Here is a 142,858-nt window from a genome sequence, read left to right as displayed (position 1 = left end):
ACAGATAAAATGTTTGCACTCCTGAAATACTCTAGTGGGCAGAGACAGAAAATAAAACAATAAGTTAAGTATAATGGTATGTCCTATAGTGGTAAGTGCTGGGGAGAAAAATGTAGCAGACAAGGGAATAGGGACTGCTGGGGAGCTCAGATGGAATTAAGCCTTGTGGCATTCTAAGGATAAGGAAGAGACTGGGAAGGAGTGACTAGTGATGTAGAAGGAAAATGAAGAAAGTGAGACATATGGAAGGCAAATGAATAACATGTGTCAGAAAGGAAGGAGGACAGTGTGTGAGCTGCTGCAACCAGGTCCAATTAGATGAAGACTACGAACTAACTGTTGGGGGTGTGGTGGGGTTAGAGCTTTTCGAGATCTGTGTGAGCAGTTTTACTAATGGAAGAAGAGTGAAATTCTGCTTGGAGTGGGTTCAGGAGAGGATGGGAGGCAAGGAATTGAGGGGAACCTTTTAGGATAACACTTCCAAAGAATGCTTCTATAAAGGAGAGCAGAGAAATAGCTTATTTGAAGGGAAATTTTTCTTACAATAGAGCTTTTACACTCTATTTGCTGATGAGAAAACTGCTGATGAAGAGGGGAGAGAATTGTTGGAACCATTAATATTTGGACAGTGGATTTGCAGTATTTGGCTTATGTTGTTATAGTATGCAGTTGGACTGCAGAACTTTGCCATGATTTTTTTTTCTTTTTAAGGAAAACATCGTAAGTTAAAATTAACTATCAGGTTGTGCCATATTTCTCTAGTCTATTCAGAATTCCTGAATTACCAAAATACCAGAAAAGAAAAAGGTATTTGGGGACGCCTGGGTGGCACAGCGGTTAAGCGTCTGCCTTCGGCTCAGGGCGTGATCCCGGCGTTATGGGATTGAGCCCACATCAGGCTCTTCTGCTATGAGCCTGCTTCTTCCTCTCCCACTCCCCCTGCTTGCGTTCCCTCTCTCGCTGGCTGTCTCTCTCTCTGTCAAATAAATAAATAAAATCTTGGGGAAAAAAAAGAAAGAAAAAGGTATTTGGCAAGTTTCTCATTGACATTTGAGTCTCAGTTTTTTATTAATAGTCCTATAAATCTAAATTATTTTTCTTAAAGGTTGAAGAGTTGATTTTGGGAAAGCAAGAAAACGATATTACTGTCAAATGTAAGAAAGTAATTTTTGATCATGACTCTGATGCTTTTTAATAGCAACAAAAAACCCTCAACTAAACAAACAAACAAAAAAACCTCGTGGAGAAATAGTGTCCCCTTCCTCTGTTTTGGCAGTGTGCTAGTCCCGCTGTGTCATGACATCTAAGGGTTTTATAGAAATTTTCTGTGGTGTAGGGTGGCCTCCTGGATTCTTTTCAATCTGTGAACTAGTAAATCTTGCTTGTTGCTATTGACAGTAGATTGTTCTGGTCTGTGCCTAAAATCTAATGTACTTTTGAAGAGACATATAAAGCATACTAAAGACTCTTCGGTTTCACTGTCAGTTTTTAAAACACCATCATCCTGACATGGAAAGTAAGCTGCATGGAAAGTAAGCTGCATGGAAAATAAGACAAAAGAAATAAATTGAGTCCGGGGAAATAAACCATTTGCTGGTTATGACAGAGATGCTGGAGTTCTGCCAGTGTTGGAGGCAAAGGCCATTTTGTCTATCTTGGTTGCTCACTGTTTCTCCTTGCTCAGTGATATTTGCCTTTTATCATCTTGTGGTGCTGGATTTGTCAAGCAAATTAATTCAGCACTTTGTTGAGTGCCCACTGTGTTGCAGGTATTCTTCAGGTTTCATTGGTGAACCAAGTCCTTGCCTTCATGGAGCTAACTTTCTGATGACAGAGCCTAGTTGCAAAGAAGTTAACAGATAAACCATTTTCTGATGTTGGTAAATGGCATTGAGAGTTCACACTCACTGTCATAGGATTTGCTTCCAAGTTAAAAAAAAAAAAATCTTAATAATAGGAACTTCATGTTTCTGGATTAACTCAAATTACCTTTGTTATTGCCCCTCCCACCACATTTCCTACCTACCCAAGAAAGGTGGTTACTAGTATATCTATGCATATAGAATGTGAAAAACAGGTGTTTAATGTCAGTGTTACTGGCTTACCTACGTATTTTAAATTATCTCTACTTCACTCTAGATCCAAATATAAAACTCACTTTAGGGAACTCACTCACTTTTACAGGACAGTCATCTTAGCTGAATCACAGCTGGAATTCTATTCCATCAAGTTTTACCAGCATTTCTAAATTACAATATATCTTACAATTGAGATGTACTTTTAGTGTAGTAGCACATTTCTTTTGCTCCTAAAAGGCTATTTTTATGCCATTAATCTCTTCAGTTGAGTGACTTCAACGAAGGGGGTTCAGTAGGAATAAGACCTATCAGTAAATAATAAAAGACTTTGAATGCCCAAACTGCTGATTTAGGTTTTATCATCTAGATTTTAGAGAATTGTAGTTTTGAGCAGTGAAGTGTCCATAAGCGGTTTTTAAAAGATAGAAGTGTGCAGGTAGTTTATGTTTGGAGTAGATTGGCCATAAAATATACTGGAGTCAGAAAGAAAGGCTAGTAACAATAGTAATCCTAGAGGAAATAACAGTCTGAAGGCTCCAAAGCTCTCAGGATGCAATAGATTTCAAAACTAGTCCTAAGGAAGAATCCCCAGGGTGTTGTAAATATCAGAGTTGGGAGGACTGAGAGCTTTGAGATTGGAAGAGTGGGGTTATCTTCCATGGAAATCCGTACGGCCTGGGGAGAACATGGGGGTACTTCTGGTATCGCCATTTCATTGTAATATTAGTGCAGATCGGAACAGGTTGCCCATTCTGCTATGTATTACGTATTTCATCACTGTTAGGGGTCTGGTTTGGTACATGTTAGCAGTTAGCTAAGCCAGTGAAACACTCAAGTGAGAAGTTCTTATAACATGTACCATTAATGTTTATTTCCTTGCCCTGCTGCTTCTGTGAGGTAGAGATTTACAGCTTGATCTAAAACATTAGTTTCTAGATACCGAAATTTCAAATCAATAAAAGTTTTAAAATAAATCTGGGGCCAATATAGGGTTGCTTTTTATTTTGTTAGATAAAGTTATTTTATGAAACAAGTATATCATAATACATATGTTATTTAAAATAACGTGCCATGAGATTTTTGGATTGGCCTTAATAGCATTTCTTTTTAATTTTTTTTAAAGATCATACAGTTCTTTTTAGAATTTTCTATTTTCTACAGCATTCTTTAGAATATAGTTACCATACATTGTTATACCAGTATAGTTACACTATACCAGTAGAGTTACCATACAGGGTTATATTAGTTTCCATTATACAGTGTAGTAATTCAACAGTTCCATACATCACTTGGTGCTCATCCCGACAAGTGCACTCCTTGATCCCCATCACCTGTTTCACCCATTCCCTCCCCCCACCCCCCGCCACCCCTCTGGTAATCATCAGTTTGTTCTCTGTAGCTAAGAATCCGTTTCTTGGTTTGTCTCTGTCATGCTTTTTTTTTTCTTCTTTGTTTCTTAAATTCAGCATGAGTGAAATCATACGGTATTTGTCTTCTCTGACTTATTCAGCGTTATACTCTATAGCTCCAGCCATGTCATTGCAAATGGCAAGATTTCTTTTTTATGGCTAGTATTCCATACTTTGTGTGTGTGTGTGTGTGTATACATGTACATACACACATTACCTCTTATTTATCCATTCATCTATCAATGGACATTTGGGCTGCTTCTGTAATTTGGCTATTATAAATAATGCTGCTATATAAACATACAGGGGTAGTATAGGGGATTCTGGAAAATTCCCAGTGGTCATTCACTTCTTCTCTTGTATCACACTTGAAGATATACAGGACATTACATGGAGTAGGACATTCTCTTAAGGCACAGTGTCATGATATTTGTGGTTGAAAACTAAAGAACTAAAATGATTGTGAGTTTGTATTACAAGGGAAGAATTTGGGGCACCTGAGTGGCTCAGGTGGTTAAGCAGCTGACTGACTCTTGGTTTTGGCTCCTTTCATGATCTCAAGGTCATGGATGGAACTGAGGCCCACGTTGGGCTCTGTACTCAGTGGGGAGTCAGCTTGAGGGTTAGGTCTCTCCCTTTCCCTTTGTCCCTCTCCCTGCTCACGCACATGTGTGCGCAGTCTCTCTCTCAAATAAATTAAATCTTAAAAAATAAATAAAAGTGAATAATTTGATATCGAATAAGATACATTCCTTATTGACAGGGGCTTCTTATGATAGATTTTGGAGGCCTAACTTTTCAATACTAGTCAAACTTTTGGGAGGGAGCAGGGAGTGCCTTGTGGACATTTGCAGTCATTATAAAACACAGACAAAATAAATTTTTGAAAAGCTGAAGATAATATATATACAAGTAGAAGCTCTGATGTTTTATTTATAAACTGTCTTCAAGCCAAAAGAATTTTTTTAATGCTTTGAACTAATATTCTGTGATTAACAGAAGATGGTGAATAGAGCTTTACTTTGATAGTGGAATTCATCCATGTGCATTGCATTGGGTTTTTAATGGAAATTCCTTCAGAGAGAATTAATATACTTTATAGTATTAAAGGAACATAGAATTTCTCCATGTATCCAGGTATTTTATTTCTTTTAGTTTTTATATATTTCCTACATTCTTGATATTTTTGTGATGCAAATGAAATTTTTTCTCTTAGTGTTATTTCATGAGTGCCATTGATTTCTGTAATTGAACACTTCTGTGAACTCTGTGTTTTGGTTGATTATTTTAAATTTTCTAGATAGGCCATCTATCACCAGCAAATAATGTGATAACCTCTTTATACACTTCGTACTCCTTTTCATTGACTAGATGTGATATATTTACAGAGCAGTGTTAAATAGTTGATCGCATAGCGAGGCATCTCATTCCTGGTTTTAATGGCGTTATTTTATTTTTCTTCTTCTTTCTTTCTTTTTCTTTTTTTGTTAGAGGGAAGGGGAAGGGGCAGAAGGAAGGGGTGAGAGAATTGTGAGTAGGCTCCAGTAGATGCGGGGCTTGATCTCATGACCCTGAGATCATGACCTGAGCCAAAATCAAGAGTCAAACTCTTAGGACTGAGCCACCCAGGCGCCCCTCATGGTGATACTTTTAGAAGTTCACTATTAATTTTGATGTAGGATAACTTCTTAAAATGAATTGGGACACTTTACCATTTACTGTGCTCTGGAAAACTTTAAAGATTTTTTGGGAAGTATCTCTTTCTTTACGATTTGTTGGAACTTAAGGTAAAGACCATCTGAGGCCAGCATCTATTTTACAGAAAATTGTCCATCTGTCAGACTTTTCAAATTAACTCGTACAGAATTTTATAGAATGCGTTTTTAATTTTTAAGTCCTTGTTATCTGTGGTTATGTCCGTTTTTCAGTCTTAATTATATTTGTGTTCTCTTACTTGATTATCTTGTCAGTTTTCCTATTTTATTGGTCATTTCGAAGATCAGTTATTTGCAGGTAATTCCTTCTTCCTGTGGTCTTGGTTTGTTTTGTTTTTTTGTTTGTTTTTTTCCTCTCCTCTATGCGTTTATTCAAATGTTCAGTTAATTTATTTTCTGTTCTTTCTTATGTAATAATAAAAGCATTTTAACTTTTTGAATTTTCTTCTGAGTGTAGTTTCAGATGGCATTCCACAGCCTTTGATGTGTGAAGTATTCTTTTTGCTACTTGTAAGTTGCCTTTGAGATTTTGAGTTCTTTTCCCAGGAGTTACAAATTGAGTTTCCAAATTCTAAATGGCTAGCTTTTCTTTTCAAACTTTTCTTTAATTACTAATTTTTTATAGCAATTGGTTTAAAGTGGTGTTTCTGTAGTTTCTGCTTATATTTGTAGTCGATAATGTTGATTTTTTAAAAAATGTCATTGGTGTCTAGTCTGGAGTTCTATGTAATTATATCTTCTTAGTGACTTATGGCTTCTGTCTTCAATAGTTTTTGCCTCACATTCTGCTTTTCTTGATACTAATGTTTCAGTGTGTGATTTTTTTTCACCCATTTACTTTAGCATTTTGTTTTCTGTATGTTTCTTAAAGCATGTTTTTCTTTAATCTCCATAAAGTCTTTGATTTTAATGGGGATTTTATTAAATAAAAAAGTTTTTCATTCTATATTCAGTTTTAAAACTGGATTTAAAGGCTTATTTAGGCTTATTTTGACTGTAACATTTCATCATTTATTGATAGTCCTTTTTATACCTTAATATGCCCATTTATTGAGTTCTTCATTTTAATTTCTAGTTTTTCAGGATTAGAACAACAGTTTGACCATGTTTCAGGTTCTTAGCTCATAACCTTTGTCCCTTAAAACTGTTTCACTGTCTTTTGGCGGTGGCATAGGGTGATTATTTGTTGTTTTGGCATAGAATTAAAATGATCTTATTTTCAGTCCTTTATATTGGTAACCAGTTCTGCTCTGCACTGTCGAGTATGGTAGCTACTGTGGCCACGTGTAGCTATTTAAAATTGAGATAAAAAATCCAGTACCTCATTTGCACAGCCACATTTCAAGTGTTCAGTAGTCAGTCACATGTGACTAGTGGCTACCATACTTAAGTCACACAAATACTGAACGCTTCCATCATTGCAAAACTGGAATGGACAGTGCTGCAGGCTTTTAATATGATCCTATCAAGTCTTGTATAATAGTTTTGGTTCTTGATTCCCTGAAGTTTGTAGTTACAAATGGAAGTAGTCCAGTTATCTCTCTGTTACTGTTTTTCTCCTGTTTGTTTAGCTCTTACTACCTGCTGCTCCTCAGTGTCATCATTAAATTAAACATGGAAGTGATTGGCATAGTTTGGATGCACGTAATAAGTACTCAGATGTTAGCTGTTAACATTTCTGTCATGGTTTTCATCTCTTTGGTTCTCCTGTAGTATAAAGGAAGAAAGACCAGTTTATTGCTCACATTCCTTTTTTAATTCTCCATATCCTTAGTTCTGACCATAGTTCCTCCTGGGGGGAGGTTTCAGTTCTGCTACCATGGGTAGTTAAGATTTTTTCTTTTTTCTTTTCAGATTTTATATTTCCTTTTTATGTCATCTTGCTGCCCTTTCATCTTCCCTGTTTCCATGTAGTAGAAATTGTGTTATCTTTTACTCTTTTGGATGATGTGAGAAGTTTCATTAATTAATTGTTTTATCAAACTTGTTTAATAGTTTTCCAGAGGTATGTTCTTCCTGAATTTCTTAGATTTGCTGCCTTTTCCCTTATTCCACAATATTCTGCTCATAGTCCCCATGCTGAGGGTTTTTTTTCTTTCTTTCATTATTCTTTTTAAAAAAAGTTGATCTATCCAGACTTTGTGATTTCACTAGAAAAATTTAGTAGCTGGGTGTATTTGTTTCCTATCACAGTTCTGGAGGCTAGAAGTTTGAAATCAGGGTGACAGCCCTTGCCTCTGAAGGCTCTCTGAAGAAGAATCCTTTCTTGCCCACTTCCTGCTTTCTTTGCTCGTGGTTGCTAGCAAACTTTGGCATTCCTTGGCTTAAGGCAGCGTATCTCCTATCTCTGCCTCTGTTTTTACATGATCATCTTCCCTGTGTGTCTGTGTCTTTGTGTTTTCACATGGTCTTATTAAGGACACCATTCATTGGATTTAAGGCCACCCCAATTCAGTATCACTTCATGTTAAACTAATCACATTAGCAAAATCCTATTTACAAATAAGGTCACATTGTCTGGTTCTGGTTGGGCATGAATATTGGGGTGGGGTCTGGGGGGGGCACTATTCTACTCAGTACCCTGGCCCTTGGTCCTTGTCTCTGCTACTCATGTGATGGTTGAATCTTTTTCTTAATTCTAAATCTGGAAAGGTGCTATTCCTAATTCAGTTCCTGGGTTTCAGCAGTTTCATACTTAACATACCTATGCTTTAGTTGGAGAAATAGTTGGACTTCATTTTACTACCACTGCCAGTTTTCTGGAGCTCTTCTGTACCACTGAATTTATTGTGTGAAGAACTTGAATTCCCTGTATATGGAAAACCTTACCAGGTTTACCTGCCTCCTTCCCTGATTTTTTTTTAATTTTGTAAAGTATAACGAATGATATAACAAACATTATGTACATACCACCTTAAATATTAATATCTTGACTTTTTTTAATATTTAAAAGAAAATTACAGATGAACAGTGTTTATCTCCTGTCGTCTCCTCTACCTGCTTCCTTCCCCAGAGGTAACCGCTATGGTGCATTTGGTGTGTATACTCCCAGTTCAGGTTCTCTTAGATTTTTACTACACGTATATGTATCCATGAGCAAAGTGCAATATGTATTGTTTAGTTTAATGTTCATATAAAAATTTATATAAATGTCATCATGGTGTACATATTCTGCAGCTTGGTTAGTGTGTGTGTGTTTTTTAATTCACTGTTGCCTTTTCAGGATCTCCATGTTGATAGACATAATTTTAGTTCATCTTTTGTAAATAGTCCACATTTCCTTAAAAAAGACAATGTTTGTGTGGGTGTGAGTATATCCATATGCCATTTGTTGACTTCAGGGTTCTAAATTTAACTTCTGTTTTGGGCTTAATAATTATGGTCATATCTCTGTGTCCTTTGGTCTGCTTTCTATTTCTCTTTGAATATATTTGGTATGTAACATCGTGTATGGTTAAAGTATACAACATGTTGATTTGATCTTTGTTATTGCAGTGTGCCTGCCAATTAATTGTAGCCTTAGCTAATACCTCTGTCATGTCACAAAATTATCATTTCTTTCTTGTGGTGGGAATAATTAAGATCTAGTCTCTTCACATATTTATAATATAATATTATTGTCTCTGTAATCACTCTGCTGTGTATTAGATCTCCAAGACTTACTTATCTACTAATTGCAAGTTTATACTTTGAAACAACCTCTCTTTATTTCCCCATTTCCCATTTCTGTTTGTTGTTTTTTTAACACGTACTTATTCATATAGTTCCAGGATGACTGGTTAGATACATAAAAGTTCGTGGTGGTTATTTCTTCTTTTCCATCTTTCCTTTCTTCATTTTGTTGTTCCCTTTTTGGTCTCTAGTAATGATTTTACTTTAAGTAAGTGTCTTGATAAGTACTTGCTAGGTATATCTTTTTCCACCTCTTTGTTTTCACTTTTTCAGTGACAGTTTGTTTTAGCAGAGATGAATTAAACATTTACATTTACTCTGATTACTATTAGGTTTGGAATTCATTGCTTCCATGATTTTTTTTTGGTTTTGGTTTTGGTTTTGGTTTTGGTTTTTTTGTCTCTTCGTTGGGTTTAGTTGAATCTTCTTTTCATTTCTTGCTACTTTGGGAACAATAGGACTTCAGAATGCCTCTTTTTAAAACATCTTTTTTTCTCATTATCTATAATTGATCTTTAATATTTTAGTTACCTTGTTTTTATTTTTTTATTTTTTAAAATTTTTTAAGTAGGCCCCACACCCAACATGGGGCTTGAACAAATGACCCGGAGATGGAGTCGGATTTTCCACCAGCTGAGCCAGCCAGGCGCCCCAGTTACCTTGTTTTTAAATCCTTCCCAAATGAGTCATCTGTAAATTCATATTTATTTATATTGACCAACACGTTTGCCATTCTTGTTCATGGTTACTTCTTGCATCCTGCTCTGTGCTTCTTCCTGAACACGTCCTTCAGTAGCCTTCCAGCAGTGGTCTAGTAACTGTCAAGTCAGTCGTTACATAGTGTGGTGTGTGTGTGTGTGTGTGTATATGCATGTATTTTTTTTTTTAAGATTTTATTTATTTACTTGACAGGCAACGAGAGAGGGAACATAAGCAGGGGGAGAGGGAGAATCAGGCTTCCTGCCGAGCGGGGAGCCCGATGCAGGGGCTCGATCCTAGGACCCTGGGATCATGACCTGAGCCGAAGGCAGATGCTTAACAACTGAGCCACCCAGGCACCCTTACATATGTGTATTTGTAAATACAGTTATAAATTGCCTTTATTCTTGAATGACGGTGTAACTGCATGTAAAATTTTCTGTTCAGCAGTGTGGAGATACTGCATTGTATCCAGTATTTATCATTGTTGATGAATTCTGATGTCAGTTTGGTCATTCTTTTATAGTTTATCTGTATCTTCTCTCTAGTAATTTAAATTCCCCAACCCCCTACTTTCAGTTTTGTTTTTATGTTTTGCAAAAACAAGGGACATATTTAGATGTATGAATTGATTTTTAGGCTCTTAGGGTCTTGGTGTGCACCCTTATTCTGAGAGTTCTTGTCTATCTGGAGTTTTGAAAATTTGAAAATTATTATTTATTTATATTATTATTTCTTTAAACTTTTTCCTTTTCTCCTCTTTAATATGGAATGTCTATTTATATGTAGATTGTTGTAGATCTTGTCATTCTCTCTCCATATCTCTTCTTTTTTTTTTTTTTATATTTCCCATTTCCATCTCTGTCTTGCTCTGTTTTATTCTCAGTAGACTTCTGTGACTGTTCCTTCTATTCATCAGCTTTCTCTCCAGCTGTGTTTAGTTTACTATTAAACCTGTCAGTTGTTTGGTTTTTTGTGTTTTGTTTGGTTTTTTACTTCAGTATGTGCTTTTTTTTTTTTTTTTTACCTCCAAGATTTTATTTATTTGAGAGAGAGCGCACGAGTGGGGGGGAGGGGCAGAGGGACAGGGAAAACAGATTCCCCACCAAGCAGGGAGCCTGATGTGGGACTCTATTCCAGGACCCCAGGGTCATGACCTAGGCTGAAGGCAGCTGCTTAACCAGCTGAGCCACCCAAGCGCCCCAATGTATGTTTTTCATTCAGAATTTATTTGTGGTTACTTTTAGAAACATCCTTTTTTTTTTTTTTAATCCTTCCCTATTCTTTTATGATGTTCATTCCTTCCTTTATTTGAACAACCGTAATATACTTTATTTATTTATTTAGAGAGCTATGTAGGTATGTATGTATTTGCCAGCAGTAGAGAACATGAGGTTTCCACATCTTTGGCCAATATGCTTACCTTAAAATTCCTTTCAGATTATTCCATTTCCAGGGGTTCCTGGCTGTCTCAGTGGGTAGAGCATGGGACTCTTGATCTTGGGGTCCTGAGTTCAAGCTCCACGTTGGGCTTAGAAATCACTTTTTAAAAATTATTCCATTTCGAGTTTCTTTATGACCATTTCTCCCCATTTTTGCATCTGCTGACTGCCACACATCAGTCTGTGTTCTTGTCTGCTTTGTAATCTTTCACACCTGGAGCAGGGGGGAATAAGGCATATTTTCTGTAGTAGTTTTGTATGATCCCTCGACTGTGGAAGTGTCCTTAAAGCACAGTTTTCCATTGATCATCTTTTGCCTTTTTTTTTTTAAACTAATTAATTTTTTTTTAAAGATTTTATTTATTTGATGGAGAGAGAGAGAACGTAAGCACAAGCCGGGGGAGTGGCAAGCAGAGGGAGGGGAAGAAGCCACCCAAGCGCCCTTAAACTAATTCATTTAGAAATACCACCTTTGCTACGTATTAAGCTGTCATGTATACTTTGGTCTAGTTCTCGGTTTAATTTTTTTGTAGCAGACTATTTTAATTACTCTGACTTTAAAATATTTTGATATGTAGTAGGGCAAATCACTCCCCTCTATCTTTGCCTATCAGAAATTTTATGGGAACTTTTCCCTTTAAGCATATATTCTTTCAATTCCAGTTTTAAGATTATTTGTTTAAATCTTACTTGCCTTTTCCTTCCCCAACAAAACCTTACTAAGATTGTAGATTAATTTGTAGATTATTAATAGCTTTAAAAAGCTTTGTATTTACAAGTTTCAGTTCAGTTTACTCCAGAATATTTTTTATTATTTTTACAGTCAAGAAAAGATTCTTTTTTTTTTTCACTTGTATGTTTCTAAATAACAGTTATTTTTAAGAAGGTGACATTTCAGAAAAATACTTGAGGTGAGAGGAATCACGTGGAAAGGCCCATGGTTTGGAATTTTGCCTGCCATATTGAGGAAGTAGCAGTGGTAAAGTGAGCAAGGAGAGAAGCGGGAAATAAAAGGACATGAGGTCAGAAAAGGGATAGAGGTGACAGATGGTATAAAGCTTTGTGCACACCATTGCAAGAACTTTGGCTCTTGTTCCTTGTGCAATGAGGAGCCATTGGAACGTTAGAAGCTGAGGACTGGTAAGCCAAGGTGAGACCTACTACTGTATTTTGATGAGTTGGAGGAGGGGCAAGCAGGAAGATAAGTTAGGAGTTATTTAAGAAATTCATATGTGAGGGGCACCTGCGTGGCTCAGGTAAGCCCCCGACTCTTGATTTCAGCTTACGTCATGATCCTCAGGGTCATGAGATCGAGCCGCACATCGGACTCTGTTGGGTGTGGAGCCTGCTTAAGATTCTCCCTCTCCCTCTATGCCTCCCCACCAGCCCCCTCTTTTAAAAAAAAAAAAATTCATGTGAGAAAAGATACTGACTTAGACCAGGATTTTGCAGTTGAGGATGGTATAAAGTGGTCAGATTCTGGATACATTAAGAAGGTGGAGATCACAGGATTCATGATTGGATATGGGGTATGGTAAAAGAAGGGAGTTTAGGATGAGTTCAGATATTTAGGACTGGAGCAGCTAGAAATTGGGAAGAGCAGGAGCTCAGTTTGGAACTGAGGTACCTGTTAAGAGAGCTAAGCGAAGTTTAGTGAACAGTTAATATACAAATGTAATTATATTAATTGATATACTAATATTGAATAATCCTGATATCCAGAAATCTCCACTTGCTCAGGTTTGGTTGTTTATATTTGTTGTGATTTTTAAAATTAATTTTCTTACTACAAAATATATATTGTGATTTTTTAAAACACAAATAGGTTCTGGGGCGCCTGGGTGGCTCAGTCAGTTATGCATCTGCCTTTGGCACAGGTCATGATCCTGGTTCCGGAGATGGAGCCCTGTGTCAGGCTCCCTGCTCAGCGGGGAGTCTGCTTCTCCCTCTGCCCCTCCCCAAACTTGTGCGCGCACGCTCTGGCGCACGCGCTCTCTCTCTCTCTCTCTCTCTCCCCCCCCCCAAATAAATAAAATCTTTAAAAATTTTTGTTTTTCTGAAAGGACAATAGAATTCTAATTTCTTTGTTAGTATCAGCCATCTTAATTGAACAGAAAATCATCTGTTCTTTAATGCTTGCATTTATTTATTTATTTTTAAAGACTTTATTTTTAAAGATTTTATTTATTTATTTGTCAGAGAGCACAAGCACAAGCAGGGGGAGCGGCAGGCAGAGGGAGAAGCAGCCTCCCCCCTGAGCAAGGATCCCAGTGGTGGGACTCAATCCCCTGGGATCATGACCTGAGCTGAAGGCAGAGACTTAACTGACTGAGCCACCCAGGTGTCTCTCTTTAATGTTTTTTAAGATTTCGGCAGGGAAATAGACTTGTCCGAGCCTCTACCTTTTTTAAGATATGTGTATGTGTTATTCTCTTATTAGATGAAATACAAAAATACGTAACATTTAAACATCGTAGAAATGCATAATTTGTACACACACGTATTACATATGTACAGTTTCCAGTTTTTAACTTAACTAGTGCTTTTTTGATGAGTTCTTACATGTTGGCATTTCCTCCTTTTTCTCTTCATGAAGCCAGTCTTACAAGTTTATCTGATTATTAATTCATCTATTCCTGTCCACCCCACCCTTGAGGTGGGTTTAGGAAGAAGGAAAAGGAAAACTCCCAAAGAATAGCTCTTAAATTTGCTATTTCTGACATCTGTTTCCTCTTTTGGCAATTTCAGCTTTTATCTTAATCTCTTCCCTTAGTTTTCCTTTGTTATTTTTGCCATATTCTTTTTACTTTACACCCAATCTATTGGCTGTTGACTTAAGGGTATACTACAGCCATAAGATAGAATGTTCATTTTTCATATAGACAGCTAGTTGATGCCATGGGTTAGTTTATGAGGAAAAACATATCTCCATTTTAAGATTTATTATTTTGATTTTGGTATCTTTTTCTAATCTCTCTTTAATGTTTAAGTTTTAGTGCAATTTCTAGATCTGCCTAACCTAAAGCCCTCCCATTCATCTGCTGTGTGATCTGTGGTTTTCATCTCTGCCAGCAGCTCTCTCTCAGCTCTGTCTCAAAATGTTATCTCTTTCAGAAGCCAGCGCTGATTAAATAGAGTGCAAGGGATATTTTTTCCCAAAACAGTACCGGTTAATGTTGTCTACACAGTAGCATCATGTTTAATTGGTATAATTCCCTTTCAGAAAGTGGCATCTACAATTGCAGGTTATTAGAATTCTTTTATTTTAGTGTGAGTTGCCCAGTCTGACCTTCACAGGACTTTCTTTGCATGCCACCCATCTATGTGGTTGCATGGAGGAGGCAGTTGGGGAATGTTGATGAAGACCGTGTTGTTTTCATATGTATCTTTCTCCTGTACATATCTGTAAAGGCAAATAGTCTTCAGGAGAGGTTTGTGCTGAAACTGAATGGAGCTCTTGAAGTTGTTGTAGGCTTTTTGCTAGCAGAGTTTCCGTGCTACCCTTTTGTATTTATTATGATACTACCTTTGCTCAGAGCATCCCTTCTCATGGTGCTGTTCCACAGGCAAGTCTGTTTCTTCTAGGACTGTATTTATGGGTCATGATTTGGCACATGCCAGATTTGTCCATCCTAACACTAGAGCCTAGGTATCCTGCATTCAGTACGACCTGAAGTTTTCTCCTCAAAGCATAAAATTAAAAAAAAAAAAAAAAGCCTCCCTTCTCCCCCCCAGTATTAAGTCTTTCAGAGAGTTAAATTACATTTCTCTGTGGATTTAGCAGAAGAGGTTATTTCTTACCCTGCCTACATGTGTACAAAGGAAGTTTAATGGGAATTTCTATCCCCTTGAATTTAATCTAACATATATGGTGTGAACACTCACCAGACCAAATTTCTTTTTTTTTTTTTTAAGCTTTTATTTATTTGAGAGAGAGAAAGAGAGAGGGAGGGAGGGCATGAGCAGGGGACAGGGCAGAGGGAGAGAAAGTAGCAGACTCCCCCCTGAGCAAGGAGCTCTGTCCCAGGCCCCCTAGATCACAACCTGAGTCTAAGGCAGACACAGTTAACCAAGTGAGCCACCCAGGTGCCCCCAAATTTATTTTCATTGCTTAGGCATTAACTTTATAACCATGGATTTTAGGCTAGGTTAAAATGTAGCTAATGATTTCTGTGTAGTCCAGGGAAACTTGCTACCTTGTGTGAGACCACCTGCAAGTCTTTAGAAGGAGTTGTGATGTGTGATTAGGTGGATGAAATTGCAGGAGAGAGCAAGTCATGTCCATCTGGGAATCAGGCGCCAACTATTCATCTCAGGGACCATTGAAAACCGTCAAGATGGTGGAAACATTCAGGTTTATAAGGTGTTCTCAGCACAGTTTCAGTAGCTTTAAACTCATAAGTTTGGTACCTAGGTAAGTGCTTAGGGCTCCGGCTCCAAGTGATTGGATTTCATCATTGAAGAAGGAACAAGTTTACTTAATTACTTTGAAGGTTAGTGTGTTGGAGAAAGGGGAATCTTTTAAACAAACTAATTGAACTCTTGGATACTAGTGGTCTATAGGTATCTAAAAAGAGCCTCTTGAATCTTTGGGATAATGAGAGAGAGCTGGGTTTTACCAGACACTGAATCGTCAGTTTTGTTTGGCTTTTCACAGGTTCACCGGAACAGCACAATGCGCTCTGGCTGTGATGTGAACCCCTCCTGCGCACTGTGTGGTTCAGGTAGCACCATCACCACGCCTCCAGAAATTCACTATGAAGCCCCTCTGTTGGAACGCCTTTCCCAGTTGGACTCTTGTGTTCACCCAGTCTTAGCATTTCCAGATGGTAAGTAAAGGCCACAGAATATAAAGTTTAAATGAGACTTAAAGTCAGCCAGGATCCTGGTACAACGCAGGTGCTATCAAGGTGTTGATTTCAGTCAACATAGTCATCTAGAATTTTGCAAATAGGGTGCAGCAGATCCACCAGACCAGACCAGAATGTGTCACTGAAAGATTGCAACTTGCCAGGAGAGATTTCCGCCCAGCCTTTCAAGTGGCTCCTGACCCTGAGATAAAACCCTGCCTAGCTTTGCTATCCATATGGTCCAAGTTTTCTACTAAATATTTCCACTTTTACTAGAAGTCACATGGCAGCAGGAATATTAGATCAAGCTCTTTCTTACTCAAGGGAGTTCTGATGATAAGTCCTAGAGCAGTTACAGGATTTAGGTAGGCAAAAAAATTCAATCATTTGAACAGATAAAGGAGAGGGGATTATAGTGATCTAATGTTTGATCAACTGTCAAACAGAAGAGGGCATTCTCTAGGATAGGTGTCAGTTATGATTGTTTTTTATAAATAAAGTTTTATTGGAACACAGCCATGACCATTTGTGTACATACTGTCATTGGCTGCTTTTCTTCTACAGTGGCAGTAACATTGCATAGTTGGAATCGAGACTAAACAGACAGTGTGGCCTACAAAGCCTAAATTATTTATCACCTTTCCCTTTAAGAAAAAGTTTATAAACTTTTGGACCATATGGATAGCAAGCTAGGCTGGGTTTTTTTTTAGGATGGGTAAGGTAGAGCAGTAAATAAACTTTAGAACATAATGAGTGGAAAACACTAACACATCTTCCTGTGTACTTCAGATTCCGGGGGTCATTGGCTTTTACCTTCTCTTGCCATTTGGATTTTAGCTCATATAACTTAAGATTTTATTTGTATAGAATTTTAGAGTTAGCAAAGCACCTTTCTTATACTTGTTTTATTTGCTTCTCTCAGTAATCTCGTAAGGTGTTAACTTCAGTTTGGTAGATCAAGAAAAGGCTTAGAAAAGTTGTGCTTTATCTCAGGCTAAATGGCTAATGAATTTTAGATGGCTCTAGAATTCAAACTTGGGTCATCTAATGCCTGTCCTTCATTTCAGTTTATAATATGCTTCTTCCCAGCCAGGTTATTAAGAGAAATCCGTTTTCTACCCATTTCTAGACTCTGACTGTGGGTGGAGCCGCCAGAAAAACTTAGGAACGTTTCTTGGGTTACTTTCAGGATCACAGTGTTGAATTGTATGGTCTCGTATTTGAATAAAGAAGCCTGAAGCCTGTAGTTATATTCTGATCCTGATAAGGCCTCTTCAGTATTCATCGAATATCAGCTTATAAACATGGTGATCGTTTCTTTGTCAACAGCGTTACCATATACAGTTGTGAATTGTCTTCCCCATCCTCCAATCACATACGCCCAAACTGTGCCTCACAGATTGGTGCCCTTACACTTCCCTACTCCTTCCCGTTTCAGGAAACTATAGGTAGCATTGAGGGAGAAAGGAAGAAAAGATGTGGAGACGCTTATCTCTGGTCTTTAACATCTTCACTTTCCCGCCTGCCTTTAAATACTTTTCTCCTCTCTCTCTCTCTCTCTCTCTCTCTCTCTCTCTCTCTCTCTCTCACACACACACACACACACACACACACACACACACACACACACACACCTCCTAACCATGATACTGGGGTTTGGACAAGAGAGTTGGTCATTAAATCCCCTTATGACACTGTAAAGGAGAATATATATATTTTATTATTTCAAATAGGATGTATGAACATATTTGCCTGTGGATAAATTAGACTATCTGTGGCTTGACCTGGGGGACACAGTTACCATATCTAATATTGTTCCTGTTGGGATAGTTTTGCTTTGATCCAAACAAATACCACATTCAGAATGTTTGTAAATTCTCAGATTTTCACAAAGATGTCCAAGTCCAGAGGGCACCATTATTCTATGTGAATAGCACCTCCTAAGTATTGAGAATTCTGCATGTATCACTGTGTAGAATAGTAACAGTGAAGACTAGCGGCCAGCATACTACTTTGTGGGTGAAACGTACATGCACCAGACCAAACCTCTGGGCCACCCTTTTACATCCTGTTCTCTAGAAGATGCTTAGAGATGGCAGGATTTTCAAGTAGTTTTACTAATGTTTCTTAACCAGTTTTTGTAAATAGTATGGGAACCAACTGCAACTCTTAACCCTAGAGTTCTGTCTCCCATGTTGACCACACCTCAGCCATTCCTTTAAGTGTGACTAGAGATGATAGAATTTGAGGAGCTGAGTGCCTGGCAGCAAGGTGGAGGCATTAGGGTGTGATATAACTCTTTAGTACTCCTAGAAGGAGAGCTCGTTTCCTTATCAAGCCAATTAATCTTTAGCTTGGAAATGTAGAGGATGTCTAAAACCGTGGTGGAAAGAATATTAACTTGAGTTTGAGCTTCATAAGAGCACCACCTGCTGGCTGTGAAGATCTCTACTGTTTGAGAGAGCTTATTACCAAGTCTGGGGTATGTGAGGCTACCACAGTTTACCAGCAGGAGGAGGAAGTGAGAATTAGAAAACAACCCCAGGAAATTTGCTTGAGAAAATGGTGGAAAGTAATGAGTAAAACAGTCAAATGAATCCTGGAATGTCAGACCCCAGTGAGCCTGAAATCAGGGTCTTTTCATTTTGTCTGAGGAAATAGTAACTTAAAATGATGTTAGTTTCCTTCTATTTCCTATTTCCTGTTTTAACACTTCTGTTTTCCTGTTACTGACCTGGTCAAGCCCCTGCACCCTCTTCTCTGATAATGGCACTTTAACGGCATGGCCTGTTTGGGTACAGAACGTGTGAAGTCTTCTGGCTGAATGGGTTCCTGTTGTGTTCTCTTCCATTTCATACCCTTTCATTGCTTACTTTCAGGTCCTGCATATCTAATCCAGGTCAGAGCTTTAGTGCTACATGGATCTCAGCTGTTATTACTTACCACTTAGAGCATGAACGCAGACCAGCAATTCCTAAGAGAGCATTTTTGTTCGTTGACTGGGGGATTTAACTGACTTCCTGTTCCTTCTTACATGAGAGGAGTTAAACACCCAGCAAACTTCTAGCAAAGTATAGCAGCCTGAGTTCTTTCAGCAGTTTGTTATTATCCCTAACTGCTTATTCAGTGGGTTTATAGGAAAAATTGCTCTTGATTGTGCTTAATACCTCAACTCCAGGGCGCAGGGTGGTATTCTCCAATTGTAGCGGCGTTTACTTCAGAGCGTTGGGGGGTGGGGATTAGGTGTAGTGCTGGAGTCTGATGTAATGTGTTAAGTAATTGTGGAGAGACTCAGCAGCCAATCTGGTCGAGCGGTAACAAATAGTGTCCTCTCTTGGGCTTTGATTGATTGATAGTGGCTTTCTGGACTGAACTCCGGAATTTTTAAAGATGAATCTGAGGTCTTGGGGTATATTATAGGGGAAAGAGTGTTACGATTTTTTTAGTTTTTGTCTACAGCAGAGGAGGGGAGAGCTGGAGCATGTGTGCTGGGATATTACCTGTCCAGATCTAGGCCTGTCGCCTCATTTTACAGATAATGCTACAGCCTAGCTAAGTGGTTTGTTCTTGTTTTCACCTTCTACTCATTGATGGAATTAGGACCTAAATCCGGGCCTGCCTACTTCTACTTTGATGCTGTTTCCATTATAAATCAGGTTGCTTATATTCCTCCCTACCTCCTTTTTTCCTGGCTTAATTTTCAGGTTTGGGAGAGCAATGACCAGGGAAAGTGAAGGAAAAAAATAGAATCACTGGGCTTCTGTTGTCCCATTATATAGATTTCGCCAGTTCTTCTGTTGACAGGGGGTGTCCTGAGATACAGAGGAAGTGTTTTCCTGTTTCTGGGGCCTTTAGGCATTCCAGCTTAGCCCAGCTTTCAGAGTGCATCCAGATAATACTTTATTTCCTGCACACCTTTTTCCCTAACCATTTTGAATTGTAGCAAAAAAATATTTACCATTAATAACCTCAACTCAAGTCTTGATTGTTTATTAATGGGTAATCCTTTTTTTAAACATGTGACCTCCTTTGGGAGGGAGGGGGGAATCAAACCATTTTATTGAGGGGCTGCGGGGAGGAGTGGAAGGGCTGGGAGCACAATGAGATCCAACATCCTTGGTCTGGTTGGTATCTGCCCAGCTTTGAGGTTGCTGAAAGCTGACGTTTATCTTTTAAAGGTTGTGGATAGGTGAATTTGTTTTTAAGTGTGGAAAAGAAAGAGTGCGTATACAGAAATATTTCAGAAGACAGCACTGTCCTCACATACTGTATCTCAATACTTGGACATACAGCAAATATTTATTACCTTTAAAACTTCAGTAGTTTTCCTAATTTGTCTGACTGCCATAAGGACCGGTGGTCTATTCTCAGAGCTGGAAAATAATGTCTGGCGCTGAGGCGCTTGGCCCATTGGGGAAAAGCATCGCTGAGAACAGAACTATTTTATTCATTCAACTCTTTATGTTCATTCCAGTCCTGAGAAGCCCAGTGTTCAAATTTGTTCTTGAAGTATCATGAGATCCATGGTATATACTATAGGAGAGAGTGTTTAAATGTTGTTACACCTATAGAACTTCCTTGAAAAATATCCGGTACTCTCCGCTTCTTTGCCAGTAATTTGAGAAATCTCACATTCCGCCTCAGAAGTAAACCTTTCCATTCTCTGGACCAAAGAATAACCTCATGGTGTAGTGGCTGAGAGTGTGGGCTCTAGGGTTCTACAAACCTGTTTGAATGTTGATTGACTTACTAAACTGTGTAACCTCAAACAGTCAGTTCATCTCTCTGAACCTGCTTTGTCTTTTAAAAAGGAGCATAATAAAGCTTACATCAAAATGAAATACATGTTTTAAGTTAATTCTCAAGTATAAGACCTGTAAAATGAAAACTGCCAAACACTGCTGAGAGAAAATTAAAGAAAACCCAAAAAAGTAGATACACCACATTCATGGATTGTGAGACTTGGTGTTGATGGCAGAACAGAAGGCACTTCTCCCCAGATTGACCTGTAGAGTCAGTGTAATACACAGCAAGCTTTTTTATGTTTGAGTTTTTTGCAAAAGCTTAAAAAGAAGCAGCAAACCACCTACAATTAAGGAAGAATCTTGCTTCCATTTTAACTGCAGCGCTGAATGTTAGACTAGAGTGACAGCTTTTAAGGTCTGAGAGAAAAATGGTTTCAGTCTAGAAATATTTTTCTAAAGAAATTTCTCAAGGACACATTCTTAGGAAAATTAAAAATGGAAGTAAGAAAACGGAAAGATAAAAGCAATGGTAAACCAAAATGGTAAAAATTATAGTTTAAAAGATTTTTTGTTATCGAATATTAACTAATAAGCAAAAAAATCTCTAGGTGGGAGGTGAGGAACTAGGAAGGAAGCGGGGGGGTGTAGTACTCAGTAGACAATAAGTATTTATTGAATGAATATATCCTGATTAACTGTGTTAATAGTTTTAGGTTTAAATGTTTGTCTCTAGAAGAATAGAAGCAGGGTGTTTATCAATTTTTTTAACCAGTGAAGTTTAACGAACTTTGTAGAATACGTGAACAAAGAAAACTCCATTGATCTACCAAAAGGTGTTTTTAGATGGGGGTTTGTTTAACTTGAAAATAAAGGCAAAAGTGACTTGCTTGTGAATAAAAGAATGACCTTCATTAAAGTTCGGATAACCCGATTTTCCATATGACGGTGCTTGCCCTGCCGGGTCATCCTTCCACTGGGCACATAAAAGAAGGGTGTGATGTAAATCTTTGCCCACTGGAGAGCCCGGGTTACAGGTGACACCTCTCCCTTCTTGAGAGATGAGCCCAGAGGCCAGGCCTCTGGACTAACCTGCACTGTTTCGTGTTTCTTGCAGATGTTCCCACAAGCCTGCACTTCCAGAGCATGCTGAAATCGCAGTGGCAGAACAAGCCTTTTGACAAAATCAAACCTCCCAAAAAGTTTTCACTTAAGCACAGAGCACCCATGCCAGGCGGCCTGCCAGATCCCACTCGTAAAGACAGGCACAAGTTGGTCAACTCCTTCCTAACAACAGCCAGTAAGTTTCAGGGGACCCGGGAGTCGTCCTGCAGTTATTTCTCTATTCCTTTTATATTCTCCAGTTACTGTTCTGCTGTGACAGTATCTCGGGGTTGGGAGAGGCGATTGATACAAATTCAGCTCACAGTCTACTTCTCCTTGTCTCGGGGTGTTCTCAGATGGACTTTGAAAGCTATTCCAGACACCGTGCATCTTGGGGCAAGACCCAAAGTGCTGGATGAACAGCTAGCAGTGGCGTGGCATGGGTTCCGTCTGTGGACAGGCTGTCTTTTGTAGCCTGGTGTCAGATTTCTCTGGTTGAGGGCCTTCCGGGGGGCCTGGCCTCTCCTGGCCCTCATGCTGTCTGCTAGGACCTTCAGTCCCAGAGGACGCTGCTGCTGCCCTGGGTGTCTGTCATGGGCCTAGAGAGCACTCAAGAGCTTGGAACTCAAATAAGAAAAGATTGAGAGAAGATTTCACAGCTCCTTTTCTGTTCCCCTCTTCAGAGCTGTCCCATCACCAAACTCGGCCTGACAGGACCCACAGGCAGCACTTAGACGATGTGGGGGCCGTGCCTATGGTGGAGCGAGTGACAGCGCCAAAAGCAGAGCGCTTGCTCAACCCGCCGCCACCTGTGCATGACCCAAACCCCAGCAAAATGAGATTGCGAGACCATTCATCTGAGAGAAGTGAAGGTAGGGCCAGGCCCGGCACCTCTGCCTGCGTTTGCATCTGCTCAGGGCTTTCTGGGGCAGCCTGGGCTTCTCTGAATTGCCCCCCAGCTTTGTCCTTCACTCTCTAGGAAGGCAGAGTAGAGGGACCCAATGCTTCTAGATGCAGGTCACTTCTTGACTGCCGCAGCAACCTCTGCCCAGCCCCCTACTCCTGTCAACCAGTTTGCTTCACCTTTTTATCCTCTAGGCTTAGAAGGCATTTTTGCTTTTCCTGTGTGTTGCTGGCATTTGTAGCTTGTGCTGGCAGTAGAGCCAGTGGAGGTAGCCATGTATTCCCCTCTCTCGTTGACTTCTGCAGTGCTGAAGCACCACACGGACATGAGCAGTGCGAGCTACTTGGCGGCTGCCCAGCACCCACCGCACAGCCCCTTGGTGCGACAGCTGTCCACCTCCTCGGACACCTCGGCACCCACCAGCTCTAGCCCGCAGGTTACAGCCAGCACGTCCGTAAGTACCTGCGTGGAGGAGGCTGCACTCAGAGCGCCTCGGGGGCTCTAGAGGACAGTGTAGGGGCTGGGGTTTGAGGCCAGAGCATTGGGGGGCTCGGCTCACCGTGATGTGTCATTTTTAAGTCAGGGGGGTGGTATTTGACCTTCTGTTTTCCCGGGTGGAAAGCTTAAGGCTGAGACAGACCCTGACGGAGGTCTGTGACTATTCAAGACCTGTAGGGCTGGGTCTCGCCCAGCACTCAACAGTAGCATGGCTCTAATCCTGTTGGTTTCAGAAGTTCACCTGAGAGGAGCGATAGAGGCCAGATACTTAGGAACATTGAAGGCGTTCCATTTCCTTATCTTACTCCCTTGGTGAGTAAGTCAGAACCCTGAGAACAGGCCCTGCTGGGAGAGGTCCTGGAAGGGAGGGGACAAGGCAGGGCCTCGCTCTGTCCCCAGAAGCTGTTGGAACAGCCATTCCAGTCACAGGTTCCCGCTGGTTTCCTTCTCATATTTTAATTCCTCAGCGTGTGCCGCCTCAAACACGTATAGCTAGAGCTGCTTGGTGCCCACTGATGGGTCCTTTCTGTGGTAATTATGATAATAATGGTGATAGTTAGTGATAATAAATAGTGTTTCTTGTGTCTCTTCTGCGTGCTTTACCTGTGTTATCTCATTCAATCTGATTGATACTGCCCTTCGAGATGTAGGTGATACTAAGGATTCTTACTCTGTAGGCGGGGAAACTGAGGCTTTGCAAGGTTAAGTAAACTGCATAAAGGGAGGCGACTTGTGAGGGACATGACTGCCATTCACACCCAGGCAGTGTGACCACAGACCCAGCTCTTCACCATGGCACACACGTGCGAGCCTGACGCCAGGCGTCACCGAGGTCACTTGTGAGAGGGTGTGCACGCACTGCGAGTCCCCTTCAGAGCGGACTTCAAGAAACGTATAAGCTCATAAATGGGCTCACATTGTTCTCTGTCTTTGCTCCTGAAAATCAGTCTTTTCCAAATGACCTCTTCATTCCCCCCCTTCTTCACCTCCCTCGTCCATCAGTTTTGTCTAAATAGGTGTGTAGTATCTGTCACAACTCGGTTACCCATCAGAGGGTCTCAGACAGCCAGAGGATTTTAGTCTGAACGCTGAGATTCGACAGTTGGAGAGACTTGTGTTTTCTCACTTGCCAGCCCTCTTGTGTCTGGGAGGCCTGGATTATTTGAAATTTTGTCTTACTAATTATTGAGTATAAATTTTGTATCTGCACTGACCCTTAAGGCTCTCATTGCCTGATGTTTTCAGAGAGTATGGATTTCTTTAATAGTAAGAAGGAGGATAGGCCAGATACTGAAAATGAGGTGGAGAAACTTGGGGGTGGGGGGGTTGGGATGTGTGGTAGTGCTTCACAAAAGCTGGTGTGCGCCTCAGAATCCCCTCAGTGGCTTTAAAAAAAGAAAGAAATCCCTGAAGAATCTGATTTGATAGAGGATGAGCCCCAGAACCTCTTGCTTCCTTTCTTCTCTTCTTTCCTTCTTGGCAAAGCATTCCTCATCTTGCTTTTGAGAAACCACTTTTCCATTCCCATCCCCTGTTCTGCCCCTCTGGCTCTAAACAGGAGAGAGTAGTTGAATTAAGACTAAATGCCTGGTGGAGGTGGGGCTCAATCCTATTGACCCCTTTTTTTGTTTTTTTCATAGTAGAAAGCTTGATGACAAGACAAACTCCAAGGGTATTGTCCTCAGCCCACTCCCATCTCTTTCCCTTGAAGGTACTAACAGCAGACCCGGGAAGATTCAGGGAACACACACCTGTTTCTGCCAGCTTCACATTCATTCTTGACCACGATGTAGGGAGAGCTATCTTTTGAGGCTCCCCTAAGGTACACTTCCGGTAGTGGAAGGTGTCATTTCAGCAGAGATGGGGCAGTGGCAGGGGCTTTGGGGTATGAAGTCACTAAGCCTTAGCTGTAGAACTCAGCCAGGCAGGATTTGCAAGATTCTCTTCAACCATTTTGGTTAACCAGTTACGCTAAATTTGTAAGGCAGTGGCCGTTCTGTTCTCATTTGATAGCGAAGGAAATGGAGGTGAAAAAGACATTGTGGTAGGCTGAGGTGAGAGGCGACAGCAGCCAAAGTGCTGGCCCAGGAAGTGCTGCCTGTCAGCGTTCTCAGCATGTCCTGAAGTGATGGCGTGAACCAGTCCTGTATCGCCCTCCAGGAACAGAGAGTAGGGTGGTTAGTTGCAGGGAGCAGCGTCTTCCTCCTCGTGCCTCACTGACGCCTTCCCTCTGAGCTGACCGCACGTGGGGCTTGGCTTTGAATGCAGCCCCTCGCGTGTCTCCAGCTGTGCTGTTGCCACGGCAGCACATGTGTCATCCCACTGTTGCCCTCTGGCCCCCCTCCGCTCAGCTGCCAGTGTCTGTGTCAGCTGTCTGGGCCCAAGCGGCTGGTGGACTTCTGCATGAAACCAAGGCGTTCGGCTCCCTCCTGTATTCCTCCTCTGGCTTCCAAGCTGCTGTCGGTGCTCACCTCCTCCTCTGGCACTCAACCCTTGTTAGTCTTCTCTCCTAAGAGTTTGATCTTCTCAACCTGTAGGAGCAAATCTCCGTTCTCCAGGAGTCTGAGCTGTGTAGCCAGGTTCAGGTCCTCTTCTCTGTTTCCTTCCGCTGAGCTCCACTGAGAGCTAGAAAGCTCTCCACTCTTCCCCAGCTATAATAGTAAAAAAGAGAGGAAATCCATAGGGCTGAGCGCCCAGCTCTCGCTGGTGGGTACAGACTTAGCCGAAGAGTTCAAATCTACAAGGAGGAGGTGTTTTCATGACGTCCAAGGTTAGATGATCCGTTAAGTTGGGACTGTCCTCCCAAGATCTTTTCAGGATAAGGGAACTTCCCTTTCTCACCTGAAGCGTGCCCACTGGGCTTAGTTAAGCATTGGTTTTAGGAGCCGCTAAGGGTCTGGGTGATAGAGATAGCAAGGGAAAACAGAAAGGACGACTCTAAAGGGGGGTGCTAGTTAAGGTGTATGTGGGGAGTCAGAACCCCCATGTGACTTGAGACCCCAGGGTGCTCACCCCAGCAAAATTCAATAGAAGTCTTCTGCGTGAGCCCGTGAAGGAAGAGACTCTGGAGTGGGAGGTCCTCCTCAGGGCCACCTGGCGGCTCTCCTGAGGACATCCTAGTGGGAGACTTGGTCCTCAGTGCGGGTGGCTGCTGTGCAGGGCCAGCCCCCGCCCCCGCTCGAGGCCTCGTGCTGCTGGCCATCCTGTTTTACGTCTTAGGTGTGGGATTTGATGTTTGCAGAATTGCGCCTCCCTTTTAAATTCACCTTTGTCTTACAGCAACCAGTGAGGAGGAGAAGGGGAGAGAGCTCGTTTGACATTAACAACATTGTCATCCCAATGTCTGTTGCCGCAACAACTCGTGTGGAGAAACTACAATACAAGGAAATCCTTACTCCCAGGTAGAGGCCCTCGCTCATTGGCTCCTTGCCCTGTTCTTCCCGTTACTGCCCTTCCCCCCCCTTTTGTCCCCGAGCTTTGGGTCCTAACCTTAGGTTTTGTCTTCTCTTTAAGAGAAATTCTTCCCTGATAGGAGTGAAATTGTTTCTGTATATCGTTCTCTCATTCCACTAACAATAGTACCAACCAGACCTCAGGCCACATGCTGCCTGTACCCATGTTTGTTTGACAACCTAGTATGTTTCCAAATAGTTTGTTGTCCGCATCAAAGCAGGATTTCACCTATGAATCTTTATTTCCAGCTTTTGTTGACAACTTAGGAAATTGGGCAGCCCCGTGCATGTGCTCTCACAGGGAAGCAGTCAGCTGCTGCTGCCTCGCAGGGTCCCCTGTAGACAGTTTGCCTGCGTTTGTCACAGTCGCCCAGCCGGCCCCCCATTCTGTCTGGTGTGGGGCCTCTCGGACGCCTCCCGGGCTGCCAGGGCAGAGGGCAGGGTCGTCCACAGGCGCCCAGCTCTCGCTGTGGCACAGACACACCTGCCCTGCCCGGCCGCCCTGCTCTCTCACAATTGTCCCTTCTTGATTTTGCAGCTGGCGGGAGGTCGATCTTCGGTCTCTGAAGGGGAGTCCTGACGAGGAAAATGAGGAGGTAACAACAGCATGGTCATTCTCTCTCAGAAGGACACTCACGTGCGCGCGCACACACACACAGTCACGCACGCACACACACATGTGGTTGGGTGCACATAGCCCAAGTGCCTCAAGACCTGTGGCTGTCAAGTACAAGCTTACTATATTCCTGTCCTGACGGGGAAGAGTCTAGTAAGGGCTGGAGCCAGTTCTAGAATCGTTCTAGCCATACTTGGACTCGGCTTCCTGGAGGGGGGGCCAGTGAAGCTGCTCTGTTGCAGGTTGAGGACCTGTCTGACGCGGCCTTCGCCGCCCTTCATGCCAAATGTGAGGAGATGGAGCGGGCTCGGTGGCTGTGGACCACAAGTGTGCCACCCCAGCGGCGGGGCAGCAGGTGACGGGGCAGGCACAGGTCTCCCGGCCTGTGAAGGGTGGGCGGGCAGGGAGTTGGGCGCCGTGTCCGCAGAGCTGCCGCTGCTTGGCAGTCGCTGTGTGTATCCATCCACCGGCGAGGGCCGAGAGCGCGGACGTTCCCTACTGTTCATTGGAACTGATGAGGGGGTGAGGGTCACGTGGCTGGGTCTTTGCTGAGCGGTGGGGTCAGTGTCCAGTTGCGGCAGACTTCTGTGATCTCCTGGGCTCCACGTAGCGGCTGTCGGTGGCATTAGGTTCCAGTGGAGGGCTGTGGAACTTCGGAGGCCTCACCACAGTTGAACCCTCCTCGGAACAGGGGAATGGGGGGGTTGTGGTCCTGCTTGAAGGAACTGCCCTGCCCTGTCTCCGTTTATGGCTAACAGTGGCAGAAGCCCTCAGGAATCTCAGGTAGATTTAGGGCTCTTGTTTTTGCTTTTTTCCCCTTGACGACAGTTTTCAGTCTAGACGAATTTCCTTTCCCTGTGAATTTACTGGGCACTGTGCCAGAGAGTAGCCTCTGGCATTGTTCCGCCATGGCTTTTCTCTCGGGACGATAGGTGCACCCAGCTCTTACGAGTGTCGTGTCGTGGGCCTCCCCCTGTACACGGCAGCGGGAGGAAACGAGGGGATTTATTTCCCGGGAAAGAGCTATTCATGTCCGTCTGCCTCAGCTCCTCTGGTTGGAATGTTCGTGCCTCCTCCCCAACCCCCCAAAATCAACCCACAAGTAGTTGTTCGTTCCCCGGGCACTCAGATTTGCACTCCTTGGTGTCCAGGTCTTACAGGTCATCAGATGGCCGGACAACTCCCCAGCTGGGCAGTGCCAACCCCTCCACCCCCCAGCCCGCCTCCCCTGATGTCAGCAGTAAGCCACTCTTTGTCGGAGTTCTCCCATGGTCAGTCCCCAAGGAGCCCCATCAGCCCGGAACTGCACTCGGCGCCCCTCACCCCTGTGGCTCGGGACGCGCTACGACACCTAGCCAGCGAAGACACCCGTTGCTCCACACCGGAGCTGGGGCTGGATGAACAGGTAAGGAATGCTGCCTTTGCGCGGCGTTGGGGTGGGGGACCGGATGGGGAAGGGACAGCACCCGCTGAAGGTGGGTCTGCATCTTAGGCCTCCCCCTCCCCATTTTAAAGGGGCTGCACTTAAAATTGGCCTTCTGTGGAACGGGTGCCCACCCCCAGCGGTCTTCCTGGACCACTCCAGGAACTCTCGAGGGAATGGTCTTGGACTCCAGTCCACACGTTTTGGGGCGGGGCCTTGGGGCGGGATGTAGGCTGGGACTGGCTCCTCACCGTGGCAGTTTGTCTCCCGCAGTCCGTCCAGCCGTGGGAACGGCGAACCTTCCCGTTGGCGTACAGCCCCCAGGCGGAGTGTGAGGACCAGCTGGACGCACAGGAACGGGCAGCCCGTTGCACTCGGCGCACCTCAGGCAGTAAGACTGGCCGAGAGGCAGAGGTGGCCCCCACCTCACCTCCCGTCGTCCCCCTCAAGAGTCGGCATTTGGCGACAACGGTCACAGCTCAGCGTCCAACTCACAGATGAGCGGGATACGAGAATCTAAACAGACTCACTAACTATTGGCATTAAAGCTTCAGAAATCTCTGCGTTTGATATTCAAACATCATATGCCGGAAATTTTCACAGTTTTTAGTGAATTTAAGGAATTTAGATTCTACTTTGGTATTTTTTTGTTTTGTTTTGATTTTTTGTTTTGTTTTGGTTTTGGTTTCCATGTTTTGTCGTCACACACCTGAGCACTTCCTCCAGTTGGCAAACAGAAGTTCAGGAGAAGACCCTGCTGGCCTGGTCCTGGCATGTCCTCTGCACTGTTGAATCACTGGACTTAGCGATGTTAGATGGTCACCCCTCTCCTCGCACCTGTGGGCAGGGTGGGCCGGCCAAGCGGGCAGAGGGGGTGGAGAGCTCCAGCTCCGCATCGCCCACCTTCAGTTCGGATTGGGGAGGACCGCGCACTCTGGGCTCCTCCCCTCCCATCGCTGGCTTGGCCCGCGCTGGCCCTCCTGGCTGGGTCCTCCTTGGCCATCTGTGCTAGAGCTCCGCCACCAGAGCCTCTTGGCCATAATTGCCGCCTGTTCTCACTGAGCTCTCAGTCGACAGAATGGCTTCCCCTTGTCATCCAGATCTCGGAGACCTAGTTTGGGTTTCCTCTGCATTCGGTCATCTCTCTTTTGACTCCTTAACTGCAGTAACCTAGCTGCGGCTGCTCAGGTCCCCTCCCTGCCCCTTCGTGCCCTGTCGTCTGCTCCCCGACACCAGCCACACACCCAGATGCACCTGTCCTTCCACTCAGATGTTTTTACCACCTGTCCTCATCTGTGAAGGTAGGGTTAGGGCTACTTAACTTCCATTCCCACTCGTCTGCAAACTAAGGGGGTCAGGGACATGAGCAGCCTTCTCCCCTGTTACGATTCTGTTGTCACGGATACATTTAGTCCCGTTTCCTTCACATCCAGCTCCCTGTCGGTGTCAGGCCTTTCCTCTTCCATACTCCCCTTGCCTGTGGAACATTGTCTGGTCCTAGCTGTGGTTCCCATCGCTCCCTCACCACCCCCCTAGGCTAACCTTGTGCCTGTCTCATGTATGATCACATCACCAAAAGGGGGGGGCAATAAGGACTTCTTTATTTTTATTTCTTTTTTTTTGTTGCCGTTTTGTAATCGTATAAAAATAGTAGACAAACTGCTTAATGGTTGGGGTTTTTTCACAATTTTCAACATTAGTGATTTTTTTTTTGATTTCTGTTTGCAAGTTAAAGGATTTGTCATTTTTCTTTAAAAAACAATAATGCACCATATCCCTATGCATAAAGTGCTTCTTCTATTTATAAGGTTGAAAATTCTGAATAACCCTTTTAGCATTGTTAAAAAAAAAAAAAACAAAAACAAAAATGGAAAAAAAAACCTTGTATTTTGTAAATATTTTCTTTTCCTGCTTTGAGCTGTGTATTGGCAGCGAAACATGTAGCTGTCTTTGTTCTATAGAAATGCTTTTCTTCAGAGAAGCTGATCTTTGTTAATGTCTTGATTCTGTTCGCAAAGCACAGACTAGTGCTTAAAAAAAAAAGAAGGAAAAATTGAAAAAAAAATAATAAAAAAAAAGTTACAGAATGTTGTGTTGCCAGGCCTTTCTTGACATTGGACCGGCTCTGCGTGGCAGGGGTGGCAACTTGGGACCCTGCCCTGCTGAGCAGTTCTCTGCGTGCCCGGACTGGCTCCGAACCTTGGGGAATCTCCCGTTTTGTCTCTGGGCACCTGGCAGGGTCACCTGATGGTCACTAGGGAGAGGATGTCGTCGGGGGAGGGAAGGGGTGCCCGGAGGACAGGGGATCTCTGTAGATAATCTTTTTGTTGGATGTAAGTGATGGATGGCCTCTTGATGTGCCTTTCTCCAGTGAGACCAGCAGTATGACATTTTATATCTATCCTGAGTTGTTAAATTCTAAACGGAGATTTCACCTCTCACCGCTTTTTGTTGTGACCCCGGGGTTGGGGTCAATGAGGATATACACTTTGTGATATCATTTTTCTGACGTGGCTAAGTGCCGGATCCTCTCTGTGTGAGACAAGTAAGTGGGCAGGCCTGACGTCTCTTGACTCTTTTTCCTTCCTTCTCATGGCAAGTTGATGCAGCCAGGGCAGCCCCGCGCCATCCTGGCAGAGAACGCCACGGGCGGAGGCGGCCTTTCTCTCCGGCCTCCCTGTTGCTTCCGCGGCTGCAGTGAGGATCTGCTCTGTGAGCTTCTGCTGCGGGGGCTCAAACGCGCACGGGGGTGGGAGGGAGGGAAACGAGTCTTCTGCAACTTTGTATGAAGATCTAAGGGTTCCTTGTTGGGACCTTGACCTAATTACTAAATAATGAATACTTTGGGTTACGGTTTTCTATTTTTCTTTGTGGCATTGCTGGGGTCTTACCTGGTGGTCCTGCCCTGCTGTAGCAGACTTCTTCCCCCATCTAAGTCAGGATCCAAAGGAGAGAGGAAGGTGGCTCTGTAAGCCCGGAAGAAATGTAAGCCATTCACTCAGCTGACAGCCCGGTCCAGGGACAGAAAACCATTTCCTCCACGGTGTCAGTGTGCTGGCGTGGGCCTGGCCGGCGCGGCGCAGCCTTGTGAGAGCAGTCCCAGGGGTGCTGGCCTTTGAGTTGGACCGGGATGGTTGGCCAGCACCAGAGTCAGAGAACTCAGTGAACAGGTCTGAGAACTCTTCTTGCCTCTCCAGGGCCCCAGAGAGAGCTGTTAAATTCTCATGTGCAGGTGTTAGCAGCCTCGACATTTCCCGTTCAGAGACACTTCTCAGGCTGGGGAAGACTTGCAAATCCTACATCCTGAATCATTTTCTTCTCCTTTGAATCCACGCATGGAGACCTTATTTAATCAGTAATAACTTTATTTCCAAATTCACTTTTACAGCAACAATCAGTGTAAATCATTTGTTAAAACACACAGTACACCATAGGGACATTCACAGACAGGAAGCTAAGCTAAGATGGTTTCATGTCCCTCCCCCCACCCTCAAAATTACTGCAGAAATCATGGGACTTGCAAGTGCCAGAAATTGTCCTGCCCAACACTGCAAATTCACGGGACGAAGTCCATTCGGAGGGGAGACTCTGGGCCAGTGCCCAGGGTAACCCTTTTCAAGGCTGAAGAGACCCCAGAAGTCTCAAAGCCGCAGACCTGTGGATGGGGCAAGCTGGACGCCTTCACCTCCACCCTTATCCCCACCTGTTGGCTTTACTTGGGGACAAAGTGAAGGAGGAGCTCTTGGCAGCTGCCAGGACAGGCTGCGTGTCCCGAGCAGGGGAGGGGGCTGGGGAAGGGGGGAAGGGGACACGGAGGTGCCAGTGGCTTAGACGGAAGGATGCCAGGGTCTGTGGGAGGCAGGGCTGGGGGCCTAGGGGCCCCGTGAGAGGGCGGCTGGACCTCCAGGCTCCACGAGCCTTGCCGCCCACACACACGGGGCTGGGAAGGAGACGGGGCAAGCTGGCAGCCTGCTGCCCTCGGGAAACCTGTCCTTGGAGAGGCGAAACCCCGGGGACCTCTAGCAAACGCGGCTGATCTGAAGAAAAGGGTTACAAGACAGTTGGACTGCTGCCCTCCAAGACTTCCCCCTGCCCGTGGTAACTATCTTACAGGTTCCTCCCCCCTCCCCCCAGAAGCACGACAAACAGGGTACAGTCTCCGCATTGAAGTCAATTTAAATGGAACTACTGATAAGTGAGTGGAGGGCTGGAAGGGACCAGGCACACAGCATAGCCTGTCTGACCCACCCAGGGGACACTGACGGTGGAGGTGGGGGGAATGGGGGTGGCAGAGTGCCCAGCCCCGGGGGAGGGGGATTGTCCTCATTCAAGGTCACAAGCCAGCATCCCTTTGCAGTCTCCTCCCAGCACTGAGCTGATCCCCCTAAACCATGATCTCTAGGCCGTCCCCCTGTAGTCCATCCCAGCAGGGAGAGTCCAGGGCCCTCAGAGCAAGGCCCTCAGAACAAGGTACCGAAGAGCAGGGCTCAGCAACCGCAGAAAGCTGCAGCCAGAGTCCGTGGCAGTGAGGAGGGGCTGCGTGCTTGAGGGCTACCGACTCTGAACCATGTTTCCCTTCTCTTCCTCAGGCTCCTTCTAAGAACAGCTGGGGCTCAAAGCGGCGGAGAGCCTCACAGTGGTCAGTTCTCGGCCCAGGTGATTCCTTGCACGGAAACCCCGGCTGCAAACGAAGCCTCCAGCCCCGAAGAGGCGGTCCTGGACTCCCACCAGCCCCCAGTGTTGCCTGAGACGACCCAAACCAGAAACGGCAGAGCTGGGCCCGAGGTTGCTGAATTTCTTTAAAATGGTTTTCTACAAAGGCGGTTCCCTTTTCCCGTGGCAGCAGACGGCGCTCGTGCCAGGCCAGCGGGGCTCCGACCGAGGCCTTGGGCCGGGTGTCTCCTGACTTGTCACCCTTCTGCAGTTCAGGCAGCTCGGGCCCCTGGGCATCTCCGGGGCTGGCAGTCCATGGGGCCCTGGGTGCGGAGGCCCGGCTGCCCTGCCTGAGGGACAGCTCGCAGTGGGACCCCGGGCTGAGGAGGGGCTGCCGGCCTCTCCCCAGCTGGGACTGGTTTCTGAGACCCTCACAGGGCTGCTGGGGGCTTCTGGCTGTGACCAGAGAGGGCCGTCTTCCTGCTGCAAAGCAGGCCGGCCACGAGACACGCCGCTCTCCACCCCGGCCCAGGGAAAGCTGCCGCCCGGTCCTGTGCTTCAGGCCTTCCTCGCAGCCGGGGGGCTCGGACGTCACAATCTGCTCTCCGTCGGGTCCCAGGTGCTGTGAACACCTTTCCAGTCGGGAGGCCCCAGCAGGATAGAGCCCCGCTGGCCCCCTGGAGCCGAGCCCCCCGTGTGTGGCGGGGAGAGACATCGAGGACCCCACAGGGTGGGTTAGAAACCTCTTCACAAGCGGTTCAAGATACATGCGTCCTTTTTTTTTCTTTTTTCCTTTTCATTATCATAGTCACTCTGGCGAATCCAAGCATAAACAGACAAATCCGACTACAACGCGACGGGGTGCAGACAGGGAGGGAAAGGCGACGTCTATGTATATGTTCAGCTGCTCCGGCAGGACAGACGGCACGGCTGCCAGCTGGGACGGGGAAGAACCGTTTCCGAAGGGGCATGCTCCCCTGGTGGGGTCCGCGCGGGGGCGGCGGGGGCGGGGCTCTCTCAGAGGCTTGGGCGGAAGTGGGGGGGGGCGGGGAGTGTGGTCCTGCCCTGGGGGCCTCACCTGCCTGTCCCGGTGCCACCTCTGGGACCGGGACAGCCAGCCTGCTGCCAGCTCAGCTCAGGAAGGGGACCAGGCCCTCTGGGAGGAAAAGGCTCTCCAAGTGAACAAGGCAAAAACATCCCGGGTCATCGCTGAGCCCACCCTGGCTCACGTCTGGTGGGGGGTGGTAAGAAATTGAAGAAGGTCATCAGGTTCGTTGTGGGGGACACACCAGTTGGTGAGTAGAACTTAAACCAAGAGACCGAGGTCTCACCTTGTGCCCGGGCTTCGCTTTCACTCAGCCCCTCTGATGACAGCAGGTGCCTCCCGCATCTGAACAACGTCCATTGCTGAGAAGGGACGTGGTGAGGCTGGGGACTCAGGGCAGCATGATGTAATGAGGGGGACAGGCAGTGACTGGGCTCCGCACAGCAGACACACGGGCATGGCAGGGGTGGTGGGGGAGACAGGTGGCTGCAGAGCCGTGGGAGGGACAAGAGGCTCAGGACCCACCCGCCGGAGCCCCGCACACTCCCGAGATGCCAGAGGCCCGGGCCTGGGAACAGGCGGGTGCCCGCAAGAGGCACGAGTCCTTACAAAGAGAACTGGTTAGCCCTAAAGTCCCAGATCGGTGAGGTGGCCGAAATCGTGGCTGCGGTTCCAACCTTCAGAACTCAATAAAACAGGGTTTCCGTGGCGCCGAGGGAAGCCCCTCAGCTCAGGACCCCCACCCTGCAGGGAGGGAGAAAGATGCCAGCACTGGGGACATCAGGGTCAGTCTTCTCTGAGGAAGTGATCCGCAGGGGGCTACCCCTGCACCAACCGACCACCTCCTCCCACCACCGTCCCTTCTCCAGAGGGTGGCTCACTGACCCACAGCAGACCCCGGGCCACCAAGCACAGGAGGCCACTTGGTCCAAGTTTGCTGCTGGCGGCAGAGGCAGTTTGCCCTTCCTGCTGCCCTTCCAGGCAGAGGGTAGGGGCTCCTCCCCACCGAGCACCTCTCACCCCCTCCCAGGCTCTCCCTTCTGCCCTCTCCCTCCCCACCCAGCCTCTCCCAGGGCTCCCCAGCCCTCCCCACCCGCCCCCCCAACAAGGTTGACATCGGCCTGCGGCTCCAACATGGCACCCGGTTTCAAATCCTTTGTTGCTGCCGCTGCCTCTGTGACACCCCCAGGATGGGGCAGAGCAGGGGCGCCCCCAGTCCCTTGAGATGCCCCAGAGGCAGCTTTCAGAGCCTCACCTCCCTCTGCTACTCAGAGGGGAAAAAAAAAAAAAGAATCGAAAGTAATTGCCCAAGGTAATGTCGGGTGTGGCCATCTTGTTCAATGTTTTTAAAAAATATTTTATTATGAGCCCACCCATCAATTTGGAAAGGTGAAATTTGCTCTTTTTCCCGTCACTGATTTTGAAATCCCGAGCCAGAGCCGAGCGACAAAAGCAGGTTAAGTGATTAAGTGATTAACCGATTAACCGATCTGTGAGGGGCAGCTGGGGGAGGGCAGAGGGCGAAGGGCCAGATCATTATTCTTTTTTTTCCCACACTCTCCTCTCCACGATCACTGAGCGCCCCAGGGGCTGATCACAAACCCTGCTTGGCCAGGGAGGCGGACACTTCGTCGGCTAGCGTGGCGAGTTGGGGCGAGTCTACCATGTCGATGCTGCCCGTGGAGGACACGTTGCTGAGGTGCCGCGGAGATGTGTCCCCGGACACCACAGGCGACTTGTACACGATCTCCGCCCCGTGGTCAGTCTTGGCTTTGGCGTTCTCGCGGAAGGTCAGCTTGTGGGTTTCGATCTGCAAGACAGGAGGTGAGGGAGGGAAAGTGAAGCCACAGAAAGGGGCGCAAGCCCAGTCTGCCCACAGGCCCTCGGGTGGGAGGGAGCCGTGGCGGGGGGGATACCTGCGCACAGCTCCCGGTCACCTGCCTGCCGGCCACCCGCTTCCCTTCTCCAGATGCAGTGACCGTCGTTTGTTTCCTGTGTGCCCTTCCAGAGATTCCACACGTGCGCCAACACGTGTGATACAGAAAAAGAAGTGTGTCTGTATATTTAACACACACAATAACAATATCCACATGCTTGACGCTTCGGGTTTTCGACCTGATACCTTCCGTTCCCAGCACCCAGTTTCCCCGGTGCTCGTCGCCCGTGGCGTGGATTCCATCACCTGGTACCAAGACGCCCCTGCTCCCCTATGCGCGGGTATCGGGGCTATTCCCGTCTCTGGCTGTCACAAACAACGCTGTGTCTGAACAACGGGGTGTGTACGGCATTTCACACGCAGGCAAGTGTGTCCTAGCAGCGGAATGGCTGGTAGGCCAGAAGGCACGTGCATCTGATTTTAATAGATACTAACAAGTCGCAAATGAAAGCGTGAAGGAGGGGCGCCTGGGGGACTCAGTCGGTGAAGCATTGCCTTCAGCTCAGGTCATGATCCTGGGGTCCTGGGATGGAGTCCTGCTCCCTGCTCAGCGGGGAACCTGCTTCTCCCTCTGCCCCTCCCCCCTGTGCTCTCGCTCTCTCTCATGCTCTCTCAAATACATAAATACAATCTTCAAAAAAAAAAAAAAACTCATGAAGGAGAAGCTGGAGATAAAGAAGGGACACCACCAGAGTCAGGCCAGTGGGAGTCACGCACATTCCTCCCCGTCGCCGGTGACGGGAATTCGGAGGTGGCAGCCGCGTGGGCCGCACTGGATGGTGTTTCAAGTACAGAAACGATGACACAGCCAGGGGTCCAGGGGTCTGTGCCCAAGATGCCCGGGACACTCCGAAAACATTTGCTAGAGATGTGGGCAGTTTGTACAATTCCTGATGAGACCCAAAGAGGTGGACACAGGAATTCCCTATGCTTTCGGACCCGGGGCCAGCCATTGTGCATCTGGTGAAGCCAGAAGTGTATGCACCAGCAGGCATGCGCTCCCCCGCCCACAATTCTTCTGCACGAGTTCAGGAGCCCTCAGCCCCCGGGGTGAAGAGCCCCCGTCGCAGGGCGCTCGGACGTGGGTGGGAAGGAAAACCAGGCTCCCGCTTCGGCTCTATGCTTATTGTGTCCGTTTTGGTTCAGTGCTTTGTAAAGAAGAGCCCTTCCCTATCACCGTATTCAAAAGGCGATTCAGACATAAGCTTTAATAAGAACATTAATGTTAGTGTCTTGTAGAAAAAAGTGAGAGGGTCCTGGGAATGTCCCCAAATCTCCCAAACTGGAAGGAGCTCAGGCAGCAGGGGTCCTGTGCCCCACTGCTCATGAGCAGTTTTGCTCATCACATCAGGACGTGGGGGACTGAATACGAGGGGACGCTCTGGGATCAGGAGAGTGTCTTCTGGGTGGTGGGCAGGGCCAGGCCCATCCTTTCTGAACCGGCAGAGGTGAGTTAAAACAGACGTTCACACTCAGGCCTGACTCTGACTCACATTTGTAGATGGCCACAAGTACCAGGAACCCTCCAGAACACGTTCGCATTTGGGTCTCCCCACCACCCGGGGATGTGGATATTTCTGTCCATTTTGTTGATGAAGAAATGCATGCAAAGCACTTGCCCATCCTGCCCAGGGTCACACCTCCAAGCAGAGTCAAGCCCAGAGCTTTGCTCAGGACATAGAAGCTTCCAGAGATGGGAGTCACCAGTGCCCAGGCCTTAGCAGAGCCTCTGTGCTTTTGCAAAGAACCTTCTCCATGGCCCCAGACAACTGGGCGCTTCCTCACTTCCCCTGAGGCATGCAGGGGGACGCAGGGTCCCAGGGACTGAGAAGTATTCCTGCACCTTGGAAGCCGAGTCTCTGGAAACACTTCGGGTCCACCTTGGGGTCAGAGGGGACCGCATGGGGCACTGTGGTGAGCCCGAGAGCACAAGGCCATCCAAGGGCCAGTACTCTGTCCTCCGCCCCAGCCCCCCAGCGTTCGGGGAGCGTGTCCAGGGTCAGGCGTGTCCCCAGGCCTCCGCCCCAGCCCCCAGGGTTCGGGGAGCGTGTCCAGGGTCAGGCGTGTCCCCAGGCCTGAGTCGGCAGCCTCTCCTTGAAGACCATCCCAGGAGACCATCCCAGGAGGTGCTTCTCCCAAACGGCACCGGCACCGTTGGGCTTTCACCTCGAACACGACATGGGTGCGTCTCTCCAGAAGGCCCAGTGAGGAGCCAGACTGGGGGAGGGTGATGGCCCTGGGGGCTCCCGGCTGTCGCCCAGCCCAGCATGATGCGACGACTGCCACTTCCAACCAGCTGGGCCACCGCGGGCAGCAAGCACACTTTCTCACGCCGGGTAGGGTCACAGAGTCTGTGCCCATTCTGGACAGACACCCCCCCCCTTCTACCACAGCTCTGTCCGCTGCGGGGAGGCACGACCAACTTCACTGCTGGGAGGAACTGCACGGCAGGCGGGTGGGGAACCCCCGGGGGGCGCTTTGGCTGCATTTCTGCAAAAGAGGAACTGTGGGGCCACAAGCCCCCATCCTGTGATGTGCCCAGAGGGAGCCTACTAAGGGCCACATACCCCCTCCCGTGTCCCCTCCCCCGTGCTCACGCAGCGAGACCCGAAGACTCGAGAAACTGTGGGGATCACCGAGATCCTGGGCCAGCAGCCTCCCCGTGGGCGTTTCCGTGCCAGACAGGCAGGGGCTCCGCAGGAACTTGGATCGGCAGCATTGTTCGGCTCTAACTGCCTAGTGACCCATTTAGAAATTAGGTTATGTTCCTGTGACTGGGTGGCGGTGGACTGGGGTGGGCTCTGGGGCTGGTTCCCTCCCTTTGCGGATGCTTTGCCAACCACTGGCCAACTGCTATCACCGAGGACAGCGGCTCACACCTTGAACCACATGGAAGAATCACCTGGGGGCTTTAGAAACTCCAGGTGCCCGGGAGGAACGTAAGAACCATCAGAGTCTCCAAGAGGGGCCCGGGCATCAAATCTCATAAAGCCCCCCAGTGACTGCAACAGGCAGCGAAGGTCGAGACTCACGGTCCCAGGGGTTGCTGAGAATCCACATCAAGCCGAGGAGACAGGCCCTCCCCCTGACTCCTCTGGAAAACCGCTCCAGGCTTGTCCAGCCCACTCCATTCACAGCCACATCCCAGTGCAGCCTCCTCCCCGCCTGGCTCCCTTTACCTTTTTATTCCCTCCGCCGGGGACATGGGTGATGTTGTCCAGGGACCCGATCTTCGACTGGACTCTGTCCTTGAAGTCCAGCTTCTCAGACTTGACTTCCACCTGGCCGCCTCCTGAAACAACACATGGGCACCGCGCCTTGAGGGGGGGCGAGCACGCGACTCCAGGGAGACAGCAGCCTTTCCAGCGCCTGAGACCATCCTTCCTGTAGAAGGTGCTTTGCGCCCAAGTAAGCCCTTCCAGAGGGCTTGACAACAGTCTGCTCCCTCTCTTTCAGCAAGCCGTGCATCCAATGTTTGCTCGACAGCCCTTCCTCCTCCGTTAATGTGAGGTCAGCGTCAGCTCAGGGCAGGAGGAACCGTTCCACGCTCTAAACTGGTCGCCTTCCAAAGAGTGAAGTCTTTCTACGTCATCCTGTAAGGCACAGCCCTGCAAAATCTCGGAGTGACACGAAACGGCAAAATGCCCCCTAACCGAGGAAGGGGCCTGAACCTCCTCCGTCCTCGGACGCTGGGTGCCGAGCCCACGCACCGGAGACACGGCCTGAGGAAGAGACGGACAACATTCCTTCCTGGAGAAAGGATGAAGACACCCGAGAAAGCTGCTCCAGCAGGACTGGGTGGTGGTGCCAGGCGCGAGATGGTTTTCAGTGGAAGAGGCAGAACCCCCACGACACGGCCCAGGGGAGCCAGAACCCAATGACACATTCTGCACCACATTTCTGCCGGTCTCTCTCCCCACAGGACCGCTTCCAGTGAAGAATCGGCTCTGAAGCCGGCTCAAGGCGAAGTCCCTGCTCTGGCCTCCCAGGCGGGAGTCAGGTTCCAGATCAGCGCTGGACAGCGCGGTGCCACCGGCCACGTGCAGCCACTCAAATTTTAATTAAATAAAATTAGTTTCTTTTGTCAACTGCACTAGCCACATTTCCAGTGCTCGACAGTCACACGTGGTTGGTGGCTACCACACTGGACAGAGCAGGTCTAGAACAGTCCCATCATCACAGAAAGATTGACAGACAGCTCTGGTTTCTACATGGTGCAGGATGGCGAGGAGAAAGGTAAGCATGGCAGAGCTCCAACCGTCTTTTCTGTTGAAATGAAGTCACAGTGGGAGCATGGCGACGGCTGGTGAAGCGTCCCGCCATGTCGGCTGGGGACCAAACCGAAACAATCCACAAGCCAGCCTCCGGGAGCCAGATCAGGCCCTCCCCCAGCTCCAGAGGCCCTACGTGCGCCCGCTCAGAGAACCGCGAGTCAGGGTTTAGGACCAGCATCTGCCCTCCCTCCCGGCTTTGCCTTGGCCAGCATGGCACCCCGCTCAGGAGCGAGACAGGGCAGCCAGCCGCCCCCCACCCCGGGTCCCAGCAAGTTCCACCTCCAGCGCTCCCCTCATCAGCCCATCCCCGCCATCCTTCCCAGCCGCACTTGGAGGTCACCTTGCTCAGGTCCACGGGTTTGTACACTATTTGCACCTGGAGGTGAGAGAGGATGAGCAGGAGACAAAGAATAAAACAGGATGATTTCACTGCGGGCGGAACACCATGAAAAGCCGCTGTGTCAGTCCAGGCCCTGCTGGGACAGTACTTTCTGCAGGCCCGAGGACACCCCTAGTCATGGTGGGAAAACGTATCATTGGACTTCTGCCAACCCTGCCCCGGGGGGAGCGGGTCTTCACAAAATAACTGTGGGACCACAGTGCCCTCCATCCCTCAGGGGAACACAGGACTCTGTCATGGCGCAGGCCCCACACCGCTGGTTTCAAAGGGTCACTCTTCCCTGACATTACACGGACATCACATTCAGTGCAGACAAGGCAAGAAGGGATCTGCACGATCTGTTTGTGTGACGTTTAGAAAATCTTGTTGGAAAAGCAAGGAAGCGAGGTCTGCTGGTCGCGTGGCCTCAAACAGGAGCGGGTGGAGTAGGATTGATGGGTAGCCTTTCTCCCAGGACAGCCTCCCACAAACCCTAGCACCGCAGTGAGAGCGGTGACAGCAAGCAGGACCCAGAGCTGTTTGGCCACTCGGTGGGAAGAGCCAGCCGGCACCTGGACGCACAGTGTCCTGGACCTTCGGTTCCGTAGCCTGGGAGCAAAGCGACAGGAGGAGATGGGCAGGTGGCACAGAGGAACCCGTGGCTCGGTCCCCGTGAGCCGGAGCCTGCTCGGACACACACAGGTAGGGGAGGCCTCAGGGCTCCTCAGAACCGGCTGCAGGCCCAGCATGTGGCTTGGCCACGCCACCCACCCTCTGGAGGGGGTGACAACCCCTGAGCGGCCCACCAATCCCAGCCTGAGACCCAGCTCCCTGGAGGGGGCACGCTCACAGGCCTCCCCCCATAGCCAAGGTTGTGAGGGGGTGTCCCTGGATGGTCCCTGAGGGACACTTCCCAGAGCCTCCAGCAGCCACCTATGTGAGGCCACCTGCGGGTACAAGGCACCAGTCACCGTGGAGTGGGGAGATGGCTCCCACTCGCTGCCCCCGGAGTGACCCAGGAGAGAGATGGCCTGCAGCCAGAGAACCAGAAAAAAAAGGAGGGAGGTTGACGTCTATCTAAATCATCTGGAACAATTCCAGATTATTTTAGTTAATGAAAATCGTGCTGCCATTTGCCGTTTACTGATGGAGAGTCGATGGAGGCCGACAGGTGGCCCTGGGCTGTGTGTAGGGTGTGTGTGTGGAGTGAGGCAAGGGGGGTGCCCAGGGGTGGCAGCCCTTGCCTGTGAGGGTGAGCAGGTGGGGAAGTAACGATTCTGAGGGAGTCAGGTCTGGGAGGCAGCGTGTGCCCAGAAATGGGGAAGGGGCTAAGGGAGCTCCTCCTGGCATGAGGGAGAGGGAAGTAAATGTGAGCCAGACTTCCTTCTTCCCCTCAGCCTGGATAAGGGAACAGGGAGTGGAGGGGAGGGCGTGCTGGAGGAGGAACCTGGACTGGCAGAGGGAAAGGGATTGCTTGAGGACAGGAGCCAGGGCAGGGGAGGTCAGGCAGACTGGAGGCCAGGAGAGGGAGGAGGCCAGGCCCTGGAGCGGAGCCCAGTGCCAGCCAGGAGAGGGGGGGATCCCGAGATGGAGGGGAGTCTGCCCACTGGGAAGTCACCATCAGGCTCGGGAAGGGAGAGCAGCCAGCCAGAGCCTGGGGCCCAGGCCAGGGATCTAGCGCCCCAGAACACCAAAGCTGCTTGGAACCCCCCAGCCACCTCCCACCAGGAGAGCTTGCTGTGAAGGCTCCTACTGCAAACCAGCAGTGGCTTCAAGCCAAGGACAGTGCTCAGGGCCAGCCTGAGAAATGCTGGGGCTCTTTGCCAGGTCACGTAGGCTGGCCGTAGATGGGCAGAGAGCACAGGCCAGACAGGGGTGCCCCCGAGCAAGTCCCCTGACATCCTGGGCACTGCCAGCAGCCGCGGAGAGGTACTGTCTCCCCAGAACTCACGCCCGGAGGAGCGGTCTGCTGTCTGCAGTCCCCTGGACCCCGCAGCCTAGGCCTCCCCCGCACACCTGCCACCAGCCCACCGGAACGGCGTCACACGAGAGAGTACGCGGCCTTCCTCCTCTGGCTGGAGCCCGGTGTGCAGGACACCAATGCACCAGGAGTCAAGGCTGACACAGCGGCCGCACTCCACTTGGAGTCCAGGGGCGTGGGTGTTCCCCACACCTTCTCTTGGCTTCTGGGAGCCGTGGGACCAGAGAGCAGGGCCAGGGACACAGAGGGGACGTGGAGCAGACACCGGTGAGGAAGCGTTACCGAAGCGCCATGCAGCAGCGGCAGGGACCAGCGGCGTCCAGGTGCTCGGGGTGGGGGCAGCAGCACATTGCAAGAATAAACCTGGGGGTGGGGGTTGCTGGATGCAGGGGTGCGGGCCCGGGCTGGGCACGTTCTGGAGAGAGAGCCTGCCCGGGGCTACCACCATCCCCCTGGCACCACTAGCCGGGAGTGAGTTCCCTGCTCTCGGAAAACGTCTCCCCACCCGGGGGGGACCTCAAAGGGGCTCAGCCCTCCCACTGCGATGTGTTTAAAAGTTGGCTGTCAGCCAACCTGGGGGGGGGAGGGGAGCCAGGGAGAAGGGGCACCCCGCCTCCGATGCCCCCACTGTGAGTGGCCACAGAGCGGCCAGAGGGTAACAGCAGAGTTGACCGAGTGCATGAGTGAGAAGTGAGGATGCCAGCCCCAAATCTCAGGCCCTCACCCACTGGGGACACCAGGAGTCCCCATGACATTTGGAGGAAGCCAGATCTTAAAAGGGTGCAAAGCCACATTTCTCCATCAACTCCCGACCGCTGTAGGCAGGGTTCCCTCGTGCACTGTTTTGGGCTCTTTGGCACCTGACGTCTCTGCCAGGGATGGGGCTGGTTTTACACTCGAGCCCAGGCTTAGGGATCTGCTCATCCCTGGCAAATGCAGGGGACAAACATGAACAGAGACTGGACTTTTCCTGCCCTGAGGTAGGACAGGAAGACACTGTGTCTGCTCGTCAGCACAGGTGGGCCAGCGGTCCACGGGGCTGTCAAGGTGAACCGGCCCGAGCCCAGTCCCAGGTGCCGCCACCTTCAGCCCAACCTCACACGGGCTGTGGGGCTTCCAGGAGCCCATGCTAAGCGGTGGGTGGCGCTCACCAGGGGTGTCATGCAGTGAGGACCTGGACTCCAGGTTTGGGATAGAGAGGGGCTCGGTCATCTTTCCTTTACCCCCTGCAGCCTGCATAGGCCAGGGGACCCACAGATGGCTGGGCCAGCCCCCCTAGAACAGTGGGCACGGGCGTGGGAGCACAGACAGACCCTGAACCGGAGAACGGTTTATTCTCTGCAATGTCTCGCAAGTGTCTACACTCATGCCGCTTCTTATAAACCAGAACCGCCGTAGGGCGCAGGGAAAGTGTGAAAGTACTCACACTGCCGCCTCCTGGCACGTGTTTGATATTATCCTTTGAGCCACACTTGGACTGGACGTTGCTAAGATCCAGCTTCTTATTAATTATCTGCACCTTTGATAGCCAGAAAAAAGGATGAGTGACACCGCAAGCCCAGAGCCGTCCGCTCGGCGCTAACATGCCCCCTGCATGGCTTCAGGGCGGGGAGATGAGGCGCCAGGCTGAGGGCAGGAGGCCTGAGTCTCACCTTCCCGGGGGAGCTGCCCCAGGAAGGCATCCTGAACCGGGAGTGACCGGCGTTGGGCTCCCCCTTACAACACTGGGTTCAGAAAGCACATCCACCAGGAGGTGAGTCTCACCACGAGGCCCCCCCGAGAGCACGTCGGAGGCCGGTAAACCTGTACGCCCAGCTCAGTGTTCACCGGCTGGGGCGGAGTGAGCGGTGCTCAGTTGTGCCACTGCATGAATAAATAAAAGAAACAGCAAGTGCCATCTGTGTCCTCATTCGCATGCCTACCAGGCCCGCCAGAGCGTTCACGAGCGCTCTCTGTGGCTGTCCTCAAGCTGCCAGGCCCTGGAATCACCTGCAGGTTTTTTTTTTTTAATCCCGGACCCCACCCAGACCTAGAATGAGAATCTCGGTCTCTGTGCTTCTGGAAAGCTCCCCTGGTGCTTCGTTCCGACGCTCGGCTAGGTTTGAGCACCGCTGACCTCACGGGGAGGACACAGATGGCTCTATGGAGAGAAAGACGAATCCAGACGTCCCTCTGCGTGAGATATCACTGCTTTTAGTGGTGACTGATTTTTACTCAATTTGTCTAAAAACTGAAATACACAGACAACCATGGCACAGAGAAGGGGGGGTCTGGTCTGCCAGAGCAGTGATCACCTCTTCATCCCTGGTGTCTCTCCCTGCAGGAGCTCCCTGCTTGGAAACTGTGCGCCTTCCTTTCTGTTCGTCACTGAGAATAGCCACCAGCTGGTGAGCTCGAGGTCCCCAGTAAGAGCCAGCACTGCCCTCTGAAATTCTGGAAATGGCACCAGCCCCTCCGTTGTGGCCTTTGTGAACGCCAGGTGGGGGCCGCTGCTCCGGGGACTTGGGATCCGTGAGGGTAGCTGTGGCTGGGGGGTCGCAGAGCGCCAGCCTGGCTCGTGGGGGGAGAAGGGTCCCAAACCCTGACCCCAGAGCCAGAGCCAGCCCTCAAGGGGGCCACAGGTCCTCTGCAAAATGAGGAAATATGGATGTGAGAGCAAATCTGTCCATCCTACTTTTCTGTGTTAAAATGGCCATTCCTTGATTAAATTATTAGTTATTAAATTACATTGGTAGCAGCTCACATTTATTACTTTTAGATGTCCTTAGCCTGACAAAATAAAAACAGAGTAATCTTCTCTTGGACCCCATCCTGTTTTTTCCTTAATCTTACTGGTCTGGATCAAAACACCCGGTAAGCACACACCTGCCCCACCTTTTTCATTCTCGTCTATGTTCCTTTAAAATAAGCTGTGTATTTTTTTTAACTAGAAAAGTAACATAACATTATGATTTTGAAAAATAGGTTAAAAAAAGCAAAAAAATCTGTTTCCCCGCCTCCATAGCACAACCACGAATACTTTTTGTTCTGTTCCCTCGAAGTCACAGACCCACAAATAACTGCCATCATGTACATAGAAAGGGTAGTAATTATTTACATACACATCTGTATCTTGCTTTATCAAGTATCATCACCTTCTAAGCATTTGTCTTACCTTCAGTCATGAAAAGCATTATTTTAAGTAATATGTCATATTCCATTTTATGACATCTGTATGGTCAGATATTTATTTTGAATAACAGAGACAGTCTCGCCACGAACATCTTTCTGCAAGGAGTTCTTTCTGTTTTATGGATTATTTTCATAGCAGAGTCCCAGAAGTAGAATTTCTGGGTCAAAGTTATAAATATTCTAAAGATTTTTCAATACGACTCTCCAAGTGCTTTCTAAAAGGGTCAGATTAATTTACTCTGTGAGCACCATCGAGAAAGTCAGTTTCGCCACACGGCTGCCAGTGTCAGACATTTAAAGACTTGGTTTGCTTTCTTTGACTAAAATAAATGGGACTGCATTGTTGGCTTATCCCGCATTTTTTTTATTGTTATGAAATTGCTCCTTTGCCCCCTTTTTGCTGGTAGATGTATTTTTTTTTTTCCTACAAATATTTAGGTCTTTATAGACTCAAATTCTTTGTCGTTTCTTCTCTGGTTTTTATTTTTTATTTATTTATTTTTTAAGAGAGGGAGAGAGAGAATCTGAAGCAGGCTCCATGCCCAGTATGGAGCCCAACGTGGGGCTCGATCTCACGACCCTGACGTCATGACCTGAGCCGAAATCAAGAGTCAGATGCTTAACTGATGGAGCCACCCAGGTGCCACTTTTCTCTGGTTTTTAAATGTAAAAACCACTCCTCATTTAGAGGTTGGGTAAAATCTAATTCCACATCCTCTTCCTCACCTGCCATGCCCCTAACTTAGTGATGAGGAGGCCCACGGCAGCCCCAAGAGGTTCAGCGACCTTCTCACATCAGGCCGTGACTATGGCTACCTACGTGACAACAAAGCTTCGCCCCAGCTGTCCCCAAGCCGGGTGTCTCATACACCAAGTACAAAGGACACTCCTGGTGGACACTGCAATCCTCTCCTGCCGGGGGGCAGACGCAGTGACTGTGCCTCAGCCCAGGCCGGAGTGGGACAGGCCTTCTCACACCGCTCCTCAAGGACTCACTGCCGCCCCTCGGCACAGTGTCTCTGAATTAGTTCACGCCACACTCAGATTTTAAGGAGTGGGACCCGAACTCCTTCTGTGGGGATCGTGTTTTACTATATCACTTTCCACGGGTTAAGTCCCAGAAGAAGGCACACCTGCTTTCACAAAGGCACTGGAGCAGTGTAGTATTAGAAAACACACACACACAAACACACCAGATATTAACACAACAAAATTAAAAGGATAATGGTCAAAGAAGGAGAGGTTATCGGGAGTGACAATGGGACTGATCATTACATTGAACTCCGAGCTTCCTGGAAGCCAAGGCGAAATGGGAAACCTGATGAGCCAAGTAAGCCTCCTTATCTGACAAAGAAAACTTACCAGTTTTGCAAGGAAGATAACCTTGTTTTCTGAACGAATCCATTTAAGAAATTCATCAAATGAACTTAGCGACATTAAGCAACAAGATCTGCAACGTATGTAGACATTCTTTTTTATGTGGCTTTTTCTCGCTCCAATCCCACAAAAAAGGCAACAAGTTTTGTTTTGTTTTTGTGGGATTTGGCAGGAGACATAAGGATATTTACATAGCAGACCTGAATTGCTGTTAGTCGTCAAATTAAGTCAACACCCTTTACAGTGTGTTAGATTTACAGAAGGGAGATAAAAGGGCTGGCATTAGGAAACTGGAATCCAGAAACTTAATTTCTCGGCTAGAGCAACGTGTAGGATGTTGAACCTCGGCTCTGGGCAGACACTGAAAATCCTCATCAAAGGAAAGAACAATGTTTTCGAAGCTCCAAATTTTGATCCAGGAGACTCACAGTCAAGGGAGAGATTCCTGCGGTCAGGGTTTGATCCGGGAGGAGAGGTGGGGGCGGGGCAGGGCTAAAGACAACTCCACTTCGGTTTTGTCCATTTCCTTGAGGACCTGAAGCTGTCCCAAACGCTCCCCGGGCCTTGATCTGATTCTGTGTGGGCTCAGAGCTCTTGAGGTCTCCAGATGGCCCAGTCCTCCCCCCAGGAGCTCCCAGGCTGGCCCAGTGCCCACCGGCCATCCTGGGCAAGGCCTGTCTGCAGCACAGCCTGGTGCTTGCTGGGTTCAACCTGGCTCCACTAGAGTCAACATACCCGGTGCATCTTTAAAATGATGGGATTTACACAAGACTGTTCAGAGATACGGATGCTGTACACAGGGAGAGGTGCCCGGGGGACCTGGGAGTTACAGGGCTGTCCCGGGGGAGGGTCCCAGCCTGGTTCTGCAGGGATGGGCAGGTTCAGCTGAGTGAGTCCCTGGCCCTGATCCTGGAGAGGCAGACTATCCCAGGTACAAGCCGACTTAACTTACTCCACGTAAATGTTCTCTGTGTGTGCTTTTTGCAACAAGAACTGGGACTCTGTGACTAAATATAATGAATTTTTAAAATACAGTTGTCAGGGCGCCAGCGTGGAAACAGACACATCGTTCTGTTACCGTCTTGTGGCCACCTGGAATATTGCAGCCTGAGGCCCTGGGGTGGGTGGCTTTTGGTTGGTTTCTGAACTGCCTGGGGCCCTAGAGTCCTGCAACTGGCCTGGACATCCTCAGAGCCAATCAGACCACCCCCACGTTCGGATCCCTGAGCCCTTTCCCGGCCGTGACTTCCTTAATCTTGGCAGACACAGGCACTGCCCCAATTCTGACCAGGGGGCCTTGGCTGCAAGTGAGCTGTCTCTGTCCCCCACCCTGGATGGTCCCTGGGACCCCTGTGCTTCCCTCTGTGCTCTGCACTGAGCTCACAGAAGGGCTGCTGAAGGCTCTCAGTGGGGTTGCCTTAACCTCACGGGGCCCTCACCGGCTCTGCCTTTCAACTCTGATCCTCCCAACCTCATTCCCCACGATCCACGGACCATAGGGCCCGAGGCTCCCTCCCTGCAGGCAGTGCCCTTCCCCACCCTCCTCCTTCTCCATCCTCTCCTGTTCTGGCAGGGCAAACAGCCAGCTGGTTCACCACGGACCCAGCAGGGACCTCCCTTGATCGGCCGGCAACTCCAGCCTAAACCCATGTCCTAGATTTATTTTCTTTTGCCCTGAATGCCTCCAGGGTGTGGTTTCCCTCTGTCCTCTCTAAGCCCGTGAACCTAGAACTCTTTGCAGGGGACCATCCTTTCAGAGACCAATGGTGGTCCCCAAAAGGGTCTGTCCTGTCTTCTCTGACTTGTGGGTGACACCTCACATTGTGGGTGACTGTCCATAACACAGGTGACTCTCCTTGTGGGGGACCCTCAGTGCGGGGGCCCACATATCCTTCCCTGGCCAACCTGTCCTCTTGCCCCTTTTCCTCTAGGCCTTGGGGGCAGGAACTCTCCGCACAGAGCCTTGGTGCTCAGAGGTGCCCCAGGACTGTCAAGTGAATGAATGAATAAAGGACAGGAGGAAGGAACCAGCTTTCCATGCTATTGTCTGTCCTACTGTACTTGTGTTTTCGAATTTATTTCTGCTCTTACCTTTGTGTCTGCATTCTTATTTTTTCCATTCTTTTTTCCCTCCACTAAAAACATAATTTCTCTGCTGTGGCCATTTAATTTCCTTTTTTTAAATAACAAAAGCATTTAAAATGATGAATTCTGGGGCACCTGGGTGGCTCAGTTGGTTAAATGTTTGCCTTCAGCTCAGAACATGATCTCAGGGTCCTAGGTTAGTGGGGAGCCTGCTTCCCCCTCTCCCTCTGCTACCAATGCACGCAGAAAAGGCCTTCTTTGTCTCCAAATTGAACAGTAAGTGACACAGGACAATTTTTTAATTCCCTTGTATTTGTGGTAATGTTCGTGGTATGCACAAAATCAAGTTCTGGGGCAGGATCCTGAGGGAACAGACGAGTGCAATTGCTGTTTCCCTATATTTATAGGTCTTTTTTTTTACAGACTGTATGCATAATTGGCATAACATCTGATAAATCCTGTGTCATATAGTTTAATTCCTGGTATTTAAAAATTTCCTTTCTTGATTACAGGGACTTTCTATGTCCTTCTATTTTTTGCTTTACAATTATCTACTGTAACACTTCCAGTTACAATGTATTCCTATCCATGTTTTTCTGATCAGAAATGTTTCACTGTAGAAAATTTGGAAGGAAAGGGAAAAACACACAATCTCTGTGAATCACTATTGGCATTTTGTCATAGTTTCATTTTCTCTGCAAACTTTATCAATAGTAGGCAAAACTTGAATATTCCTACACTACAATTTTTAACTTCATAGTATAACATTTATAAATGTTTATATAAAATTTTTTTCAAGATATTTTTAGTGGCTACATAATATTTTATAGTATGGCATCACCATTAATTACCCCTCCGTTGTCAGGCATTTAAATTGTTTTGTTTTGCGATTATAAAGTTCAACACACACTTTTGTGCTTACTGCTTTTTCTAAGTTTTGGGTTTTCTTCCTTTCCCTGACTTTAGAGTACAAAGCACTCTCTTGTTCTGTGTGAGGCTATGGGGACCCAAAGATCCCAAGGTGACCTTCAGCTAGGTCCAGAGGAAGAAGACAAGAGACCCTTTGACAGATCACTTGTTTGGCAGACTGAAGTTGTGAAAACCATGGGCATTCCTTCATTATGTCAAAAAGGACTGTGCTGATTTGCAGCCCTTGCAGGATGAAAGGATGTCAATTTCATGTCACTTACACCTGTAGTGAGTAGTCTGTTTTTTTAAATGTGTTTGAGATGCTGGTTCTTTGTCTCTGTGTCTGAACACCTCCCCACCCAAGAACAGGGCTAGCACAAAAGTCAGGGCCGGGCTGCAGGACACAGGGGCTGGCCTAGGCTGGGAATGAGCTGACCGAGGAGGCAGGGGCATGGAATCTGAGAACGGACGGGGTCAGGACTGAAGGAGGAAAATCAGTCCTCAGATCCAGGGTGCACAGGAGACCCTAGTTGAGGTCGACCAGAGCCAACAGGTGAGAATCTGGGTCTCAGCGGGGACTGCACATTCAGAACACCTGGGGAGGCTCCCCAGGGGATTCTAATGGGCTTGGGGAAGGCTCTGGCACTAGGATTTTTAAGAGACTCCCCCCATCAGAGACACACTCCCAGGTGATTCTCTTGCAGTCAGGTAGGGGAGTAGGCATGCGGTCCCAATGCTGGACTGCCTTGTCTTTTCACCCAGCCTTTGGTGGACTCAGCTGGTTCTGTTAAAGTGGCCAAGGGACTATCTGCATTTTCCTTTAAAAATAATTCCGTTCTGGAATCTGTAAGCAATACCTGCTCATAGTAGCAAATCATGAAAACAGAGCAAAGTACAAAGCAGAACACAGGTGTTTCACATTTTTTCCCAGCCACTGATTTACATTGATCCTCTGTGTTTTCAGTCTCTGCAGGTTTTTCAAACTGGACCCTCTTGCTTCTCCTTCTTCAATGGGACCACCTGTTTAGGGGGTCGCGGTATTCAGACTCACAACGCGCGGTATTCAGACTCACAACGCCATCCCTGTTTGCAGCCGAAATAAGCACGACTGAGCACTTACGGTCTGTCAGGCCCTACGGGCGGCCACAGGGCCCCAATGATCTCAGGGAGATCTCAGGGAAACTTTAGTCCAGGCATTTTGAAGGCCCTCTCCACGGATCCCATGTACCTTCTTTCCTGTTTCTTGGCTCTTCATTTTCTCTGGACATTAATGTTGCTCTTTGTTATGGCTGAGGTTTTTGTTTCCGACAATTTTCTAGGTTTTCCATGGGATTTAAGGGAAGCTGTTACTCGTCCTTTGGCTACTTCCCTGCCTCTTCCCCCCCAGAGTCCGGAACAAAGTCGCCCTCCCCCTTTAACCCTTCAGTAGTGCGGGGACCTGGGTCTGTGCCCAGCATGGTGAGGCCATAGGGAGGGGGGAGTGGGCCCCTCGGAGGCTCAAGTCACTGGCCCCCAACCACCAGACTCCTCCTCCCCCACAGACAGGGCAGCCCTGGGTGCGAGGGACAGATTCTGGCCCCGGAAGGGTCTTCAGTGGGAAATGCTCAGCCCCGGCACTGGGTTCTCTGCAGAACTGCTGGAACTGGGCCGGGGGTGCCCACACTTCCCGAGCCAACCTCAGAGGAACTCAGAGCTAGCTGCGGGGTGCAGCTGGGGCTGATGGGGGTACAGCCGGGGCTGGCAGGGAGAGGTGGCTGTTTGCTGGTGTGTGACAGCCCATGGGCTGGGGGATGCTGATGGTGAGTTTCCCTCTTGCAGTCACGAGTTGTCCTGAGACGCTGGTCACAGCCACACAATCTTCTTGTAGGTGCAGAGCTGGCTGTGTGGGGTTTTGTTTTCCGTTTTTCAGCACGAGGGGCAAACGGTCCCTCAATGCTATGAAAACAGGGCACACATGGGGCGCTCACAGCACTGAGGGAGGTGTGCCAACGCCAGTGGGAACATCCCACCACCTTGGCAACCCTCTGCCTGCAAAGCTCTGCAGAGGGGTCAACTTCAAGCCAACACCCCAGCTGCCCCAGAGCCCCTTCTGGAAGGACACAGGCATCTTTACAAGGAGCAGCCAAGGCAAACACCACGTATAAGTAAACACGGGCCCAGTGCCCACCCTGTGGACCACAGACCATGAGCCCCAGGCCCCTACCCTGGGAGGCACCCAGACCTCCCAACTGGGCAGGACTCTTTGGACCCCACAGAGAGGAAAGGCCAGCGGAGGCCCTGAGGCTCCACGGGGAGCAAAGCACAGGGTTTTGGTTAAGGCACCAACGTGGACAGAAAGCCCTGAGACGCTCTCCCTTCATGGTAACCCAGGCCCCAGCCAAGAGGGACATCAATAGTGGCAAGGGCTCCCACTGTGGGGGGAGATGAGTGCTTCTGACTGATTAAAGGGAAATGATGGCTCTGGGGTCTGTAACATCCCCCCAGCACAGCAGGAGGCTCATAGCCCCCCAAACGGCCCAAGCCCGGGAGGCCCAACACATCTGTGCTCCTAACAGTGAAGTCTGGGTCCTTTGTACTCCACACAAGCCACCTGTTCTCCCCTCTCCATCCCCCCAAGCCCTGGTGCTGGGAGGGGGAAGGCTGCTAGGGGCTGAACTGTGTCCCCCCAAATTCATATGCTGATGTCTTAACTCTCAGTGCCTCAGAATGGGACCATATTTGGAGATGGGGTCTTTCAAGAGGTGGGCCCCCATCTATGATGAGTGTTCTTAGAGAAAGGAGAGACTGGGACAGAGAGACACCCAGACAAAAGACCACATGAGGACACAAGACGGCGGCCATCTACACGCCAAGCAGAGAGACCTCAAAAAAACCAGTCCTGAAGATACCTTGATCTTGGACTTCTGGCATCCAGAACAGTGAAGAAATACATTTCTGTTATATAAGCTGCCCGGTCTGTGGTCTTTTGTACGTCAGCCTTGGGAAACTCATACAACGGGGGCAGGGGATGAGAGGAGGAGGAGTAGGGGCTCCAGGTCAGTCCCCACCTCCCACCACCTTAGACCTTCGGAAGCCCACAGTTCTCCACCTTTAGGAAACCCAAAGATTTCATGAACGCCCACTTGCCCCGAAGAACCGGTTGTTCAAAATGGCACCCCAAATTCCCCCAGAACTGAGCATTAGAGAGAAACTTAACCTAAAGAAATGTCCAACGAATGCCAGAGACGCTCACCTACAGTTGGTCACGTCACGTTCTAAACACAAGACAGGTTGGGGAGCCCTGTGGGTGCCCCCAGGTCATGGAGATACAACCACCCTCATAATCTCAGGGACTGTCCCGTCAGCAGGGGCTCAAACAGGGAAGGACAGAACCAGCACTTTGTCTCCCCTGAGCGGGGCACTCGCGGCATGGTGGTGACCCCAACACAGAACGAACCACAGCTGTCTTTCCTCGCTGAGATCGGGAGGGACCGGGGTGCTGGGTGAGGGCTGGGGTCAGAGTCCCTTGCCCGCCTCTGCCGCAGGTGTGGGGGGACCCGCACCCGTTCTCCCGGCCTCCTGGCCCAGCACACGCCCAGCCAGCCCCCCAACGTGCGCCCTTACCTTCCCGCCTCCTGGCTGGTGTTTCAGGTTCTCGGTGGAGCCGATCTTGGATCTAACATTCTTCAGGTCTGGCATGGGGACGGGAGCGGTCTGCAGACGGCTCTTGGCTGAAGACGGCGACTTGGGTGGAGTACGGACCACCGCCACCTTCTTGGGTTCCCGGGTGGGTGGGGTTGGCAGGGATGGGGTGCGGGAGCGGCTGCCAGGAGTGCCCGGGGAGCCGGGGCTGCTGTAGCCACTGCGATCCCCGGATTTCCCAGATTCACCTGGAGAGACAGGAGGCAGTGAGGCCAGCACTTGGGGTGGGTGGGAGCCAGAAAAGTCCCTGGGGGCTGCCTGTCCCGAGGGCCCACTCCCAGACTCAGGGCCAGTTAGGCAGGTGGGAAGCAGGTCAGAGGCTCTGCTAAGGTAGCAGGAGGCACCCTTGACCTCATTTCTAGACACATGTCTCTTCTGCCAGGCCTTGTCCCGTAGAGACAGAGACTCCCTGTCTCCCAGGGAGGAAACAGAGCGGTCACTGAGGACCGCCCGGTATCCTTTCCCAAGGGGACCAACTCTGCCCCATGGCCTTGGGGTCAAGAGACTGGACCCAGCTAGCTGTGTGGTCTCAGACAAGTCACCTGACCTCTCAGAACTTACGGGCCTCAACTGGAACTGGGGAATAATGGCAATGCCCGCAGTGAGGGCGCCAGGCATGGATACGTGCAGATGCGCTCTGAAAAACCCTAGTGCCATACTTTGTGGCTTTTCCCTGAATAAGCGTAACACAGTGACAGGACCAGGGGCCACCCTTGTCTGGATCTATTAGATCCTTTATCCACTGGGTGAATTTTAAGCTGTTCAGCAATTCCAGGCCCCTTTCCCAGCAGGCCCCTGCACAGCCTCCCCAATTTCTCTGTGGTACGTGGGCTCTAGAATAGTATGCCTGCTCTAGGTGCACCTGTTCCTCGCTCTCCGGACAAGCCATGCCGCCTTGTGCCGCCCTGCCCTGACCTGCCCTCTCCAAGAACTCGCTTCCTCTGTGCCCATGCATGGTGGGCCGTGCACCTTTCCCAACTGTGGGGAAGGCTGCTAGAGCTGGTCTTTCCCCAACAGGACTCAGTCCTGGGCTGCTCAGCCTGCTTCCATCCTGCCCGTCCCAGACCCTGTGCACTCTGTAGGTACTAATCCCTGCGTCCACATCTCCAGAGCCTCGGGTCAGGTGCAGGACCTGTAAGATGCAGATTCCTGGCCCCGTCCAGACCTGGGATGACAGAACCCCCAGGGCTAGGGCCTGCCCTGCCAGCTCCTCCCACATTCCCTGGGGACTCCTGAGCACGTCTGAGTCTCAGAGCCACGGGGCTGGAGGCTCTGGGTGAGGGCCGGGGTGAGCCACCCGCACTGAGGGTGCCTGAGCTCTATGGGTGCCTCCAAGCTTCCCAGAGACCCTGGCCCTGCCCCAGGAACTATCTGTACCAAACTGGGACCTGCAGGCTGCGCCCTGGAGAAGGGGGGGGCTCTTGGTTGGAAGTGCCGGGCAGCCCCAAAAAGGCCACTTCTCTCGTCAAGAGGAAGAGGAAGCATCACCATTTTTAGAGTCTGCATTTCCATGTCTGTTGGACGGCCCTAAGGTCGCCAACATCGGGAAACAATGGAAGGGACCTCTGCGCCAGGCCCAGTCCCCCGTCCCCCCGCTCCTGCCCGCAGGCGCACGGGCTGACCACGGCACTTGGGGCTGGCTGCAAATCCTTTCTGCGCCTCTTAATTGCAGACTGACGTTGGGCAGGCCACTCAACCTCCTAAGCCTTCGTCCTGACCTGGAAAACGGGGAGGGCGGCCCCAGCCCACCCAGCTGCTCTGAAGGCTGGCTGCTGCACCAGGGCCAGAACCTGGTGCAGGGGCGAGCGCGCCCCACACTCGTTAATAAAAGGCAGCGGGAGCTGCACACCTCCACTTCGGTCCAAGCCTCCAGCACCCACCAACAGCTGGATACGCGCGCTCCCTGCCCCCCAGAGCCTCGGCTGAGGTACATGAGGACACGCGGGAATCGGAAGGTCGGTCAGACAGACGCATCTGCGTGAGCCACAAGAGCAGGAATTCGGACGGCTCTGCGCTGAGGTTCAAGCAGCCGGTCATCCCTGCTCTCAAAACCTAGGCCAACAAACAGCCACACACAAACAGCGCGTGCCCCACTGGGCGAAGCGGCCCCCCAATTACCTCGCTCTGATTTTACCCCTGCAGGGGGTGGTTTTCTCTGCACTTGCTTGGTAGCTTAAAAAGAAAAATCCACAGAAAGCCTCATTATAATCAAGCTTAAACATGGCCTCCGTGAAATCTTCATGCTGTAGGCACCAGCCAGGCCACACGGCAGAGGCGAGCCAGGCGGAGAGTGCATTCAGGGAGCAGGGGTCCCCACTGGCAGGACACAGGTCAAGGTGGCCACAGAGGTCTGTCCCCCCACAAGCTGCCACCCACACGCAGATATGATCCAAAGAGAAAGGCACATTCTCATTCCCCGTTTTGAGAGTTGTGTGAACACGTCAACTGGCTTAAGGCCAAGCAAAGAAAAGCAATATCAAAATCACTCATAAAATTCAAATACGATTCTGTGAATTAGCCTTCTGTCACATGAATTACAGACAGGAAGAAACCATCCAGCCGGTGTCTGTGAGCAGCACATTCTTGCAGGCACCACCCCAGGGCAAAGGAGGCAAACACCACCGCAAAAACATGCAGACGAAGGGCTCTGAGCTGCCACCCCGGCCAGCACACAGCAGAGACACCCGGAACCAGGCCGGGCCTCTTGAGGCTCGTACAAGATCCACGGGCCGCTGAGCGCCACCCCAATCCAAGGCGACCAGATGCCCCCCGAGCTGTGCAGAAGCCAAACCCAGTCTCCTGGGGCATGGCCCCTGGGGGGTGGGGGGAGGGGGAGAGAGGAGCTCTGCCTGGCTGTCTCTCATCCCCAAAGAGGGCAGCTACTCTTTATAGCACCCCTGGGAGCAGATTCGCTCCCCGGAAGCCTGCCTGGTACTCAGAACTAGGTGGCCTTTACTGACACGAGCGCAGGTGCCCAGCCGAGCGCGCCGGTCCTGCCAACCAGCCCACTCCAGCAAGTTCAGCTGTGCAGTGGCCACATCTGCTGTGAGGTCACCCGTAGTGACCCCTCCTGGCTGCTGCTCTGCTTCCAGAGACACAGAGCCGCCACGGGCCCCGGGGCTTGGGGTCAGAGGAACTCAGCGCACCCCTTTCCTGCCCCTTAGTCACGCGGCTGCATTCTCTTCATGCTTGAAGTGAGCTGCTTAGACTTATACGTGCACATTCTTAGGACCTTGATTTCGTCATCACTCAGAAGTGGGGATTCAACACCTACCTCGGAAAATTGCCAAAAGGATCAAAAGGGGAATGAGCGCTGAGGTGCCCAGTGAGCTGCAGGGGTCCGTCAGCTCGCGGCAGCGATTAACTGCCAGGGGCCTTCAAAGATGAGGCCGGCACCTACTGACCGCTGCCTCTGATCTGGGTTCCAGAGAACATTCTGCTTACCGGGCGGGGTCTTTGGGGAGGGCGTGGTTTTCGCTGGAATCCTGGTGGCATTGGCCTGGCCTTTCTGGCCTGGAGGGGCCGCTCCCCGGGGTGTGGCGATCTTCGTTCCGGTTTTACCGTCCGCCCCCTGCAAACCGAAGCGCGATACAGTGGTTTTTATGACTGGGAAAGGTTACTATCGCCTAGAGTCAACGCAAGCTCCACTCAACCTCCTTGACTCAGAGCGAGGCTAAGATTGGGGTGACCCTTTGCCTGCCAGATGCCACAAACATCTTCCATGATCTCAAGGGTTTGCCGGCTGCACCCAATCGCCAAGCGCCCTGACCACCGTGTGCTCCTGGAGGAACTGTCTGCATGAGTTCTCAGCATGGCTTGTGCTGTCGTGTTTTATAAAAAGGTAACAGAGCTTAGAGTGACGACTGGGCTCATCACCCACCCGGGGCGGAGGGATGGGCAGGCCATTCCTGTGTGGACAGCCATTTCCCGACTCTCCACAGGGATCCACCTGACTCATGGTTGTTGGTCTCACCAGAGGCCCCTGGGGACACTGGTGAACCTGACCGCAGGTGCTAACAGAGCTAGGTCATTTTCCTGTTCTCTCCCAAACAACCCTCAGGATTCGTGACTCCTGAGCACGCTAAGAGCCCTTGGCGGGGGTGAACTCCAGCGCCAATTAGCGAACTGGCCAACGGTTGAGAGCCGGTGTGCAAGCTGTCTGCTGACTGGGAGCAGTTACTGGATTTGACCTTGACACATAACACAACTGAAAAAAAACCCCTGACATTCATCAAAGATCACAGGATGGTTCAGCAGGGGAGTCCCCTCGCGGTACAGGCTCTGGGCCTGGCGCTGCATACGACCCACAAGGGGGCGATCTGGAAGCACTCCCAGTTAGGGCGGTGATTTTCAAACCAGGGCCCCCTCAGGAGCTGTAGGGGACTAACTGGAGCTGAGAAAAACAGTGCCACGCCCCCCTTGTCCCAGTTCAACCAGAATTTTCATTGTTCTATGTGGTGCTTCTATGTAAGAGTTTCTCTGAAGGAAGGTCTTTGTGGCTAAAAACAGCGTACATTTGAAAACCATACGAGAGCAGCCTGATTCTTTTCAGAGGTGGTTTCCTTACCTTGACTTTCATCTCCTTTGCTGCAGAACTGCCAGTTCGGGGTGTGACAGAAGAGACGTGTTTAGGAGAGGAAGATGACTCTGGGCACACGGCAGGGCTGGAGGGTTTGATCAAAGGGTCTGAGCTACCAGGAGTGGGGCGTTTGGGGCTAAGGCAAAGCCTAGTTTTCAGGGTTTTAGCAGAGGAAGGTGTGGATGTCTTAAACATAAACATAAATAAAATCAAAATAAAAGTCAGCACATGGGGGAAGGGAACAAACTGAAAAAGGACAGTAACTAAAAATAAACAAGGCAGGTAATGGTTTAAAGCAGTGATCTCCAAACTATCTGGATCAAGTACCCTTATCTGTCCTTCTTATCACTAAGGACTGAAAGTGTCCACACACCCTAACGTCCTTGTAGTTATTTATCAGTTAAGTACATATACTACGATGCCAACATATGATGTACATTATAAAACTTACGGATGACAGAACTTTTAAAAGAGAGGAGGGAAAAAAAATGGATAGAAGTTCTAGAATGTTCTTTAGGCCATTGGATCTTCTTGTGCTATACCCCTGCCACTTTGGAGACCACTGGTTTAAAGGTGTTTCATGCCTGAAGAGTTCATGGAGATCAACAAAGCATATGATTCTTAGGATGTTTTTCCAGAAACATCCCCAGTGTGTCATGGGTCATCCCTAGTGTGTCATGGGTCAGCAGGGCCCCACTTTCTGCTAAATATCACTAAATTCCAGGTGAGGAGCTCATGCTGGCCTGCTAACCCTTGGCCTTCTTCTGCCACATTGAAAGTATCACACTTGCTAACATCAGGATTGTGCCTATCCCAAGTCTTAAAGATTCTGCCTTATACCTCAGGTTACACGTGCACATGCATGCGTGCACACACACACACACTTTTCTGATTAAAGTCTCAAAACTAACGCTTCACTCTCTCTGGTGAATGCTAATCTGGCCAATGTCCACTCTTGAACACATTCCACCTAAGGAAAGAGCCTGCGTGAGGTAACCCAACAAGAGGCCATGGGGCTGGACGACCTCAGATGGCACTGCCCTTCAAGGAGAGGGAAACTAATGGACAGTGGTTGGGACCCATGGTTTGTCCTAACTGGCTCTGGGAGACTTTGACTGGGAAGCACGGCCCTGGTGCAGGAGGTGAGCTGGGAGGAGGAGGGGTCGCACCTCCAGGTATAAAACCATACGGCCTAGTCCAGAGGTGTTTCCAAGAGGGAGTCAGAGCTACCAAGCAAGGACCTTGGGTTTATTTCCTTGTCGCCCTCAGATCCCCCACCAAAATGGCAGAGGCCCTCTGTGCAGCCAGCCTTGGCAAAGAGGAGGGCCCAAGGGGTGGGGAAAGGGGTGAGGGGACAGACACAGGCTGAGGTCCTGGAATGGTGATAAGAAAAACTGGAGGTGGGTACTCCTCCTTTCCCTGCTGCACAGAGCCCCCTCCTGTGGGCACCACTCCCTACCTGGCCCAGGTTTGTGCAAGATCCGACCCCTCGCTGTCCAGAACAGGGATGTTGTCTCCACGTGTGCAAATGAATGAATGAACAGAATGCATGCATGCATGAGGCTGGGATTCCCCTGACACGCATCACGACCGGCTAGCAGCTCTTGCTACGGCCTCGCGCCTCTAGGGCAGAGCCCCCCAAGTCCGCGCAGGACCCTCAGCTGCCTCACTGGGTCTTGTAATGGCAAACCCAACGTCCTAGAGGGGAGGGGCAACACGTGCTACCCAACTCCTAGAGCTACCCTCTGCCTCTGAGGTCCCCACCAGGGCTCTGGGACGGATTAAGACCCAGATGTTTCAGGAAGAATTTATACTGGAAATTTTAGATGCCTTTACGAAAAATCGGTCTTCATCTAGGGCCACAGCGGGATTTTCCTGGGGAAATTCTACTGTGCGGTTACGGGAGATGCAAAGTCATGAAAGGAGGAAACTACAGCTGACGGGAAGCACTGAGAAAGCCAGCATGGTTCTGCATGCACTTTCAGTGGGAGCAGCCGCTTCATTCACTGTTCCTCAGGTTGGTTTTGAAGTCTGACTAAAGCTGGTGTCAAATTGGCGCCTTGGCAAGATTTCAAGATGGCGTCTACTGCACCGCTGCCCACTCGTCCACTTAGCATTTAGGGCATATATCAGCTTTCCCTTCCTCACCATCCTTCCCACCATACATCAGTCCCACTTGGAGCTCAGCAGCAACCAACCCACCTGCCTAGAGTTCTCAGAACACCCATCATCTCTTCATGCTTCTGGGCTTTGCTGTGCTGTTCCTACTCCTTGGAATGCTGTTCCCACCCCTTCCTCAGCAACTCTCCTTTATATCTCCTTCCCTGTCTGCCTCATAGGTCCCCTCTTCTAGGGCTTTTCCAGAACCCTCCACCTTAGGTTAGAGGTCACTTCCTTGATCAATGCTCCCTCAGCCACCTGAATAAGTGGTATTTTCTCTACACCTTAAGTATGTGTGTGTTCATGTATGTTCACTGAGCCTGGATCTGCAGTGGGAAGTGTGAGATGTGCAAACTTCAAACTTTATTGCAGAAAATTCAAATGTATCTTTGTTTACTATGAACATCTCATTTCAACTATGCTACCGGAACTGCCATGAGGAGCATGAATTCATTCACCTGCTGATCGCCCTTCCCCGGCATAAGCATCAAAGTGGATGAATGCTGGAATTTTAAAAGTTTGCATAAAAACACAAAGCACTTTTTAAATGACAGTCATCCTTCAGTGACCAAGGCTCCCCACATGTTAAAATTCAGATAAGCATGGCTTCTTGATAAACTTGATGTCGGCAGAGGTTCACGGTTTCGTCAGCTTACCTTGGCTTTTTTGTCCTCGGGTCCAGTCCCATCTTTGCCTTTACTGACCATGCGAGCTGATAAGATATAAAATGAGAATGTCTGTTACACCCATTTGCAGAGCTCATGGAAGGAGCTGGGTACAGCTGCGCTGGTTTCTCGGGATCGGCACAATGTGCTCTGTTCTGTTGGGCTGGGTGAAAACCCAGTGGATTTTCTTTCCCCTTGAATCTGTCTCTCATTGTTAGTATCAACACAGCACACTGGGGTCATTGCTTGGCGCACCCTGACAAGTGGGGGCAGCAGGCTGGCCGAAGGTGGGGACATGCAGAGGGGCCGTGGTGAAAACTCATCCAGGCACACGCGGGCACAGGGGCAATCAGGGAAGGTGGGCAGTGCAGGCCCCATCTCTCATAGGCTCCTTCCCTGTCTGCCAGGGTCAGCCTCTCCCAGCAGGGACCCACCCCACTCCAAGGAGGGGCATTTGGAAGACCCCGGGCCACAGATTGGGCAGCTCAGCTATGCTCCGACCCCCTGCAGGACTCCGATCCCTTACTCATGCTGTCACCCAGAGCTTGCCCCTAGATCGCTAATGGGGTCTCCGGTCACCAGCCCCAGCTGCCCCGCCCCCTGACAAGCCAGGTCCACCCCTGACCCAGCTGGGAAAGGTCTTCTCGCCACCTATGGGCCCTCCCAAGGGGACTAATCCTTGCTGTTTCCCCAAATTAGCTACAAACTAGCTACCATCAAACATTTTACAGATCTCTCGAGTTTAGAACCAAACCACTGCTGCTTTTGAGTGTAGAAAGCCACGCCCCATGGTGAAACATGTCTACCTGCATCCTAATTCCTCCCTCCCTTCTGTTGACATTCTTTGCTGAATATTGATTATAGATTTTCATCCTTGGTTTCAATATTGTATTCTCCCTGCCAAAAGGTCAGTGGGGCCTCCTGGAGCTTCCCACTGGCTTCCGGAGGCTGGATTTCTAGAGTGGCCGGATTGATGATCTAGCCCAGAGATTGTCACACATTACTGTGGCAGCAGAACCACTAAGACGGGTTGATAAAATGCAGATTCCTGGGCCCACGTGAGACTCTGTAAGCTCAAGGTGGGGCCTATGAATATGCATTTTAATAAGAGCCCCAGGTAGACCTGATTCATGTCTTTTGCCCAAATCAACCATCACCATCCAAGTCACAACAGAAGCATCTGCTAGATCTGCATTTCCCAAATTGGGTACTACTGAACAAGTTCTCTTCCAGGAGATGTTAGCAGGTCGGATCAAGTAAATTTGGGAAATCCATACTCTGTGTCTTTCTCAGAGGGTTATAATGTGCATTAGAATATTAAAGATTCTGACAAGTCCTGCTGCAGCAAACCTTGCTTAACTTTGCTTTGCCTGTTTTTCTCCAAACTTACTGGACCACAGAACTCCTTTTCCCCCGGACATGTCAATCAATAGCCAGTATGCAATAAAACACCATATCAGTTAACACTGTTATAATTTGCCAAGTCACAGTTATTTGTCACCTACTATTTTGGAATTTAGGATATTTTAAAATAGGATAATATAGGAATTTGGGGGGGTCTTAAATTTTAATATAAGTTCCTTTATGTACAACATTTCAAAGTTCTCGTCACAAGTAAAATCTTATAAAAATTTAACAAATGTTTGCAATTGACAGCTCAAGTAACATGGATTTCTGAGCCCTGTAAATAATTCCAACACACTAGAGGTCCTAAATGTATGAATACACCCGACTAGTAGCCATGAGGCCTCCACTGGCCTCCTCGTCTTCCTGACAGAGACCCCAACACGGGGGAACCTCCCCTACCACCTCTCCAGCTCCCGAAGGGCTGCTTGTGCCCAAGCAGGCTGGGGCTGAGGCCCCTGCAATCCCAGCATGGGGGTTCCCAGGCTCCCCCAAGGGAGGAAGAGAAGATTCAGACAGGAACGTTTTGTCTTTGCTCATTGTCTGCGCTGCCACAAGACAGGGTGGGTAGGGGTGGGGGCTGTTGGACCGAAGGCTCAGCTTGGGCTCCGGGCTACCCCCAAATGCTCGTGTGTATATCATCTGCTACATGTGATGTTTTGTCCATTGACAAGAGCAGCAGAAGACAGGCTCATGCCAGCATCTCTGGTCTCCAAGGGCATACTTCAGAACCTTCCAGAAGGCACTGTGCTGAACAGGGAAGAGCATGACTTTCAAAGCAGACCCACCTGGATTCTGAACGTGGCTCTGTCACTTACTACTTGGTGACCTTCAGCAAGTTACTTGACCTCCCTGAAACTGCTTCCTCGTGTGCAAAGTGGGGCGAATTATGCCCTCTTGGAAAGGTCGAAAGGGTTCTAGACAATGAATTTAGGGCACATAATCAGCCCTCAAAAGTGGACCAGCTGTTATCCGCTCTGTGGAGGGCAGCACACCAGCCCCCTGTGGGCTGATGGACCGCTGTGGATCTTTTGGGGGGCCAGAGAAATGGAGGGTGGAAAGCACTGGGTGGGGTGTTGGTGACATGCAGCATGGTGGGCAAGCATGAGAAGAGCGCGTGCTACCAGAGCCTGAGGGGCAGGACACGGCTGCGGGGGGGTAAGCAGCAGTGCCCAGGTGGTGGGTTTAGTGACTCTCCTTAGGAACCTTGGAAGCAGCGGGAGTCAAGCAGGGGCTGGAAGCTCAGTGGCAGTGCCTACAGCCTGGGTGCCACATAAGGTCACCAGGAAGGAGCGAAGGAGCTCAAGACACAGACCTTTGAGCTGAGGGACCCGGCTGACGGGCTTTCCTGGCAGAACAGCGGCAGGCTGCTTTTCAGAAGGTTCTGGAAGGTCAGTCTTTTTTGTGTCCTCTCCCTCAGAAGGGCCCTGGGGCTCTTGCTCCTCTCCAGGGGGCCCTGGAAGGGCAGCCCCTTCCAAATCCAGCTCTGAATGTCCCTGTTCCTTCTGCACGTTGGCTTTGATTTCCACGTGGAAGGTGAACTTGGGGGGCGTGTCCTGCCCTTCCACTGTGGGCCCTGCGCTGGGCCCGTGGGGCTCTGAGGCCTTGAGCTCTGTGGAGACGTTGGAGAGGAAATCGACAGGGAGGCGGATGGCACCCTCAGCTGGGAAACCGGGGAAGCCAGCGGCTCCTCTGGAAACTGTGGGGGGGTGTGGCCCGCCTTGGGTGGGGGAGCTCTGCAGACCTGGGGAGACCTGGGAAGGAGGGGAGTCCTGAGGCGAGGACTCGTCCACATCACGATCTTCGTCGACTTCCTTGCCCCCCCGCCTCTCTTTGCATTGGTCCCCCTTCAGAGGTGGCCCCTCCTGGCGCAGGTCTCCCAAAAGCTGGTGCTCCAGCGGCTCCAAACCATGGCAACTGCTCTCTGTGTCCTCAGGTTCTGTCCCCAAAGGCTGGCGTGTGGTCTCCCTGGGGCCATCAGGCTCAATGGGAGCCCCAGGTGTGTAGGACACATGCTGGCCCATCAGACCTAGGGTGCCTGGGTCAGCGGCCTCACCTGGATGGTGCCCTGGCTCCCCGAGGAGGCTCTCCTGGACAGCCTTGACACTCCCGGACTCCATCTGGAGATATCCAGGGGAGGTGGACTTTGGAAAGGCCAGACCCCCCTTGACCCCATCCCCTGGTTTTGGTCCCCACTCCTGGTGGGGCTCCTGAGGGCCTCTTGTTGGAGAAGGTGGTTCACAGATGGGGTGATGCTGGGAATGGCAGGAGACCATCAGTGCCGGGGCCTCTGGCTGTTTCTCCCCCAGAGGCAGCACAGAGTCCCCAGAAGCTTCTCTGCCGTGTTCAGGCTGATCCTGAGAACTAAGCCCATTGGCCGGGGTCCTCTCAGGTACCTCGCTCTGCTGGCCAGGAACTCTCAACTCCTCTGGGTTTGAAGAGGCAGCAGTGACAAAAGGTTGGCAAGGACACATTAATTGTTTAAGAGAGAGAACGCACTCTTGAAGTAAGAAAAGGACATTTAAACAGCATCACAAGCCCAACTAACAAAGAAAAAGGAGCGTGCACTCTGGGCTCATCCTTGTTGCTTTCCATTGCTCAGAATGAAAGCTCTGTTGGTCTGCTAACACCGACTCACTGGACGATGCTGGGTGGGCAGGCATCTCCCCTCTCTGGGCCTCAGTTTCCTCATCTGTAAAAGGGGTGCTCAGACCTGGTGACCTCCAAGGCCCCATTTAGCGCCAGCGTTGTTCCTCTGCCTCCCACGGGCTCTGGGTGGGCTCAGAGCATGTCAGCACCTCCAGGGCTGCCAAGCCCACTGTGGGACTGCCTTGTGATGAATCTCCTAGGCTACGGAAGCTTCTCCTTCTCTGCAGGACACTGAGCTTCTTGAAGTTTCTGGCCTCTAGATAGGACCTGACTTGGGTGCAGTGAGGATACACTTTCCTCTCCCTCTCTCTATTTCCCCTTTCTGCAAAATGAAGCCAGCAGGTACCCATAAACCAACCCGGCCTTATGATTTGGAAAATGTCCAAATTCATCATCACCAGGGTTTGAGTCTTTACTATCAGACCTGCCACAAGGTTCCTACAAACAGAAGCACGATTCAGATTTATCCGCGTCATGGATCGCTGATGGGCCTTTTGCATAAGGCGAAGCAGACCACTGTGGCAGGAAAGGGCTCTGCATGACAAAGGCATTGCCTGCCAATGAGACCACTGTTTTCAGCCCGTTCCACAACTAGCAGTTGGTGGAAGGCACACTTCACACTTTCTGGCTCATTAGTGCGCTGTTCACGTGAGCCCACCTTAGAGCACCAGACCGTGTATTAAGGACAGGAGAGTCACACTCTTTGGTACTCCTAAACAACATCCTTTGTTTTTTTTTTAAATTCCCAACCTTCACACTTCCCATCTAGTCCCAGCAGAACAACTCACACAACTCCACAGCTCTCCTCTAAACAAAACCTAGAACCCCAAAGATTCAGGGTATTGGAGGAGCGGAGGGGAGGGAGGCGGGGAATGCACGTGGGCACACAGTCGTGTGGCCATGGACACACCTCCCATGTGACCGCCCTCTCTCCCCAGCCAGGTGGAGTCCGTGTAGCTGCCAGAGGGCTCACTACCAAGAAGCCAGCCACAGCTCACCTCCACCCCCACCCTCCTGCCAGGGCCTCGCGCTCACGGTCTCCCTCATTTCGTGTTCCTGGCATCAACCACGGTGCCTGCCCTTCCAACAATGATCAATAAAGGAATCCTGCATGGGTGAACTGGTGTCAGGCAGATAGGCTCGTTTCTGCTTTCCACAGTGTCTGCAGGCACCTTCCTGGGGCCGTCGGTCAGTCTCCGGGGAGAACAGCCCGAACAACAGATGATCTGAGCAGGTGCCTCAGCGCCATGATGCCTCATCAACCAACCAGCTCGACAGACCAGAGGCTGTGCACGGTAGGCGCTAGTCTCTATACCTCCTTGGCGGGCCAGGTCTTCCTGCCTTCTGGAAAAAGCTTTCCTCCCAGAGCCTCCTAGAAATTGCTCGTGGTCAGGATGGGACTGTACTGATAGACCGTAAGACTGCAAATGACCCTCATGAAAAAAGAGACGAAGGCCCCAAACATAAATACTAAACACACCTTGAAAAGTCATCAATAATTGATTGTATGTATGTATTTGACTGAACGTAACATCACACATATACTTCTGGAGGAAGGAGCCAGGCTGGGAGAATATTCTATTCAATTCCTAGAATACTATGTAGTGCTCAGTAATACACATAGCAATCATCTGGGTGGGAGGGTGGGGGGCGCGGTCAGAGGCAAACCGTATCTGGGCAACCCGTGTGAAGGCCTCTGGACTCTGGATAAACGGTCCCCTCACATCGCCCTCAGGAGGCCCAGTCCTTGTGACACAGAGGAAATATCTACCCCCGGGCGTGAGCAGGACACGGGTAAGGCCTTCGCACATCTAACACTCAGCTCACTGCACACCATCCTGAAACACCCTCGTCTGTCTTAGGTGAACTTCATGAACCCGGGCTGCCAAAGGTTTGCCTTCTCCTCTGGAAACTGCAAGAAGATCTAGTAACGGGGCTTTTGTTACAAGGCTCTTCCTCAATCCAAAAACAGACGACAGGCCTTTGGGAAATAAGATGTGTTTGTGGATTACAAATGTGTCCAAGCTTCACACGGTTTCACCGGAGGGAAGTGGACCAGCAGTGTGGACCAGCAGTCCCCATCAGGGCATGAGGTGTTGGTCTTGGGAGCAGAGGTAGAAACCTCCATGTTTTCACAGATTTGGTGCCCACTTCCCACGGCAAAGGTCTACCTGGCGTTCATCTTTCTATCTACACGATTCTGGGCCACTGACGCAAAAATGGAAAAATTCAGTGAGCACAAAAATGAAGTTCCCACAAAAGATGTTGGCCAGATCTTTCCATTGCATGGAATATGTCATAGGGGCAAAGACATAGCCTGCAATAAAAATGTGTAGGAAGGGGCACCTGGGTGGCTCAGTCTGTTAAGCGTCTGCCTTCAGCTCAGGTCATGATCTCAGGGTCCTGGGATCGAGCCCCGCGTCAGGCTCCCTGCTCAGCGGGAAGCCTGCTTCTCCCTCTCCCTCTGCCTGCCGCTCCCCCTGCTTGTGCTCTCTCTCTCAAATAAATAAATGAAATCTTTAAAGAAAATTCGTAGGAAAAACCTCAAATCCACTTCTTCCTATGGGAATAAATGACCATTTCCAGAGGTTATAAAAGCCTCTGATTTTACCTATGTCGAAAATTGTGACCTAAAAGAAACAAGAGGCAGGGTTCTCATTATGTAATGCACAGGCTGGGGTTCCCTCTTACATTGATTATCCCTTCTAATATTTTTTGAAGCTCTTTGTAAGCCTAAGAATGAAAACACGCCTCTCCATGCCATGTGAGTTGAGAACGTTAGCATGCTATGGGGCACGCCCCTCTCACCTGTAGCTGAGCTTCAAAAAACCCTCAGTGAGACACTTCTTTGGGCCCAGAGTCCTGCTAAAGCCAGCTGGCCCCAGCGGCAGCACTAAATGTTGGACAAATCCTACATCACTTTCCAGAGAAAGAACGGTGTCTTCCTAGCTCTTTTGCAATCTAGAAACTTCCACATGATACAGAACACTCTCAAGTTCACTGACACAGTGAGCGACAGAAAACGAACCCAGAGGTCTCCACTTATATCAGAGGTCTCCACTTCCTGAGATAAGGGATCTTTAGGATTTATAAAATTAAGTTCTTAAAACACTTGTGCTAAACGATTACATAAAGTTGGTTTCCTTGAACACGGCAGTTTGGGTCCCTGAGAAGAGTATCACAATGAGGTCTGAAGGCTGCACAGGAGAAAGTTGAGAAGAATGAGCTTGGTGGGGATATGGCTGAAGCCCTGCTCCCGGGACAGGCCAGAGCGCAGCCTGGAGAGGAAATCACTTGTCATGCGTCTCTGTTTCTGTTGGGACATTCTTTCTTGACTCCCCAACTGAAGAGCTTAGGAATCACTCAGAAATTGTGTTGGGGGGAAAAAGGGGGACTAGAGCTCTTTCTGTATCCGATTAGCCCATCCTTGATGAGAGCCAACTCCTAGAAATCTCCTGGCCCTGTGAAGTAGGGCCCGGGTACAAATTCTCTTTACAGGGTAGAGCCCCTCTGAGTGTTTCCATCACCCTCCTCCCAGCCCCCAAGTCGTGGTCGGCGATTCTAGCTCACTGACCTTGAGTCACGTGTCCAGCAGCTTGGTCTTCCAGGCTGGGGGTGTCTCCAATGCCTGCTTCCTCAGCTGCTTTATGTCAGCAAATGAAGAAGACAGAAGCAAAGACAGTTACTGTTTGCCAGAAACAAAGCTCTTTGCATTTTCCGGTATTTTTCCAAGAACATTCAGGAAAGGCACATCTTTATGAGTACCAGGGGATTGCCCCCCTGGCTCTTTGCAAATATTATTGCTGGGGATTGGGATGAAAGCAGATTACTCAGTGAACCCCACTGCACCCACACACCTTCCACGTGACCCTGATCCTGTAGGAAAGACCTTCTCCACAGTGGGCCCGGGGTCCCGAGCGCCCCGCTCAACCAAGACACACAGGATGGGTGAGGTCAGAGAGGCAGTCTGCTGCTCAGCCGCTGATGCTGGAACCATGTCTGAGCAGCCAGTGCGCTCCCGGCCCCATCCAGGGCTCCGGGGGCACCGAGGATACAAGGAAGCACTAGTTGCTGGGGCCGTGAGTCACATCCAGGCTGGGGTTCACAACCATCGTTTACTTAACCTCTCTGCACCTGTTTGCTCATCTAGACCCCAGGTGATGATACTCGCTTGTCTCGTAGGACGACGGTAGTGAGGGTTAGTATGAGAATTTGTGTGACTGTGTTTAGCGATGTGCTGGGAGTTTGGAAGGTGCCCCAAAGCTGTTCGGTTTCTTGTCTCCACACTGATGGGCAAACCCCTCTAACCACATGCTAGGAGGAAGTGCCACCTGGTTAGAAGGAGGCAGTGGTGCCAGCGGGCAGCTTTTAGGGCATCTTGGGCTCCTGCTCAGGGAGCCACAGCTCACTCTGAATGAAGAAGACCACATCTTCAACAGCACCAAAATCAGTAAGCTTTACTGCAGTGCCAATTTCTGCACCATGAAGACCCAGGACATTGCTCCAGGACGACACATACAACCATCCAGAAGAAAGAGTCTATAAAGCACGTTGGCCACTCGTTGACGCGCGCTTGCCTCGTGACCCCAGAAGAACCAACCTGCCCCAATGGACAGGGACAGAGAAGCTACCACCCCAAAGAAATGCCTACAAGTTGCTGGCTGGGCCACCACGCTCTTCTCCCCGTCCTCCGATGTTTCAGATTTTGCACCTACAACAGAAATGCCAAGTTACCAGCACGGGCCCACCCTGGAGAGCATGGATGAGGGAAAAGAAGATTCTTGAGGTCGCTGGACAGCTGCATGGTGGCCTTATAAACACCTAGCCCGTGGGCTGTCGCAGAACAGCTGTAGTGAGGGTGGGAGGGGGCTGGCAGCCGGCTCCCCATCTGCCAGATCATAAACACGATCACCCTCTGGGCCCCACCAGCTGACACTGTGCCACCCGTGAGTTCAAATGGTGACAGGGTTGAATATCCTGGCCCTGGAGCATGTCAGAAATTGAAGGCTGCTGATAACTTTGATACCCGTTCCCCCCAAGTTCCCAGCAAGGGGAGTGGTGCTCCAAGAAGCCAAAGGGGGCAGGTTGGGTGTGTGACTGTGGCTGGGCCATCATGTTACTCCGCGGCCTCTCTCTATCCCTGAAGCCCCCAGAGGCAGGGCCTCCCATCCCAGCAAGGCAGGGATTCCCGCAGTGGGGTGGCCATACTGCACCCCCAAATGGACCTCAAAAGAGAAGTTTCATCAGCACGCCAGGACACAGCAACTGTGACACGCCAAAGCAAGGACTGAACTAGGGTACACATCATCCAAGACGATAGTTGGAAAAAAGTCCCCCAAATCTGAAGCCTCCCTACCTCGATGAGGATGTAGAGGGTCGAGAGGGGGGCTTGGGAGTGTGGAGGACATCTACATGGCCACCTCTCATCTCAGTCCAGTGGAAGGGTTCAAGGCACCACTTGGAGACACTTGATGTGTGTCCCCTGTGGTTACAACATGGCGGACTGCTGCCAGAATCCCACCTGGGAAAATGAGGAGAGATGGACTCTCCCTGCTTTGGGGGCAGAGCGAAGGGACGTGGCTGCAGCCCATGCGGTCAGTCTACACACTCCAAGTTTGCTTGGCAAAGAATGCCCGTGTGTCTCCCACAGACCCAACACGAGCCCAGGGCAGTAGTCATGTGGCGACACCTTGGACCATGGCCGGTAGGCCAGCAACAGAAGCCAGCCAACCCAGCACAAGGAAGGCTGGAGGTGGATCTTCAGATTCCAAGGCACCGAGGAGAGTGAAGTGTCTGCTGGAAGCTAGTGTGGGGGAGGGACCTGCAGGGGGAGAACTGGGATGGAGGGGCTGGAAGAGCTCCAAACAGGTGCCCATGAGAGAGTCAGCTTTAAACACGGCTAAACGTGTGAAGCTGGCCCACAGTGGTGCCAATCCAGGATGAATTTTCCTGCCACCCATCTCCCCTGCCTTCCTAGTCCCAGAGGGGAGGGCTGCAACCCCAAATGAGCTTGGGTTACTGCAACAAACCGGACCTGCCACCCAGCACTCGAGGACTGCGTTTGTGACTGAGCAGACCACAGTACTTTGATTACCTAGAAGTGATGATGAAGTCAAGGGCAGGCTACGGCTTTCACCCTGGGAGGGGAAGGGCTCCCCCACTGAGTAAGCTGCATCGGGACGGGGGAGACAAAAATCACGGTATCCAAGCCCTGACCCCATGAGTCATTCCACGGCCTTCAAACGACCTTCACTGTCCAGGACGCGGCCCCGCCTCTCTCCATTTCAAAAGACCAACCACCAAAGCAGAAACCACTTTGAGGAGTCGGGGGCTGCTGGACCTCCGCGTGGGCGTTCTCCACAAACAGCTCCGAGAAAAGGCTGCTGTTTCCCAAATGGCTGCCGTGAGCACTGTCTTTAGGGAGGAAAGGAGACTCCTGTCTGGGGACCTTTCCCCCACCCCCCATTGCTTGCGCAGTCCCTCCAGAAGTCTTCTGCCTGTCTTGCTGAGCACCCTGCAAATCACGCCAACAGCTGAATCTTCATGTAAGCCCAAAGAGGAGGCTGAGAAGGGGATGACAGCAAGCTCTCTGGGCCGAGCTGGCCACTTCCGAAGGGCATGGGCAGCACTGAGGGCCACTGGCGGCCCTGAGGTCACTACTATTTCTGGTGGGTGCCCTGATGGAACTACTCCCATCATCTGTGTTGACAGGACAGTCTAGTCACGCCTGTTCTATGCAAACACGTTTGAAAGAACAGCCCTGGAAATGGATGCTAGATCACCTTGCTGAACTGCTTAGGGGCTGTTCCATTAAGATCCTCCAAAGGTGTGGGTCAGTCATCTGGCCCTGCCACACACGTGGGTGCCCCTGGGGGCAGACTGCCCACTAGGAGGTGACTCTGTCACTGGGCAGAGTCCTGGTAGGAGGGGGGACCGAGCTCAGGGGTGAGGAAGGCAGAATCTGCCACGGGTCTGCCTCAGAAGCCCTGGCAGAGAGCCCTGAGTTGACGTGGTGGCTGAGATGGGAAAGGAGAAGCTGGAAGGATTCCAGAAGGTCCTCTGTCCTCTGAGAGGCTGGCAGACAGCCACAGAAGCAACAGGGCATCAAGGCACCAAGCTCAGAACAACCTGAGATGCCCAGACGCCGGCATCCACCCACGTGGCTGCCTCGCTCGAGGAGAGCCTCACCCCTGTTCACACCCACTCCTCCAAGCAGGGCAGTCGGGCATGCGGCAAGGGTCTCTTCCACCCCGCCATGGGAGTCACCCTCACCTGTGGCTCCTTCTGGGATCTCCGTGTGGGGCTGAGCGGCCGCCTGCTCGCCGGGGGCTCCCTCATCCACTAAGGGTGCGGTCACGTCTGAAAACCGAGAGTCGCCTTAGGGGGGCTAGGATGAGCCAGGCCAAGCCCCTCACCTTACTTCTAGTGTGGGAGCAGGCAGGGGCGGGGAGGCAGGAAGTGACTCAGCGGCATGCAAACAGCAACTCCACAAAGCAGGGCCCAGAGCCGTGCTCCTGCCTGATGTCTCCAGCAGGAAGCACATTTGTATCCTGCTTGGTGGCACTGGCTCATGAGACATCCAGGCCATCTGCTGGGGACAGTCCCCATATAAACACTGCAGCAAGAGAGACCGCTGGGGGTGGGCCCAGGTGCTTTTAAAGAAGGCAGGTTGAAAATCAGATGATTGCTGTGAGGCTTTGAGCAAGACTTTGTCCTCAGGGTCTCAGTTTCCTCATCTGCGAGGTGGGAGTATCATTGCCAGGTGACCTGCAAGTTCTCTCCCAGCTCCAAGCCCCCTGTCCTCTGAGACCATGACTGATGGTTGGAAGCACAGACTCCCCAGGGCCGGGGTGGGGGGCGACGAACAGGTTGGTCCTGTTCAGAGTTGGGTGCTTGACAACAGTCCTTGACAACAGATGGTCCACCTTCAGAGCAGAGGCCAGAGGTAAAAACCCACCAGCAGGAATAGCTGTCAGCCTCTCGTCAGGGTGAACACTTCCAAATCAGCAGTCCTCCCCGAGCACCGGCCTGGCACACTTCCAGGCTGTTGCAGGCAGACATAAGGAGTTGTCAGCTTTGAAAGCTTTCCAAGAGCCTGAGTCAGTTTAGTCGAATGGAACCCATTTTAATTATGGTCATCTCGGGAGCAGCAGAGCAGCCTGGCAAAGCCCACCCCTAGCAGAACCCCTCTCCTTGTGGGGTGGGAGTGGAAGTTCTCGGGGCCCACACATGTACAGGATCCAAAGGGCAGCAAGATTTGGCTGGAAGATTCTTCCAGAATAATGTTGATGGGAGAGCTGAAAACCATGATTTGGGAGACTGCCATGAAGTCTGGCGTTAGGCTTTGAGGACCTTCGCAGGGCGGTAGCAACTTGCAAAACTGTCCTAACAAGATCAGCAGGAAATGTCTTGCATCACCAGCTCTAAGAAGAAGAGCAAAGAGCGCTAGGCCTTGGGTATTCTCCTCACTAGGGTGAGAACCACGGTGGGGGGGGCACGCCCACTTTCTCCCCTATAAATGCACCCTTATACCAAGCAACTGGCAGGCACTTTCTGAATTCATTCAAAAGTGGACACTTGGGGAGATGCTGGGCCAGGTTCTCATGCTGTGACAGCCTCCAAAGTCATGGGCAGGGCCAGGAGAAGTGCTGAGAAGCCTCCTGGGGGATGGATGGAGAGCTAGAAGGGCAGATACCACGACTGGTTACTCAAAAGCCATCCTGAATGCCCCTCTCCCTTGATTTCTCCTAGTGAGTCGGAAAGCAAGATGTACCACGTTCTAGCCTCCTGCTTATAGCCGGGGAAGCCATGCAACTCAGTTCTGGCCAGTGAGACATAAGTGGGAATCAGCTAGCTGGGGCTTATCGGAAAACACTTGCTTTCCTAATAAAAAGGGAACACATTTGGTTTCAGGGCCCTTTTGGCCACTTTGCTTTGCTACTTTCTTCCTGCTCTGAAGGCAGATGTAATGCTTGGAAGTGCAGCAGCCATCTTGTCACCGTGAAGCAACAATCCAACTCTTCAGGATGGCAGCAGATAAAGACAGAAGAGTACTGATGACCCTGGGGACCTGCTGCCCTCCAGATGTCTTATTATGTGAGACATAGAAACCTTTTCATATCTATGCCACAGCTAGTTGGGTTTTCCATGATCTGAAATCAAATGCAGTCTCGATGGACATGGACAGGAAGCAAGAGCAGGTGGTCAAAATCAGGACCAAGGAGCTCTTCAGGAAATACACGGGGAGCTTTATAATAACCTAGACACCAAATATCCAGAGAGGACAGGTTAGAAGATGTGCTGGAACTAACACCCTGGCCAAGGTCCAGAGGACTGGGCCAAGCCCAGAGCCCAAGAAATGAAGGATACTAAACCAGACCAGTCCCAACATATGAGCTTGGAGATGTGCACTGAGCCGGTCCTTTCCTCAGCCCAATGGCTGCTCTGGGACCTGGTGGCTCCTGAGAGAAGAGCAAGGTGGGTGGGGGCTTCTGAAGGAGTGCAGGAAGGACAATCAACACGGAGCAGGGGCTTTGTGGAGCTGAGCTCAGGCCCCGCTTTGCCACAGATCCCGGCCTCTGCAAATGCGGCCACCTCAAAGCGCGCACACGGCGGTGCCCAAATCTGGCCCTGGTGAGCAAGGTGTCAAAGCAGGGCTTGGCTCCCGCCAAATTCCGGGGCCCAAGCGCATCCTGCAAAGCACTGGAGAAGCATGTCTCTCAGCCGGAGGGAGAGGTGGCAGCAAACGCAGCCAGGAAGGGTGGCACGCAGGGCTGAAAGCATGGCTAAGCGCAGGCTGGAGGCATGGAGCGGCTGTCTGAATGAAGCAATGAGAGGAGGGCCCACCTTCGGCCGTCGGCGTGCTCTTAGCATCAGAGGTTTCAGAGCCCGGTTCCTCAGATCCGTCATCGGCGGGGGTCTGCAGGGGAGATTCTGGAACATACACAAGGAGCCCCTCAGAACGGCGGCCTCTACCCACCCCTCCTTTTGGCTTCAGGAGGAAATGGGGAGCAGTGTCTTTCTGAAAATCCCCCAGCGTGGAACCCAGATGGATGGGACGTGGCCACATGATAAATTCACCAGGGGGACCCATCCCACCCCCACCCCAATACAACTGTGTCCCCACACCAGGGTCATCAGGCAAAGACGCACATTCCCAGGCGAGAAGAGAAACTGCCTTTTAATCAGCTGGAGGTTTCAAAGGAGGCAAGGGCTCTTATATTGACAAAAGGGCGGCTGATACGTAGAGCCAAGCCGCAAATAAACCCACTGCTGTGTCTTTCCTGACGGAGAGGTTCATGGGAGATCACTACCACCCGTCGATGACAAGTAGACACCTAGAAAAACACTCCAATCCAACTCGTTCCTCTGAAAAGGCATGAGCTCAGGGCAGACACATGCCTTCCAACAGGACTTCCGGCTGTGTGTCTGGACTCAACTCAGCTCCTTTCACAGAAAGAGCTCCAAGTACTGACTGACAGGACCAAAATCACACCTGAAATGTCAGCCACTGTTACCTACAAGAAAACTGTCCTTTCAGTATCCGAGCCAAGGAGGCTCTGGTAGGCTCCGGGAAAGCCACTCCACCCAGGGTGGGGCAGCCTTGGAGACGGTTTCAGGACAGGGTCTGGAAGGGCTGGTTTGTGCATGAAGAAGAACCCCCAAATGAGAAAAGGCAAGTCGTGTTCAACTGCACTGTGAGATCACACCCCCTTTGCTAAAATGCCGGCACTGAGTACCCAGCCCTGGGGGTGACCATCCGGCCAAAAGAAGGGTTCATTCTAAACAAATTTCCAGCACACACACAGCAGCCTGGTCCCCGGGGTTGCAAAACCCTGGGAACTGCCTTAAGAAGGCTTTGGACAAGGGGCGCCTGGGTGGCACAGCGGTTAAGCTTCTGCCTTCGGCTCAGGGCGTGATCCCGGCGTTATGGGATCGAGCCCCACATCAGGCTCTTCTGCTATGAGCCTGCTTCTTCCTCTCCCACTCCCCCTGCTTGTGTTCCCTCTCTCACTGGCTGTCTCTATCTCTGTCAAATAAATAAATAAAATCTTTAAAAAAAAAAAAAAGGCGGCTTTGGACAAATGGTGAGGAAGCATATGCAGACTGTCTTCTGGGTTTACTAACCAGCCTTGACTGTCTGAGCACAGGGGCATAAGGCACGAGAGTGTCCCAAGCATGCTTGTCCCCGGAACAGCCCCTCTCCTGCTCAGTCCAAGCCTGCCGTCCTCACCATTTGCATTAACTTTGGTACATTTCTTGGAGGGAGGGAAAGAAGGAGGAAGAAGCCTCTTCTGAATGTCTTATCTGAATGGTCTAAGAAGTTAACCCATTAACACCTTTTAATTCCTTAGGGTGCTTTATTCTATCAGTTAACCACCTGTCCCCTCCCCTATCTGGCAGTTTGGCTGTATCGAGTCCTTGTCCAACTGGGAGCATCCAGGTAAATACTCTTCGTTCTAGTGTTTTACATGTGGTTCTTGTTATTATTCAAAACAGTCTGTCACTTACCTAAAACGTTGCTAGTAAAGTGACACCTTCTGCCAAGTCATACCGCTCATTCTCCATATAAAAATAACTCATTCTAAATCCTTAGAAGCAAGAATAAATTTGAGGAGAACTTTGGAAATCTCTTAAGTATCACTTGCTTTCTTGGGAAGTATATTCTTTGGGTAAGTAATCTACAAATGTTTTCCTCTCACAGCAGTGACAAAAAGGTTAGCAACTTAAATTTTGCATATATATATATGTTTTAGCATAGATCTTCTGACCATGTTTTATGTTAAAGAATTGAGTGACTTTTAGGAAACACACTTAGTTTTTTTTTGACGTATAAGAAAAAGGGACTTTTTACGCATTTTTTTATTATGTTCAGTGGTAGGCATCATTAGTTTTTGATGTAGTGTTCAACGATTCATTAGTTACATATAACACCCAGTGCTCATCACGACACGTGTGTTCCTTAATGCCCAGCACCCTGCTACCCCCTCCCCTCTGAAACCCCCAGTCTGTTTCCTGGGGTCCAGTCTCTCATGGTTCATCTCCGAGGAAACATACTTTAGACAACTCTGAGACACAACAGAACTTGGTAAACTTGTCCTAACTTTACAAATTGAATTTAATTTCCCCTCCAAAAAGTAGGAATGGTAAAAACCACTTTTCATCCTAGGCTTTTTTTTTTTTTTAATGAAATTTTTATGTGAGAGCAGTTTTAGATTTACAGAAAACATGCAAAGATACTCCAGGGAATATACCCCATACCCAGCTTCCCCAATTATTAACATCCTACATTATTATGGTACATTCTTTGCAACACTGTATATATTTTAAATTTAATTTTTAAAGCAGCCTACTCTAAATAGAGCACAATTCATACAGGGCAGAATTCAGTACGTGGGATTTTAAGTTGGATTTCACCCACGAGGGGTTCCCAGGGGACCTGGCTGTGTGACAAGGGGTAAAACGGACAACAAGGAGCTGAGCAGCCCATGACTTGGAGAGGGAACCCTGCCTGTCATCTGTCAACCAGGGAAAGTAACACCTGCCCTCAGCACTTACTGGGAGCACTGCCTGAGACACTGGTGCCTGCGGCCTTGGCAGTCCTAGAATTCTTCTACAAAAGTGCCCGAATTACCATTTTAAGGAAGCTCCCTTACAAGCAGGGTGGCCACAGACTTTATTACCCAAATCGGGACTCCTGAGTGTGGAAGTAGCGATGGAGATCATGACACAGAACAGACTTGCGCGGGGATGTGTGGGCTCAGGTCCTCAGAGAAGGAGCTCTTAGGGCCCCAGTCAGGGGGTCAGGGGGTCAGGGAACAAGGCAAACTCTGGCCCCCACCCCAACCTGCCTCACCCAGGGAGGGCTGCAGGGAGAACGCTGGGATGCCACTAACCTTTGGGATTGAGGTCCTGGGGGCCACCACCCCTCTCATTCCACACGCCTGGGGTCAGGGTGGGAAGAGAAAAGGGGAAGGGGCTGTAGAGGGAGGGGGTGTGGGGGGAGAAACAGGAGAAAGAAAAACAAGGTAGGAAGAGAAAGAGGGAAGGAGGAAAAGGAGAATGTGGGAGAGGAGGAGACAGTGGGGACAAAGGGAGGAAGGGAGCGAGCAGGACTGAAAGGAGAAAGCAGATTTCCTCATGGCCCTCCATGGGAGCCTCACCTTAGCAACTCTGGCTGGAGCTGGGCTATGGCCTGGAAGAGGTCAGAATGCACATTTTTTTCTCCACCATTTGGAGCCTGACATCAGGAGGGCAGGTCTGGCCCCCTGGGACACTTGGCTGGCTGGCATGGATACTTCCCCTCATTCCCCTCCTCTAGCACCTGGGGCTGGGAAGCCCTAAGAAGGCCAGAGGGCAGCCTCTGAGTTCCCCAGGATAACGTACCCACTCTTCCTTCACCTCCTCCAGCCGGGAGCCCACTTGTCTGATCCCCGGGTTCTTATGACCCCTATGACCTCTGCTTAAACAGAGACAAAAGTCGCCTTTGGAACCAGGCCCACGAGAAGTCCTGCAAGTAGGGATTATTGCTCCTTCCCCAACCCAGGGGACCTCCAGGTGACCCCACCTCCTGCAGGGAACCTTCCTGGACAGATGCACCCAGAAGAAGACGCCTTCCATCTTGGAGCTCTGCCACTTACGGCCACTACTCCATACCCCAGGCTGCAAAGTGCTTTTTTATTATTTTTAGCATTAACGGAGAACAAACAGCAGGCTGTTTGCTATTCTGTCTCCTTAGAAATGGGTCTGGAGGGCAGGGACGGAATCCTTACACTGGGGCGGCTTGGAGCTGCTGGCAGAGGACCGCATCCGAAGCAGGAGAGAGGGTGTGGTGTTCTCCACGGGCCTCCCCGACTCCGTGGTCAGTGAAATGGAACACATGGGTTTGGCAGGGGAGAGGAGGGGGCCCAGACAATTTGGCCCAAAGACTGTATTAGAATATTTAGAGGTTTTGAGGATGCAGCTTGTTAGTACAGGTACGGCAGGAATCCCAGGGCTGACCGACTCTTGCTAAACAGGGCCCAGACAGGCTTGTAAGGAGGACGCACAAATTAGTATTCTGATGCTAATGCGTGCGGCTGTTTAAAGATGAATCGATGTGGCTGAAGACTCAAGCAAGCACCCAGTACTCATCAGACAGCCCCCCAGCAACCTCTGGCAGGCTGCCGTCCACACACGCGTCAGACTCTCCTTTGGAAAGGTACCTTCTCAAAGAGCCTCACATTTTGAGTTCTCTTGGCCCTTTCATATTCGGAGGCTTCACTCTGTTGACAAGCCAACAGAAGTACTTAAAATTCCGTTCAGAATTTTGACGCGCACACCTCCGGCCAGCCCTTCCCAGAGCGAGCCCCTGGGCCCGCTGTACACTCGAGCCTGTGCACTCACCTTTCAGGCCGTGGTCCATGTCCCCCTCGTGGTCTTGCAGCAGGGTGTAGCCCCCCTGAGAGGGGAGATCCTTCCTCTCCTCCATTCCGTACGTTCCAGCATGATCTTCTGTCGCGGTGAACTCCTGGCGGGGCTCAGCCATCCTGGGTCAAGGCCCACCTGGGGAAGGGAGATGGGAGGATGAGCTGAGGGACCTAAGCTCGGGGTGTGGGGTGGGGTAGGGAGAGAAGTGGCACCTCCCCGGGTCATAGCAGACAGCTCTCCGCCTCCCTATCGCCTCCCCATGGGGTGCCCAACCTCGTCCAACGTGCCCTGTTCACCTGTATGTGCACTTTTAATTCACCTGTATCACCTGCATTCCTACTCAAAACCACCAGGTGGCCAGGTCCAGGAGGCCTGACTTGTTAGGCCCCAGCACTCTTTCCATTTCATTAAAATAGAAAACGCTGCTGACTCATAGCTTGATTTTTAAAATTTTTTCATGGAACGGGTAAGCCCAAACAGGAGAAGGAAGGCATCAGCAGGTAAGAAGAATGAAGCACAGAGAAGCAAATGTGATCTTTCCATCACAAGACAACAGCAAAGCAAAACTGACTCTTGACCCAAATGTCCTGACACCCCCCAGCTCTGAGTGGGATCATGACCTGAGCCGAAGGCTTAACCGACTGAGCCACCCAGGCGTCCCTTAAGATTTTTATTTTTTACCCTTTAAAAATCTCAGCTCTGTTTTGATTTATTTTACATGCATTCACTTGATTTATTACACAGTTACGTAAGTATACATAATAAATACACACATGTCAATGTAAGTATATGTAAATAAATATATGTAATAAATACATATGTTATTTTACATGTATTTATTTACATTGTTACAGTGTTTTGTTATTTTTACTTTTAATTTTGCCCCAGATTCATGTCAGCTTTTCATTTAATTAATATTTTAACTTGAGATCACTTTAGACTTACACAAGAGTTGTAAAAGTAGCCCAGAGGATCATTTTGTTATTTCTAACCTTTTGAAATCCCTTTCAAATATATTTGCCTAGGTTATCCTCCTATCTTTCTGACTTTTTACATTGCGCTTGTTTTCTTTTCATCTTTCCTTCTTATAATTGTATCTTCTGTAATTTTTCATAATTTTAACCTAAATTTAGTCTTTATTTTCACTTTTAACATTTGTGTTGCCATTTCCCCTTCTTTAGTTGCTTTCATTTATGTTCTTTCTTTTATTCCAATTGTTTGCCTTCTTTGCTTTAAATCTCTACTTCTCCTTTATAATTCGTTAATAGTTAGGCCCTTATTCTGCTTCCATTTCCTGGAGTGTTTTCAGTGGAGTGGCACCCCAGAGTGGAGGTGAGAGTGAGTTGCCAAAGGGAGAACTGATAACACAAACTGGAGAACAGAGGCCCTTTCTCCTTCTCCACTGCACCTGGTCACCTGGTGCTCTGGTTTCCGTGATCGATGAATTAAAGGTAAGGTGTGGAGGGCATATCTGATGTCATGTGTTCTTTAAATGCATTATGAGTTACAGAATGCTCTAAAATCCATGTCTCACCACTGACAGATGTTGGGCAGGTCCCATAAAGGCTGGGCTACAAGGCGGGAGGGTCCGCCTGGGGCAGACCCTTCCCATAATGCTTTCCTGACTGACACTGGTGGTGGGACAGACAGGCTTCTGGCACTGCGTCTAGCTAGACCAGCTAGCCATTGGCAGACTCATGTCCAGCTTCGTTTCTCTCCCTTCTAGGCAGGATGTGCTGGGGTGGGCATCTGAGCTCTTCTCTGTCCACAAGGCAGCTAGCAAGAGCCACATGGCCGAGGAGGGTTTTAAGAAAGAGCTCAGTGGGGGTGCCTGGCTGGCTCAGTTGGTGGAGTGGGTGACTCTTGATCTTGGGGTTATGAGTTCGAGCCCCACGTTGGATGTAAACATTACTTAAAAATAAAATCTTTTAAAAAAAGAAAACCAAAACGAATGAGCTCAGTGGGACCTCTGCTGGGTGGGTGGTCTGGTCCCACTTAGGTATTTACTACCTATGGAGAAGGGGCCTCTTTTCATTTTGACTGAGGACCCTGTCCCTCAGGGAGCTCTTGGCACAGGCATCCAAGATTGAGGTTCTCCAAATCTTTGACATCTCCCCAATGACAAGCAGGACTATTTTGGGCCGATCAGAGTCCCCATTCATCCTTCAAGGCTTAAGATTTGGTGGTGATATTCTCTACCCTTAGATATGCTAACGGTCTGTTGCCCTTAGAAAGCCCCAAAACGTCAGAACCCCTCTTCTAAGAGGGACCCGTTCCATTATCTGAGAAAACTACTGCTCCCCACCAGCTCTAGGAAGTAGCATCCATCACTGGTGGAGCCTCTCAGGGCGTCCCTGGTCACCGCCCAATGGCTCGTCCCCGAGACTCGTCCATGAGTCACTTCATCTGGCTGAGTCACCAGATGCCTCACCCTGGAGTGGTGGGATCGCCCTAGAAGCTCAAGGCCTCCCAAGCTGGCTGGAGACACCACACCTGGCCCAGGTGAACCAGGCTAGCCAAGTCAGGTTACCCCCTGCAAGCTGCAGCTAAAGACTGAGTGAATGTGAAGAAGTTTAATGAGCTCTGTGGTTTTGTTCTTTGGATTTGCTCCATTCCTTTCAATGAATGACCAAGTTTCCCCTTCCGGACCATGGCGGTTGGCGGTGTACAAGTAAAAATCTCATGTATTGGTTTCCTTTTTTATAAAATGCACATTTATATCCTTTGCACCTCTGTTCAGATCTCAGTGCTCACTGCAATGACTTGAGTGAGCTCTTCATGCATGAGTAACATCAACCCTTTATCACGTTGGTGGCAGACAGTTTCTCCAGTCAGTCACCTTTATTTTGGTTCCTGATGGCTTCTGACCAGCAATGCTTTTTTTTTTTTTTAAGATTATTTATTTGAGGGGGGAGGGGCAGAGGCAGAGGAAGAGAGAATCCTCCAGGAGACTGCTCGCTGAGTGTAAAGCCTGACTCGGGGCTTGATTCCAGGACCCTGAGATCATGACCTGAGTCGAAACCAAGAGTGAGCTGCTGAACCGACTGAGCCATCCAGGCACCTCTAACCAGCAAGTTTTAATAGTTACATAGTCACATCTATTTTCCTTTGTGATGTTTGCTACTGCTGTTGCACATAAGGATCATCAACACTTTCTTCTTTTTTTTAAGACTTTTACTTTTTTATTTTTTTAAGATTTTATTTATTTGAGAGAGAGAGAGCATGAGCGGGGGGAGGGGGTGGGATAGAGTTGAGAGGGAGAAGCAGACTCCTCGCTGAGCAGGGAACCTGATGTGGGGCTCCATCCCAGGACCCTGGGGTCATGACCTGAGTCGAAGGCAGAGGCTTAACCGACTGAGCCACCCAGGTGCCCCTTGTCGATATTTTCTGCTATGTTTTCAGTGATCTAATTCTTTACATTTGATTAATTCATCTGGAATTTATTTAGGTGTATGACATGAGGTGAGAATCTAAACATTTCCCCCCAAATATAATAGTTAAACCAATGGCCCAGCCCTATTCATAGAATCTGTCCTCTTTCCCAGGCAAATGAACCAGCTACTCTGCCCCATTTGTCTGTCTGTTTTGGTGCTAGAGCTGCCCCCCCACGCCCACACCCCCAAGTGAAGTTTTGGATCTCAAGTCTTATTCTCTAGGTGGCCATGGACACTCTCATTTTCTTTTTCAAAACTGTTTGACCTTCTTGCTTGTTTTCTCTTGCAGATGTCCTTTAGAATATTTTTTCTCAAATTCTCAAAATTCCATTGGGATTTTGGCTGGAATTGTGTTATGTGCCAAGATGATAAAAATTGCTCTCTTCAGATTATTTAGTGTCCCTTTCCAAGAGCATAGTGTGTCTTCCCATTCATTCAGGTTCCTAATTCTCTCTGGGTGAAGGTGGGGGGTGTAGTCCTGTAGGTTCCTGATCGGGAGTTCACTCCTGATGTCTTGCCGTCTTCTGTGCTGCCTTTGTGAGTGGGTCCCTCACCCTCATCGTGCTGATGACTTATGAAGGGCTCTGGGTTTCTGCAGCGGAGGTGACCAGGCTGCAGCTCCAATGCTGGGACTGGTCCAGAAGCGAAAGGTTCCCAATAAAGGCAGGACGCATTTTCTAGGCCTCTGTCAGACAGCTGTGATCCCTTAGCAGGAAATCTCTTACTCACTGAGCTTGTGAAAAGAAGCTGGCAGAGTTCAGGAGGGTTTTGCAGAAGAATGCAGGGGTAGGAGGGGGCATTCTCCTCTTTTCTCTACTCCCGAGGTCAGTTTGCCCCCAATCCAGTGGTTGCTCATATTTTAAAATCACGGGTTTTTGAGAAAGCCGTTCTTCCAAAGGAGCCTGGGAGGTGTGAGACGCCAGGGACCCTCATGCACTATATGGCTCGGTACACTCTGCTTACGGTTAAGTCTCGAAGTCCCAAAGCCCACCCTCCACTTAGGCCCTGAAAAGACAGGCTCGCCGATTAGAGCTCTCTTCTTCCGACAAATGGCACAGCCACACATCCCAGCCCCAACACTTTCAGCCAAAGACAGCAGATTGGAAAACATAAAAATAAGCACAGGCCCGAGGTGGGTCCACAGCCCAGACTAGACTCGGTCACCACCCCACGGATCCCTGTAATCTAAGAGGGATGCACAGACGGGAAAATAAACACACAGGGAGTTGTTTTCTTAAGGCTGCTCTCTGCTTTCTTATTCTTCTAAATCAACCAATTTCTCCCCCCACCCCCGGAGGTAAGAAAGAAATTTTAGGAGAAGCACAAAAGTTGAGTTAAATCCGGAAACTAAATAGGGCCACTTTTTAGGCACCCCTTGGGAAAGAACCTAACTAGAGAAGACAAGAGCCAGAGCATCCTGGGGTCTGTCCCTGTCATTCTGGAGCTGAGTCAGCTTCGGCCCAAGAGGGAAGGCATCTTGTCCTGTGGGGTCACATCCCCAGCCCCATGCCACCGTGCTGATGGACAGAGTCGGAGTGGAGCAGAGAAGGGGTCACGTATCCACAGGGTGAGAGGGACAGACCGACAAAGAAGACAGGTGGGTGAAGACAGGTTAAGGGAAAGGCAAGGGGGTGAAGGCACAGGGAGGGATGAGCCCCTGAATTAAATCATGGCTGCTGCTACCCAGTCTTTTTTGTTCATTATTAATGAGGAAAAAGTCATACAACAGAAGATTAACCATTTTCAAGTGAACAATTCAGTGGCATTTAGTACATTCACAATGTGTACAACTACCACCTCTAGCTCCAAAACATTTTCATCACCCCAAAAAGAAACCCTGAGCCCGTGAAACGGTTTCTCCTCATCCCCCACCCTACTCCCTGCTGGCCACCCAACTACTTTCTGTCTCCATGGGTTATGTATTTCAGATAATTGAAATCATTTAATATGCAGCCTCTTCGTGACTGGTTTCTCTCACTTAACATAATGTTTTTAGGACTTGGGGCTTCGTTTCTTAATAAGATTCCACCGTATGGACGCACTGCATTCTAACTATCCATTTATCTTTTGATGGATACTCATGGTCTTTTAATAAATGACAAGTTTGGAAACAAGGTAAAATGGAATTTTTTCTTGTGACTCTTATCTGATAACGGTGAAACTGCGGTGGAGGGAGAAGAAAGGTGTGGGCAGGAAAGGGGGATGGTAGAAGAAGGAGACTGGCAGGGGCCCCCAGACAATCTTCAAATTCCTCCTCACTTTGCCAAGGCTGGGCCCCCATGGAGCACAGGATGTGTAGGTGAGGCCCCAGCACCCTTCTGCTCCCAAAGAATGGGGCCTTCCCAGGCTGCAAGAAGGAGCCACCTTTCTGCCTGGCAGAGTTCACATCTTCTGTGGAACTTACCTGAAGAGGCACCTCTGTTTTCTGATCATCCTGGGCTGCCCTCGGCGGTGTCCAGAGGTGGACAAGGGAACCCCAGGCACCTAGTCCAGCTGAGAAGAGACTTATGGAAGGTCACCAGAGGACCCTACTCACCATTGGGAGTGCATCCGCCATTTTCCTGAACACTTCCCCATGATGGAACATCTAGGCCCACTATAAACCCGTGAGGTTGGCAGGACACAAATCCCAGACAGGTAAAGGCCCCCAGAGGCTAAATGACTGGCCCAAGACCACTGAGGCAGCCTGGGACCTGACTCAGAGTCAGTCAGATACATCTCCCTTGGGCCTACTGTCCTCTGGGACACAGATTCCTGGCAGTTCTGAGGCCTCCGTGTGCTCCCCACCCAGGCCTTTCCTCCCACATGGTTCTCCAGGGGTTCTGTAGGTTTCTTCCGACCTAGGGCAGTCTTTACCTGGTATAGTTGAAGACCAAATGGCCTCCCAGCACCTACTGCCTCTTTCCTGTTCTTCCTAATTTTCTTACCCACAGCAATGCAGTTTGGTAATGAGTAATTCAGGTTCTAGAAAGCTCCTTGGGTAAGCCAGGGCAACACTGGACACCCTTTTGGCAGCTTTGGAATTTTAATAGCCTCTGCTTATGTGAGCCCTGTCTATAAGCCAGTCACAGGGACTTCAGAGAGAGAGTCTCTCTGCAATACAACAACCTCATGAGAGGAATCATTGTCCCCATTTTCTGGATGAGGAAACAGGCTCAGAGAGGTTCCATAACCTGTTGAGGGTCACGGAGGTAGGACGGGGCAGAGCAGGGGCTGAACTTGGATCTAGAGATGCTCAAACCCATCTCTAGGCCGCTATATCCTACCAGTGCCTTCCCAACAGACTGTTTAAAAAGCACAGCCCTTTTCTCCCGTCCAGGACTGGGCGACATGATGGGCTGTCCGGGCTGGAAGGAGAGCCGAGGGCGGCCGGCGTCCTGGCGCACCACGCTCGGAGCCCCACCGCCAGAGCTTCGCCTGTGTGCACCGCAAGCCCCTCGGCAAGGCGAGCCCACGTCCAGGGCGGGGCTGTTCCAGGCCGAGGGGCAGCCTCGCTAGGGGGCAGCAGACGCGCGGCCGGCGGCGGCGGGCTTCTCCCGGAGCAACGACTGCAGGCCCGGGGGCGCCCGCCGTGACTCAGCGCAAAGCCGAATCGCCGTCGTGTGATGGCTCGGTCCAGAGAGAGGACGATCGCCCTCAGACCCCCTCCGCTGAAAAATCCCACACCGCAGACTGAGAGTAGCGCCGATGCCCAGCTTCGCCAATCTGCCGAAAACACTGAATTGTACCCTTTAAAGGGTGAATTTCGTGGTACGGGACGTATCTCAATAAAGCTGTTATTAAAAAAAACAAACACCCTAGATGGACCTCTCTCAGAAAGCTGAAGATCCAGTAGAGATAAATCTAGAATCCAAAAATAACCTTACAATGAACTTTGTTCCCCCAAAGTTATTTTTGGCTCCTGCATCCCATTTTTCCTTTGCTCTGGTCCCTTTTTTGCACCATCGGGAATGTGCCAGCGCACTCGGGTGGAAAACAGGATTCCTCCGAACGACAGCCGCCGTGTTTCAAGTGTCTCTGGGTATTGACTCATTTAATTCATACACCTGCCTCCATTCTTACGTCTCCTTCTACAGAGGGGGAAACTGAGGCACGGGAAGGTTGAGTAAGTTGCCTCGGGTCTCACAGTAGGCATGCCATGGAGTCGGGGTTCAAAGCCCAGGCAGCCTGGCACCAGAATCTGACCTAATGTTAAGCGGACTGATAATCGTGATTGAATGGAGCAGTGATGGAGATGCCCGTTTAAGAACACCAGGGTCCTTGCTCTACTGAACTAAAGCTTTTTACCTCGAAAATGCCCTCATCATATTTACATTCTATTCTTTAATGCTAGGGTCCAACTGTTTTACTCTAAGATACAGAGATTACTGAAAGGGCACGCATACTCTGTCTCCTGGGCTGAGGCAGAGTCGGGGCCCCAGGTCATTAGGAAATCCCTCTACTCAGGAGGCTGGGAGCCAACTGTACCCCGAGGAAGAGAAAGAGCCTCAAGGGTTTAAATCAACACCCCTGTGAGGCTGACTCCTGGCAACCCCGATGCTTCAGACACCCTTCACTAACAGCTGGTCCCAACTGTGAGAGTCTGAGGAGCTGCCTCTCCGTCTGTGCTGCCCCTCTTCTCCCCTGCCCCCTATAGGTGGTACCCAGCACCGAGACAGGCACAGGGACGTCCTCAGGAAGATGCGCAGGAGGGAGGACTCACGGCATGGCAAACCTCAGAGGAGCTCTAACATGTGAGCTCATGGACACATCACACCACAGTGTACCACAGAATGTTCTAGAACCAAATCTGAACAATAAAAAGAATACCCGGATTTTAAGCATAACTGCCAAATGAAGAAGAGAGAAGATAAAGGAGCCCACAGAGAGGGAAGACTTATGTTGGTGAGAAGAAAATGGAATAATCCTGGGCCTCCATCCAAAGAGAACAATCAACAATTGTATGAAAGCATGAATGAAGGCCACTTTTTGGGGGGAGGTGGTGCTGCCGTGTACACACAATGTGTCATGGCTGATGTCAGCTGGCTAATGTCCACCATCGTAAGAAAATTCAGACTGTCAGAGAGGACAATTCTAGTTTTAAGCCTCAGATTTGTTTTAATTTTTTTAATTTTTTTTATGACAGGCTTCTCTCCTCCTTTGTAGTCACTGGCATAGCAAAATAATGCTGTAACATTTGGCAGGGTGACAGATCAAGCTTGGGTGGCCTTTGTGTTCAGAACTGTGGTCGCTTTCCCTCCAACCCCCTTTCTGATAAGTTTTCCATCAGTCAGCTTTCAACAAGGACGGCACTGCTGTGTGACATCTTGATGGGTGGTCGAAACAGGCTGCTGAGCTGCTGTCCTGTTCAGGAACCGCCAATGTCCTGGCTACCGCTTTAATTCTACCTGAGATGAATCCCCTGAACTCAGGGCACCAAATGGATAAAGACGAGTCTCTTCTGATATAAAAGCCAAGAACACCAGAGCAAAAAATTGCTTTTCTTGGGCAAACCACTCTTAATTCTTAGAGAGAGAGAGAAGCAGAGAAAGAAAACGTACTGTTTTATAAAAGTGACTCATGGTGCCTGGGTTGCTCAGTCAGCTGAGCCTCCGACTCCTGATTTTGGCTCAGGTCATGATCTCAGGGTCCTGGGATTGAGCCCCGAGATGGGCTCTGCACTCAACGAGGAGTCCGCTTGAAGATTCTCCCTCTTCCTCTGCCCCTCCCCGCCCTGCACATGCACACACTTGCTCTCTCTCTCTTTCTCTAAAATAAATAAATCTTTTTTTAAAAAAGTGATTCAGGGGCGCCTGGGTGGCACAGCGGTTAAGCGCCTGCCTTCGGCTCAGGGCGTGATCCCGGCGTCATGGGATCGAGCCCCACGTCAGGCTCCTCCGCTATGAGCCTGCTTCTTCCTCTCCCACTCCCCCTGCTTGTGTTCCCTCTCTCGCTGGCTGTCTCTCTCTGTCAAATTAATAAATAAAATCTTTAAAAAAAAAAAAATAAAAAAAATAAAAAATAAAAAAGGGATTCATAGTCATTATTAAAAAGTCAAATACAAAAATGTGAAAAAGCAAAGCAAAATAACCACTTTCAATGTGTTAGGGAACTTCCCTACAGATACCTCTCCTGGGCACACATAGAATTTTCCCTAAATAAGACCATATTCTGTAGCCTGTTTTATTCACTTAATAATATGCTGTACTAATAAGCTTTATCTTATTTCTGGTTGATCTTTAGTGGATATAATTTGGAGCATTGCTGCAGTATCTCTGTCTTCCAGCTCTAACAGGCAGAATATAGTCCACAAACCAACACAAGATTACACTTAACAAGTGCTTGGGGGGAGCTTCTAGCCCCCCCTCCTTTTTAGCCATCCATAATCTTCCCCTTATAAGGATAGATATTTCTAGAGCCAGGCACTATTTACACATTTTATCTCATTTAATCCTCATAACAACCTATGTGAGTTAGAAAATATTATTATCTATCTCAATTTTTAAAAAAGATTTATTTGGGGGAGAGGGGCAGACAGCAAGCAAGCAGGGGAAGGGGCAGAGGGAGAGGGAGAATCTCAACTGCGGAGCCCAACATGGGGCTCGATCCCAGGACCCTGAGATCATGACCTGAGCTGAAATTGAGTCGGACACTAAACCAACTGAGCCACCCAGGCATCCCTCTTATCTCCATTTTTGCACTGAGGCTCAGTTGCCCAGGCTGGGGCGGGGGATGCATGTGGCTGTGAGTCTGCAGGTGGCTTTGACAGTGGGCGGAGACCCCCATCAAGGAATCATGAAGCTTCTCTCTGAAGCCCTAATGCAGGACGAGCCACCCCAAGAACGCTTTTGTCATCTCAGCTCCATTCTGCAGCTGGGGAAACCGAGACGCAGAGAGGCTGAAGGACCTCCAGGGAACCTAGAAATAGTGGCAGAGCTGGGGACAGAGTCTGGTGTGTGGTGATTTGCTGGAAAGCTCAGCTTAGGAATGGGAAATTCGCTGGGAGTGAGCATGAGAACTGACTGTGGGCAGGGCAGAGTGGGGTCTCGGACAGGAAGACACAGCCATATCTGATGAATGGGCCTCCTCCATCAGCCTCTTGCCTCAGCAACACCTCGGGATGGGGAAGCCTCTCAGAGGCACCCTTGGGCCACTTACCAAAGAGCATTATGGATTCTAGGAAACACCTGCTCCCCCATTAGCCATTCCTGGGACTGATGGATGGTACTCAGGCTGTCCCTTTCTCAAAGCACTTTGAGAACACTGCCAGGCCTCACTCTCACAGCAGGGTCTGGGGAAGCACCCTCCATCCTAGGCCCAAAGGGGAGCCTGGAGGATCCCTTGCTTCTCTTCCCCCACCCCTCCACTCCCAGGGCTCTCCTGTGAAGCAGGGTCTGCAGATCTAGAGAGGCCGTCTTCCTGCCTACTCCCACAGAGGCACCATGAGGCTGCTCAACCCCAACTCCTTTTTAAAAAAAGATTTTATTTATTTATTTGAGAGAGTGAGCACATGTGCAGATGAGTGGAGGAGGAGGGGCAGAGGCGGAAGGAGAAGCAGACACCCCGCTGAGCAGGGAGCCTGAATGGGGCTCGATCCCAGGACTCCGGGATCATGGCCTGAACCGAACGCAGCCACTTAATGGACCGAGCCACCCAGGCACCCTCACCCCAACTCCTTTGTGACACATGCCAAGCCCAGCCTCGTCTGTTGAATGAACGCCTAGACTCTGGGCTTCCGAGGTGCAGGCATCAGCTCCACACCTTCCTGAGGGACCCTTGTTCTCGGCTCAGCCCTGTGCATGGATTTGGGTGGAAAATATACCTGGTGTGGAATCAAAAGCCCTGGGTTCAAGGCTCAGGGGGGACCACTAGCTGCTCAATACTGGGCCAATCACTTGCGTTCTCTATACCACGATTCTTCATTTGTCACAGGGGCAGGAGGACACATGTCTCACAGGGCGGCTGTGAGGGTCCCTGAAAACATGCACGTGTGAGAGAGCACTTGAGTGAACCGCCGTGTTCTAGACGGATACAAGGGACTGTTGTCACGACAGGGAAGGTATGAGCAAGGAGAAGGTACCTGAAGATGGGAAGAGGAGGCTTGCCTAAAAGGATAAGATAAGGGGCCTATCTGAGGGCCTTGGTCTGTGCCTCTGTCCCAAAGAAGGGGGAGTAATGGCACAAAGAGGTGAGAGGCCATGTTGCATCAGCCCAGGGAGAAGAGAAAAAATGAGGGGGTCCTTCTGCAGAGGTCTCAGAAGTGGTGGGGAGAAGGTAAATGCCAAAAGGAGAATGAAGGAGTCTGAGCTCCGGGTTCCTCCCAGGGCGGGCACAGAGAGGATGTGGCAGGTGACTGCGGAGGGACGGACTGTGGCCCCAAAGTCTCAGCTTGCTGGGAGTGGGCCCAGGAGCCGCGATGGAAGCCAGCATTGGCGAAGCCACAGGAATGACCAGAAACGGGCTCCTTTTGCCATGACATTTCATTTGATGGGAACAACGGGGAAGACATGAAGGGAAGAGGAGAATGAAGAAGGAAAGTGGTCGTTTTTTTTTTCATTTCTATTTTCTGAGTCTGAGGAGATGCAGGGGAGAGGAGGATGGCGGGAGGCTGCCCCTAATTAGCAGCTGTCCCTCAGTAATGAGCGGCCTGAACTCAGCACTGTCTCAGAAGGACGGAAAATAAACAATGTCCTCCGAACACATGTAATAAGGCACACCATCCCTGAACTCCTCCTTTGATAAAGGTGCCCCGGCACGGCATCGGGGCCAAAGTTCATGACAGTGCAGCACAGCCGGCATCAACCACACACTCAAGCCAGGCTGCCACTTACTAGCTGGGTGACCTTGGGCGAGTCACTCAACCTCTCAGAGCCTCTACTGCTTTGCCCATAAAATACAGAGCTTAAATGAGTCAATATACATCAGGTGCTCAGGACCATCACTGGCTCCCGGGAAACACTCTGTAAGTGCCCCCTGTGGTTATCATCATGACAACCGCATCACCCGTTCATTTAGCCAAACCTTCCTGCATCCTGTTTGTATTTGCAGACCAAACAGCTTCACAGGGCACAGAGCCCCACCCCACTTTGGATCTAATGACACGTGGTGCCCCCTTGGCCCTCCCAGTGCAGCCTCCAGCCAGGCAGGGCAGATGGTGTACCCAGTGAGATCATCCCCTGGTCCCGTGATGCCTGGAGACAGGGCCAAAATCGTGTCCTGGGGCACCCTGCATGAAGCTGACTCCTTTGTAAGAGGGATGGGGGAGGAAGGAACGCACTGGCATGGAGAGAGGTCCACCCTGTATCACCAAGTGGAAAAAGCAGCTTCAGAAATGTGCCTGTACAGAATTTTTATAAATAAAAAAATAACATGTATATGCATATGTGCAGACAGAAAGTCCTGAAGGCTGAACAGAGGTTTTCTCTGGAAAGGGAAATGGAATTAGGGAGACTTTCTCTTGTTGGTGTCTACATTTTTGTTTCATTATATTGTTTTATAAATATATATTATGTTTATAATCTGATACAAAGCAATAAATACAGTCCTGTTTTGGCAACGCAAAACACCTTTGTAACAGTCAAGAACTTTTCCCACTGTGTCCTTCTCCTCTGATTCACATGTCACAAATTGCCCTCAGCCACTGGCAAGGCCGGAGGGACAGGTCGCCAAGACACTTAACATTGACTCTAGGCATCAGGACCCCTCTGTGATCAATCATAGAGACAAAAGCCACTTAGGGTGACAATGTGTAGGTGGGGTTCTTACGAGCCCCAGAAAATGTAACTTCCAAAATGAAGTGTGTCCTGTAAGATGCCATGGCTAGGTCAGAATAGAAAAATAAAGGCTCTTTAGATAAAGGAGAAATGAGACAATTTTGTTGCATCTCCTGAGGCTGGCAAAATAGTTTCAATATTTATCAATAAGACGTTTCATTTAAATGAGAACAAGGAAATGCAAATATTACCCAACCTGGGACCCTAGGTCATGCCCCTCTGATTTGGATAAAATCATTATGCTTGACAACGTGGAGTATCCAGCTGGAGAAAATGGAAAATTGGATGGAGTGAAGAGGTTATCTTGAAAGTAAGAATTTAAACACAACTTTGGAACCAGATCCAATCCAGGTATACAAATACATGGGTCAATTAAAACCGACGCATCAGAAATTCGGATCAGGGAGAGACAGGAAATAAAAGCTGGGTCATGCATTTAGGTCCTAGGCTCCCAGAACATATTCCTGAAAAAGCCCAGACACAAAATGTCCATTATCTAGCAGAAAGACCTGGACAGGGGCGCCTGGGTGGCACAGCGGTTAAGCGTCTGCCTTCGGCTCAGGGCGTGATCCCAGCGTCCTGGGATCGAGCCCCACATCAGGCTCTTCTGCTATGAGCCTGCTTCTCCCTCTCCCACTCCCCCTGCTTGTGTTCCCTCTCTCACTGGCTGTCTCTATCTCTGTCAAATAAATAAAAAATCTTAAAAAAAAAAAAAAAGAAAGGCCTGGACAGCATTTATGTTATGTTCATAAACAGAAATCATATTCCAGGAGGGAAAAAGAGAGAATGACTCGATTTCCATCTGAAAGAGAAAAAACTGGCAAGGAGGAAGTACAAAACACTTGGAAACATAATAGGAAATTAAATTCTACTTGGAGAATGAGAAAGCCCTCTACCCTGGGCGGGGGGTGGAAGCCAAGGGAAGACTCTGCATGCCCATTGGTCATCAAGCAGGAAAGCAGGAAAAAAGTGTGACCCGGTGTGGTCATCCCTGTCTGTGATCTGAGCTGCTTCTGGGTTTTTCCAGTGTCTCAGGAATCACCATCAGAATCAAACCCATAAAGGAATACTATAAACCACTGAATAGTAACTTTAAATAGGTGAATTTTATGGCATGTGAATTATCTTATTAATAATGTTTTCAAAACATCAAAAAAGAGGCTCAAAATTAAATTTCTTTTCTTTTTTTTAAGAGTTATTTATTTTTGTGAGAGAGAGGGAGCAAGAGTGCACGAGCAGGGGGAGGGGCAAAGACAGACTCAGACTTCCTGCTGAGCAGAGAGCCCGACATGAGGCTCAATTCCAGGGCCCCAAGATCATGACCTCAACCAAAGGCAGATGCCTGGGGCGCCTGGGTGGCACAGCGGTTGAGCGTCTGCCTTCGGCTCAGGGCGTGATCCCAGCGTTATGGGATCGAGCCCCACATCAGGCTCCTCCGCTATGAGCCTGCTTATTCCTCTCCCACTCCCCCTGCTTGTGTTCCCTCTCTCGCTGTCTGTCTCTGTCAAATAAAAAAATAAATAAAATCTTAAAAAAAAAAAAAAAAGGCAGATGCCTAACCGACTGAGCCACCCAGATGCCCCTGTATTTGTTTTTTTAAACCACTGGAAACAATTCAGTTCTTAGTGTATTGCTTGGTATGGGGTAGGTGGTCAATATACCTTCACAAATGGGTGGATGAAAGAATGTGAACTGAGAGCCATTCACCGCACTTGGTCAAATGATGGGTGCTGCCCTAACTGCTACACTCTTTCTCACATCTGGGCCTTGGCACGGGCTGGTCTCCCTGCCAGGAAAGCCCTCTCCTCCACTTTCCCTCTCCCTGGCTAACTTCTACTCAAGCTCCAGGCTTTATCAAAGCACTCCCAGAACCACTTTTAAGCAGCCCTTCCTGGCTCTGCCAAAGCCCTCATGTGTGCCCTAATGAATGCTTGTTGCATGGTGCTGTGGTTCTCTGGTTACTTGGCGCTGGTGCTGGAATGCTAATGCCCTGAGGATGGGAGGGCCATGCCACCTTCTTCACCCTTGTGGCTTTAGCAGCTGGCCCATCCCTGGCACGAGGAAGGCGCCCAGTAAATCGGTGAACCAATGAGTGTGGGGGCAGGGAGATAGCTTTTGGTGGGATGGAGGGGGAGATGGATCGACATTAATCGCTAACACTTCCCAAGCTCACAGCTCATGGTCTATTTCAAATCTGAGAGCCAGCCTGTTCTCTCATGGGGGCCACCCCAGCCCCCTGGGTAACAGACGTACCTCTGACACCCCACTGGAGAGAATGTTCCCCTTGTGATCAGAGAAAGAACTCAAATTCTCCTGCCCCTTTGCAAACCTCAAGTGACCAAAATAGATATAGAACTGCTATGTCAGCTGGGTGTTGGGCTAACCAGGAATGACCTTGAGTTTGTCATCTTTGTCATCAAGGTCTCTTCTGTTTTTGTTCCTTCTTCCCCTTCCCCCAAAACAGACTTGTTCTCCAGACATTTTTCTGGGAGCCCTTGCTTGGTTAGGACGGATTCATATAATCCTGGGTTCTCAAGCTTGGAATGGACCTTAAAGAAAGAGCCCCTCTATAGCACAGAGAGGTAATTAACTTGTCCAAAGTCACACAGCTGGTCAGCGCTGAAGCCAGGACACAAACATAAGTCAGGGGGACATTTCACTGAAGATACCCCAAGTAAGGCAGAAAACCATTGTTTTCCATAACATCAAATCCATGCATTCAATACTGCAGGTCAAAGGCAGTTCTGTTTGCTTAGAAAATACCGCAATGTCTTTGTCATAAATACAGAAACTTGTAGTATACAGGCTACCTTTGCCCATTTCATAGATTTTGCAACTCACTGTTCTGAGCCCCCGTCACAATACTCAGTCTGTGCTTCCTATCAGGGAGGAGAGAAATCATCTGATTGCTTCAGGCTATAACCAACGATGGACAAAAACATACCAACGATGGACAAAAACATGAGAAAGTGAGTTCACTGAGAGGACAGATCACTTTTTACTGAAGAAAAATAAGGACATGAGAATCTGAAACATGCTGAGAGAGAACATGTCAAGACAAACTGTCCCCACTGCAGGCCATGCATAAAATCCAAGGCTCTTCTCACATGAGGCCCCAGGGACATTTTGGGAGTAGACATGTGTGCTCTGTCACTGGGTCCCTGGGGGCTCGGGATGAAGTCACATCACATGATTATCTGTTAAGAACCTGCCACCCTTCAATTCCTCGGTTCAAGAGAAAGAGCAGAGTAATTAGAAACCACGAAGAAGACCATTTACAATTACAGCACTCTGTACTTTCCTTTTCATTCTTGTGGCTTATTGTTTGGACAGCATTTTCCAGGGAGCCGTGAAATATTGACTTATAAGCAATATCCAAGGGACCAAGAGTGTCTAAACACCTCAAGCCAGTGATTAAAGGCTTATTTTTAGGTGAAAAAATACGAAATGAGATAAGATGCCCTAACAGGCTGTAAAAGGAACTGGTCTTATTTGGGAAAACCTTCTTAAAAAAAAAAAAGTGCAATGTGACCAAAGGTATTATCAAGTATGAGTCAGATTATCTGGATCCTAATTTAGATACTTATCCCACTCTTTCCAGGTCTGCTTTGAAAAGTTTAATTATTAAATCTTCTCTTAGGTAAAACTATGCATTTGCATTTAGTTAACGTGGGAGACAGAATAATGGCCTCTCAGAGATGTTCACTATCGCAATCCCCAGAACCTATGAATCTGTTACTTCACATGGCAAAAGGGGAATAAGATTGCAGATGGAATTGAGGTTGTTGACCAGCTGAGTTAAAAATAGACTGCTGATCCTGGGTTATCCGAGTGGGCCCAACATATTCACAAGGGTCCTTCCACATGGAAGATGGAGGTAGGAGAGTTGGTATCAGCAATTTGACATGAGAAAGACACAGCTAGTCAACACTGGCTTTGAAGATTGGTGGGGCCATGAACCGAGGGACGCAGACAGCTCCAGGAGCTGGAAAAGGCAGGAAAGCAGATTCGCCCCCAGACCCTCCAGAAAGGAGTGCCGCCCTGCTAACGCCTTGATGTTAACCCAGTGAGACCTGTGTCAGACTTCTCACCTCCAGAACTTTCAGATAAACATTGGTGTTGGCTTAAGGCACTAAGTTTGTAGTGCTTAGGTACAGAAGTAAATAGAGGAGTGGGCACTTGCGGGAGCGGGAGGCTCCATTTCTACTTTGAATGGCGAAGTGGATGGAAGAGCCCTCCTCTCCCAGGAGGGAAGAAATGGAGTGGGAGTCACCCCTCCGCACTTCTCACGCTGCTACACACCCCAGACCCACATGCTCTGCGGCACATGTGGCTCTCGAAGCCTCCTGGGTGTTCAGGGAACACACCTGGGCTTAGCTCAATGCAGGAGTCTGCTTTAGGAGCTGTCCAGATGTGGGTAGCTAATGATGTGATGCGGGGAGGGCCTTTTCCCAATCAAAGGATAGGATCTCGTTAATTAAGAAGCAATGCTTTATGCTTAAAAGGCACAAATTCAGACCCACCCATTAGTCTCTTCAGTTAAGATCACTTATAAATCAAAGCAGCCAAGTTGTGGTTGTAGGAAGCATCTATTATTAATAGAGAGAGAAGTGGGCTCCTAAGTGAGAGGCTGGTCAATCATCACACCATGGAGGGAGGCTTGGGGGCTGATTCAGGTGTGTCAGCTGTGTACAATGCACGGATGTGTTACTGATGCTATGCATAGGGGATGTGTGTGTGTGTGTACCACATCCCATGCATGTGCATGTATGCCCTCCATTACTGAAGGTGGCCCCAGGATACCTACAAGCAGCAGAGCAGTCCAGGCAGGGACAAGACGGTATAAATAGGACAGAGCAAACCCACTGATCCCGCCGTGGCTGAGCAGCTGGGGGAACCTCAGGGACAAGGGCGGTGAGCAGATTATGAGGCAGGCATGTTCCAGCTCCCACCAGAGACCCAGAAAAAGGAGCAGGTGTGGTTCCTGCTCTTCAGTGTTTTCAGCCTGGCCAGGGAGAAACATATACAAATACTGAATGACACAGGGATAATTTCAGAGCAAACTGACCCCATGGTCAACTCCATTCTCAGAATGTCGCCTACACGTGCAGGGGCTCCAGGCTGGACAAAGGGATGGGCTCCCTGCTCTTTCAGATCTGGGAGGGAAGACAAAGAGACAAATACAGTCTAAGACCACAAGTCAGGAGAGAGAAGGCAGATTGGCTTGTGCCCCAAGAGTCTGTGATTCTGTGAGCTAAGCATGCAACAGGTGCGAGAGACAAAGGTTGTAGCAGCAGAAAGGAGATGTGGGTAGAGAAGGCTGGAGAAGGCTCTCGGGAGCTGACCTGGGGCTAATACTTGAAGGGAGGGCAGGCTGGGAGCAACAAACCCCTTCCACTAGGCTGGAGAGAGTGGTGACAGGGTCGTGATCAGGCAAAGGGGTCATCTCCAGGCAAAGGGGTGTCACTGGTCAAGAGTGTGATGGTTGAGAGACAAGACATTTTGGAGAGGCCCAGATCAGAGAGACTTAAGGCCAGGTGCCAGCTAAAAAGGCCCTGAGCCAAGGTCGGGAGAATAGTCCCCTGAGGAGCCAGAGCAGCTCACAAGCTCTGTGACAGTCCTGTTTGCTGGAAACGAACAAAGAATGAAGAGCCTGCGTCCTGCAGGTTTGGCTCTGGGGCTGGTGGTGGAGCCACTAATTCTCACAGAGTCCAAATTTCTGCACCACCTTTGAGTTCCGAGGGGCTAAGTAAACTGGCCCTGGCTGTGTGCCCACCTCTGACCCCCTTTGCAGGGCGATCCTTGGACCAGAAGCAGTGGCAGGTTCCATAATGCAGCCGCAAAGAGGCCCTGGCCAGGACTTGCTCATCCGAAAAGGAAGCAGCAGCATAAAGTGTCGCGAGAGGAGGGGGGACTGGGGAAGGGAAGGAGAGGGGAGCAGATGGGGTGGGGGTTGAGGAGGAGGCAGCCTCACGGCCCCCAGGAGGGGATGTCCAGAGTCTCCTGAGGCCATGGAAAGGCCTCTTTGGGGGAACAATTCTCAGCATGCCCCACCACAGGCAATTGTCAAATGCTGGTGTTGGGCTCCTGGACACACAACCTTGCCCAGAGAGGCCTGTAACCTGGCAGTTCCTTCCCCAGTCACGCTTCCAGCCAGAGGACAAGAAGATGCATACTTATCTAAACAGAAGTGCTCCCTTTGCTTTTCCCAATTATTAACCTGGGGTTGTTAAATAGCTTGTAGGATCAGAGGTCCTTCTAGGAGGAGAAAAACACGAAAACGCCTTGGGCTCAGGGTCCACCTTCTGTCTGGTAAGAAGGTTACTGTCCTCTGCAGATGAGGCAACCGAGAAGCTAAGCAAGTTGCCCAAAGACACCAGCTAGTCAACAGCAAAGGAAGACAAATTAGCCTCCCGGGGCAGAGAGCTGTTCTGGCTGCACACAGTCTCAGAAAGCAGGCTTCCATTTTCCAGAGAACCGATGACTTTACATGAGCCCACCCACATGCTGACTGGTGTCCAGCCAGCAGCTGTCACCAAGCAAAAATCCAGGGACTGAGGCACCAGCAGGAGGCACAGTCTCAGCCGAATGGCTGATGGGATCATCATTTCTTGGGCAACTGTCCAAGAAAAGTGGTTTTTTTTTTAAGTTAAATTAAAACCCACAGTATAAACTACTTTCTGAAAAGAATAAATTCATGCATCATTTAGATCCAACACACCCCCTTTAAAAGTCCTAGTGACCACTAAGGATCATAATTAAAGGAAACAAATCAATAATGCAAAGTATAAATAACAAATGGGAGCCTCTTTCCTTGAATTCAGTCAATTGATGGCAAACGGCTGGAGAGATCATTCCTCCTAAGAAAAACTTGCAAGAATTTAGTTCAAATCAATTGCTCACTTCAACCTTCTCAAACCTAACATGTTCTTGCTTCTCTACGGCTGGTTCTTTTTTTGTTTGTTTGTTTGTTTTTTAAGGAAGTAAATATACCAGAGCAAAAATTCCATCAGAAAACATTTTAAGGGGCGCCTGGGTGGAGCGGTTGTTTGAGCGACGGACTCTTGGTTTTGGCTCAGGTCGTGATCTCCAGGTCGTGAGATTGAGACCCACATTGGGCTCCACACTCAGCAGGGAGTCTGCTTGAGATTCTCTCTCCCTCTACACCTTCTGCTTGAGCTCACTCTCTCTAAAATAAATTAAAAAATCTTTTTTAAAAACGCACACATTTTAAGGTATGGACACTGGGAGCGCTGGGAGATGACCCTCAAACCCAGAGTGGCTCCTTCCTGTTGAGGAGGAAGGTCAAGGATCTAGCAAGTGGCCTCATCTTCCCTAAATGAACAAGGGAAGGACTGATGCCTTAGCTTCAGTCCTAGGAGGATTGCCAGCAAAGTTCTACCATCTCCCTTCGGCTCCACCCGGACAAGGGGCTGGAGTACGATGTGGGGACCAAAGGCGAAGGTGAAGAAAACGGCTGCCACATGGTGAAACAATCAAGGGGCGGACTGTAAAGCGTCCAAAATCAATAATAAAATGGACGAAAAGCCGGCCTGGTTTTACAAGCATCACAGGCCAGCAATCCTAAACAATATTAGTGATAAAATACTCCTCCTTGAAAAACATTTCCTTGGTCTACGTTATAAACAATCAGTGTCGCTGCCGTGGAGTGTTGATGACACGTATGTAAGGTTCACATCAGCCCTTGAGAAAACATATCCTTTAGTAAACCTGGTTTTCTCCATAGAAGTCACTTGGAGAACTCCCAGTTACACAATCAGCCCCCACGTGTGGAGTTGGCTACACAGTGTCATTTCAAGAGAAAGTTCTTAGCAGTTCAGAATTGTGAGCTGGCTTTGGACTTAGGTTGTAAGCGTGAACAGTGGTAGTTCAGGGCCGCCAAGAAGCTGAGTTACTTTGGTGCTGTCATTCTGTGTGGCCACTTGGGAGTTTTTATTTGTGTTTAAAATTTAAAACAGTGGCACCGAGTATGAATTGCCAAGGGTCCAATTTTTGCTTGGTAAGTACACCTTTTACTCACACGTGATATATTTTACTAAGTTTGAATAATATATTTCAAATAGAAACTTATTTTTTATTTTTATATTTTTAAGATGTATTTATTTATTTGAGAAAGAGAGAGGGTGGGGAGAAGGGCAGAGGGAGAGGGAAGGAGAGAATCTCAAGCAGACTCCCTGCTGGGCACAGAGCTGGATTCGGGGCTTGATCTCACCTCCCTGAGATCATGACCTGAGCCCAAACCAAGAGTCAGATGCTTAACCAACTGAGTCACCCAGGCACCCTGGAAACTTCTTTTTAAATTGTTGAGGTATAGTGTTAAAAGCAAAAAAAAAAAAAAAAAAAAAGGAAAAAAAGTGGTACAATCGTGGTATGATTTAGTGGTTGCTAATTTACAGGCAACTTCTGCAGATGTCTCACTTTTATTAAAGTTCACTTATTAGTAAGTGAACGGTGATTTACATAAATTATCATTATATCAGGGTGTAACCAACGATCAAAATTCAGTGGATATAAAAACTAAAAAGAAGTTGAGCTTTTTTCCTGTTCCGTACTATAATATTTACTTTTTGTTTTATTTTTTTTTACATTGTGGCATAATTATATGTGTAGAGTGCAATAAGAGAGACGTTTTATTATTTGTTTCTTTTCTGGCTGTTATGATGATCATCTCACGATTATTTCTGAAGATAATTCTGTCATAGAAAGGAGGGGACAGTGAAATGACAGGTACCAAGTGGCTTATACCACTGTTCTGTGAAGCGGCTTGTGATAAGTGAGCAAACCCCTTCAACCATCTGCCAGGCACATGTGTCACAGATCTGCAAGAGAATGCAGAGAGGTTTCTCCCCAGACCATCAATTTCTCTACTAATGCTCAATGCTCCTTGTTCTAAACACCACCTCACAGAGCAGCCATAGTGGCAGTGAGTTCTAGAATGTAAAACTCAGTGATGTGAAGGTTCATGATAACTTCTCAGGGCCAGGGATGAGAAACCCGAGCAGGGCCCGCAGAGGATGGTGCTTCATTGGGGTCTGGCCCTTGCCCAAGCCTGAAACCAGAGGCTGGCCCTCACAGCAGCCAGAGCGTGTGGTCCCTGCAGCCATGACCTATTTCCTGGTCTTCCGGCAGGGGAACCGGGCAGGCGTGACAAAGCAAAATTAAGTGAATTTGGAATGAGCCCACACTGGAAAAGCTTCTGAACAGTGTTCACCTTTTACCAGGGACAGGAGGCAGAAATCATGAATAGAGGAAGAGTCTAATCTTGGAAATTAAAAGATTGATGGGGGGCAGGGTAGTAGAAAGAACACAAGCTTTGAAGATGAAAGATCTGGGTTCAAATTCTGATTCTGCAATTTATTGGCTGTGTGATCTTGGACAAGTGACTTAACCATTCTGGGCCTTGGTTTACTTGTCTGTAATGTGGGGATATAACCCCACCTCCAAAGGTTGCCCTGAGATGAAGCAAAATCGTGTCTGTCCTCTGAATACCTGAGACCATCTTACTTCTCCTTTAGTTTTCAACAATGACATAAAATATTCTATAGGGACAGAGCCAAAGTGTTGTGGGGCTTATGCACTCCCCTCCCCCCCCCCCCCCCCCCCGGGGCTGCCTTGGAGGTCAGGCACAGATAACTTCTTTAAGAATGCAGAGTACAGCCTGGATTCAGCTGAGGAGGGGGTCACGCTGGGAGAACACGGAGGTGGCAAGAGTGTCAAGGATGCTTTAAGAAACAATCTGGCTGGAAGAAGAGGAATGAGCTAGGATGGTTGACGGAAGGGAGTATTTGTTTTGTTTTAAAGAGAGGAATCATTTAAAACTCCTAAATGCTGACATTGAGGAAGGAGTCAGGAGAGGACGAAGGGGCAGAAATAGGAGAAGGGGGAAAGTAAAAGCGAAGGAAGCCTCCTGAATGGTGGGAGAGGCGGAGGGATGGAATTCCGGGCATGGAGTGGAGGGGGGCTTGGCCTTAGCAGTGCTGCCCAGGAGAGCTGCAGGGAGAGGTGCACAGAGCGCCCTCCGGCCTGGAACAGAACAGTGCTGAATGAGCACTTGCCATTCGGGTCAGCCTAGCACAGCACCTTGACCCTCCCCACCCAGGGGATGGACATTTGCTTCCTCCTTCCTAAGACTACCAAATCCCAATACCACCGCTCACCCCCATGCAACATTTAAGGAACGTTTTTTTCCACAACAGAAAACAAATTAAATCAACAAATCCCATTGGTTGTATTTCCAGCATTCCAAATGAGAGCTCAGGGGTGGCCTGATACTCCCACCTTCCCCCATTTTTTACTTTGAAAATTTTTTAACTTACAGACAGGTTGTAGGAATAATACAATCAGCTCCTAGATACGGTCCTGAACTCACCAATTGTTAATATTTTTATCATTTACTTTCCTCCTGTCACTCTGTATATATACGTATGATTATACATATATACAGTTTAGTTTCAAACAATATTTTCTTACTATAAAAGCAATATCTGCGCATGTAATCAAGTATGCAAACTATACAGAAGTACTTACCTATAATCCTACCACTGGAGACGTCACTATTAATATTTTCATACATGTCTTTTTTTTTTTAATTTTTTAATTTTAAGTTGGCTCCACACTTGGTATGGGGCTTGAACTCATGACCCTGAGATCAGAAGTTGCATGCTCTATGGACTGAGCCAGCCAGGCGCCCCACTCCCATACATGTCCTTTTTGGATCTTCACATGCATTTTTAAACATAGTCAAGATTATACTAAACATACAATTTGTATCATGCTCTTCTATTATGTCAGGAGTGTTTTCTCAAGTCATTTAAATCTCCATAGACAATTTCTAATGGCTACCTACCATTCTACATATCATTTCCCTGAGGTCGGACACGTAGCCTGCTTCTGTGATTTCCTATACTAACACCACTTGGGTGAATTTCTTACTAAATAGATCCTATTCCTCTTTCTAATTATTTCCTTAGGACAGATTCCAAAAGTGAAACTCTGGGTCAAAGGATAGCAATATATATTTTTTTCCCTTTTTTCCCCCTTTTTTAAAATAGGCTCCGTGCCCAACGTGGGGCTTGAACTCATGACCCTAAGATTAAGTGGCCCATGCTCCACCGACGGAGTCTGCCAGGCGCCCCTGGATAGCAGTATTTTTAAACTTCTCTATACATCCTGCCACACTGCTTCCTGGAAATTTTTCCAAACATTTCCTGCCGCTGGCATTATATGGGAGCAGACCTAATATCACTGAATGGGGCTTGGGGTGGGGGGCGCAGTGGTGCAAGGGCAGAGGGAGATGTGGCCCTGGAGGGAGGACCCATCCCAAATCACCTCTGACAGTGGAAACCAAGTGAAGGGGTGGAGAAACCCCACCGTTCATGGCTTCTCAGTCTGGCCCACTGCAGGCACTCAGGAAACGGTCACCGCACAAGTAAACAAATCCACAAACATGTATTTCTGCATTCCTATCACATGTCCAACACAAGCGACGAGGAGAGAGAAGAAAAAGCAAGGGATCATGGGATGAGCGGCGCTAACTGGGTGTTCAGGAGTCAAAACTACATTCACCCACATACAATATGGCAAGTTTTCTTAGGACAATCTGCCCACTGCTTGTGAGGATGTCTGCAGACCTCCCTCCTCTACAGGCAAGTCTCTATCTGATTCAGCTCCAAAACCCAAGCAGTTAGGAAGACGGAAGATGCAGCCGGGGGCGAGGGGGGGGGGTCAGGTGTGGAGTCAAGTGCCAGCCCCCAGTGTTGCCCAGGGAAGGGCAGCAACATTACCTAAGGAAACAGGGAGGCCTCTCGCAGCTGCTTCTCTGCTGGGAGCCAGTTGTCAAAGAGCTGGCCTTGCCACAGAGATGAAGGCAGTTCCCCACCTCAGCGCCTTGCAGTGGATGTGGTGTCACTCCATTGGGGTGATTTTCCATAAGTGACCCCTAGTTGTCACTCCGATTCCAAACAGGTAGGAGCAGTCCCTATTGGCAGAGGTGGGCTGGATGGGGGCTGCAGGGAGGTGGTGGGCACACAGCTGTGTAAGAGTGGGACGGCCCCAGGGGCTGCAGGGCCAGGGAGGGCTGGCATGACATAACAGTCACCCTAGGAGAAGAGCCAGGTCTGTGAAGTCATGGAGTTCTGGGGCCTTCCCCCCCCCCGCCCCGCCTTGCTCTGGACACTGGTTTTTTTGGTCTTTTTTTGCCTTCGAATGGGAAGCGATGGATGAACAGGCAGAGAAGAGCAGAGTGGAGGAGGCTGGCAAGCCAGCCCACCACTCCCTGACACTTGGGAGCTGAAATGCCCTCCTCCGCTCCCCATGACCCCTGCTAAGTGAAGATGAACCGAACAAAGGAGCCTTCCACAGTCACAGGGGACTTAAACCCTACACTCACATTTGAATGGGCTTTGGAGATTCCAGACTTTGAGCACCTCGTGGGGCAGAGAGGAGGAGGCTATGTCCTGGTATCACGACGGTGGGCTGGGGGCTGCTCTCCCTCCTCTTCCTGCAGATGGGCATGGGCCTGTCTCACACTTGTGAAGCAGAACTCTGGCTGGATTTCTAGAGAGACAGGGCTTGTCGTGAAATGCAAAAAGAGGGCTTGTGAAATCCAGAGAATGTACTTAAGGACCTTGCTTTCAAATGCAAACACTCGGCCAGCACTTGCTAAGCACGTGACAAGCCTGAGTTCATTTCATTCTCTTCCCATCCTAAGAGGCAGGTGTAATTATTTTTACACCGATTTCACAAATGAAGAAACTCAGGCACAGAGAGGTTGAACAACCTGTCCACGTCCACACAGCTAGGACATGGCAGGGCTGGCATTGGAACCAAGGCACTTGGCTCTAAAGTGTGTGCGTGAGACCTCACTGCCATGTTGGAGAATTTGCGGGAGAAGTTTCCCAGAAGTGATAGCGGAGCTCTCCTTCCCCACGGGTTTGTACCCTCCAAGAAGGGGGCCGCTCCTAAAGACTACAGCCGGTAGGTCAAGGTCCCACACAGTGGTGACAGTGGCTGAGTCCATGAACAGCTGCAGTGTCCTCAGGTGCTGCAGAGGCAAGAGAGACTTTAATGAGAAAGACTCAGATTCCTTTTTAGGGGAGGGAGGAAACCAGAGCCAGGCGGAGCCCTGGGGGCGGGCTGGCTCAGGCCACTCCCTCAGCACCCACAAGCAAACCTGGGACGACTGGACCACATCCAGCCGCCCCCTCCCTGAGTGTCAATGCTATGAGGTCTTCTGGGCTAGACCAGCGGGGAAGGGGCCACTGTTTCCTGATGGCTCTGGGGACCTGTCCTAGCCTAGCCTGATGTTCCTGGTGGGGATCCAGTCCCAACCTCAGCCTTATCTCTGGGCCCCATTCCCATCCTATTCTCAGTGAAAATCCCTGAGTCCTGATAGAGGTCAACCAATGCTGGAGAGAAGCCTTCAGGCAACATCCTGTCTTCTTGATTTCAGCTCAGGCCATGATCCCAGTAGGGAGTCTGCTGGAGGATTCCCTCTCTCCCTTTCCCTCTGCCCCTCCCCCAAACGAATGCACACTCTAAAATAAATAAATTAATATTTTTTAAAAAGTCAAGATGCCTCAACATAATCACATAACACCTTCATGGCACATACAAAACTGACTTACAAAACCACTGTGTTTCTTCCCCAGCTAAACTCAGCTTCCCACGGACCAGGAGTGAGTGGTTCCCAAGCACACAGCAGGCATTCAACTGGACATGCTGAACCTTTTTAGACTTTCAAGATAACCTGCTTAGACATCTTGGCTGGGAATTCTGATAAAATACCCCTAGTTAAAAGATGGCAACCAACAAGAATCAGATGAATGGAACCCTCAAAGAGCAACGTAGGAGGCCTTCAGAACGAGAGGCACTCAGCTGCCCGGAGCCAGCCGTGATACAGACCAGAGAGAGGACTCAAGAGTGCGTACACATCAGCCAAAAATCATCTGCCGGAGGTCATGGGCTTAGGTGCTTTGAACCTCCCTAAGGACTCTTCAGTCCCTGCTCCTGACTTCCAGCAGGATGGCACCAAGAATACCCCAAAGGTGACAAAGAGTGGGCCTCAGCCACAGAGGCGAAGGCAGTTCCCCGTCCCAGTGCTTTGCAGTCAACGTGCTGTCACTCCACTGGCATGATTTTCCATTAGCGACTCCTGATCATCACCCTGATTCCAAACCAGCAGGGGCAGGACCAGGACCACATGCCCTTCCCCCAAGGTCTCAAAATCCCCACCTCAGGAAGTTCTCCCTGCTGTGTGGCTTGAATTCTTCCAGACACAGTTTAAAGCAGACAAACAGCCTTTGAGTTACAGCACAGAGTTTTAAAGCTTCTAAATTAGTAACCCCACTTGAAAATAGGGACACAGAATCCAAGTACAATTTCTTTTTTTTTAAGTTGCTAAGAGAATGGATTTTTTTTTTTTAAGATTTTATTTTTAAGTAATCTCCACACCCAAGGTGGAGCTCAAACTCACAACCCCGAGATCCAAGTCCCGCATTCTACAGCCTGAGCCAGCCAGGTGCCTGAGAAGTATAATCTGTGGTTTATCTTGAGAAGCTGGAATGATCTGGCCAGAAGGGGCCAGGCTCCCACAAGACACCACCCCTGGTTGGGGTCTCCCCAGTGCCACTCTTATGAGGGCATTAGGTGACGTGCCTCTTGTGCGGGCTCTGCACACCTTGTCCCTGAGGGTACCAAGCAATCAGATTTCCCTCCAAGCTCAGGGACCCCAGGCCAGCCACTGGGCTTCCTGCAGGGAACGCTGCCCAGAGCAGGTCATTGAAGGTAGGGAGGGGCTGCCGTGTCTCACACGCTCAGCGGCTGGTGAGCATCAAGAAGTAAGCATTCTCCATGCTCTGACCCAGTTTGTCCCGTAGGACACACTCCCGAAATGGCTGCCAGGGCATCGCCTCCGAGTCTGGAGAAGAGGATTTTCCTGCAAGGGATACTGTTGGCCTGTGTCGGAGGAGAAAACTTCCCACACGGCCTGTTCTGAGCCGGCTCTCACGGACTGAGAAACACTCCAAATGTATGCCCAAGCCTACATTGAGGAGCACAGAAAGGTTCTTGTCCCAGTTCTTTTCATTGTAAATCCTGCCACAAGGACAACGGAAGGGAAATGATCCTACGTTTTCATTTAAAGGTCTGGGGAGGGAAGGAAAGAGCAAACTTCTTTGCAATCAGATTTTCCCACATTCACAAGTTATCCCTTATTAACCATTCATGGCTTGTTCATCCTGCTGTAGAACGATTGTGCAAAGATGCATGCATTTACCACATGCTGGCCTTTTTGATGTTCATTATGAATTTAATTATTATTAAGTACCCACAGTGTGCCAGGCGCTAAACAGCAAATGAGGGGCAGACGGGATGAAGGCTCCATGTCGCCAGTCAGCTGTCACTGTAACTGCTCAGCCCTGCAGCTGGAGCCTGCCAACGCCCCCCCGCCCCACCGCCGCCCCGCGCTGTCTCGGGACTCCAGATATGTCCAATGTGGGTAAGTGGGTGACTAAGGAGGGTAGGGTGTGTCTGCGGCCTCCCAGGCACTAGGAGGCGTTTGCAGGTGGCAGGGCCTGGGCCGCCACCCCATAACTTGCCAGAGCACTCTGGTCTGGCGTCCTTGAAGGACAGGGAAGGGTCAGGGGGCAGAGCTGAGCCCCTGAAATCAGGCACGGTGTTGAAGGGCCAGGCAGGAGGTCCACAGCCTGGGGAAAGGAGGCCCCTAGAGGCAGCAATGCTCAGGCTGGAGTGTCCTCCAGGCCAAGGATGAGGAAGGCGCTGCTGCACTGCTGAGTGTGGCCCCTAAGGGCTAAGGGACATGGGAAGGTTATCTAGCCACCCTGAGCCTCAGTTTCCCCAGCTGAAAAATGGCTAGAATTGCAAATTCAATGGGGTGATATAGTGATGAAATGAGATGAACCAGGAAGATGAGATGAACCAGGCTAACACATGTTAGCCATTACCATTTTTGTTTTGTTTTGTTGTTACTGTCAACTCCAGCCAGGCAAGTGGTCAACAGGAGAGAGGAGAGCAGAGGGCTTGGGGGAAAGCCCAATCCATCTCCCGAAACAAACAAAAACAAAAACACAAAAGGGACCTGAGGCTTAGGATCTGTATAAAGTATGTGCATTGCACAGTGAATTACAGGTGCATACAGAGCCTGGGAAAAACACTTCCAGCACCTGCGTTTTCCACCTACAGCTCACCTGGAAGTTCCCCTTGTCTACTGCAGCCAGGCGCCCAGACTAACCCACAAAGGCCTCTCAACAGAGCTCATGTCTCAGACAGACCTTAGTAGCTTTGAGCTGCCAGGCCCATCTTGAGTCCCCATGAACCCTTCAAGCTGTGAGCCCACTAACCTCCACTAAAGCCCAGCAGTAGGGAAGGGAAGGAAAGAAACGTCAGCAAGGCGGAGTAACTAGAGTCAGCTCTGGTTAGGAACCCACAGGTTCCCATAAGCTTTTTGTGGGTGTGGCCACAGGAACTAACCTGAGTAGAGCTCTCTGCATGGGATCTGAGGAAACCTCCAATGGTCCTCCGCAGGGTAGGGGCAGGTGAGGGGCCAGCATGAGGGCTTCCGCCTCTGCATGGGTGAAGGTGCAGCAGGGGCAGCCCTTTCCTCCAGTTCCTGGCGAGTCCCTGCATGCTGGATGGGAGTGGAAACAATCCCAACAGCTTGCCAGGTGGAGGGGGCGTGGCCAGGGCGAGGGTGGAGACATGGCAAAAGGCAGGGCTGGAGGGGTTAGGGACGCTGGCAGGTGGAGGGCCTGCAAAGACTCAAAAACACCAGAAGGGTGGAAAATGGAGTTATTCACATGAGTTTTTTCAAAATGATATCGGCATTTTTTTCTGATTATAAAAGTAATTCATGCTGCTGTTGGAATTTTTGATAATGAGAATCTACTCACGTGCTACTAATATAATAAACTTTTAGCCACACACACACAAAGAAATACAAACGAACTTATTGGATTTGGGAAAAAAATGCAGCAGACGGTAGAAAGTGAGAGTCCCTCTGTAACCCATCCTCAGTTCCACGACCTGGCCTCTAAAAGCTTAATAACACAGGGGCATGTTTGTAGGGTGTCACGGTAGGCATTCAGGAGTGGAACTAAGGGCTAATCACTCACTGTGCTGTCCTGTAGACGAATCATTGCCACTCCTCAGCCACAGCCCTGAAAGGGAGGTGTTATTATTCCCATGTTTCAGATGTGAAACCAGGCTCAGAGAGGTCAAGCAACTTACCCAAGGACACACAGCTAGGAGAGGGCAGCCAGGAGTCAACCATGGCCCGCCCTTTTCCCAGGCATGGGCCCTCACTGCCACATCTCATCCAATAATCCAGGAGAGCAGGAAGAGGTGGGTAAACTGCGTCTCATTTCCGTTTCTTAAGACATGGTAACTGTAAATGATTCAAACAATACTTGGGGAAATTTGTTTGAGCCTCTAAGAATAGGCCAGGCAGGTGCAAGGAGGGCTGACCTTCCGGGAGCCCCCGTAGCAGCTTTTGCGCTAACATTGGGCAGGGGTGGGGGCCGACTTTGGAAATGAAAGGGAGGTAGCTCCAGGAGACAGCAATGGAGGACATGGCCAAAGTGGTTGGAAAACTGAATGAGCCCACTCCAGGCTCTCCCGGGGCTCAGCACATGGTGGGCGGAACGGGTTGGCGGTTGTGCAGTTCTTGCTCGCACTGCAACGTGTCCATGGCTGGGAAGTGCTTCATCTCCGTGGACAAGAAAAACCTCATTAACCTAATGGATATTTTCCAGCAACAAATGTTGCTTCTGTATTTAAGCACACCCGAGGGAAAAGCTATTCCATTAGGGACACCCAGGCATCCTCCAGGAATTGTGGACATGCTCTAGGAAAATTGGCAGGTGTTTTTAAGCAGGGTGCATGCTTCTCCTTTCAAAAGGAGTGAAGCCAATTCAGCCTGGCTGTTTTTACGAACATCCCTCGACTGGCCAGATGGGTCTGAGAGCCCCCGTCAAGCACCCCAGCCATCGCAGGGAGGCAACGCGGGGCCTGGGAAGGGATGTGCGAGGAGAGGAAGGAGACCTGTGCTAGCTTAGCTTTGCCATGAACTTACCGCGTGACTCTGAGGAGGTCACTTTACCTCTCTGGGCTGTTACCTCATTTCTCAAGTGGTTCTGGCACCTGTTAAAATGCCAGACTCGTGGGCCTTAACACCTTGCACGAGCACCTCTGTGGATTTTTCTCAGTATAACCTCAGAGAGCAGGGGAGGTGTGGGAGAAGGGATGGTCCCTTGAGGAGAAAAAAAAGCAGTGAAGGGAAAGTGGTGATTCATTTTAAGGATGTCACACATTTGTGGCAGCTCCCAACACTTTCCTCTTTCTCTGTTGGCCCCTTCTTTCTCCTCCCTCCCAGCACCCCCCCCCCCCTCACATGGTTGACAGAGGCCGTGAGCCACCATCATGGAAACACTGGTGACTTGGTCAGGAAGGCAGTGGAGGAGGTCTGGGCAGCGGCTAGTTGGTGGGACCAGGTGGCCTCTGGGGGTTCTTCCACCTTCCTGGTTCTGGGAGTTCAGGGTCCTACGGGCCAAGCAGAGCGAGCCTTAACCAACAAAGAGTGGGAGATGCTCCGGCCTGGGGGGGCAGGAAAGTTACCTTCCAACCGCGGCTGTGCCTATCAGCCTCCACGGAGAGAGCCAACGGGACAACACGGTAATTAAAACTGAAATGAGGCCCTTGGAAGACTGGCTGGAACGTCTCTGAGGACGACTGTGTTGTATCTGAAAGAGGAGACTAGAAGCACCTTTTTGCTTCTCTGGGTGTGGGAAGTGTCCCCAGAGAGCAGGGTCTTGGGGCCACGTTCTGTGACCTTCAAGGAACGTGGGGGTTTCTGGAGGAGCTCCAGACAGGCCTTGGGGGGGGGGTGTACGGTCTTCTCACAGAAGTTACTCCCGAAGAGACAGGCAGCGGTGCCAGGCCAGGACACAGGCCCCTGCCCTGAGGCAGGGCTGCTGCCAGAAACCTTACCACTGCTTTGTCCCCACTGCTGAGGTTCTAGAATGGCAACTTCCGTTTTTTCCCCTTCCCAACAGGAAGTGCCACCTAGCCTGCGGTGGGAGGATGAAATGAGGTCATTTGTGTGAAAACACTGAGAGAAAATGCGTTGAAGTTGTTTCTGATATAAAAGGATTGGGTGTGAAGATCGTCAAGTGACTCGTTATCCAGTCTCTCCCCCCAGGGAACGCATCCACGGGGTCTCGCTGGGAAAGCATGGCGCCAGGAACAATGGGGACCAGGAACAATGAGGACCACGGTGGTGGCTCTCGGGGCTAGTTTGGGTTGTCACAAACAACGACAAGGCTAGGGCACTTAAATAACACAGTAGCCCACCTCCCCTTGTCCTCCTGCCCCCTTCCCCTCTATTTCCAAGGGAATATTCCAAAAGGTGCTTTCTGTATTCAATTACACACTTTATATATGCTTCATACACACACTGTGTACGTGTGCTCCTCGTAAGTTGTATTCCTACAACTCATCTGGGAAGTCCTTCTGTCTAAGGCAGTGAAGTGCCCAGGCTAGCCCACAAAGCCTAGTTCCAGAGCCTCCGTCTCTCTGAAATTAGAGGGTGAAGCCAGATCAGAGCTTCTCCACCAGGGGTGTCATGCCTGTCAGCTTCACCTGGGGGGACTTTGAAAGAACACTTCTTCCAGATATCTTCATCCTTCTGAAGAGAGCTGGGGCCTAAACATATATATGAATTTAAAGCTAAATTCATTCAAAGCCGGTTAAGCATCTGCCTTCAGCTCAGGTCATGATCCGGGGTCCTGGGATCGAGTTCTGCATTGGGTCCCTGCTCAGCGGGGAACCTGCTTCTCCCTCTGCCTCTCTCAAATAAATAAATAAGTAAATTAAAAAAAAAATTTTTTAAATTAAAAACATATACACATGATTTTAAAAAATGATAGCAGAGTACAGAGTGACAATGACATGTCCTGCCTGCACCCATGATTTCTTTCCCCAGAGGCTACCATCAAAACCTGATTTTCATCTTTCCTTCCAGTCGGGCTCCATATACACGGCCTCATTCACAGGCATTCTCCCTCTTTTTGTACCAGTGGGAACACATGGTAGCTGCCTTGTTCCTCGCTTGGCGTATCTGAGGGAGTGTCCACAGCAGTGTATTCTGGGGGGACCCCACTTTAGTCAATCAGTTTCATATCAATCATTTCCAGACTTTTGTGAAACAGATGGCTCCCCAGGGAATCCCCACACAGATTGCCCTTGCTCACAGGAAGGATCTCTGCCACCTGGGCCACCAACAGGGGCATCCCGCTGTGCTTTTATCAGCTGCCTTTGAGAACTGGCAAGCTCCAGCATCTTTTCAGTCCCTACTGAAAACTTTTGCTTTTTTCCTCTAAACTACCTGTTTTTCTCTTTTCCCAGGCATGGGTATTTTGGTAAAGCATCTGGGGCAATCCTGGAGTGTCCCAGGCCTCCCTGCCTGTTCTGGATAACCAAAGTCCTTGAAAGTGCTAACACTATGGATTCTGTGGGCCTCCTTACAAGCCCGAGAGTCCAGGGACCACCCAGCTTCTGCGGGGGCCCCACCACACCTCAGTGGAAGGGTGCAAGATTCCCCGGGGGCAGCTCTGGTATCAGAAATGTGGAAGCACCCCAACTCGGTGATTGGCAATATTTCATGTGATTATCTCACAGGGTTTGTCATGGATGGGATCCGTTAATGCCCAATTCCTCCACCCTTACACAGAGCTTCTGTTTTTTAGGAAGTGCTCAAGTGACTGTTGAAAGCATAAATCATTAACACCTGTCTAATTGCCCCCCTCTTTTGTCCAGAGGGTAGCTAGTACGGTTCAAATGGGTTCAGTGGAACTGTGCTTACAAAGGTTCCTAGTGTAAGGAAGTCCACTTCCTGACAGCCTCAACCAGCTTTCTTACAAATTTCTAAAGCCCCTTTCTTTGGCCCTGGCAATCAGGGTTGCCAGATAAAATACAAGGCGCCCAGTTAAATCTGAATTTCAGATAAACAACAACTGTTTTAGTGTAAGTATGTCCCAAAGACTGCATGGGACATACTTAGTGTAATAGTTTCCTGTGGCCGCTGTACAAATTGCAAACTGAGTGACTTAAAACAACAGATACTTACTCTGTCACAGTTCTGGAGGCCCGAAGTCCAAAATCAGATCACTGGGCCAAAATCACCGTGTTGGCAAGGTCTCCATCACTCCCACCGGAAGTTCTAGGAGAAAATCCTTGTTTGCCTCTTCCAACTTCTGCCGGCTGCTGGAATCCCCGTCACTCCAGGTCACTCCAACCTGTGCCCCATCATCAATCACAGGGTCTTCTAATCTCTCTCTCTGACACAAGTGACTGCATTTATCACCCGCCCAGATAATACAGGATAATCTCATCTCAAGATGCTTCAGTGAATGACATCTGCAAAGATCCTTTTTCCAAATAAGGTCATATTCACAGGTTCGGGGGGGATTAGGAGCTGATATCTTTGGGGGCATTTTGTAGCCTATCACACTTACACTAAAAAAAAAATTGTTGTTTATCTGAAATTGAAATTTAACCAGGCATCCAGAGTTTTAATTTGCTAACTCTGACAGCCCTCCCTGGGCCTGAGCTTCTCCCCAGGTGGCAGGGACTTAAGTGGTTTGTCCTCACCTGCTCATCACTCCTGCTGGAATGAGCTTGGGGACCAGGCCTCAGATCTAATCCTGCACATCAAAATCTTTTGTCTTTGAAGTAGGGCTCATGGTTTATGATGGCATTCCGGTTTTCAGGAGAATCTAAAGGCTTAGACTAATACAAAGTCTTAGCTTTTTGAAAGATTCTGGCTATAATGCATGCATTTCCACTTTTAACACTTGAAACTCCAAATGCTGACCTGTACCCCTCCTCACTTCAGGTCTTTGTGTGAAAGCATTAAAAGAAAATACAGCGTTGGATTTGTTTTCTTTGTTGTTGTTTTAAAGATTTTATTTATTTATTTATTTGAGAGAGAGAGAGATCAAGGGGAGGGGCACAGGGAGAGAGAGAGGGAGAATTTCAAGCAGACTCCCCGGCTGAGCACAGAGCCTGGTGTGGGGCTCGATCCCATGACTCCTGAGATCACGACCTGAGATGAAACCAAGAGTCAGACGCTCAACCAACTGAGCCACCCAGGCACCCCTGTTGTTGTTTTTAAAGACTTTATTTTTAAGGGGGCGCCTGGGTGGCACAGTGGTTAAGCGTCTGCCTTCGGCTCAGGGCGTGATCCCGGCGTTATGGGATCGAGCCCCACATCAGGCTCCTCCACTATGAGCCTGCTTCTTCCTCTCCCACTCCCCCTGCTTGTGTTCTCTCTCTCGCTGGCTGTCTCTATCTCTGTCGAATAAATAAATAAAATCTTAAAAAAAAAAAAAGACTTTATTTTTAAGTAATCTCTACACCCAACTTGGATCTCGAACTCAAAATTCTAAGGTCAAGAGTTGCACACTCCTGAGTTAAATGGGTGATGAGTATTAAGGAGGGCACTTGTGATGAGCACCGGGTGTTGTACGAATCACTAAATTCTACACCTGAAACAAACGTAACACTATGTTAGCTAATTGGAATTTATTTATTTATTTTTTTTAGATTTACTTATTTATTTTGGAGAGAGAGAGCACGAGTGGGAGGGGCAGAGGGAGAGGGAGAGAACCCAAAGCAGGCTTCTTGCCGAGCGTGAAGCCCAAGATGGGGCTCGACCTCATGATCCTGAGATCACAACCTGAGCAGAAACCAAGAGTCTGATGCTCTCGCACCATCCAGGTGCCCCAACTAACTGGGATTTAAATAAAAACTTGCAACTACAAAAAAAAAAAAAAAGTTGCGTGCTTCACGAACTGTGCCAGCCAGGTGCCCCAGAACTGTATTTGATATAAAAGGATTGGGTATTGAAATCATAAAGTGGGAGGTGCCTGGGAGGCTCAGTCAGTTCAGCATCTGACACTTGATTTTGGCTCTGGTCATGATCTCAGGGTGGTGAGATCAAGCCCCGAGTTGGGCTCTACACTCGGGGCGGGGGGAAGGGGATAGTGTGCTTGGGATTCTCTCTCTCCCTCTGCCCTTCCCCCTCCAAATCACTTGTATGTTCTAAATAAATAAATAAATAAATAAATAAACAAACAAAAATCATAAAGTGGCACATCACCCACAAATATACAAGTTACACACCTATTTCCCTGTCCATTTTCAAGTCTCTTTAAGAAAGGTCTTAAGTTTTAATCTGTATTGAATTCACGCAGTCATCCGTCTATTCATTTTTTAAACAGTTACTGAGTGCTTACTCTGTGCCATGTGCTGTGCCAGGCACTAAGGATACAGAGATGAACAGAACACTGCCCAACAGATGGAGGTGTTGGGGAGCCTGGCTCCCTGGGGAAGCCACAACAGTGGAATCGGACGAAGTTGTGGAAATGAAATACAAAATAATGGGCCCTAGTGATGTGAAAGCAGAAAGTGTTAATTTGCTTGGAAACTAGTCATATAGAGAAAAACCCAATTAATTTACTAATTGTCTTTAAATTCTAGCAACCATTTTTAGCCATTAGTTAAAGGAAAAAATCACTTGTATTATAAGATGTGTTACTTAGCTGGGTCTGCTTTAACACGATGGAGGCTTTTCCCTCTCTCCGTGTCTTCCAGATCCCTGGAAATGTGGGTGATGACGGCAAAGCAAATCATCAGGGCAAGCCCAGCGGGTCCCAGAGGAGGGCTGCTTGGACTCAGTGATTTCTCCCCTCACCTGCACTCCCACTCACTCCCCAATCCTAGGGTGCCGGGAGCATTTCGGGGGGCACAAATTATGCTCACACCCAAACACATCTTATGATGATTAGACTTTTAAGAAGAAAAAGCAATCTCTTCATTTAATAATTATAAAGCTAAAATTCCAGGTCATTGCCATATATATATGTATATATATATACACACGTGTGTGTGTATGGAATATATATATATATATATATATATATATTCAATTTTCTTGAAGAAAAAATATAAAAACCTTGCTCTTTATCCTGGGGTGGGGTGTGGGAAATAGTGAGGTCTCCTCTCCCCCACCCCCTACTCAGGCACTGGCCCATTAACAAGTAGTAGGATCCCTTACACTAAAGCAATGAATGGAGAGCAAAGGTTGGAAAAGCCAGGGTGAGGCCTACTCTTGAGAAGCAGCAGTTCTGGGTTCAAATCCCCAGTCGGTCTAAACCTAGCCATGTGATTTTGAGGTGCCACTTAACTTTCCTGAACCCCACCTAACCTCCTTGAATCTCAGTTTCATCATCTGGAAAAGGGAAAAGAATTTTTACAGCCTCACATCAAGAACTAAATGAGATCATATAAACTGTAAAGTACTATCTGCTTGTTAGCAATTTGGGGAACAGGAAGACTTCCTAGCACCCCTACATCACACCATGTAGGCCACCCAAATGTGAGCCCTGCCCCATTCCTTGTGTTTAAAAATATTCCCATACGACTCCCCTCTCCCAAATACCTAGATAAGAGTGTTAAAGTAACTCAGCTTTCTAAATGAGACTGACCATTCCCTAATTGTGTATCCAGAAAGCCAGGTCATCCCGAGTGTTCTTTGCAAATTTGGGCCCACTGGGGACAGGGTCTGTTCTACTAGAAGGAAGCAATCCCAGGGGCCTCAGTCATTAAGTCCGAGTGATGTAGGGTCTGGTACCTACAATGTGGCCATAACCTTTGATGATGAGCTTCCTGCACTCAGAGGCTCAGATGTGGCCAGCATGCCCTGGCCTGTCCAACGGGTGAGGAAGCTGCCCTCTACCCAGCGTTCCCATGCTCCTAACTTTGCATCCAGTGCTTTATGCAAAGGGGCCCGCACCCTACAGCTCCCACCCAGATCCACGAGAGCTAAGCAGGCCTGTGCTCAGCACCAAGACTGAAAATGTTCCTCCAGGTGGCCCCATCTTTCAGTTTGGGGTGCTTTTAAGAATTTTCTTGAAGAACTATTCACACTATTCACACCCTGAATATAATTTATAGACTAAAATGATCACAGCTCTTTCTCCTACTCCTCCCCCCCACAAGAAAAACCCAACAGAACAAACTAGGGTGGGATCTCACATACGGTATACAGTTTACTTTAGAGCTAGTGGATTTAAAAAAAAAAAAAGTTGGGGAGGAGGGAGACAAGAACTGAGAAATGGCTCTTGTTTTCGTTAGATGCAAGGGTGGCTGTGGGAAATGTATTTCAGTACCATAAAAGTGCCTGGTGAGGTTGCAAATTCTAAATATGCACTATGTGTGACCCCCAACCCTATCCGTGTAAGCCCCCCTTCTCTGCTCCCCATCACTCCCCCTCTTCCTGGCCCTAGAAGTCAACCACAGTGGTGTAGACACGGGGGAAATAAAGTGGATTGTTGAGTGAGGGGGATCAGTCAGTGCACCAGGAGGCTGGATAATGCCACCCAGCCCCTCCTTTCCTCCCACTGTGACCCTTTTTCCTAACAGCAGACAGTCTGCCTGGCCCAGGGAAAACGCCCACTTTGAATTAAATTTCTCCCTGTAGACACTTCCTGGGAACCTGAATGTGATCTCCCCTGAGTTTACACACCCAGACCCCTCCTGGCCACCTCTCCCAGCCTTCGGTCACACATAACCCCTCCACAGAAGTGTGGCAGGTGTGGACATTTTTTATGCTTTGAATGATCTGGAAGAAAAATGAGCTTGTCTATTGGATAAGTGTCAACCTGCCCACGACACTAAATTTGGTTCTGCCGTCACTGGCGACATGAAGCAGCAGCCCAGTTTAGAGGCTAGCTTTCGGTTTAAAATACTTTCTCCAGGCTCAGGTTGCATATGACCCATTCAGGGAGGCTGGAGGGCACAGTTTCTCTGGTCATTAGCACTAAAGACAAGCGTGTTGGCCTGGAGTGGGGACTGCGAGGGGAGGCATTGGAGGCACGCAGGCAGCAAGGCACAGGAGCTGGGGAGAAGCATGATCTGGCTCCCTCCCTGGCCGTGAAGTCTCTGGGCTTGGGTCTGCTCCCCTGCAAAATGAGGATAGTGATCCCTGCCTCAAGGGGGAGGGAGGGTTAATGAAGTCATGCTTTTAGTAAAATAAATGCAACCAGCTACTACCATTATTACCAGCATCTTCATACAACAAAACTAGCTTAGACCAATAGGGAGTATATTAAGTTGGTCTGAAGTAGGGCAGCCAGGCTGTTGGCAGGCTAGTATTACACATGTGCCCTGACATACTACCCACCATCCACACGCAGGAGAAGCCCTCCACTCCCAGGGCAAACGCAGCTAGACGATAACCCAGCTCCAGCCCCATTCAAATTCCAAATGCAAGTGCCTCGATTAATGACACTTTGCTGAGCCTCCAGCCACCATGCAGCCATCAGAATATGGTACCACCAAAGTCAACCCCAGCTTTTAATTTAATCATTCTTGCCTTAATCGGTTCCCATCCCAGGCTAAACACTGAGTAGCCGGAAGTGGCTGCCCCTGGGCATAATTAGAATAGGAGATTCTGTACCAAGTCCCTGTCTGATTAGGAAGAAACTGAAAACCCCTGAGAAAACGGAAAGGCTCCCAGGAAATGCCATCTGAGGGTCACGACACAGGTCAGGGAGGCCCCCGCCCCTCTTCGGAGAAGTCAGCAGGGGCAGGGTATCACTCGAGGTTACGCTACAGGCATGACCACCCTCTGTCCTGTCCTGCACCCTGCAGACCTCCTCTGCAAAGAAGGGAACAGACAAAACCAGTACCAGCTGGACTGCAGCTACTTGTCCACCCATCCTGGGCGCAGGCCCTGCTGACGGCTGCTCACCCCTGGGAAGGAGCGTGCACTGTCGTGCCGGCAAGAGGGGAGCAGGGTGGCGGCAGCCGAATGATCTCAGGCATCGGGCTCCACTCGGCCCGTGGACACTTCAGATCCGGTGCCTGACTCTGGCTCCCTGTGGCACCTGCCTTCTGAGAAGCTTTAAGGAATTCTCATAGTTTAATTTCAGTTCTGCAACTACCCAGTGAGAAGGGAGCCCACATTATCATCCATTTGGGGGTGAGGAGGTTACACAATCCCCATTTTACGGATGGCAAAATGGAGGTATAGGAAATTTTCCACTTCGCCCCAAGTCTCTTAAGTTGGTAAACAGGAAAGGTTGCAATTAAATTCAGGGTTTGGCAAGCAACCCACGCAGCGGGTGATAACAGGCCCACAAAATGAGGCGACGGCTAGATTCTGGAATTCAGTCTCACCAGCAATAAATGATAAGGAGATCTTTTTTTTTTTTTTTAAGTTCTTTTTCACTTGGCCCAGATTGTCAACTTATAACATGAATCCTGCCAGTTAAACAAAAAATTTTCCCATGCATTTCCCATCAGACAGCAAGCATTGGTTCATAATTATTTATAGCACTTTAATGACACTGAAAGGGATTTATTTCAATTTATTCGGCCTTTATTAACACTCTGCAGGGAACAGAGAGTGCAGCCATCACTCCCTGCAGGGTTAAAAAGGGAGGGACTTCAGATACATGAGGTAGAACTGAACCCAGTAGAAGTGCCCAGCAGGCCCGTCCCACAGGAATAACCCTGGGGAAAGGTTAAATAGGGTTAAAGCAGGTTCAGGTGAGTTTGTGACTGAACACTCCATTATTCAAGCGGATTTAGGGATGTTCTGCGAAATCCTTCCTTTCTAAGCTGGGCTCATGGTGAGGCACAGGCAGAAGCTGAGGCTGGTGTGGAATTCCCTGTTCTTAGGGAAAAGACAAGACAGAAGGTGGATGGCAGAGGGCTGGGGACTCTTCCAAACAGCTATTCCTGGTGATTCTTGGCAGTGGGAGCTTTGAAAGGGACAGGTTCACATGAATTTACACTGCAATTATTACCAAACCCCAACACAAGAGATTATATACAAATATTTTACTCCTACATACAACCTGTGCTGGGCTTATTAACATACCTTGATTTAAATTCTGATGCATTACCAATACTAAAGTTGAAAGCTGTCAGGTGTTCAGCAAACGTAATATAAAAAGTCTGGACCTACATCAAATAAGGGCGTGAATATTCACATTTAAACATACAATTATAATTATGGAGTGCCTGGGTGGCTCAGTCGGTTGGGCGTCCAACTCTTGGTTTCAGCTCGGGTCATGGTCTCAGGGTCCTGGGATCGAGCCCCATGTTGGGCTCTGCACTCAGCGGGGGAGTCTGCTTGAGATTCTCTCTCTCCCTCTGCTCCCCCTTCCCACACGTGCACTCATGCTCTCTCTCCAATAAAATAAATAAATCTTTAAAATATATATATATAATTATAATATTTATATGTATATATATTTTAAACCAAAGAGATTCTTTAAATTGTAACTTTCCCTTGGGCATTAAAGCATTTGGGTTTTAGATTATTAATTATCCAATAAGCCTCTTTTTAGAAGGGTAGGCTGTGGGAGGGGGCTTGAGTTAAGACAACAGTTTGGTGCCAATGTCCAACTAAGAACAACCGGAAATAAGCACTGAAATGACCTACAAATCAATGGCCGAACTGGATTTGGTCCAGGACAATTCCGTTGACACATAAGTTAGAACACTGGTTCTCATTCAAGTCCTTTACCCTGGAGGAGGGACACAGTCCACAGTTCTATGAATTGGTCTTTCCCAGCACTTCCTTCTTGGCATTATGTGTCGGCTGGAGATCACATGACAGCAATTATGCACCCAGGGGTCTCCTAATACCCTTGGTATCCTGGAGAGGAGGCCACGAAGATGAAAGTGCATCCCTGGGCTTTTTAAGCTCAACTGCAGGCTAAGTCTGAAGACAACATCACCCAGCGTTCCTGGGAAAACAGAAAACTGGGCCACAGGTGGGTAGGCAAACTAGCAGCGGGGACCAGAGATAATTACGACCCTCTTCTCTCAGATGTCATACTGAGCAGGAGAGGGGTCAAGACCAAAGGAAGGGCCATGAATGGAACATCATTTCCAGTGGCTCCAGATTTCATTCTACCTTGCTGATTCAAAATGGTTTTTAATAGTTGGACCTTTATCTAAAATTCCTTCACTAAGGAGAGTTAATATCGTAGATGGGATTTACATTTATTTTAGGTCTTATGGGGAGAATTCTGCAACACCCCCTTAACCTGGAATTTTATGTGAATGAATTCAAAGTGCTGAGCTAGTCGTGGAAGGCAGGCAAGAGATGGGGCGGGCACGGAGACTGCCCGCCACTCACTTAATACCAGGGTTTCCGCCGTGTGCCCTGTCCTAGCTGAGACCGTGTAAGAAGCAGAAAGCAAGGACTGTAAATATTCAAGGCTGGGTCCATAGGGCCTGATGTCCACAGCCAAGGCCACCTCCTACCACAGCCAACCTTCTAGGACCGTCACACTTGTTACAATAATCACACAATTTAATTAAGACTCAAGCCGATGAGATTCAAGTGCAAAATGAAAGACAAACTCTTAAAATCATTAATTGGTTTTAGGAAAATCCAGTTGAACTCTTTGAAAGACTTTATAAAAATGAGTAAACTTTTTACTATGGAATAAGATATTAAAGACCGTGAATGAAACAGTAAAACTCTAGAGAGATTCTGCATTCAGATTACTCTGTAGTGTAAGCCTTTTTCCAAGGAGCTAAAATCTGAAGTCCTAAACAATGTATTGTGAGTGTGGCTCAGGTATAAAAGACAAGAAATTCCAACCAGCTGATCCAAACACCAAGAGTATCATTCCATAATGATTTTTCTGATTTAATAACTTTTTAAAAAACTAACGTACTATGACCCTCAGTCTTTATTGCATAGATAAGAAGGCTTCTTAAACCAAATTTAGTAATTCAGATATGAGCATGCTCAGGGGATGCTTGGAGTTCCCTGGATTCAGAACATGTTGAGTTAGCTTTATTTAACATTTTCTGCTTGACTCTTCTCTTGACCATGAAGCCCGCTTGCCAGTTTACCAACTTCAACACCCTGCTTAATTATTTTACTTGTATATCCTCTCCTCCACTGCCTTCCATTACTTTCCCAGTCCCATCTGCAGTCACTTTTTATTCAGTGACTAAGCTAGTAACATCTCTGAACCCGACACATTAGCTAAGCCGGGTCACCATTCCCAGGATGGTGGGAGGGCGTGGTTCGGCTCGGGCTGGTGTGCAGAGTACACAGTCTATTCCTGGCATGAAGCGGATTTCAGGAAGGAAGAGGACAGAAGCAGGGACAGCAGATGATAAGTCGCTCTGCTTGCCTGTGGCTAGAATTCTGTCTGTACATTTAAACATGGGTGTGTGGGATTTTGGGGGGACCCGTTTCCACCCAAACAGCGGTGCCTAGCTCCAGGGAAGTTGGGCCACTGCCCACTTCTATCTTGATCCTTAGTCAGTGTAACAATTTATCTGTTACAAGTGTATCCATCACCAGGGTCAGGAAATGCCTTTGCACATTCATCTAATCACAAGTGTTGACCCAGAGGCTGCTGCCCTTGAAACCATTCACTTAGCAATTTACTATGTGCCAGGCCCTGGGCTAAGCACTGCATCCCCTCTTTGCCCCCCTTGTAAAACCCTACAGCAACCAGTGAGATAGCTACTTCCATACATCAAGGTGCAGACAACAGCTCCCCAAGAGGCTAAACAACACAGCTTGGGTCCCACAATGAGTGGAGGAGCTGGGATTTGCACCCAGGGGGTCTGATCAGAATCCACACCCTTAACCACTGGCCAAACCTAATACCTCTACCTGTTAGACACTGCCCTGCACTGAGGGCCTGTCGAGGAAGAAACAGTGTCTGCTTTCAAGGTACTCACAAACCTTCCTTGAATAGCTGAGGCCAAAATACATTTTTGGGCGGCGGGGGGGGGAGTTCATTCTATAGCGCCCCTGATTACAGCAAGTACAGAGCCCACTGAAATGTCAACGCAGCAAAAACAAATTCAGATAATCAACCTGGAAGTCATTCAAGTTTGTATTTTCGGGAAGCTGGTTTTAGCTGCACATCTGCAGAATGTCTCCTAATCAGAGAACCCAGAAAGTTCAGAAACTATCCCAAGATGGCCTCACACTGCTTGCCCACACTCAGGCGGAGGCCATCTGTACAGGAAAGGAACCTGGCCGAGGTGGCAGGAACATGGCGCCTGGAGACAGTAAATGCATGCTTGGACAGCAACCCCCTTGGCGAGGTAATACGAGTGAGACTGGCGTGTATGGTGTATGTCTGATCGCCCACACAGGGCTTGCGTGGGAGGCTGCAGAATTACAGTGGCCTCCAATCTTCCCCCCAGGTAGAGTGGCAGTGAGTCCTGGGGATGAAGGATTCCAGGCAGTCCCTCTGTGCCACAGCATAAAGGAATATTTACTGCAGAGACTGGGCCCCAGGAAGAGAGAAAAGCCTCCAGGCCCACCTTTGCCAAGGGAGCCCTGAGATTCTTGCATGAGGCCTTCCCATGTCCACCCAACTTAGCTCAGCCACAGGCTCAGAGCTGGTCTCATTGGCTGGTGCCAAAGCTTTGACTGCTCTGAGGGCACCTAAGATGAGGATCTGCTGTCCCTAAAACATCACTGATTTGACTCTGACCATAGCTGAGTCTGTCTTGATTTCTAGCCTTCTCTGAGCCAGTCAGAACCAGCTTCTCCTTTGTATCACAGAGCAGTCTTGAAAACCTGGGTCTGGGGGAGGAGGTTTAAGGTCCCTGGGATATTTTCTCTTTGTCTTATAAACAGAGGCACAGAGGTTGAGTGAAATCCCTTGCTCCATGTGTCAAGGCTAGCTCAGAAATTATGAGCTTTTAGGTTGTGCTCCAATTACAGACTCTTTCAAAAGTTCATTTTGTGAGTCAGTGGCTTTGGAATTTGAATCTTCCACTGGGTCAATGTTACAGATCATTCTTGGGTTCCCAGACTAGCCCACAAAGGCCTATTAAAGCCACATGTAGCTGAGAAGAGGACAGGGCTAGGGCTGGACTTCCAGCTCTACCACTTGCTGGCTGTGTGACCTGTGGTGAGTTACTAAACCTCTCTGTACTTCCGTTTCTTCATACATAACAGAGGTAATAACAGCACCTGCCACGAAAGGGGGCTGTTGGAAGGATGAAATGAGATCGTCTCTGGGGAAGACTTAGAACAGTGCCTTCTAAAAGACACTCCCTGAACATAAGTGCCATTATGATAAGAGTGCCAGAATAACAGTGTTTCTATAGCAGGGCTTCTGACCCTGGCATGAGTGACATTTGAGGCTGGATATTCTTTGATGTGGGGGACTGTCCTGTCCATTGCGGGAGGTTTGGCAGCGTCCCTGGCTTCTACTCACTAGATGCCTAACACAACTTCCCCAGTTGTGAAAATTAAAAATGTCTCTAGACATCTCAATGGCCCTGGAGACTGAACACCACTGTTTTACAGGAAAACAGCCAAGAGTCCCAGCTGGAATATTGGGGTCCTCTCCCAGAAGCAGCCCAGCTGGTGAGGCAGCAGTCTTCTCTTCCCCTCACCTGCACAGGTGTGCCCCTCCATGCCAGGGCTCCTGCAAATTACCAGTGGAAGTAATGAGGGTGGCAAGTGAGGAGCCATGAATCAGGTGGATGTTTCTGGGGATATGGAGGGGTTGGAGGGCAGTTTTTGAAGTGGGATAATGGAAAAGGCAGGGTGGGAAGAAGGGGAAGAGGCAGAGACAAATGGGGTTTCCCACCCCCATCCTTCTGACCTCTGGCACCAGGAGAGCCTACAGCCCCAGAGATGGAAAGGCAGGGTCTCCTTTCCCCCTGGGGTATTGTGTGCTTTCTTCCCATCCTCCCCGCTGCACTCTTCTGGCCAACCAGGGTGAGGTGAGCAGCGGGCACCGGGCTCTGGGGCCAGGGAGTACTGTACTGGGAAGGGAGAAGGCTCAGAAGCAGAGGAGGGAGGGTGTGGAGGTGCACCAAGGGGCATAGGCCACTTTCTGAGTGCCATCTGGACACTGAGTAGGGGACAAACTGGACTGGATTGTCCCCAAACCTTCCTGATGCCATGACCTTGAATATAGCCCCCCTCCCATTCTATTTTCTCTCTACCACTTTTTGACCTGCATTTTCCCACTTTACCCATTTATTTGTTAAATGGGTATGGGCCAAATACCTATTCTATGTCTAGCACAGTATTAAGCCCCTGGTGGTGTTTTTATTTGTTTTTGAGTAATTCTTTTTCAAGGTGGAAGTAAGGACAATACTATCTAGTTGGAAAACTATCATGTGTTTAACTAGAAAACTAATATATGTTCATACACACAGCTGTGGAGCCATTCAAACCATATTCATATACATAAATGCTGAGGGAAAGCCTAATAAAACACAATTTTAAAAGATTTTCAACAAATGGGCTTCATGAACCGATGTTAAAAGGGCAGAAAGAAAATTCAGCCCAAACAAAGGTCACCACAATCCTATCACGTCTCCAGGCTGGCACTGCCCTCCAAGGGCATGTGGGTCAAAGCGCCTATTCAATAGAAGGGGCTCTTTCCCCAACTGGAATAAATCTGACCCTTTCTCATTCAAATGGATTCTAAGTTTTCTTCTTGCAATTTGTGGGAATAATCCATTTCTTTTGTTCCTGTCAGGTATGCTGAGCCTGATACCTGAGAGCAGTTCAAAACCACACCCTTCCACGGGGGCGGGGGGGAGGCAGGTACAGAGGAGTCTGTGTGGGGCAGGTACATACAGTCATGGACTGTCACTTGTCCAAAACACAGCAAAGCCAACGAAACTCTCCCACAGACTACCCAAAGGCAACCCCAAGAGCCAAGCCAGGTTATTGCAGTAAACAGAAGCTGTTTCAGAAGCAACTCTTGGGCAAGGAATTGATTAGCTTCAGGAGTCACTGGGGACCAGCCACTGGGATGGGGTGGGGTGGTAATTCATTTATTCTTTAGAGGAAGGGTTTAGAGACGGAAGAATGGATAAGCAATCCTTATCTAGCAAACCTAAGCAGCGTCGTAAAATGCAAAATAATACCTTCATTAATTTTGGTAGGAAAGACATATCTCTTTCTGCTGAAGGACAGGTCAATTGTTGGGGCAGGGATCAAAAAGCCATCTTGCCGAGGCTGAGCACACAAGCGAGGTGGCCTGGAGAGCCAGGCCCGGCAGTCTCTGTCCCAGGTTCCATCATCTATCCCAACTCAGCCCAGCTGGAGACCAGGCCTAGAAGTTCCTGGGAGCCAGAGGCCAAGTGGGGTCTCCCGGGACGTAAATGAGCTCACTCCTGATGGAGATCGGGGACAGGAATCGATGGCTCTCGATCCGTGCCCGTACATTTCCCGTCGGAGCATGGGCGCAAATGCATCCCTCGCGATCCCGGGAGCGGGAGGGGAAAGCCGTTTAGTTCAAGCGCGCGGAGAGCCAGGCATGGTGTTTCCAGATCCGCGTACGAAGATCCATTCCCTGGCGCCCCAGAATCCTTCATTAACAGCCCCCAGGCCTGGCCGACCAAAAGCCCCACCAAAGCGCCAACACATTTCAAAATGGAGCAAAATCGCGGACGTCTGGACTGCGCTTTGTTCCCGGCATTGAGCTAAATGTGCTCGCTCCCGCCACGCTCCCTTTCCCCCCAACGACAGGAGATGACCTGTCCGCCCGCGGTTCAACCTGGGCAGCCGTGGTCGCGGGCTACCGGTTCTCAGGGCCGCTCCGAGACTCTCGCTCTGTCTGGAGCCTGAATCCGCTCCCAGCTCTAGCGTGGAAGCGGGGGAGGGGGGCGAGCGAGGATGCTCGAAACGATTCTTGAGCCTCTCCTGTACCCCACCCTCGGCGGACTCCGACGCCACAGCCGGGAAGGTTCGGCCTGGCCTCTGGCGGGCTCTCGACCCCCAGCCGGACCATTCCCTGGACATTCGGATCAATCTGTGCGGCTCGCGTGGATGATTCCGCTCCAGAGATGCACATCTCTCTCGGAACTGCGCCCCCGCATCAGTTTGCAGCGATAAAATTAACCAGAAAACCCCGCGGACACGGCTCATCGCAGGAGGACGAGGCTCGGACTCCTTTGCCAGAGGTCCGAAAGCGCCTTCCCCGCTCCCCGACCCGTTGCAAGGGCGTCGGTGTACTCCGGCTTTTAAGTTAAAATCTTGTACGTTTCCAAAATAATATTCGGCCACAATAATAAAAATACATGAGGGACGCTGATCTGGGTGGCTGAGGGCGCCGGAGACCAATAAGAATGAGTCACCGGTTCAGGGTTTGGGGCGGGGGGTCTTCCTCCAGTGGCCTCCGAAAGACTGAGGGACTGCGGCCTCGCCTGCCCCTAGGGTTCTCAATCTTGGCTGGGAAGGGGCGGGGCAACGCCCTGAGGTCCGTTCCTGGGACGCGTGTGGTTTCCATAGCAACGTCCCCTCCGCGCCCCCCCCCGCAGTCATCTCAGGAAAAATGGGTGTGGCCCGAAGCACAGGAGGAACCCTCTTGCCCCCTCCTTACATTCTCCCGCCTGGCGAAGCAACAGGGCATGAAGCAGAGAGGGGCTCCGCCTGCGCGCTGTCCCCGCCACCTGCCGGGGGTCGCCGATGCCCCTTGGTGGGCAGCTCGTGGGGGTGGCCACCAAGCCTCTCGGGGTGTAGGCAGGAGCTTCCTCCCTCTGCGGCCACCCGCACAGCGCGCAGAGACTTCGAATCCCAGCCCTTCGGCCCCGCGGACGCTTCCTGGCGCGCCGCCCAGCTCCCGGAGGGGGACAAGCGGGGTCACGCCTGTTCCATCCGTGCCCCCGGGCCTGTGACTGGGGTTCCTTGACCCCAGCCAGCCAGAGATCTAACAAAGGGCTCGAAAAAGAGGGGCGGAAAATAGGGAAAGGGGCGGGGGCCTTGGTTAAACACCCTCATAGATAAGAGCCAAAAAACCAGGGCTGGCAACGCAGATCACGTAAGCCTTACAAACAAAGCATCTAGCCCCCGAGAAAGATTCCGGGTGTACGCCCCCAAGGCTCAAGCCCACAGCAGCAAAACACCAAGATTTCAGCGTTGATTACCCCCCCTCCACTTAATTACAGTCCCCTCCCTGTCCTCCAAAGCCCAGCCACCCGGCTTGGCACGGTACAGTAAAGACGTGACACGCCGCAAAAAGATGGCACCTCGCGTTTGGAGGGGGGAAAAAAAAAAGCAGGCGGTGGGAATGGGAGGAGGCACAGCCTACTCTCCCCCTCCTTGCCCACCCGGGTCCACACCCACTGCCGCAGTGAGGGGCGAGCCCTGCGCGCCAGCCCCGCGCCTCCGGCAGGGAGCGCACACGCCGGACGCCAGGCGCAGAGCGCAGAGAAAGGGGCCCGCCCCGAAATGCACCTGCAGCCCCCGCGCGTGTCTGTGCGGGGCTGCGGCTGCGAGCGCCAGAGTGCCGGGATCCGCCGCTGCCGAGTCCTCCTTCCACATTGCAAAGCCAGGTGACTCCAGCCTTTCGCCTTTCCGGGCCTCCACATCGGGATCCGCGCACTACCTTCTCTCGGGCACGGCGCTGCTCGCGTCTCGGTGCCAGGCGCGCGCAGGGGGAAGGGCAACTAAAGTGACAGCGCCTGGACCCCTCCCCATCTCCTCGATTCCACTCCCAGCCCCCAAATGTCCCCTGCGGGTTTCTGAAGGAGGAAAACGGGGAGGGGGTGGGCCACCGCCTTAAATCAGGGGCAGTGAAAGCCCCACTGGAATTGCTGCCGGGGAGGTGTAGGGAGGGGCAGGCAGGGATTCATCTTTTCTAGAACCGGATCCATACCTTCCTGAAGAGCTTATGGAAAACCAAAGCTGAGAAATCGGATTACAGGTTCGGTTTCTGGGGTCGTCATTGGACACCCCCCAACACACACATATAGACACAGTCCACTGCGGCAAAAGGTGACGATCAAGAGTGCACAGCAGCCCCCTCCCCCAGGTCACCGCCATCAGCGCCCCACCCTTCGGGCACAACCTCTGCCCGGGTCCGCGCGAAGCGGGTCTTAAGGACACCCCCCAGCACACACACACACACACACACACACATACACACACGCGTGCGTGCATCCCTTCCATGGGTTCCTTTCCAAGCCGCCCTAGTCCCAGACCCGCAACGCACAGGGCGCAGGGAGGGGCACCAGCCATTGCCCCCGACCTATGCTTACCTCAGGAAACCCATCTCTGCAGCGGGGGACGAGGGGCGGCAGCCTGGGGGTGCAAGGGGGCGGACGGGGAGGCACATTTAGGAGCCTCGCGCTTACCTGATAGTCGACAGAGGGCGAGGACAGTAGAGGAAAGAGAGGAGAAAGTGGCTGTGGTGGCGGCGGCAGAAGGTGGGCGGCGGCGGCGGCGGCGGCGGCGGCGCTGCGGCTGGTGCAGGAGCTGGTGGGTGGCGGAGATTGCGAGCGCGCGCACCAGCGAGAGGGCGCGCTCCCGAGGCCGGCGGGCGGCGCAGGCGCGAGCAGCGGGAGCGCGAGCCTCCTCAAGGGAGGGGTGGGCAGCGAGGCCTTCGCGGACGTTTTCTCCTCCGGCCACCAGTGGGCGCGGGCGAGCACCCCACCTCTGGGCTGTCCCCCGCCTCCTGGCTCCCTTCTTTTGACGCTTCCCTTCTCCTGCTTCCCCTCCCCCTACACCTCGAGCCGCGGCGCCGGCCGCTACGCGCATGCGCGTTCCGTGGCGCACGTGCATTTCGGGTCTGCTCTGGCGGCTGGTGCCTTTGTCTTGTCTGAGGGCTCTCCGCCCTTGGGAGAGAGGCTAGGTTGCTCCCCGGGTCTGGGAAGAGGCTCATGCTATGTCCCCCAGATCCGCTGCCCATTTTCCTTCCTGTCCTGCGGTGGCGTCCTATCTCGGAATGGTACTGGGCGGGTTTCCACATAGCTCCGCAGTCCGTCCACCCTGGACCTCAGGGGCTCCCCTGGGCTTGCCCTGCTTAAGCTGGCAGAGCATCCTGAGCCCTTGAGTTTCCCGAAATGGTCTCCCTTGTTGAAGATTAGTTTCCCTGGTTCTGCTTCCTTTCCACCAGCTTTCTTTCCACCCTTTTTGTTATTGACCTAGGTGGACTCTTAGTAAATCCATTTTAAACAGGCTCAGTCGTAACACAGTAGTACAGGTTTTTGTTTTTAATAAGTAGCATTCAAATTTATTATTTATCTAACCGTGACCCTAGAATAAAATTTTAAATTAGACTAAGTTTCCAAGAGGGCTTGCAAAGTATTTTCATATAAACAGTTATTTTTACCTTGCTTTTTGAAACATTGTTATTCTGTAAGTGGAGCTTGGGATCCGAATTTCCAAGTGGCTGTTGGAGAGTCTCACCTGGATAGCACGCCTCACTGAAACTGACCAGCGGCTTTCATTCCCCCAGTCACCCAGCCTCCGGACTTCAGCATTACTTGGTCTATCCAACATTTAATTTAAGCCTTGGCAGTGGAAGGTTTTATATGCATGGGGCTTGGGGGGCAACCATCTGTCCTAGGGCGATGGGAACTTGTCCTGAAGGTTTAACGTGCACAGCACTTATATTCTCTTTTAAAAACTCAATACTGTATGTTACATGTTAACAAAAAGCAGGCTTTTAAAAATGCTTTATTCACACAGGATTAATATGTTGTTATTGGGAGTACAGGATGGGCGATGAAGATGCGGGGCTAATTTCTTAAACCGCTGTTTCTGAGTCTCTGGAATTGACCTTTCTACTGTTGCTGCGATTCCCATCGTCCTAAAGACTTCAACCTTGATTCTGGAAATGTAGTTACTTTACTGGTCTCCCTGCTCTCTTTTTCTCCCTATGTCAGCCCACCCTGCACCCTGTAGTCAGACCAGTCTAAAGAGGCAATCGTTTGAATCATGGTGCTCTCTTGCTCAAAAATATCTAAAGGTTTCTGACTGTCCCTTAAATGAAGTTAAACTCCTTAGCTTCGAACTCCTCAGCATTCAAGGAGCCTCTGTCCTCTCCAGTTTTCTCTTCTCTACTCTATGGACAGCTGATCTTGCTTGGCTGGCATTTCCCCACCTCTACTCTGGGGTTTTCCTTTGCCTACAAAGTCCTTGCTCTTTCTTCCCCTACCAAGGTCCTACCTAACCTTCAAACCCTACTTCAAATTTACCAAAGCCTCCCCTAGTCACCCCAACTGAAAGGGATATTTCCAACCTATAGAAGGAGCTTAGAAAAGTTACTTATCTTCTCTGAGAAAGTGGAGAGGGGCGTGGAATTAATGTCTATCTTGTAGCATTGAAGTTTTGTTACTGTCCGCAATTGTTTCCTTTCCCTTTTTCCTGTATGGGGATTATATGTTCTAGTCTATTACTGTGTGATCTGCAGTGCCTTCACTATTTCCCCACTGATGTTTGACTTTGGCCATGTGATGGTCTTTGGCTACTAGAATTAATGGACATTTTGTAGATTTGTCTGAGCAGAAGCTTTAAGAGGCGTTGCAGCTTTCTACTAATGGCATGTCCTACAGGGCTGCACCTTCAGCCTAGGTCGCAGAATGAAAAAAAGCACAAGGAAGTACATATAATATGAGTAAAAAATAGACCTTTATTGTGTGAGTCGCTGGGATTTTGAGAGTTGTCACCACAGCAAAGCTGACGATGCAGGTATTAAATGAGAATATATATATTATATATACAAGAATATTTCTTTATATTATATATGTATATATATTTCTTACATGGTGTGTTTTTGTATGTGTGTGCATGTGTGTAAAGTTTCTTATGCAGTGCCTGACAAATAGTGTGCATTCATTAAATGATAAATAGTAGTTAATTATTTTATCATCATGTTTGTTATCAATGCTTTTGCTACATGTGATTTTATTTCTATATGTAGAATAAAGTATAGCAGTCAAATGAACAGTCATCCTCATTCAAATTCTTGTTTCCTTGAAGATAAAGATAATTGTGAACTGACAAGGACCTGATGACAATGTGGTGCCCTGATACTGAATGATCACATTTGCTTACATTAAATTGAAGTAATGAGTGCTCAAAACAATTGTAAGCAGATCTGTCATTTAACTGTATATGACCTGGAGTTGGGCATTCATTCCAGATAATTTAATCACCATGGGTAGCTAATGGCTCACTAATCGAGGCCAAGAAAATTCATCCCCTCCCTTTCTCCCTGCCCTTCCCTCTTGCTGAAAAAGAAATCTCATGGCCACATTCAGCACACCATGCCCACCCTGCAGAACCATAGAGGGTGGAATGGCATGAAAGAGAACAGGATTAGGTTTCAGAAGAGTTGGGTCCTAATCTTAACCATCTTGTGAGTCTTTAGACAAATTCATTAACTTCTTTGGACTTCAATTTCTTTATGCACTAGTGTCCCAGGTGGGATTGGAACTAAGCTCCAGATATGCATAGAATTTGGGCACTCTCCTACCAAATCTATTCATATACTATTTTGGTCAAGGTAAGCTAAATTGTTGGGGCACCTGGGTGGCTCAGTCGGTTAAGCGTCTGCCTTCAGCTCAGGTCATGATCTCGGAGTCCTGGGATCAAGCCCCACATCAGGCGGGAGTCTGCTTCTCCCTCTCCCTCTGCTCGTGTTCTCTCTCTCTCTCAAATAAATAAACAAAATCTATTTTTTTAAAAAAAGGTAAGCTAAACTGTTGTAATAAACAGACCCCAAATGTAATGGCTCAAACACACTCCCTTCACAGCCTAGGGGGCTGTGTTCCAGGTAGGTAGGTGGCTTCCTCCACTTGAGGTTCAGGAACTCAGGCTCCTTTCATCTTGTGGTTCTGCCACTCCATAGAGACTTCTTGTTTGTGTGGTTGAGTCTGGATCATCACATACTGGGTCCATCTGGCAGAAGGAGAAGGAGCAAATGGAGGAAGCACGCTGGCTGTCTTAGAGGCTGGACATGGCATCTAACCATGTTCCACTGTTAGAATTTAACCACATGGCCACCCCAGCTGCAAGGGACACCAACAAATGTGGAAGAATTGTGTACCCAAGAAGAAGAGAAAGGACTTGGGTAGAAGGTAACAGTCTCCACCATATACATCTTGATTTGCATAGAGGGTGAAAAAGACCCTTGGGAAAAGAACCTAAACTTTTCTGTCATAAGATTCTCACATATGTGACTATGGCAGCAGACCTTGAGGTGGGTACTGGGTTGACTAGAGAAAGAGGATAGCCCAATTTCAAATTAAGTTTCTGAGAGAGGAGGCATCCCATTGTATACCTTTTTATCAGAGCGTTTTTAATCTTTTTAATTCCAGATCTCCCCAGGAGGCCAGGCAGGCCGCCATTGGGCTGGATCATAATTCATTTTCTTCTTCTGCTCAATCCTGCTTCCCTTTCCTACTTCTTCAGGTGTTGACTACATGTCCTTAAACACATTTGTATCCTAAGCTCTGGTTCTTGGACAACTCAACCTAGGACAACTGGTGTCAGGAGTGGTCTAAGAAAGCAGATGATAAGATGCAGTTCGGGAGCTGGAAGGTTTGCCACCCTGCCATTGGGGAGGATCCATCACTGGTGGAAGGTGGAGCACAGATGGCTCCTGGCATGAGGTGGGTCCAATTGTTAAGGCTGTGAACCAGGATGGGATGCTGATGGAGGGGAATGCACTAGCTGGTGTGAGATAGCAGGTGTTTGAGGAATATGAGTTGGGGGGGGTGGAAATAGTAACTAAGGATAACATAATTGAATGACTGTTGCTAAAATCAATTGACGAACCATGCTCCAAAGAAGCTTAAACGGCCAACCAAGGCCTGCTATGACTGGGTCAAAATCCTTGTTGAGGGGCGCCTGGGTGGCGCAGTCGTTAAGCGTCTGCCTTCGGCTCAGGGCGTGATCCCAGCGTTCTGGGATCAAGCCCCACATCAGGCTCCTCCGCTAGGAGCCTGGCTTCTTCCTCTCCCACTCCCCCTGCTTGTGTTCTCTCTCTCGCTGGCTGTCTCTGTCAAATAAATAAATAAAATCTTTAAAAAAAAAATCCTTGTTGGAAAGGATGAGCCCTGACATATAAAATGGACATTTAGTGATGCCCTTGCAAATCCCAGATTCCCAGATTCCTTTGAACTCTCTGAGCCTGCAGAGGCACCCCCTCCCCCTTGCTTGAAGGAAATGCAAAGTCATCTTCCCTCAAGTCAACATGGACTCCCTTCCTGATCTGTGCCCCTGCCATCAACTCCTCTCTAGGCCAGTAAACCTAACCAGGATTAAGTGGATCAGTGACTTAACTCAACCAGGGAAATGACTTGAGAGAGAGAAGGGAGAAAAGGGACGGCCCCTCAAAGGAGTGCAGATCTAACCAGCATGTACCATTGAGAACCTGGAGGGGACATGTGGGACTGGATTCTAAGGGTGCTTGACTAAAGGGGACAGGAATTTGATATCCAAGTGAAGACTCCCAGAGACGGTCTGAACTCCTTCCTAGAGACATGAAAAAGACAGAGGCCACACTAAGTGGCATAGAAATGCCAGAATTACATGGTGGCCAGTGGAGGAAGGCATTCAAAGGTTAAGGACAGTGGGCCTGCTGGAATAGATGTTTGGTGTAAAGTCCAGAAACCCCACCATATGATAAAATTCCAAAGAGAAGCACAGAAGACAACTGTACCAAGGCCATAAGGAATGTGTTGATAAGAGGGACACCAGCATCAGTAGGTTGAGAGGAAACTCTCCTCTATAGGCCTGGTCTGCATAGGAGAGGCTCTTACAGAATTAGGCCGAATGAGAACAATGATGTTGATAGGACCCAAAACAATAGAGGCCAGATGTGGCCTTTAATCAGTTATGTACGTACAGGTTCATCTTACCTGGTTTGTTGCAACCCTGAGCTTAATTTCAGGGGGACCCTAAAGAAGTGGCTCCTGCCCTTGACCCATCCAGAGCAGAGTTTACAAACTAAGTCCACAAAGCACTAGGGACAGTCTGTACCGGCTTGTCACCATCGTTTATAGAAAACGTACAGATTGATTGTTTGTACCTGTTTTCTGTTATGTAATCTTAGTTTCCATTACGAGCCCAATCATGCAGGCTGGTTTGGGTTATGTGACTGGAAGCGTGTTAAAGACCCACCTTCTGATGAGACTGTAGCCTCCTTGAAATCAAGGCATCTTGTGTATGTCCTGGTGGGTTATGATCCTAAGATGAAGTATATCCTATGCGACTGATGAGAAGCTGAGCCTGGGTGCCTTAGACACCTCTGATGTTTACCTGTCATTTCTTCATCCTGTGACATTTCCTTTACTTTTACTAACACCTTATGTGAGTGTACTTTCTGGAGTCTCTTAAGTCCTTTCATTAAACCCAAGAGTCATAATTGATGCACTATCAGAAACTGGATAGATGGATGCATTTATTGTAATGACTGGTGAGGTTGGAGTGGCAGCCAATGGGACTGACTTTCCTAGAGTTGGGGAATCTGGTAGTGGAACAGGTTCCCTGGGGGCAAAAGAGATAGGCAGCCAGAAGGTAAAAGAAGATGAGCAGCTTGCACCATCAGAAGAAACCAAGGCCAGATGATTAGGAAGCTAAGGCAGACCGCCCAATAAGAAGTCATGCTCCCTTGCCCAGTTCTCAGATCCAGAACCAACTGATTGAAAAGAAGGCTGGCTCTCCATTCAGAAGGACCTTGTAACACTATGGCAAGTGTATACTGGGGAAACAAGAATGCCCACATGTTTTGTGACAGTGGGACTCGGGGTCTGAATTAACATTGATACCCAGAGACCTGAAGTATCATCAGGGTCCTCATGAGAATGTAGGCATGTGAAGACCAGGTGATGAATGGAGTCCTGGCCAGGATCTGCTGACAGTGAATCCATCAGGTCCGTAGACCCCCTAGTCATCATTCCCATGGTTCACATCTCCTTCTCTGACTCTGACACCCCTGCCTCCCTGTTTGTGATAACATTGGGCCCACCCAGATAATCCAGGACAATCTTCCCGTCTCAAGATCCTTAATTTAATCATCGAAGTCCATTTGCCATATGAAATAACACATTCACAGATTCCAGGACATGGACATCTTTGGTGGGGGCGTGATTCTGCTGACCACAGAAGGCATGGTGACCAGGGCACAGACCCCTCAGGGAAGATCGCCTGGGTCATGCCTTCAGACAAGTCCCAAGACCAGCAGAGCTGCTAGCTGGGGTGAGGGGAATCTACAATGGGTACTGGAGTAAGGGGGTGGTGAGCACCAGTTGTGTCTTCAGCACCTGTTACAGCTACGGGGGTCGAGAATCAATAGAACTAATTTTCCTAAATTTCTTCCAAGAAGAAAGGCCCACTGGAATATTGGAAAAACTGTTCCCTGAACTAGGGAAAAGGGATCTGAATAGTGCAAGGGGGGAACTGGGATGGACATGGAGATGATGTACCTCCTGGATCCGCTCTCAGGAAGCACTTGTTGCCCCAGCTACGGTTGCGAGCTGTCAGCGGACAGTTTTCAGCCGTCACACCTCCCAGGGATGGCCATGGCTGCAGAGAGGTGGCTCCTCCAAGGCCACGTCCTTCCTGGGGTACCCTACATTTAACAGCTAACCCAGGCAGAGGGATGAATGTTCAACATGCAGCAACTCTGATGGTCCATTTTGGCTCAGAGATTCCCAAGAGGTCAACTGAGGCTGTGGTGGGGCCTCTATGGCAGCTTGACTTCCCCCTTTGCACAATTCTGCTTCCTTCCTCTCCTTTCCACAGGTAGTGATCCCAAGAACGGTGCTATATAATATCTCACATGCTACACTCTGTCTCAGAATATGCTTCCCGGAGAACCCAGCCCGCCTCTGCATGAATGCGTTAAATGACAAAGTAGCACTGGGTTTAATGACTTTCCTGATTTCAAATAGAGGTAAATATAAATGATACTTTGAGATATCTGTCACACATGAACTATGATATGAAAATATCTATTAATGACAACGTCACAGGTGCTGTTAATACTACATTCAGTACTGAAATGTTAAATTCCAGGAAAAGTTGTAAAAGTAAAGATGAATTTTTTCCCTTTTAAGTTCATAGACCCTCAGTTTAAGAAACCCTATCTTCTTTTTCTATGTAGTGGGGGGTTTAATAGGTCCATTTAATTGAGTTAAATAAAGTCTACAATGAGATGAAATGAGCATTTCCTTTATAACTCGATCAGTTAGTCTTCAATTCAGCTCTGAGTGAAAAATGCAACACGGCAGTGGTTTAAACAGAGAAAATTGTATTTCTCTCTTACATAGGAGCCCAGAAAGAGGAGTCAAAGGCTGATGTAGAAACTCCAAAACCTTTTTGTGGCCCATGTCCATCTGTGTGGTTTCTCTACCATCCTTAGCATGTTGCTGTCAGGGAGCAAGAATTCCTGTTCCCTCAAAGGTCCTTCTAGCTGGACTAAGACTCAAATTGACATGAGACAGATCAACAGTAGAAAATCAAATTTACATATATATGGGGAATCTATATAGACATGGAAATTCCAGAGCTGGTCAGACAGAATGAGGTCTATGTCATTCTGAACTAAGGAGAAGTGAATAGGTGTCTGGGACTTCAGAGAAACAGAATGCACTTCACAGGGTGATAAGAAGAGCAGGTGTTTGGTAATTAGATGTTTGCCCTGCCATACAGATGGGTCCCTCAGATAAAGTGTATCCCTATTAATAACCCTTGTTCTGGGAAAGACCCCCAATTTAGATTCTTCTATGTAGTTAAGGGAAGCCAAAAAGTTTCTCTTGAGCCAGTAGGGTCTCAAGCCTCCAACCAAAATAATCCACATGCCAAAGTGTCACATTTGGGGGGTGGGGGCACTGTCCTGAACCCCTTCACTCCCTGAGAGTCAAAAGTGGCTGCTTGAACTCCAGCCATCACATTAACAGAAAGGAGGAAGAGATAAAGAAGGGAGCATCTCTGCCCTTTAAGGATATTTCCTAGAAGTCACATATGACATTCTTTTTTTTTTTTTAAAGATTTTGTTTATTTGAGAGAGAGAGAGCACAAGAGGGGGGAGGGTCAGAGGGAGAAGCAGACTCCCTGCTGAGCAGGGAGCCCGGTGCGGGACTCAGTCCCGGGACTCCAGGATCATGACCTGAGCCAAAGGCAGTCACCCAACCAACTGAGCCATCCAGGCACCCCCATATATGACATTCTTGTTAACATCCTGTTGGCCCAGGATTTACACATGGCCTCACATAGCTGCCAGGGAGGCTGGGAAAGGTAGTCTTTTTGGAAAGGGCTTTGTGACCAGATAAATACCAGCTCCAGGGGAAGGAGGGGATGTTAAGTAATAGCCACAGCTATGCTCCGAAGCCATCTCACTTGGTAATTCCTCTGAAAGAGCCACCCATTCTCTCCCTTTGAAATAGATTCCTGAAAATGTTTTTCATAACAAGACATTTGCTCTTGAGACATATGATAGCCTTCAGGACCAACAGTCCTTTATTTTCAACATAAAGTCCAAGGTCCAGATTCATGGCATACCTAGTTAGCCTAAAATGTATTTGTCCTGCCTAATTATTTGCTTGGCAAGGTGTTTTGAAGAGACAGTCCTCTCTCAAAGACAACATAGTAAAATGTCAATAAAATAAACCTAGGGGCACTTGAGTGGCTCAGTCGGTTAAAGAGCTGACCTTTTTTCCCCCCTAATTCTTTTTTTTTTTTATGATATGTTAGTCACCATACAGTACATCATTAGTTTTTGATGTAGTGTTCCATGATTCATTGTTTGCCTATAACCCAGTGGTCCATGCAATATGTGCCCTCCTTAATACCCTTCACTGGGCTAACCCATCCCCCCACACCCCTAAGAGCTGACTTTTGATTTCTGCTCAGGTCATGATCTCAGGGTCATGTGATGGAGCCCGCCTTGAGCTCTGCCCTCAGCACCGAGTCTGCTTAAGATTCTCTCTCTCCTTCTCCCTGTGCCCCTCCCCCACAGTCACCCTTGCTTTCTCTCATGCTCTGTCTCTGAAGTAAATTTTAAAACTCTTTATATGTGTGTGTGTATATATATATATACACACACATATATATGTATATATTTTAAAAGCAGCTAAATTAGAAAGTGAATATTTACAGATAAATGCATCACAATACAGGAGGAAAAATCACCAGATTTCCCTAAATGTCAGTTCCCCTGTTGCAGTTGAAACACAGGTTGATTTAAATGCAAATTTATAAACACCTTAGTTACGTAAAGTGAGGCAGATCCATTTTTAATTGCTCTGGACTAACTCTCACTAATCATTGTTTAGGCTCAGGTTTTCTTATCCGCCTTTCTATTTCTTGAATGCCTCTTACCACTTCTCCTTCCCTCTATTTCCCTGCTGGGGCCATTGCTCCTTCTCTAGGTTCCCTGGGTTCCAGCAGGAAGCAGATGAACTGCAGACAAGGGTTTAGGTTACACATGACTCAGCAGTCAGCTCTATTGTCAAAAAAGCAAAGATGATTCTGGGGCTAGAAATAGGGACAACACATAACGGATCCGTGAGGTCATTCTCTCCTTATGTTTGGCTTTGCTCAGACACCCTGGACAGCCCAGCTTAGGGGAGTGTCAGGTAATTTGGCAGTGCTCAGAGGGGAGCCCAAACACAAAACTTGAAAAAGCTGACCAGAAATTCCTTTCACTTAAACCATGCCATCAGATGGAAGATCCCCCCCTATGGAAGATGTAGTCAGAATTTTAAGATCTGAATCAAATCTCATTATCTATCTATCTATCTATCTATCTATCCATCCATCCATCCATCTATCATCTATGGGGAGAGAGAGGGAGAGAGAGACAGTCTGGCATTTGTACCTTATTTTTTACAAGCTGTTCTTTATTCAGAGTGAATATCATCATCATTTCTTTTCCCTGGAAATACTAAGTTGTAAGTACTAACACTGACCGTTATTAGTGATTTTTTTTTTAACCTGGAGAATCTTTTTTTCTTTTCTCTTTTCTTTCTTTCTTTCTTTCTTTCTTTCTTTCTTTCTTTCTTTCTTTCTTTCTTTTTTTTTTTTTTAAATTGGAGACCCATCTGTTCTTGCTTTCAACAAACATTTAAGTGCTTCCCCTGTGCTGGAAGACACCTATGACCAAGACCTCAAGCTGCTCACAGTGGGGCGATTTGCAGATGTCTTATTAACTGATATTGATCTTACACATTCAGGGTTAGCCAATCTAAAAAGGCTACATACTGTCTGATTGCAACTATATGACATTCTGGAAAAGGCCAAACTATAGTGACAGTAAAAAGGTCAGTGGTTGTCAGGGGGTGGAGAGGAAGAGGTAGAGCACAGAGGATTTTTAGGGCAGTGAACTATTCTGTATGATACTATAATGGTAGGTACGTGTCATTGAGTATTTGTCCAAACCCATAGAATGGACAATGCCAAGAGTGAACCCTAATGTAAATTGTGAGCTTGGGTGGTAATGATGTATCAATGTAGGTTCATGGATTGTAACAAAGGTACCACTCCGATGCTGATGATGGTAGTGGGGAAGGCTATGTGTAGGGGCTGGGGGTAAATGGAAACTGAATTTTCTACTCAGTTTTGCTGTGAAACTAAAACTACTCGAAAAAAACAAAATCCACCATCTATAAAATTACATTTAAAAAATTGGGGAAATGACCCAAAAAATGGGCATTAAATTTCACCTAGGCAATTTGTAGCATACGTTCTTTCAAGATTAAATTCTTGGGGCACCTGGGTGGCTCAGTCATTAAGCGTCTGCCTTTGGCTCAGGGCATGATCTTGGGGTCCTGGGATTGAGCCCTGCATCGGGCTCCCTGCTCCGCTGGGAGCCTGCTTCTTCCTCTCCCACTCTCCCCGCTTGTGTTCCCTCTCTCGCTGGGTGTCTCCCTGTCTGGCAAATAAATAAAATCTTAAAAAATAAAAAATAAAGATCAAATTCTAAGTAACGAAGTACACTCTTTAATGGTAAAGAGAATCCCCTGATGAAGTCAGTGCATCAGCTAGGAGATTAGACTGAGGGAACTTTTTCTACAATTTTTTTTCCTGTATAAGAGACTACCTGTATTTTATTTAATTTATTTATTTATTTATTTATTTATTTATTTATTTATTTATTTACCAGAGAGAGAGAGAGAGCACAAGCAGGGGGAGAGGCAGAGGGAGAAGCAGGTTCCCGCTGAGCAGGGAGCCCGATGTGGGGCTTGATCCCAGGACCCTGGGATCATGACCTGAGCCGAAGGCAGATGCTTAACTGACTGAGCCACCCAGGAGCCCTATATTTTAAAATCGTAAGCAAAACTTATTCGTCCCATGTCTAGCATTTCAAATAAATAATTGCCCTGAAAGCGTCCCTGGGAAGTTATTTATCACCCAGTTCCAGAAAATTCTGAAGCACCAGGCTGCCCAGACTGTTCTCGAAACACATTGCTGGGCAGAGCCTGTCACATTTCTGCCAGCAACTGGCAGGCTGTGATTTCCTGATGCTCCTCCACATACGAGGACATTGCTGACAGCTGACATAATAGAGAAGCCCTCTGGGGCTCTCAGGCTCTTTGCTTTGCTCCAGTCGGGAATGACTCTGCTGGTTAAGTAGTCTGGTTTCCCTGGCATCAGAGAATGAACTGTAAGTCACCCTCTGACAGGCTGCCCTTCTGGAGAGACACAGGATGGTCTGTTCTAAACACTGCTTTCGTGTAATGTGGCTTCACATGAATCCTCAGATTTTGAGTCTTAAATGCATAGTGAGCCCTAAATGCACTCATGCTTTTCTCCTATATTACAGGAAAAATCAAAATGAAGAGAATCAAAGCATTCTGCTGCGTCTAGTGGTCATTGGCAGTTCCAAGAATTGAGAAGCTTGTATTT

At 49.1% G+C, this 142,858-nt stretch overlaps 2 protein-coding genes across 2 annotated transcripts in view; one reads left to right on the top strand and one right to left on the bottom strand.

Moving 5' to 3' along the window:
- The window catches only part of KANSL1 (KAT8 regulatory NSL complex subunit 1), a 168,540-nt gene extending 137,849 nt beyond the window's left edge, over positions 1–30,691 (top strand). The window contains 10 exon segments of the mRNA XM_011235065.3: positions 15,673–15,844; positions 21,725–21,907; positions 22,395–22,583; positions 22,921–23,069; positions 26,393–26,514; positions 27,104–27,161; positions 27,424–27,536; positions 28,333–28,423; positions 28,425–28,586; positions 28,878–30,691. Coding sequence (XP_011233367.1) covers positions 15,673–15,844; positions 21,725–21,907; positions 22,395–22,583; positions 22,921–23,069; positions 26,393–26,514; positions 27,104–27,161; positions 27,424–27,536; positions 28,333–28,423; positions 28,425–28,586; positions 28,878–29,105 — 1,467 coding nt within the window. The 3' untranslated portion in view covers positions 29,106–30,691.
- A 5,153-nt stretch (positions 30,692–35,844) lies between these two features.
- Positions 35,845–130,539, bottom strand: MAPT (microtubule associated protein tau). The gene is made up of 15 exons (XM_034640404.1): positions 130,357–130,539; positions 79,938–80,096; positions 75,399–75,485; positions 72,825–72,911; positions 69,127–69,192; positions 68,397–68,398; positions 64,219–65,023; positions 61,491–61,546; positions 58,663–58,860; positions 57,540–57,666; positions 54,018–54,283; positions 44,299–44,391; positions 40,792–40,888; positions 39,418–39,527; positions 35,845–36,112 (listed from the first exon to the last, which is right to left on the bottom strand). The coding sequence occupies exons 2-15, from the start codon at positions 80,077–80,079 to the stop codon at positions 35,897–35,899; spliced, it is 2,352 nt and encodes a 783-aa protein (XP_034496295.1). The 5' UTR covers positions 80,080–80,096; positions 130,357–130,539; the 3' UTR covers positions 35,845–35,896.
- Positions 130,540–142,858: the final 12,319 nt, after the last annotated feature.

Source organism: Ailuropoda melanoleuca, chromosome 13 (assembly GCF_002007445.2).
Source record: "Ailuropoda melanoleuca isolate Jingjing chromosome 13, ASM200744v2, whole genome shotgun sequence".
Classification (NCBI taxonomy): Eukaryota; Metazoa; Chordata; class Mammalia; order Carnivora; family Ursidae; genus Ailuropoda; species Ailuropoda melanoleuca.
The sequence above is the reverse complement of the archived record's forward strand: the minus strand, read 5'-3'. Positions and strand labels throughout refer to the sequence as shown.

Excerpts from the sequence above, each read along its gene's own strand:
- MAPT (XM_034640404.1), bottom strand. The coding sequence starts at position 80,079 with ATGGCTGAGCCCCGCCAGGAGTTCACCGCGACAGAAGATCATGCTGGA. Across the intron at positions 72,912-75,398 it reads GAGCACGCCGACGGCCGAAG|ACGTGACCGCACCCTTAGTG; the intron begins GTGGGCCCTCCT and ends CTCGGTTTTCAG. Across the intron at positions 40,889-44,298 it reads ACGTGCCAGGAGGCGGCAGT|GTGCAAATAGTGTACAAACC; the intron begins GTGAGTACTTTC and ends TCTCACCTCCAG.